We start from the raw sequence: 144,179 nt of genomic DNA on the forward strand, positions 1-144,179 counted from the left end.
CAACCACCCTCGATACAGTAGATACAACCCTCTGACGGGCAGCCTAACTGGCCTGCTCGAATCCTGGATAGGCCAAACACTGGAGGGAACAAAATGCAGGGAGGTCAAGCAGGGTGGTCAAGTGGACCTCAAGGGAACTGGTCAAGTGGAGGACAATCTAACTGGTCAAGCCGACAACAGGAAGGAGAATGTGGGTACCAACACCAAGTCCCTCAGTTTAGCAACCAGGGAGGACAGCCAAATAATCAAATGGTGAGTTATGTCCCGCAGTACCAAAGAGGAAACCAGCAGAATCACTTTCCCCAGAACCAACCAGAGCAGTATGGACCTTCCGGCTATTACCAGCAAAGCCATGGAGGAGGTCGTTTTAATCAGAGGTATAACAGACGGCAAACTGAAGATCCAGGGGATGTGATGATCCCGCATCAGCCCCAAGATGCAATGCGAGAAATACAAGAGGCCCAGAGGGAACAGAGGGCTGCACTAGATATGCTTACAAAGCAGCTATCTCAGGTCGCCATGTCACTGGGCGAGCTGAGAGGAAATGAAGGAAGGATTCCGGCTACAGTGCAGCCACCACCTGAGCGAGAGAATGTCAATGCAGTATCTCTAAAATCAGAAGGAGTTTATCAAAGCCCATCCGCGAGTTCTCCAGCACCCACAGATAGATGGACACGGACCCAATCATGAAGAAGGTCTCGAGTCTAGTACCCTTGAACACGTCACTGAGAAAGGAAGGATGGTCGGAGAAGAAAACGTAGCCATGGAGATCCAACCTAGTGATCTTCCACCCAAGAAGACTGACCCAGGGTTGTTCACACTCCCAATTTCCATCAGAGACGTCCAAATAGAGCACGCAATGTGCGACCTAGGAGCTTCCATCAATATTATGTCGTATTCTATATACGAGAAGTTGGAAGATGCTAAGCTTGTCAAAACCGATATGGTGATACAGCTAGCAGACGAGTCTTGCATTTACCCCGAGGGAGTTCTGGAAGATGAAATCGTCAAGGTGAACAAGTTCATATACCTCGCCGACTTCTTCGTCATAAAGACGAAATAGCCAGGAGCGGAAGAGTTTGTTGGCAACCTTTTGGGAAGGCCATTCTTATTCACGGCTAGCACAGTCATCGACGTCCGGCATGGGACGATGAAACTGGGTTTTAATGGAGAACAACTTACATTCGAAATTGATAAAGCTGTGAGGAAGCCACAGGACAGCGAGAGCATTCAATCAGTAGACGCTATCAGTCATCGGGAACAAAAGTATCTAGAAAAGGAACCCTTCAAAGAACCACCCTTTGTTCCCACTGAAGATGAACAACTTAAGAGGGAAGCAGCTGAATGGTTTGATGCAACGATGACTGAAGAAATGGATGATCAAGCCATCGAAAGGGCAATTATGGATTTCTGTAAGCCAGCTAAGTCAAAAGAGATCAGTCAACCGGAAAGGGTCCAATAAACCCCAGGACCAAGCCCCCCCTTGAGAAGAATGCTGAAGGACAAACCCTCGCCTGCAAGGCAGCTATTGCCTCTGCCGGTGTCGCCAGTTACCCTCAAGAACCTATCCAGCCAGAAGTATCACAAACCGGTCAAACCAAATCTGCAAGAACAGGAAGGACAATTGAAGGAAGAACTAAGGCCGGGTCAAGAGGTGGTCAAGTGGAAAACAACAGAGTTTGACTCAGATCCGTGCATGCATTCCGCCATGTTAGACGAAGGAGTGGCACCCCACCTTGATAGACAACGCAGACTCGACCCCGCTTTAAGAAAGGAAGAGCTCATAGCGGGGCAGGAAGAGCTACTCTTCCAGTGTCAACTCAAACTGATATCCAGAAGGCGGAGTTCGAGATGGGCAGACCCTCGTACCACCATGGCAGTGCACACACAGGAGTCGAACATCCAAGGAGACCCTCCCAATTTGTTCTCCTTCGTGTTGAAGAGTAATAGGGTTGTGCCCTACAGAGACAAGACCGAATCGGGCACAGTGGAAGAGATTCCACTGATCCTGCTTAATCCTATCCAGTGAAAAAGTAAAAAGAATGATCAGGTACTCATGGGTAGTCTGCTTGATCAAAACAACAAATTCTTAATCCATTAAACTGATCAAGTGACGTCCTAGGGGAACCCAGTCAAGTCCTTAGTAGTTAGTGTAAATAGTTTTTCGTGTGATAGTTTTATTTTCTTAGTTAATTAAGTTTAGACGGAAGGAAGAAAACTGATCAAGTGGAACTATTTGGGTTTTTATCCAAAATTACTTGTCCACTTGATCAATGCAATTTGAATTTAATGGGTAGTACAGTGATTGAGTTGATCAGGGGCAGGTGATGAAAGGACGTGTGCAGCAACTGAAAGGGTGTCAGAAGGCACCAACTGCTGCATTGGACAGAACATCCTGGAGAGAGAGAGGAAGCGTATCGGAGAAGCTAAGCCAGCTGGCACTCTGAAGGGACGCGCCTGTACGTGAAAAGTCGCAAAGATCTGAACGGCAGCAGGGATCTCAACAGTAGAGGATCCCAACAGCCGCAATATCAGTATAAAAAGCGGATTTCAGATTCGGATATCACTTTTAACCAAATCCCTATAGTACATTCTCTTTACTCTCCCATACCGCTCCAAGTTCAAAAACTCTTGCCCAACATCATCATCCTCTTCACCGAAGCCTACCACCACTACCAGTGACAATGTTGCTTGAACAACTCCCAACTTCATCCTCATTTTTCAGTTCCAGCGCCGACAGTGGTGACCGAAGGACCTCACCCCAGGCCCAAATTGAAAACCCTAGCCCATCATCCCCGACTCTACCACAAACAAGCGCCGCTCTGCCTCCTAAGGTGGACGAAGAAGCTATCAGGCGCCTAGATAGAATCCTTTGGAGTATGCCCTCCGATACGGATATTCCGACCGTTTACGCTACCATTAAAGCCCGACTGGGGATTTCCCTATCAAGGGACCGAGCCACGACTTCCACACCCCAAAATCCTCCCCAAAACCCTCCATCTTCTTCCCAAACACCGACCCTCCGTCACACCCCTACGCCTACACTCGGGTTTCCACTAGTACAGTATAGTGGAGATGATTCTGATGAAGAAGGGGCGCAGCCGGCCGCCACTCTAGTCCCTGAAACAGAAGCCGTGCCGGCACATCTGCATGTAGAGGGTACGACTACTCCCAACACTCCGACACCACCAAGTGGCGGACGCTCCAACTCCCCTACTCTCCTAGGACCGACACAATCGATCGAGGTTGTAAATATTGACGACGATTCTATGGAGGACCTTCTGCCTCCTCCCAACGAAATACTTCCACAAAGGGAGGCGGAATGGAACTTCATTACACATGCAGAAGATGAATCAGTTCCAGATAAGGAGGAGGAGCCGTTGCGCCGTCGGACGCGCAGAATGGAGATCAACCGGTTGATAGAGGAGGTGGAGGCCACGGGGAGGAGCAGGTGGAGAGGCCCCGCGTAGTGCGGTTGATATTAGATGAGCCGGAGGAGCCGGAAAACCAAGGAGCCATTGGGGCGATAAACTAAGACACCGGAGAGGCCGAGGCAATTGAGGACAGCCGTCAGAAGGCTGAAAAGAAAAGAAAGGGGAAGGAGACGGTTCTTCCTTCTCCGAAGAGGATGCGCGATACCAACCTGCTCCTCCACAAGAAGGAAATGAGGGCAGCGATACAGAGGGGAGAGAGCTCCGATGGGCACGAACCTCCCGCAGGCAACAAGGAAGGCCTGCACCACCCACCGCCGCCGACTATTCCAAACAAGCTGTGGTATTGAGCACGGATCTCCTCAATCAGATGCTGATATTTGACAACCCCAAGTGGAACGAGGAGATCCACCAGAGGGAGACACCCACAAATCGACTGAAGGCCGGCAAGAAACTCCACCAGCCAGCCTTGGCGACTATCAGGGTTGAGGAGAAGTTTACCCAGTACATTACTGGAATTGGTTTTGACTGGCAGCTGGAGATTGAGGAGACCTTCATGCCAGAGAACCTAGCTAAGGAATTTTTGACGTCCTTCCGGTTTACAGGGAGTACAAACTTGGAGGCCAGGAACGTCTCCTTCCGGGTGTTCGGGCGTCAGCAGGAGATGAGCCTGAAAGAGTTTTTGTGGGGATGGGGCTCCATACAGAAGCCCAGGTCGCTAGCGGAGAGTGGTTCGAGCGGGACATTGGCCTTCCTCAGAGGAGGCCGGATTTTGATCGGCAGGCGGTCTGGCAGGCCTTGTGCAACGGACGTGCCCCCGAGTTTAAAGCTTCTGAGTCCAGAGGGGACCATATTGCTGATCCGGCCCTCCGCCTTGCCCAAGTCTACCTAGCCTGCAATCTCCTTGGCCAAGCCAATACATTGGCGATCATTACTCTGGCCGAGCTCTACTTTATGTGGAGCATGAAGGAGCAAATGAGGGTGCACCTGGGCTACTGGATTGCTCACTCGATAAGTCAGATTTCCAATCGCCCTGCCCGCCACCTCAACATCTGCCACCTTCTCGGAGCCTACCTAAGGTGAAATTGGACCCTAGAATTCCAGGAGGGTGTGGAGCTTCCCAGTCGCTGCCCATAGCCAGAATTGTTTGACATTGATTTATTTGTAAGAATTCAGGTACTTGAACGGCTGCGCGACGGGAGACTTCGCTTCAACTCGAAGGCTCAGAAGGAGATGTAGATAGAGCAGCAGGAGACCAGGCAGGAAGAACTGCAGGAGGCCAGACGCGAGAAAAGGAGGAGGCCGACTGATCGCCCGGCGAGCCCAGCAAGGCTGCAGAAGCAAAGGTTGGAAATGATGCCAGTAACAGACCTAGAGGAGGCTGCACAAACGAACAACGAATGGAGGCTCCGCATGGAGCAGATGCTTACGCAGCTGGTGGAAAACTCACACGCCCAGCTGGTTGCTCAAGTTAGGATTCTGGAGGTTATCCGCCAACTGACCCTTGCTATGCGACCACCACTTCCCTCTACAAGTTCTCCTCCAACCCGGCGTCCATCATTCTCCAGGCCACCCTCAGCATCTCCAAGCCAACCCCTCAGGAAACCCTAGTAAAATTCCCCCGAATCTCAGCTCATTTCAAGTTCAAAACAATTTTATTTTCATGTTGGTCTGTATATACTGGTATTTCTTTTGTTCTCTTACACTTAGACATGTGTTGGGTCTAAGTGTGAGAAGTTATGCATGTTCGTTTTTGTCATGTTTGTTCGCCTACCTATATGTGTTTTTGTTATTGTTTTATCTTTTTGCATGTTTGATTGTTGGCACTATCTCACACTTAGCCCAGTGTCTGGTCTAAGTGTGAGAAGTTTCCCTTATTTTTGGTTGTGCCGTTGCCTATACCTAACCCTTTTTCCACTGCATCCAGTCCCTCGAGGACGAGTTCATATGCAGTGGGGAGGGGGAAGGGTTAGTTTCAGAAAAATATCATACATGTCAAAAATTTTCAAAAAAAAATAAAAATTCAAAATTTCAGATAGTAATAAATAGGCAGTATGCATGAAATTTGATAAGTGGAAGACTTAATTACTTTGTGGAAGAGTAAGAAAAAGGATTCAGTGTGCTTACATGAAAAAACTTGATTGCAAAAAACTTGATCAGTTTGAACGACGTAAGTATGATGGAAACGCTCAATTTTTAACCAACTGTGAAGCCTCTCTATATGTGAGTTATAAGCCAAAAGTAGAACACTTTCTTCGATTCTTACAAGAAAAGTTTTACGAGAGGCTGACTTTTAATATTGAGATGAAAATTGCACAAGTAGTGAGGACTAATGGCACTAGGACTTAGCCATTTGAGTCGTTTCTCTTCCTTCGTTCCACGAACCCGCCTCGTTAATCAAGGAACCCCTTAGCTAACCATTTTGAGCCCATACACTCTTACCCGTTCTTTGAAACCTTAAAGCCCAATTTTACGTTTTATAACACGTGAGGAAGAGTGGTCAGAGAGATGAGTCGATTTCAAAGGAAGAAGAGGTATAGAAAGTCAAAATAAAAGGGTAACCGAGTTGAGCAAGCTAGTCAATCAGGTTGATCAAGTCATCAAAAAAATATGTTGTTGTCGAAAAAAGTTGAGAAAAAGAGGGTAGGAAAAAAAATTGTAACCTGACCTAGCAAGTCAGAAGTTAGAAAATAAAGCCTAAAATTCAAGGCTAGAAGTCGCCACTTAACCACGTAAGATATCTAGTGGAGAAATAAATAGTTCAAATCTCTAGTCTCTTGACTCATGTGTTTTCTTTACTCAGTTTATATATTTTAAACTTAGAACCCCTAGGACCCTACCTCAATACACTACTACCCTTAATCCCCATTACAACCCGAAACAAAGACCTTAAGGAACTATCTTGTGCAGTCCGATTCGAGGTATTGAAATTGTGGCAATACTGAGTGAACAGTCCTAACATCTCTGGTGAGAAATGAGTGACTGAGTGAATCCAACAGTAGTTTAAATTGAGCAATCTTGACAAACTGACACCTTGATCAAACAAACGCAAAAGAGAAGAAACATAAGCTACTGGCAAATGGATTGACCTCGACCTCGGGTATGATTGTTGGATATTTATTCGATCTAATGCATACATGTGAATATGTGTTTTTGTTTCGAGTCTTGTTTTCTTTTTCATTTTCTTTTTTTTTTTTTTTGAAATAAATAAACCATGCCTGAAAATTGCCTTATCTTTTTCTTTTCTTTTCTTTATACTTGGGGACAAGTATGTTTAAGTGTGAGCAGTTTGATAAGGCTCATTTCATGCATTGGTTTAGGGGTAAAATGTACGCTACTTGATCAGTTTTATCGTTCAAAACAAGTGTTAAATGTGCAGAAATGCTACTTGACCGAGGCAACAAGGTCAGACAGATCAAGCAAATACAATAGGCGAAAAAGGCCAGATTTCGGGGGAAGTTGATCAAGGAGAGTAATCAAGCAGTTAAGGAGGGGACCACTGGATATCAGAAGAAGGACACGCGAGGCTATGAGCTGGATGGTGCCCAACATTCTGTTATCAAGGACGACGTTCTAGAAGGGGACACGTGCTGGAATATGAGACGCAAGGACGGAGCTGAGTCACGATTCTGTTGCTAGAAAGTTTCGTCATTCTAGAAGAAGTGCACGTAGCAATCAATGAGTCGCTCACTCTCAGCATGAGAGAATATTCCCTGCCAAGATCGTTATCCAGCTGGAGGTCGTGCCGAGCCTATAAATAGAGGATGTGCCACCACACAAAAGAGAGCCGATCGTTTACTTTCCGTCTAGTTTAGCTTAGTTCTAGTGTTTAGTTCAGTTCTCTAGAATAGCTTAGTTTAGCTTGGATAAAGTAATGCTTAGTTAGAAAGGGGGATTGAACAAGCGCTGCGGAATACTTGTTATCTATCGGCGTAGTCTTAAGTTTCCCGCCGAGGCTCTTCTCGGTTTTAATTGCTTTCGTAGTTGCCCAAGTATTAGCTTAGTTTATATTTCGCGTAGTAATGAGTTTAGTTTTAATCAAAGTTACTTCTGTTTTCATCCTCGCATTTACTGCTTTAATTTCATCTTCGAGCACTTGACCCAATAGTTAAAGTTACCTAGATCAAGCTAGCAAGTTTAACTCTGCCTAGAGTAAAATCAGTAGTTAAAAACTCTCAAGTTAAAGCGTAGCAGCAGCCAACCCCCTGTTCACTATTCACACACTTGATGCACCAACTTCTCTGTGGGATCGACCCCGAACTTGCCGCTTTACTGTTAAAGTAGTGCAAAATTGGGAGTTATAAATTACTTTGGTGGGTAAACGAGTGAGAGCGAGTTTGCATCGATCAAGTGGCAACGACATTTGCTAACTGATCCAATCGGTTCGGTTATCTTCAATATAACTTGGTCCGAATTCGCTTATCGTTCGAAACCTGCTCGCCAATTTGGCTTAACAAGGTAATAGTTTCTTTCCTTCCTTAAATTCCCTCCAGCACTTGACAGCATTGCGCAGTCTTCGTAGAATGGCCATAACTTTCTCCATAGAACTCCGATTGAGATGATCTTGGTACCAACGCGAAGCTCTTTCAAAATCGAAGAGAATAATATGTATCACTCCCTGATCGGATCTTCAGAATCATTGGAAAAATGAGTTTGAACACAGGTTGTCGTGCGCAACCGGGCCCAGCGGGCCGCTGGAGAGAGTCAGAATGCTCTGGAATGGTTTCAGCGACCGCTGCATTGGGTCCAGCTGGCCGCTGGGTTGCGGTTCAGTTCCAGCTTCCGAATTTTGACCTTTTTATGCTCTATTTTGCACATTTCTCACAAAATATGTCAAAATACCAAAATGGATAAAATATGCAAATAATGGACACACAATGCAACTTTGACACTCAAATTGGACCAAATAATGGTCATAAAATAGTGCAAAATCCGAGCGTATCATTCATCGGTCTACCAACACCGACGTAGTCGCTTTGTGGGAAGCAGGTGTATTGAAGGCCGTTGAATAAAGGAGACCTCCTTGGCACGGAATCTGGTCCCCCCTCCCCTTGCCCCAATCCCAAACTGGGAGAATTGGTTTCCCACCTCGAACATGTTTCCCGTAGGAAATTGGCTTCCTGCAAGCAAGTTTGAAAACTAACCTCCTTGGTCGGCAAACTGGTTCCCATCGCCGGAATTAATAGTGGACCTATCGGAATTCATTTTGCTAGAGAGAAGTAAAAAATTGAGATTGGAGAATGTGAATTAATGGGGAATTAGGTACATGTAGTGTGTAAATGAGATGACTAAATTAAAAAAAAATTGGATATTAGCGCCTACATCGGCTCGAGACCTCACAATGGAGGTCGATCGCAGGGCCGATGAGGGCCATTATCTTTATCGGATGGGACGTTGCATCGGTATTGAGGCGGAGCCACTTCGGGTGTGGGAGATCGGCTCCCGCTCCACAATGAGAGCCGACGAGGGGCCGATGACTCGGGCCTCGCGATCTGCCACCATTGTAATTGCTCTAAAGTGGATTATTAGCGCCTAATATTATATACTCTCTTCGTCCCATAGTAGATGTCACACTTTTCTTTTTAGTTTGTCCCACAAAAGATGTCTCATTTCCTCTTTTGGAAAAAGTTTCCTCTCACATCAATTATAAAATTATATTTTCTCTCACCACTTAACACACAAAATAACATCTCCTAAAATCTTGTGCCATCTCCCAAGTGTGCCATCTTCTTTGGGACGGAGGGAGTATTACATATGCATATCAGAAATATTAATTTTTCCACCAACTTCAAAGTTGATACATACTTCCTTCTTCCACCAACTTCAAAGTTGATACATACTTCCTTCGTCCCATTCAAGATCCACCTTTTCTTTTTAGTTTGTCTCACTCAAGATGTCCATTTTTCATATTTAGAAATAAATCCTTCTCTCTTATCTCATTAAGATATTTAACTACTCCATCCATCTCATAATAAATGGCACACTTAGAAAATGGCACGAGATTTTAGGAGATGTTTTTGTGTGTTAGGTGAAGAGAGAAAATAGTATATTTATATTAATGTGAGAAAAAACTTTTTATAAAATGAGTGAACTATATAAATGGTACCTAATCTTTCACTTTTGTGGTACCTGATCTTTATTTTATTTCATTTTTAGTACCCCTGACAAAAATAACCCTAGGTACTAAACATGTGATATTTTGTTTATGGAGGATATTTTTGGAAATTTTATTTAAATAGTAGTACCAAATATGTGTTCTTTTTTTCTTCCTTTCTTTTTTCTTTTTTTTCTTTAGTTTCTTCTTCTATCTATTTTCCTCATTTTCTTGTTTCTTTTTAGTATTTTATCTTTTTAGTTTTTTCTTTTTTCTCCTTAGTTTATGTTTCCTCTTTTTTCTTCTATCTAATTGCATTCATAATATAAATCAAGAATAAAACATCTAATTAAATTAATTATTTAAAGTAATTAAATCAATTGAATATTTTTTATGAAATTATTTTATACTCATTTTATAGTTGAAACACCTAACTGAAAATATTCAACTCTTTATATTATTATGATTACAATTCAAAATTTTAATTTTTTATTAAGACTGTATTGATTAGTTATTAATTTAATATAAAATTATAATAATTATTATATAATATTATATGATTTATAATTTAAATAATTATATTATAATTATTTATTACTTACTTCTAGTTTTTAGTATTATAACAATAATATTAGTATAATAATTAAATATAACTATCACTATGATTGTAATTAAATATATTTGAATGATATTAGAAAATAAATTAATTATTAATTTATAATATTAAAATAATAATATTAATATTGATTAATAATAATAGTATAAAGAGTGAGGAGAATCAGGGAATATATTATAATATCATTTTTTGTACTAGTTTTGTATATGTCCAAAATATCCTCTATGACATAAATAGGAAAATGTATTTATTTAGAGGGCATTTTGTGGTGAAAATCACATCAGGTACCAAAATTGTGATTTATAGGTACCAAAAACGATATAAAATATAGATTAGGTACCGTTTATGTGTGAAATTGAAAGATCAAGTACTATTTATGTAGTTCACTCTTATAAAAAAGGAAATGTGACATCTTTTGTTGGACAAACTAAAAAGGAAAGTGTGTCATTTATTATAGACGGAGGGAGTACTTTTTCTCTCTACTTACTCTACCTAACAACTCATTCTAAAATCACATGCTACTCAAAAACGTGGACATCTTGAGTGAGACCGTCCCTTAAAATAGAAACTCTTTCATTTTTGGTCCACCCCTAAAAATAGAAACTTTCAATTTAAGAAATTGTATTCTCTCTAAAAAGGCAATTAACACAGTTTTCTTTCTACCTTTCTCTTACTTTTTCAATTTTACATTAAACCTGTTCCGTTACAAAATTTCACATTTTTAGGAGACCGAAGGAGTATCATAGTATGATTGTCAATTCCATCTGGATTGAATTACATGGGAAATTTTAGCCTATCTGGCTTGTTGGAATACTTTCTGTGGAATTTATTCCCTCAAAATCAATACTCCCTCCGTCCCTTAAAAATAAAAACTTTTTTAAATGATATGGGTGTTAATGCAAAATTAATAAAGTAAGAGAGACATAGAAAAAAAATGTATTAATGGAAATGAATCCACTTCATTAGAACGAAAGAAATTTTCTAAAATAGAAAGTTTTTTATAATTTTTAAATGACGGATCAAAAGTGAAATAGTTTCTATTTTTAAGGGACGCGTGATTGACCGGATGAAAATGTGAGAAATAGTTTCTCAATAGCTTTGCTAATACCTCTGAGATTTGAGAATTTCATTTGTCCCATTTCTTCTTTGTTGAATTTGGGTTTCTCATCTGCAAAGAATCTTGGTTTATACATATGCAAGTTGGTTAGCATCAATTTTGAATTTTTCAGGGGTCCTTTTCTACCAAATTTGTGAAAATAAAATTTGCCGCTGCTAAATTTTTGGATAAGATTTTGCAGAAATTGAGTTGTTGAAGCCGGGGAGGTGAAATAGTTGAGCACATTTTTGGTGAAGAAGGTTACAATTTATTTTTTTTATTAACATTTTCTTTTGATTAACATGTCATTTCTAATACTCCCTTCATCTCAAACTATTTGACACATTATTTTCAAATACATTATTTAAGAAATTAATATTTAAAAATTAAATAAAAATAGAATAAAGTAAAAGAAAAGACAAGAAAAAATAAAAGAAGAGGGAAAGATAATGTTTTTGCTAAGTAATTAAAATACGTTGCAAGTAATTTGAAACTGAGGGAGCATAAAGCAGCCTCAGATTTTTAGAATAACAACTCCGTATCCATTAAAATTTAAAAGTTTCTATTCTAGAAAAAAAATTCTCATTATTAAGTCGAGACTCGTTCTTTATTAATAAATAGTACTTCGGTCACTTTTTTTTATATCTCTCTTTAACAATTGTGCTTTAAAATATTTATCGTTTCAAAAGTATCTAAGTTTAAAGGACGGATATAATGATTTAGGAAGTGTAATGTTATATTCTTTCTGACCTATTAAAAATGAAATATTTTCTTTTTAGGTTGTCCATTGAAAATAAAATATTTCATAAAATGTTACTTTTTTGCTCTATTATTTTATTCTCTTTTCATTACTCAGATTATAATAGTACATAAAATCATGTGCCAAACTACGGAGGCAACTGCCTGAACTTAATTATCTAGAAAATAATTAAGTTTAAGATTATAACAAAATTATGTCCTATTCTCTCTTCATTACTCAGATATTTTAATTATTTAGAAAATAATAATTGAAAAGTAGGTCAAAGTTTCACATGACTATGACCAGACTATAATCAAGTATATGTTGCATTTTTCTTTTGTTATACAGTGGTATAATCAAGTGTATAGAAATATGGTGCATTTTCTTTTGTTGTATAGTGGAATAATCATGTGTATAGAAATACGCTGCATTTTCTTTTGTTATTTAGTAGAGTACTATTTTGGGTATGCAAATAAAATTAGACAGTGGAAATAGCAAATCCTTAAACTTGTGCTTCTTGATCCACACATTCCATATCGGGTTGACAGAAACAATTTTTTATTGTTAAGTTGACGGACTAGTGTTGATTGAGGAGTTGCCCCTTCAACAGTCTGCCAGTCCACTTTATAGCCTGGTGGAAGTATATATCTTATTCCAGATGTCCATAAAGGAAAGCATTGTTTATATCAATGTGAGATAGTGACCACCCATGTATTGCAACAAGAGCCAACAAAAGCTTGACTGTAGTAAGTTTAGCCACAGGAGAAAATGTGTCTACGAAGTCTACACCTTCTAGTTGAGTGAAGCCCTTGGCCACAAGTCTTGCTTTATATCTTTCAACTGATGCATCAGGATTATACTTGACTTTGTAGACCTATTTGCAATCAATAGGTATTTTCCCGAGTGGTAGGACAGTGACAAACCAGGTCTCAGTTCTAGCTAAATGCAGAAAGCTCATCTTGCATAGCTTGCTGCCACTCAGGGTATTGTGAGGCTTGGATATATGTAGTGGGCTCATAAATGGCAGACATGGGGTTAATGTATTTGAGATACTCAGGAGAAAGTTTGGATAGAGTGAAGTAAGCAGAGATTGGATATAGAGAATTGGAACTGACAGAATTACAGATAAAGTCAGTGAGATGAGATGGTGTTTTTATGATTCTTCCAGTTATAGAAGTATTGGAGTAAGAACTGCTATTTTCTGGGCTAGATGAGGATGAAGAAGGATCATTATTGTCTAATGGAATATCACGAGATGGGAGTGAAGTATCTAGATTTCATTTCTGGTATTTATGGAGAATTTGGAAAATGAGATGGAGTTAAGTGTGAGAGAGGAAAAACATTCTCATGGAAGACTATATCTCTTGTGATGAATTCTTGCACATTCATCAAATCCAACAGCTTATATCCTTTGAAGTCTGAAGGATATCCGAGTAGAATGCACTTAGTTGCTCTAGGAGAGAATTTATCTCTGCCTCTTTGAAGGGTTGAGGCATAGCACAGACACCCTATCACTCTTAAGTGTGAGTAAGATGGTGCTTTTTGGAAAAAGACTTCAAAAGGGGTTGAACTGTTTGGTAAAACAAAAGAAGGGATTATGTTTATGAGGTAAGAGGCACTAAGAATGTAATCCCCCCAAAATTGAATAGGCAAGAAAGAGTGGAAAAGCAGACTCCTAGCAACATTTAATAAGTGTTAGTGTTTCCTCTCTACCCTAGCATTTTGTTGAGGAGTACCAAAAGAGGCATGATGAGCTCATAGGCTTGCAGGTGTCGTGTTAAGCAAGGATGTATCCTACTGATCAGGATAGAAACCCCGGCTAAGCCTGAACCTGACATCAAAGAAATTCTTCAACCCATTTCTACTGGCTAGTATAATGGAGGTAAGGGTCGAATCCCACAGAGATGGATGCGCTTTGGGTAATTATGGTGATAGTCTGGAGGGGGGTTGGTTAGCTACCACGATTGGGTTGAGATTCTACCTAGACAGGAATTAAAGGTGGTACTCTACTGACTGGGTGGTGTGAAAGTGAACGACATGTGACTGTGTACGTGAGAGTGGGGGACAAGGTGTTTCAGGGACATGTGGAAAGTAGATAGTTACTATAAAAGGCTAAACGGAATATCAGAGAATAAGTGGTGGTTTGGTATCTGCACTGTCAGGTCTGTAGGGTACCAGCATGAAAAGCAAAGGACAAAAGTAAAAAGTAACTAAAAAGTAAAGGTGGTCCCAAACTTCGATATGGATGTTATCTTCTTCAACAAGAATGTAGAAAATCAAACAAACTCAGATTTCATGGTTAACATTTGCAGATCAACAACTTCACAATTCAGATCCACAATTAACTCACTAAAATTTAAAGATTAAACGAGTGAAATCAAGAACTACACATACTGGACGACATGCAAGGTGGCAGAATCGCGTAAACTCAGATCTCGCACTTACTCACTTCAGAAGTTAAATCTAAACAACAACTTAACTAACAATCACAGATCAAGCAACTCCAAATGAAATCATGCCCTTTAACACTTAGAAATTACCACAACAACTAGATCTAAGCAACCTAGGCAGAATGAAACAGATTTCAACCGAAAGAGATGCATAAAAAATAACTTCATTGCATAAAACGTTTGGATCTAAACGAAACACTTCAAAAGATCACAACTGAAAATGCAACAGATCCAACGAAAGATAACAAGTAAAATTAACTAGGAAAGAGAGTAAATATTGTTTTGCCACTCCGGGCGATGAAACTGCTACGACTACGAAATAAACTGGCTGGAACGATGGAAGGCGAATCTCCGATAGACTGATGGAACTTCAGGTGACCATGGTTGTGGCGAGGAATGAGAAGATCTTGGATTATGCTGAAGGAATTGATCTACCGAGAGAGAATACTCTAACTAAGTGTGAATGTCGATGATGATTCTCTCTCAAAGTGGCTTCCTTTTATAGGGAGACCTGCCCTCGATTTTTAGGGTAGACTCTCTTCGTGAAATGACTCTTCTGCCCTTGGTTGATCCTTCCTAGCAATCCTTCTTCTCCATCTCGAGCCTTTTTGGCATGCATCCTGGTCAGTATTGCACCCTTCTGGCTAGGGATGTCAATTTAGCCCGAACCCGATGGGCTAGCCCGAATAGACCGGTAAATTTACAGGGTTAGGGCCGAAAATCTATAAACCGATAGGAAATCGGGCCAATCGGGCTAGTCCGATCGGTCTGACGGGCTAGGCGGGCTGGGCTGCCGGGCTGCCGGGTCAGCCCATCGGGCTATGCATAAAAATCCTAAAAATTAAATGTGTGAGTTTAATGATCTTCTGAGTCCTGACCCTTCCACATCCGGTAGATGACTCTTCTTCTTCCAATTGATTAGTATTTAAATCACTGTCTCTATTGTTTCACTTTCACACATTATTCAATATTCACTATTCCCTTCCACAGTTCCACTCTTCACCGTTGAATTCACTGGCTCAATTTGTTACTCTTTAGCAGGTGATTTCTCTCTCTTCCCATCTCTTTCTCTATTTGTTAGGAGTGTAGGTCAGTAGGTATATAGGTAATTTGTGTATGTAATATATATGCATTTGTTTTTTAGTTACTGCAAATGAGAAACATGAGATGGCTTATATAGTATATACATTATGATTTTATTGATTTATTTGTATGTGTATATAATACGGGAGAGATTTATTGATTCATTACAAATCTCCTTTTTCCTTCCCATTTTATCTCCTTCCTCACCTCACACTACCAAAACAAAGTGATACAATTACACTTACACATAACACAAAAATAAGAGAACTTTGTATTTTCTTGAAACCAAAAAACATCCTTCTTCTTTGGGAGTGAGGAAAATGGGCATGGCAGTAACAGATGATCAATTTCATGGTCTTGCTGTTGATGACAACGTTATTGATAGAAAACTAACTGAGAGGCTTCTCAAGACATCCTCTTTCCAAAGTTTGTTTGAGGTTTTCGTGGTTTATTTATGTTTTTTTAAAGAATTTGATTGGTGGGCTGTGGTTTTTGTGGATATTTTTTTGTGTGAATGTTTAAATGATTTGATTTTGATTGTGGCAGTCACCACAGTCCACAGTTGATTCTGGAAGCAAGGCTTATATAGTTATATACTTATTTGTTTAGCCATTATTTCAGCTTTATGTTATTTAGATATAAAAGGAATTTAAATAGTCAATAATAGCTTTATGCTATTTAGATAGAAAAAGAATTTAAATAGTCAATAAACCCTAACCTTTTTTTATAATATATGTCAGTAGTTACTTTATTATTACTTGATTAGTGATTTATTTATGCTAATTATATTTTTATGTTGCAGATTTATAATTGCTAAGGATGGAAAATTCTTCTCCTACAATTAATATGGAGACTCCAAATAGTTCCAATTCTAAGAAGAGACAAAAAACTTCTGAAGTTTGGAATAACTTTACGGTTGAAGAACCCGACAAAAATGGGAAAAATGTCAAGTGCAATCACTGTCTTCAAAGTGGAAATATGAAGGTACGAAAAATGGAACATCCACTTTTAGTCGTCATATGTTGATTTGTAAGAAGAAACTGAATTTTGGTGATTTGAGTGCTATGTTTCTTAATCACGATGGGAAGTTGAGGGTTAAGGATAATGTCATAGATCTAAAAACATGTCGGGATTGGATGATTAAGGTATCAGTTACACATAATCTTCCCTTGAAGTGGGTTGAATATAGCGCAATCAGAGGTTTTTTGAAGTATTTGAACCCGAACATAAGATTTATCTCTAGAAATACTCATGCCTCGGATGTGATGAAATTGTATGAATATGAAAAGGAAAAATTAAAGATAAGATTGAGTAGTGTTCCTGGAATGTTGTGCTTGACTAGTGATCTTTGGACTGCTTGTACTAATTCGGGATACATTTGTTTAACTGCACATTTTGTGGATGAAGAATGTAAACTAAATAGCAAAATACTTGCATTTTGTTCTATGCCTCCTCCACATTCTGCACCTGAATTAGCTCAAAAAATTTCTGATATCTTGATGGATTGGAAGATAGATAGGAAAATCTTTTCTTTGACTTTGGATACTGCTGCGGCTAATAATGTCATGGTGAAATTATTGAAAACACGACTTCAGTTGCAAAACTCATTATTGTGCAATGGGGAATATTTTCATGTGAGATGTTGTGCACATATTTTGAATCTTATTGTACAAGAAGGGCTGAAAGTATCTAGTGATGCTTTAGATAAAGTTAGAGCGAGTATCAAATATGTTAAAGCATCAGAAGCTAGAATGATCAAGTTTAAGGAATGTGCAAGAAAAGTTGATATTGAATTTACTACTTCATTGTGCTTGGACGTGCCTACACGTTGGAATTCCACATATTTGATGCTTGCTAGTGGAATTAAATATCAACGGGCTTTCTCTATGCTTGAATGTGATGATTTAGCTTATAAGCATTGTCCGACAGAAGACGAATGGGAAAGAGGAAAAGTGATGTGTGAATTCTTGGAGCCATTTTATGATATTACTACTTTAATTTCTGGTTCATCCTATCCTACTTCCAACTTGTACTTTATGGAAGTGTGGAATATTGCACGTTTGTTGGAGAAGAATTCTAGAAGTCATGATGAAGTGGTAAAGTCTATGTCTCTTAAGATGCTATCAAAGTTTGAGAAATATTGGGAAGAGTATAGTGACATTCTTTCCATGGGGGCCGTGTTTGATCCAAGAATGAAGCTGAAACTTGTGGAGTATTGTTACTCAACACTTGATCCTCTTTCAAGTGAGGACAAAGTCTATAGGTTGAAGATGAAATTGTATATTCTATACGATGAGTACAAGAAAAAAAGTGATGATGCATCTTTGTCTAAAGTTTCTCAACCTAATGGAAGTTGTAATTCTGAAGTTGGAGAATCTGAATTCATGGAAGGAGTAAGAAGACAAGAAGTAGGAAAATTGAAAATGAATCCTAATGTGTTTGTTGTAAGTATTTTTTTATAAATATTTGTTTAATTTATATTTATATTAATTTCATTTAGTATCACTTTACTTACATTTTGATAATATTGTTATAGGCATATCGGAGTTACAGAGGTGCAACTTCGGAAGCAAAGTCAGCATTGGATGTATATTTGGAAGACATGACGATGGATGAAAATGCTAAACTTGATTTGCTTAAGTATTGGAAAGATCATTCATCCAATTGCCCACAACTTGCTAGGATGGCGTGTGATGTGCTTAGTATTCCTATAACAACGGTAGCATCTGAATCTTCCTTTAGCGTTGGAGCACATATCCTAAACAAATATAGAAATAGACTTCTTTCTGAAAAAGTCCAAGCTCTTATTTGCACACATAATTGGTTGCATGGATATTCTAATGGTAAGATTTTACTTTTGTTATAAAATTTTAAAAATATCAACTATATTTTATTTTAATATTGTAATTCTTTTAGTAGAAGATGAAGATTTTGAAGATGAGGAGGAGGAAGCACATGATCAAGGCAAAGCATCAAAAATTATCGACGTGGAAGAATGAAATTCGGATACTTACGTTTTAGAGTTATTTGTGAAACATGGACTCTTTAAGAGTTTGTAGTTGAACAATTTATCTTTAATTTATGTTATGTAATCTTGGAGTTGTCATAAATATTTTGGATTTTAAATGTTACTTTTTTCATATAAACTGACTTGTATCTTATTTCTATATATATATAATATAATAATTAATTATAAAATATAGATATAGAATTCTTAAAATTTAAATTAGTGTTATAGTTAATTATTTTCTATAAATTTAATTAGCCCGTTGGGCTAGCCTGAAACCCGAAGGTTTAGGGTTAGGGCTGAAAATTTAGAGCCCGATAAAATCTCAGCCCGATAAACCCGCATCCGATAAACCCTAACCCGAATAGGGCTGGCCCGAAACCCGCTGGGCTGGCCCGATTGACATCCCTACTTCTGGCGCTCTGTTCACCTGAATTACCCAACCCCTTTCGTACTGACTGGTACCATTTTCCTGCACACTTTAGCAACTGTTTTGCATATATAATTCAATTAAGCAGGTTATACTGACCAGTAACCAAGGCCTAGAATTCGACTTTTCAAACTGCTCACACTTACCACATGCTTGTCCTCAAGCGTGAAGAACAAACAAAAAGAAATAAGTCGAATTCTAGCCTGGTTACACCCCTGACCGACCATATCCTAAACTAGACTCTAAACTATGATGCAAAGAACAGCACATACACGACGGACAACACATATAAACAGACTCACAAGCACTTAAACACATTGAACGGGCTATATTTTCAACCATCCCTCCCCTTGGGATCAGGTGCAATCCGGCTTTAGACAGCCTTGAACTTCTGCCGCCCCCCTTTTCCTTCCCAGTCAGTATATCTACTCGTCAAGATCACCCAAACTCTCGGCCAAACACCAGATTCGCTCAGTCACTCATTCCTCACTGGGGATGTTAGGACTGTCTTCTCTCAAAATGCTGAACCACAGATGCTTCGGACTCAGATCTCACGTGCGGTTCCTGAAGGGCCTTAAGGCTTGTAACGGGGCTATTGGTTTGTAGTGTTTGGGGTGGATGTTCCTAAGGCTCTAAGGTTCAAAAACTACTACTTTATTTTAATGTAGGGGAACTGTGTGCATTTGGGCTCTTGGTTGTTGCTTCTTTTCGGCTGGACGTTTCCTAAAATTGGGCTCCAACTGGTCAGTAGCTTCTTTGTGGCTTCGCCACCCATATTCCTTCTTCCCTCTTTTTGTGTGGTCAAGTGTTTTCAACCATTTCTTCAACATTTTTTTATATGTGGCTTCGCCACCCTTATTCCTTCTTATTTTTCTTTGGACCTGGAATTTTTCCTGGTCGATTTTCTCCTTGCCCCTCGACTTCTTGTTCCAGTTGGTTTTTCCTGTATGTCCTCCTGGGCAGTCGCCTTCTTGCCTTATGCCTCGCACACACACATTCCCAGTGGCTAGTGGGTTATATCTGGGTATAGATTTGGCTAGAAAGAGGGGTTCTAAGGGATGGTTTTTTTTTATGGGGGTTCCTACTGCCTTCAGGGCTTGCTACACGCGGTCACCTTACCCTAGGCATCATGTGGCAGCCACTCTTTTCTTTTCTAAATTGGTGGAAAGTTGTTCCACTTAGGCTTATAACTCACCATTTAAGAGGGCTTTTGTATCTGGCTCTAAGGATGGGTTTTTCTCTCATACTTGCATCATCTATACTGACTGGGAGATACTAAGGGGTGGTTTCCATTGTCCAGCATGCCTTATCTCCCTCAATTCCCCTCACCGTCAGTTCGAGGCAGTTGAGTTTTAAGTCCATTCATAAACACATATATACAAATCCTAGACCTAAACAAACACTAGCACATAAAGTTAACACATACCACACATATATACATGTCATACTGGCCATTGTCTCTCCCCTCCTTGATGAGCAGATATACTGATTGGGAAGGAAAAAGGGGGGCGGCAGAAGTTCAAGGCTGTCTAAAGCCGGATTGCACCTGATCCCAAAGGGGGATGGCTGAAAATATAGCCCGATCAATGTGTTTAAGTACTTTTGTGTCTATTTATATGTGTTGTCCGTCGTGTATGTGTTGTTCTTTGCGCCATAGTTTAGAGTCTAGTTTAGGATAGGGTCGGTCAAGGGTGTAACGAGGCTAGAATTCGACTTATTTCTTTTTGTTTGTTCTTCACGCTTGAGGTCAAGTATGTGGTAAGTGTGAGCATTTTAATAAGTCGCATTCTAGGCCTTGATTACTGGTCAGTATAACGTGCTTATTGGATTATATATGCAAAACAGTTGCTAAAGTGTGCAGAATTCAGGTGAACAGAGCGCCAGAAGGGTGCAATACTGACTAGGATGCATGCCAAAAAGGCTCGAGATGGAGAAGAAGGATTGCTAGGAAGGATCAACCAAGGGCAGAAGAGTCATTTCACGAAGAGAGTCTACCCTAAAAATCGAGGTCAGACCTCCCTATAAAAGGAAGCCACTTGGAGAGAGAATCATCATCGACATTCACACTTAGTTAGAGTATTCTCTCTCGGTAGATCAGTTCCTTCAGCATCGTACAAGATCTTCTCGTTCTTCGCCACAGCCATGGTTACCTGAAGTTCCTCAGTCCACCGGAGAATTTCCTTCCATCGTTCCAGCCAGTTCATTTCGTAGTCGTAGCAGTTTCATCGCCCGGAGTGGCAAAACAATCTTTACTCGCTTTCCTAGTTAATCTAACTTGTTATCTTTTCGTTGGATCTGTTGCATTTTCAGTACTTGTGATATTTTGAAGTGTTTCGTTTAGATCCAAATGTTTTATGCAATGAAGTCGTTTTTTATGCATCTCTTTCGGTTGAAATCTGTTTCATTTTGCCTAGGTAGCTTAGATCTAGTTGTTGCGGCAATTTCTAAGTGTTAAAGGGCATGATTTCATTTGGAGTTGCTTGATCTGTGATTGTTAGTTAAGTTGTTGTTTAGATTTAACTTCTGAAGTGAGTAAGTGAGAGATCTGAGTTTACGCGATTCTGCCACGTTGCATGTCGTCCAGTATGTGTAGTTCTTGATTTCACTCGTTTAATCTTTAAATTTTAGTGAGTTAATTGTGGATCTGAATTGTGAAGTTGTTGATCTGCAAATGTTAACCATGGAATCTGAGTTTGTTTGATTTTCTGCATTCTTGTTGAAGAAGATAACATCCACATCCAAGTTTGGGACCACCTTTACTTTTTAGTTACTTTTTGCTTTTGTCCTTTGCTTTTCATGCTGGTACCCTACAGACCTGACAGTGCAGACACCAAACCACTACTTATTCTCTGATATTCCGTTTAGCCTTTTATAATAACTATCTACTTTCCACATGTCCCTGAAACATCTTGTCCCCCACTCTCACGTACACAGCCACATGTCGTTCACTTTCACACCACCCAGTCAGTATAGTACCACATTTAATTCCTGTCTAGGTAGAATCTCAACCCAAGCATGGTAGCTAACCAACCTCCCTCCAGACTATCACCACAATTACCCAAAGCGCATCCATCTCTGTGGGATTCGACTAACTCTACTTTAACTATCATTCTACTTTTCTCTCTTACTTTACTTTACCATACCATTCTCATCCTCTCTCTCTTACTTTACTAATTTTATCTTAATTCTCGTGCCATCTCATCCGCTCATATTTTTATGGGACGGATGGAATATCATTTATGGAATATTTCAACTGGGACTCCTAAAAATCGTAAACCGAGACTCCTAAAGTGGAATAGAAGGAGTATAAATTTTATAATAAAATGTGATTGTGAATTAGTTAGTGGAATATGAGATCCGTTATAAAAAATGGTAAAAAGTGGAATCTGGTTGATTTTGTTGGACAAACATAAATAGAAAGATATGACAAATTTCTTGGGACGGATGAATGAAGTACATTCAATTAATTTTTTTTCTTGTTATTTATATTTGGAGACTTTTATATCTGGGATTTCTTGCATTTGTTTGAAGAATTATGAGAACAAATCTATACTACCGTTTGATTCTAATATACAGAAATCCCTAGTTTTTCTAGTGGCATCTTGTAAATTGCACACATGAAAATAAAGAAGAATGCAATCTATTTATATGTGATTAAATAGTTAAAACCAAATATAATTGTGAAGGAGAATTGGTAAATTTTTCATATCACCACAAGTTTTACAAGCATTCTTAAATTCTCTATGTAGATCATGGAAGCAGAAGTGGCTACAGCAGGCATCAAAGTTCTTGTCGAAAAGCTGATCGATGTTTTGAAGGAAGAGTACTCTCAGATTAATGGTCTCAGTGGAGATATCCGAAAACTGCAGAAGACTTTGGAGATGATTGAAGCCTACTTGAGTGGCGCTGAAAATAAGTCTATCACCCAACATGCTGTCAAGATGATGCGAACCATGGCACGCATCGTGTCGTGCGTGATCCATTAGAGTTTTGTATTGTAAAAACTTTTTTTTCCAACGAGTAAAACAGATTATTTTGTCATAATGATGTTATGTTCTTACACTTAATGGTTGTTTTGCTTATTTAAATGTATAAGAAACAAAACAAGTTAAAATCTTTGTTTTAGTAGACCAGTTATGGGCGACGTCAGGGACGGAGCCAGGAAATGATACTAGGAGGGCAAAAATATTAACATACATATAAATAAATATACAAATAATACATATAAATAAATATACAAATAATATATATATATATATATATATATATATTAAAATAACATCGTATATTATTTTAGAGGATGGTAAGCCTACGCGTATGTCAGGAGAGGGGCAAGTAAAAATTATTTTTTTCTAAATTAGGGGGCAAATTAGGTGAATATGTATATATTTAGGTTTTATAATATATATATATATATATATATATATTTACATGGTTATAGAAAAATGAGGTGGGGCATTTGCCCCTTCTCACCATATTATAGATCCGTGCCTGGGCGACGTTCACTTTAAGGTAATGCGGTCAATTCTAAACAAAGGAAAACATTATTTCACAACCTAGATAGACTTTGACTACCTATCGTGAAAGGTTGCAATGTCAGTCCTTATATTTCCAAGCCTTAAAGAAATAAGATGACATTGGTGCAATATAGCACTGAACGGATCTAAAAGCAAGAGAAGTCTTTATGCTATTTAGTGAAAGATGGGGTCTTGATAAAGATCACTTCGTAATCAATATATTTAGCTTTGAGCATAGGTTATTGATTATGCTTTACTTCGATTTATCAAATGGTGCGGGTTTTACGCAACCCAAATATCCTAGTATTTTGGATAGTGGTTATTAATATCCAGCGGTGCTAGGATTGCTATTATGTTGAATTGCACTCTAGGCGAGTCTGGTTTGATAATGTCCTCACGAAGAGCTTGTAATATAGTTTTATTATTTGGAACCTAGCTAGTTGAAATTTTATTATGTGAATAATAAATAAGCATTTCTCGCTAAGTTCACTCTTGGAGTAAATAAGATATCAATTAATTAAGTCAATAACACAAACCCGAATTACTTATAATTTTGCATTTGGATACGTAAGTCAATATTATTAATATAGCGACTGATAATAATATTCTATTTGTGCTTGAATAAGATTGGGTTTAATTTAATTAGTTAAAATCCAAATAGGTATGACGTGCATCCAAACCTCCATAGATTTCTAATAGTGCCCAATATGTACCTTAATAAATAAATGAATAAATGAGAGACAATGTAAACACTGAGAAAAATGTCCCCCTCTCTCTCTTGGGCGGCAATCCCTCTCCCACTCTCTGTGAAATTTATGTCTCTTCTTTATTCAAGTCCTATATATTTTAATAAGATTAGCACAGTTGATATCGAAATATTGTACGAGAATCACTCAGAAGATCTGTGGTCTAGTATTGAAGATCATCACATGGAGAAGTAGGGGACTATCTGTGATTCTTTGGACATTCATCAAGGTAATTAATTCTCTTCGTAGAAAACATGTTTTAAGTTTCAATTAATCAAAAGCATGATTTAATTCAAGTTTTATGCATGATACATGTGATAACTGTGTAAATAGAATTTGTCTAAATAATCTACTAAATAGATCAAACTCTGATTTATTTGTTTTTCCGCTTCAAACCCCATCCATTGGTATCAAAGCATGTTTTTAGGCTTTGATTATTTGGATTTAATTTCGTGTTTATCATGTATGCAAGATGTTTTGATTTCAAAGCATGTTGTTCTGGTCTTTTATATGTAATTATGTATGATGAACTGAAGAACAATTGAATCAAAGAATTTGAATAACTTGTGTATACGAGATGGGCGATTCATCGGCGCTTTCGCTGAGACGGTTCGCTCTACGTGCATTCGAAGTAAGGTTGTCGAAGTAGTGGAGCAAGAGGGTAGCGCGCATACCAACAAGAGCTCGTGTGCCACCGGCGTGAGGCGGAACCTTAGCTTGCACCGCAACCAACATCAACGGAGGGAGCACAATGCGGCTATTAGTCCGAGAACAGGCCGAGATCACCGCGTAGGAATCATAGCCATAGGCGGAAACCCTAAGCCTTGGCACCCTACTGGAAAACGTGCGACGCTAGGCCGAGAGCAGTGCCGCCTCGGGCGAATGTTGCTGGCCGAGAGGAGCTCGCCGGCGAAGGCTCTTCTCACCTTCCCAACGATGTTCCATTTTTTTTTGGTTGTCACAATCAAAATGACTCATTACTAAAAATAAAAACACATCTCTCATACTTTATTCTCTCATACTTTATTCTCTCTTCTATTTTCTACTCTCTCCATTCTAACGTAAAATAAAACTACATAAAATCTAGATTTGGATCCCTTATTCAGCCACAATAGGGGATGCTATTACATAGAAACAAATATTATATATTCATAAATTATAATATTAAAATATATTTTTTTATATAAAATAATATGATGTGAATAACAGCATTCCTTGTTGTGGTTGAATGGAAAGTCGAATCCTAACCCAAAATGTCATATCGACCAAGTATAGGATAATCTTCCGCATGACTAAGAGTACCAATCTTCTACATAATGAAAATAATGACAACTCATCTTCTTCATCATTTAATTAAGCTGGAATCTATCACTAATGATAAACTGACACTCTGGTCAAAGTTCATACGAAGTTCATGAAATTATATTTCGGTGCTAGTAACCTTTATACTTCCTTCGTCCTCTAAAAATAAAAACTTTTGAAACGGAAAAAATTTAAATCAAAATTAGTAAAGAGAGAGAGAAAAAAAAAGTATATTAGTACAAAATGGATCTCACCTCATTAGAGAGAAAATTTTCCTTAAAGAAAAAGTTTCTATATTTAGAGGACAGACAAAAATGTATAGAGTTTCTACTTTTGACAGACCAAAAATGAAAGAGTTTCTATTTTTAGGGGACAGGGGGAGTAAATTGTTCTTGACTCAATTGCATACTACTTCCTCTATCCCATCCAAAATGACTCACTTTCCTTTTTAGTTTATCCCACTCAAAATAACTCATTACTAAAAACAAAAACATCTTTATCTCTACTTTATTCACTCTCACTCATTACTAAAAACAAAAACCTCTTTTATCTCTACTTTATTCACTCTCTCTTACTTTATTCTCTCTACCTAACATACAAATAAAATTGTATAAAATCTCCAAGCACCCAAAGGAAGGGTCATCTTCAACGGATTTCTCACGTCTTCGCGTTTTTCCGTCTTTTGTTTGGTCCTTTTCTATGTATTTCCTTAAGAATTTGAAAGGAACTTCCTTTTTTCCATAATTGACACCATATAAAACCTAAAAAGGGAATTCATGCCATGTGTTAATATGAATTTTGACTCTTGGCATCAATCGTATGGATTTGTTCGTTTCCAACTCCTTTTATGTGTGAATGTGTTGTATTTCATTTTTTTTTTCGAACACAGTGATTTTCTTGGTAGATTGAATCGAACTTTTTATACATAATTGTGGTGCATAAAGGAATCACTTGAGCGTACAGGGGGGAATTTTGCTTACTTGAATGAACCAAACAAATGAAATACTCAAATTCTACTGTAACTAAAACACACAAACCAAACAAGAGTTCCAGATATCAAAAACAAGCTTTGCAAAACCATGTTCTCCCTTTTCTTGCAAATTTATATAAGGTCAAACCAAACAATCCCTAATAGACACTATTCAAATTTTATTCAATAATTATGCATCCACAAGTCGGACGAAATAGATTCAAGATAGTGTACTAATATAAACAAGTGTTATTATAAATACTGTAAACTCTCATTTTAACAATTTCATGGATTCAAAACAACTGATTAACTTCAAATTAAAATACAAGCGATGTAAGATGATGGTTTAAACAAGTGTTACACAGTGTGTACACTAATATTATCAATTTCCTATTCAAAATACTGGATAAATTCATACTTTCATTCCCTAAATCAGGATGAACCGAAATGAATAAGTGAATTGCATTACATCAAGAAACACAAAAAAAAAAAAAAAAACTTCAAAATTTAAATATAACCACGCATCGCAGGCAGGTTATTAATATACAATCTATTCGGTATTACATAGCCAAAAGGTTGTATACATAATATACTACTATTCGTCGTCATCAGGCAGCCTAATCAGGACGATGGCCCGATTTCAGATAAAAAAAAATAGGAGAGGGAAATGAGGCAGGGCCAGTAAGACAGTTATCTATCATTCAGAAGTTCAAAATCCATCACCAAACATCTAATATATGCATTTGGTTATAGGAAAGCTACTTACTAGGGCGGGTGTCAAAACTTCCTCTGCACCGTAATACGCATCTCCCGTGCAAAACTTCATCATCATCTACCAGTTACGTAGGCACACACCGCTTACTGCCTGTATCGTGGCAACGATGAGAGGGTTGGTTCTACCATGCTGAAGGCAGTATAGAGACGGTTGGAGATGAGTTCTTGCGGTTTATCCTACTAACTCCAGAGAGTGTTGTGTGACATGAAGAAGTTGTAGTCAGGGTGATCAACTTGCAGTGCCCGAAGCCAATTATCAGCGGCTCGTGAGAGGGAATTGACCTTCAGGCCTTCGTCAACCCCATTCTCTTTCCAGTCCGCGGCTTTGTACTTGTATGAAACAAGCCCGAAAGTAGGTAGGGAGAGCTTGCTACTAGCATCATACCCACCTTCATAGAATGCAAACGTATGACCAGGTTATAGTATAAACCGACAGCAAGTTGTATGATTTTATCAGATCAAGAACGCCATTCGGGGCAGTAATGTGAATATGTCTCGTTGTAAGCACAAAACAGCAATAGAGAAGAAAACAAGAAATGTAAAGATAGGTAAGAAAGTCACCTTTCACAGGTTTAGCAAGTGAATGGAAAGTCAAGAAACATGCATCGACATTTTGTAGAGTATGGCCTACAGGTATCCTATATATCGGGTACCTGCAAACAAGGCCCCAATTCTCTAAATGAGAACAAGTTACCATCATCACCGAGCCATTCAACTCTTGTTTAAGAGAGAGCTTACCAAGCAATAGAAATCCAACTTGAAGGACTCAGATCGCAACTCCTATATGTTTTTAACTCATTAACTTGAGAGGCAAGTGTTGACATCTGTTGAATGCAATCAAACACAATCTTTTAAGATAAATGCTAGAAATCTTAAACTGTCATAGAATGGTCAGTAAGAGAACAAGACTTGCCTTATCAGCTAGCGGTTCACGATGAAATGGGAGATCCCTTTCGAAGTATTCAAAGATAAGTAGACCAGGGGGGTTGCTAATACCGTCCCCATCCACGGATGATTCCATAGAAGGGTTGTTTCCCCCTGCATATCTTCTAAATCCATGACCAATATTGTTCTTCTGGTTCCAAGATCCACGAGCATCATTGGCTCCTCTGTCCGTTCCTTCACTATCACCATCAGTACTCACCCCCCTGGAGGAATTAGCATCACTTTCCTCACCATGTCTTCTGTCAGTATGTAAGTTGACACAAAAAAAGAATTATTGCTGCCCTTGACCACACATCAGCATACCAAGATAACAACTACGAATATCCAAGCCTTAAGAAAATGTTGGTAGAACTGAATAAACATATGTAGCACAACGGTCAACAAGTGTCTCCCTGCAAATGGCTTACCTCACAGTTCCTGGACACATTGACATACCTTGAATAAAATACTTGTGAGTGAATTGGCAATGGAACCGGAAAAAAAAAACTAAAGCATAAGAGATGGTGATGCTGACACACTAGCACCCTAGAACAAAAGAAGAACCCACCTGTGTTCCACAACACAGCGCGTTGGATCTATATACAATTGGATGCCAGAGAGGGATGGTACGTAATATTGGACAACAGAATCACTCTCATTCCAAAGGAGGGGAACTCCGACTCCATAAACACTCCACTCTCTGAAAGATTCCCAAAGATCCCTGAGCATGAAGTATGGATCGAACTCAGCACCACGATTTCTCCAAGATATCATACTTGTCTGTAAATCTCAAAATGCATCAAATTAGACCGCAATTTTTCAAAAATAATATCAAAATGTGGAACAGGAAATTTATACGAAATTAGTAAAACTAGGGTCATAAGGACATAGATGCAAATAGTTAATTAATCCTTACACAGCCACTCCTATTTTTTTCCTTTTGTTTTTGTTAATACTACCTCCTTATTTTAAAAATAGCAACTCTTTCCATTTTAGTTCGCCTCTTAAAATTAGAAACTTCCAAACTTTCTATTTTAGAAAATCTTTAAACCCCTATACATCAATTATTTACCACGTATACCACTACAATAAAGTGACCCCACAATCCACTAGCATTAATTCCATTACTTTTTCTCTTCATCTCTCTTACTTTACCAGTTTTTTTCTTCCTCTCTCTTACTTTACCAATTTTTCTCTTCTCTCTTACTTTACCAATTGTGCATTAAAATCCATGCCGTTTCAAAGGTTTCTATTTTTGAAATACGGAGGTAGTATAATATTGTTGAATTTTCAGTATTTTGTGTGAATTATTATGCAAAATCCCCCCTCATCATAAAAAAAGTATTAAAATCATATCTTGAAATTTCAAATTCAAAATTTAGGGTTTATTAGGGTTTATCTAAGTTGAGATGAAGGTGGCTGAAGTGTTTGATGAAAAATCACCATAATGCAATTGATTTTCTATCAAATTTCAGTCTTGAACTATTATATCACTTGAAGAACCAACAAACCCAACTCTCCCATGGTTTATCTAGTTAGCTAATGACATAATCAGCATCTAAGGTTTTGACAGACCACAAACAAGCCATCTTGTACACAGAAGTCTGAACTAACTCATTACTTTGACCATAAGCAACCTTAAATAAACAAAAGAACACACATTCTCTACCAAATTTCCACACAATCAGCATCTAAGGTTTTGACAGACATAAATACAATCCAAGTGCTTATCATTTTATAGAGGTTTCGAGATTCGAAGTAAAATCTATTCAGAACAACAACAAAAATGTATATCCAATTGGTTCCCCATTTCACAAAAAAGTCACATTGTTATCATCATCGTCGCCATCTCATCTAGCCAAACTAAATTGAAACCGCAAAATGCCCAAATATCCCTAAAGATTTTGAAAAAAGGTTTAAATTCGCAGACCTTTCGAAAAAAGGGATTCCATTCGCTGACCTTTCGAAAAATGGGACGGCGACATGCGAATTTTTCGAAAAAAGGGATTTTTGAATTTTTATGTATTTTCTCTTCTTTTTTGTTATTATTTCTTTCACAATATTTATAAACGGACCAAATTACCCATAAGATTTTTACTACATTTTTTATTTTTATTTTTATTCCAATTCTAGTTCAGCAAATCACCTCCAATCAACCACCGCCTCCACCCTCATCCTCCTCTTCCCCCTTCACCACCTCCACCACGAAACTAACCGTGGTTGTTGAGGCATCCGTATCCCACCACTGTATCCCTTTGGATCAATCTGTTCTATTCACCAGATTATTCCAATTGCTTTGGAGAACCTAATACCTGAAGTTCTCTTCCTCTTCAATTGCAATAGATACTCAATGCTATCACCTCCATCTTCATCTATCGTCGCCACATCCCCAAGAGAATCTGATTCCACCATGTGTAGCTCTGCTTCCATCAACACCCACACCAGCCTCGGCCTGAACCTGTCGTGAATGGCCACCCGATTCTCTGTGACATCCATCCGTGATTCCGTGTGAGATACTACTTCGAGAACAGGAATTGCAGCGGTGGAATTGGATCTGGAAATCCAGGTTCGGGGTTTGGGTTTTGAGGAGGAAAATTGGGGCGTCGAACAGAGTGATGATTGATTTTCGGGGAAGAGATGGATCTTGATTGGGGATTCTTGTTGGCCTTCTCTGGCTGATTGTTGCTACCATTCTGGTTGTGTTGATCAGAATGAGCTGAGATTGGTTTGATGAGTGAATTCTGGTGTTGATAGGAATGAAATTAAATCAAAATTTTGGTTATAATCTTTTTTTCCTCTATAATTATTCATTAATTTGCCAATTTTGATATGGGTTAGGGGGAAGGAGGGCGGGGGTGGCGATCATTTGCAGAATTAAGTGATAATAAATTGGAGTAAAAATATTAAAAATTGTGATGAGAATATTAAGGGATAATTCGGTCAATTTATAATTATTGGGAGATAAATAATAAGAAAAAAGAAGAAGAAATAGATAAAAATTTGAAAATCCCTTTACAAACAATTCGCATGCCACGATCCCATATTTCGAAAGGTCAGCGAATGGAATTCTTTTTTTCGAAAGGCCAGCGAATTTAATCTTTTTTTCGAAATCTCTCCTAAAAATTAAAGAAACTCACCGAAAAAAGTAAAAATTAAGCGCGTAGCAATTCAACAACAGAGAAAACGAAAAACATTACCTTAGTAAAATGTTGACTTGCAACAACGGGAGTGGTGTGCTCCAAAAACCGATCCAAATACGAATCCAACCCGGATCCTTTACTCTCCGGTAGCGGCGACGACGGGGCTGACTTCAGCTCCGATTGCTCCTGCTCCTGCTCCTGCTCCTGCTCCTGCTCCAGCTCCAGCTCCAGCTCCTGCACCAGCTCCAGCTCCAGCTCCAGCTCCAGCTCCAGCTCCAGCTCCAGCTCCTGCTGCCGCCGCCGCATCGCCGGTGGACAGTAGTACAATCTCTCCTCCCCTGCTCTCCTCCTCGTTGACATTCTTCCGCAACAAAACTCAACACTCAAAACGACAGAAACTCCTTCCAATTGACGTTGTGCAGCAAACGCTCGATGTAAGATTGAATTGATTACTCGACGAATTTAGGGTTCTGAAGGGTTTTTAAATAGAAATTTGGGCAAAGGGGGGATTTTTGTTTATTGGGGTTTTGAAGAATGGGTTTTTCATTAAATCTTAAATAAGAAAAATGGAAGTTTGTGACTGAAAACAAACCAAGAGTGAGGGAAGAGGATTCGGGAATGCAATGACAGTACTAACCCTGCTTACAAACCATTTATTTTTTTTATTTCACAATAAATCAACAACATATTGGTAACTAGGGCTGGCAATTTTTGACACGACACGATAACACGACACGAACCGGCACGAAAATAATGGGTTTGGGTCAGAGCTTATTGGGTTCGTGTCCTTATCGGGTCGACCCGTTAAGGACACGAAAATTTCGTGTCGTGTTCGTGTCGGGTTCGTGTTATCCGTTAACAATACGTGTTCGTGTCGTGTTCGTGTTATCCGTTAACAAATAATATTTTAATATTATTAATTCTTATTATTTTCATTTTTAATAGGTTTAACCGTTATCAGGTCGTGTTGTTATCGTGTCGTTATCGTGTCATCTCGTGTACGTGTTGTTATCGTGTCGTGTTGACCCGAATTGGTTCGTGTCGTTAATGGGTTCGTGTCGTGTTCGTGTCGTGTTCGTGTCTGAGGATTTCGTGTCGTGTTCGTGTTCGTGTTTGAGGTTTTCTTAACGGGTCGTGTTCGTGTTTGTTGTTATCGTGTTCGTGTCGTTATCGTGTCGACACGATAATGACCCGACACGCACGATTTGCCACCCCTAGGTAAAACTCTAAAAATATTTTGGGAAACAATTTCAATTTCAGTTTACTTTTCAATCAATTTTCAAGCATTCTCAGTTCCAAACAAAACAATTTCAGTTTCAGTTTACTTTTCCTGTATTCGTTGTTGTTCTGATCTAAAACAAACGTTTGTAGTTTTAATATCATTCTCGTTATTTCTATTTCTAGATTTGTTTATTTTTCTATTTTTAGTCTTGCTTTCTCGTTTTATTACTTGAACTTACTGTTGTTCCAAGTTTTCTTTGAGCATTACTTAGATTTCGTTGTTGCAACGTTTTTCTTAAGGGTTGTTAAGCTTCGTTTTCCTATTATCTCAGGTTGCTTAGTATCGGTTCGAATATTCATGAGTAAAAGTTGTTTTAAACTGTTTCGTAGTTAAGATTTGAAGTTAGTTTCCAAAGCAGTAAACATTGTCTATGTCATCATACCTAGCTATTAATTTCTCTCTTAGTTATAGTATTAATCAAGTAGCTTTAGTTAGAGTTGTTTTATTGCTTTCCAATAGCACATTAATGGTCAGTTTCCATGTTAAACCAGAAGTTTCTATCTTAGTCTTTAAATTTTTAATACTCCTTCCATTCCATAGTAATAGAGGCGTTTCTTTTCGACAAGGAGATTAAGAAAATTGTGTTATGTGAGTTAAGTAAAGGGAGAATAAAGTGGAAAATGAAAAAGGTAGAGAGGTGAAGAGAGAATAAAGTAGGAGAGAGTAAAGTATGTGTGGAGAAATGTGTGGACTTTTAGTAAAAATGAAATGACTCTATTACTATAGAACGTACTAAAATGACAAAATGACTCTATTACTATAAAACGGATAAGAGTATTTTTTGTCATCGAATAGTAAGCTGGAATAGTGGATCTAGATATGTAGTTAATTTCCTCGTTAGGAAAATCCAAAGGGAGCAAATTTTGTTAGATTAAAATCGTACATATTACTTTTTTTCCAGATTAGTTAGAAATGGCATTTTTGGCTTTCTGTGGGTGTTAGATTGTCGTGTATAGCTGTTTTACTTTATTTGCTTTTCAATAAAATGCCTCCTACTTTTCTGAAAGTTAGCTTTATTATTTTTCAGTTGTCCTTTATGAATCCACTTGAACTCACATATTTTTAGATATTCTTTCTCGTTTTCTAAGTTTAGAAATGTTTTATTTATAATGTTTTCTTCAATAATAGCTACCTCGACCTATATACATATTATATAGTTTAGTACTAGTACTTAATTCCTAGCTTGAGTTGTCAACTAAGGCTAACTCGGCCAATTTACATGTTTTCTTAGCCCGGGTTGTCTGCTATGTCTAACTCGATTGAAAATCGGGATTTGCATGTGTGTTTATTTCCACTTTCCAAAATACTATTAACAAGTACTCCCTCCGTCCCACTTAATTCGTCTCAGTTTTCCATTTTGGTCCGTCCCACATAATTTGTCCCACTTCAAACTTTCCATTTATGGCAAATTTTTATACTAATACTAATTACAATAAGGGACCCAAAATCACACAATTAGCATACAATTAGCTGTTGATTGTGTCCCCCTAATTGATGAACACATTCATTTTCGTCTCCAACCTTCATCCACTCTTCTCTGTTGGAATTTACTCCTCCCAACCGTCCCCCCCTTCAATTCACCTGCCCCATTCACTTCATCCCCCATTCAAGAAACCTTCCACCGCCTCACCCATTCAATTCTCCTCCCAACCGTCTCCCCCATTCAATTTTAATTTACTCATTCCCCCCGTCTATAAACCCTAGATCTACACTCATTCCTCCTCAAATCCCACCGCCTCCCACCACCGTCTGTAAACCCTAGCTATTCGCTGTGAAAACCCTAGATATACTCGGATTCCTCCACAAATTCGACCGCCTCCACCCAAATTGATGGATGCGTATCCCGACTCACCAACCGGTTTATTATCGATGGATCTGGACGATCTCGTCGTCCCAGACACCCCGGAGCATGTATGGGGTTCTGACTCCGCCGTCGACGCCGGAGCCCTAGTTGATACCGTTACCCCAGCTGATCTCTTCATACCCGTAGATGTGTGGCCTTCTCACTGTGGCATCCTGTACGACGACCGCGGTTGCCCTTACTACGGGCCACCACCACCAGCCACCCCCTACGCCGGGCCACCACCACCAGCCACCCCCTACGCCGGACCACCACCAGCCACCCCCATTGTGTATTCTGACTTCGAGAGGCAGATTCTTGCAATTTTGGTGCCTGGGATTTTAGATTTAATATAAGCTTGTTGTCCCTCAATTTGGTTGTGTTGTTGATGCGTTTGTTTGGGTTGGAGGCTGTGGTTGTGTCATTTGGGTTGGAGGCTGTGGTTGTGTCATTTGGGTTGGAGGTTGTGGTTGTTCCATTTGGGTTGGAGGCTGGGGTTGTGTCATTTGGGTTGGAGGCTGGGGTTGTGTCATTTGGGTTGGAGGCTGTGGTTGTGATATTTGGGTGGGAAGCTGTGGATTGGAGTGATTGTGTGGGTTTGAGGTTTTGGGTTGGAGGCTGTGGTTGTTCCATTTGGGTTGGAGGCTGTGGTTGTGTTATTTGGGTGGGAGGCTGTGGATGTTTTGTTGGGGGAGGGTCTCTGGTTGTTGGATTAATTGTTGGTTGTATGTTGTACATTGTGATGTGTTGCATGATGATACTCTTTTGCCCTGTGATGATATGCTGTGTGTCTAAATTACTGATACTTTATGCATGATAAAGCCACCCCCTAGTTAGGTTAGGAGGCTTATTTGTGAGTTCATATAAACACAAAGATCTGAGGGATTACAAAAAGCCATGCAATGACATTACAAAAGCCACCCCTCTACAAGGTTAGGAGGCTGCCCTATGATGAAACTTTTCTGAGGGATTAGGATTTTAGAAGCCACCCCTTTACAAGGTTTGGAGGCTATACAAAAGATGTCAAAATACAGTTGATAGCATAAGCCACGCCTAATCTTGAGGCTTACACACCCAACTGCCAAAAAAATGATTCCTAATGACTGAAATTAGAAACCTACAACCCTACATATATGTGAGATGTCATATGCTGTCCCAGCATCATTTTCACTCTGTTGTAGATATGTCACTGCAGCCTTGACAACATTTTCTTCAATCTCTAGAGTCTGTGGTAGTATTCCTAACCTTGACAACCTATCTTTGTTGATGTGTGGAGTTTTGTAGCCATTTCCCCCTTCCACTTTCAAGATCTCTGTTAAACAAGTTTGAAGAGTTAGAAACACTTTGTTGAGTGTTTGTGCACTAAGTTCTTCAAATGAGCTTTGCACATTACTCAACAAGTCATCCACTCCCCTGGCCAGTTTGTCATCTTGTATATACTGTATTGCTCTGAAAAAACCTAAATCCAACACATTACAATCTAGGGAATTGGCTGGTTGGCAAATGATATGGAATTTGAAGCCATCAGTGTTTGCAACTGACTGAAATTCAGCATCATTATGCATGATGTGGGGTCTTGCATTGTCTTGTTGTATGAATATCTCCTTGCTTATGTTGGCTGACCATTTAGCCTTGATTGTTGGTATGATCTGCATTAAGGGTGCTTATGTGAGGGCTGGTTTCTGATTTGTTACAGTTTGACGAAAAAATATGGAACAAAAACATTACCTTGTGGATAAGGCAGTCTCTCATGACTTCCTTGTTCACAGATTGAATTGGTTTTGTCTCCAAGGTGCCTTTTGCTCTGTTCTTCGATTTTCTTTGGGCTTGCTCTTTTGTTGTGAATGGAAAGATGCCTATTTTTCCATCAAATATGACATCTCCATCTTCTCCAAAGTATGGTCTGCACACAGCACACATAAACATCACCTTTGTGATAAACCGCTTTGACTTACATGACCTATATGGTTCTTCTTCATCTGGCAGCAGGTAATATCTATCTGTAGCCTTGGTCATGAAAAACCATTTTTCATCTATGTGCACTACATTGTGCATTGTGTGGTATTTGAGCATACCATTGTGCACCAGAGGCTGAACATGAATGAGACCCCATTTCATTCTTGCTAACTTGTTTGCGGCAGTAAGTAGGGGCTTCACCGCATTTGTGTGTGGCCTCAGTTCCCCTGCTTTAACCTTTCTTCCCACTGCACTCTTACTTAACTCCAGTTTGAAAGCCAGTTTGCGGATGGTAGATCTTTCAAGGAATGAAAGAGCTCGTACTCTGTTTGAATCTATCTGAACTCTATCACTGCGTTTGTATCCTCTAACACGATCTTGTATGCTCACAGGTACTCCAAGCTGGATTTGGTTGCTGGCCTCTGCCCATATTCTATGTACTGTCTTCCTGCTCACTCCAAATGCCTTGGCTGTCTTCACAAAACCTCCATATGCTACTTTACCTTCATGGCTCAATTGCAGCAGCCTCTGAGCTATCAGATTTTTGGTATCCACTCCTACTATGCGCGAGTTCTTGTCGCCGGCACTGCCTCCGGCACTGTCTCCGGCACTGTCTCCAGCAGTATACTCCATATAGCCCTATGATGAAATTTTTCTGAGGGCAATACATAAATGAATCTCTTTTTGTTGTGTAGGTAGTCCTTTGTAGCTAGTGGTAGTTGGCCATTCCCTACTAAGTTCCCTCCAAAAAAAAATTGTTTGAGTTACTTGGATTTGGGATTTCCCTCCCAGAATTTCTCATTTGTAATCTTCATTATGTACATTAAGAATTTGTATTGTGTGGAGTTGAATTGAAGAGGCAATTTGGCTAACTTTACATTAAGAATTTGCATGTTTATAACATGCCACGAATTAAGTGGCTAACATTACAATTGAGTACCTAGAATATTATTTTGTGTACATAAACACAGTAATTACAATTAAAAAATTTAACTTTCTAAATTTAATTATCCTTAAATCATCACTACTTCAACATTTACATAAAAATAGAAGAAAAAGAAACAAGGTGGGACCCCTTTTCTACTACCTAACTTCATTTAAATCAAAGTCAAACAATATTTCTTAAAACCCGTGCCAGGTCAAACTGACCCGAATTAAGTGGGACGGAGGGAGTATATGGTAAGTCAGATGTCAATCCCACGAGGAACGATGATTATGTATAACGACTTCGTACACTAGAGGTTTTCGGCCATGCAACCACACGTTAGGATTTGGTAAAGGAAAAGAATACACGAATGCATGCAAAGTAGAACTAAGAAAATAGTAAGTGGGAACTTATAGATGCTAAGTAAAACCGTAGAAGTTAAGCTAATTATGCAGATTGGACAACTTAATTAACTACACAGCGTAATTTTGTTCACTACTTTATGGGTTTTGAACATTCAACACATAAAAGAAGAATATTAAAATAACAAAACAACAAGTACTAAATTTTGTCCTAAAGTATAATCTGCCTTGGGAGTGAAAATAAAAGTTTTGTTAGTACTCCCTCCACAAAATGTTATTCATGTTTGATTTAACACGGGTTTTAAGAAATATAAAGAAAAAGTGAGTGAAAAGTTAATGGAATGTAGGCCCACATTTATTTATTAATTTTATACTCCGTCCGTCCCAACTTTAGAGTCTTGTTTTGCCATTTCCGTTCGTCTCAACTTAAGAGTCACATTTCACTTTTACCATAAATGGTAAGTAGGCCTCACAAATAGACCGAAATGATAAAATTGGACAATATTTCACGGATGAAAGGAGTCCAAGTAGACAAAAGAAAACACAAGGAAAAGAATTATCTAATTTGTACCTCCTCCATTGGACTTGACGTGTGCTTGCTGCTTGGGACAAACCATTAATTGCTGATTTGTTACAAGCTGACAAGGTAATGACAAAATGATGGTTATGACTATTACACTAATGATGACAGGTGTGGAAGGTTAGAGCTAATATACACACTAGGCCATCCACAACGCTATTCCTTAACCGTCCCTTGAATTACTATTCACGAGCTCCACTGTACTTTTTTACTTCATCCCTTAACTAAGGGACGGAACCTACAACCCTCCGTCCCTTAAATTACTATTAATTCAAATTCATTTTTTATTTTTATTTTCAACCAAATTCAATTAAAAAAACACACTTCATTAAAAATAAAATAAAATTACAACATAAAATAAAAATACAACTTAAAATTCAAAAAAATAAAAAAGACATAATTAAAATCCTAAAAAAATAAAAATGACATTATTTAAAATACAATTTTATAGAAAATAAAAAACTACTCTGCCGGTGAATCATCCCCCGAAGGCGGTGGAGATGCACTGAAGCCGTGAGGAGGCGGAATGCCAAGTTGTGCTGCCATAAACGTAATTCCGTTAAGCCAGGCTTGGTATTGAGCGGGCGTCATGCGGGAAGTGTCCGCCATTGTGACGGTCATGTAGATGGCCATAAGGGAGTTGAGGGGTCCCCCCGAGCCCGAGCCCGCCAGGCTTGATTCGGCTCGGCCCCTCCTCCCTCTAGCTGCCTTCGCCGCATTTCTCCCTTGCGGCCGACGGCGCCCACGGGAGGAACCCCCGACATCGTCTGTCGGGGTCTCAACCTCCTGCGGGGCAAACTCTTGTGGCCCGCTGCCCGAACCGCCCTCACCAGACGAGTATTGGCCACTCGTCGTGTGCCTCGTGCGCTTCGAGGTCGAGTCTACCGCACACCGCCGTCCCACCTTTCCTCGTCCTTGACGACCTCCCAAACATCGACATATTTGAATTGTTTGCCGGTGTCGTCGTAGTAGACCAGCAAAGCCGACCTCAGAATGTCGGCTCCCGTGGCTCCACTTTGGTAATGAGCCGCTTCATTCTTGTGGATGGCGCAGAATCGTTTGACCTCTCTGTCGACTCGGTCAAAGTGAGCGCGGAGCATCTTATATGTGCGGCGACGGGACCCCTTCGGCTTAATCTGGTGGTAAGCCTCGGTGACCTTTTCCCAGAAACACTTCCGGGGTTGTTGATTCCCGACGATGGGATCGTACGAGACGCTGATCCAGGCGTTGTACACCGCCAGCGTTTCTTTGGGGCCGTACTGATGCCGGCCTAGATCCTTCTTCTCCTCCTCCTCCTCGTCCGCCTCCGCCCTGGAGCTTCCACCGCCTGGGCTTCCTCCCCCGCCTCGGCCTTCTTCCGGAGTGGGTTCAACGGAATAATCCTCCCGAATCTGGGATAATCCCTGCCAATACCGCGGGGCGGAGGGACGGGCGTATGCATCCACGTCAAAATTGGGTGGTTGGTACCCCCCGGCGTCGACGAACCCTGGGTGCCCGGCGTCGATGAACCGGAACCACCCAATGTGTTGTACATGCTCCCCCCAGTCGCCGAACGCGTTGAGATCCCACCCGCCGGAGCCGCCACCGCCAGAGTTTCCGTCGCTGGACATTTTGTGATGAGATGTTAGATGAAAATTGGAGAGGAAATGGAGATGATTTGGGAAGAATAGATGTGTAGTGTGTGTGAAATGAGGATGGATTAGGAGTATTTATAGAGTAAAAAAATAAAAAAAAATAAATAAATAAATGGAAAACGGTTATAAATGGTAATATTACCGTTTTTAATTTTAAAATTATTATTTTTATTTAATTCGAATTTTTTTAAAAAAATGATTTATTGCGTCAGCATGACGATGCCCACTCGCGGGCTAGTGAGTGGCCGTCAAGCATGGCGCCGGGGCACGCCACGTCGCCTCGGCACGTGGCGAGACTTCTCGCCACTCGTCACGCCGTGACGGAACGCGGAACGGGCTGGGGACGGGTTGGGGAATACGGGCCACTGCATCGCGTCACGCCGTCGTCCCTTCCCTCCGTGACGGAATACGGGCCACCCGCGTGACGCGTTGCTGGTGGCCTTAGTATCTTTTAAGGAGGTAAAAATTAAGACGCAACTATTAGGGTTTAGGGGGTAAAAATTGAGACGCAACTATTAGCGTTTGAAATTTTTTTTTAATAAATGGAAGGAAAATAATCTTAATCTTTACTTTTATAGGACGCTTCTAATTGTGTCTCCTAATTTTAGTTGAGACACCAAAGTAAGGACATTTTATAAAACGTTGGTAGGTATAAATAGGCACACAAATTAACGTACTTAATAGCATTAAAATGTGCACTTATCCATTCTTTTTTATCGAAACTCTGACCACATTAACCAGTATTGGGTTGAATTTAAGGTAAACTTGTGCATTATATATATATATTTTCTATCTCTATGTCTCTTCCTCTCCCTTTGATTTGGTAAGATTACTTACAATCTTTAATATCTTATTTTTTAAAAAATTTGATTGTCATTTTGTATTATTTTGTAGAAATTTGCTAATATTGAAGCTTATGATCAAGACAAGTGCAAGAAGGCTTTTAGCAAGTAACAATTCATCCCCCTAAAGATTCTTTGTCCTCAATGAATCATAGAGACAAGCCTATAGACCTTCTTCTAAATCATTGTTGTATCTCTCAAGCACAAGGACTCATTCACTCTCACCAACTGCCTTTCTCTCTAATTCGATATGTCCATTTTTAAAATTGGAACACACTTCTTCTCTTCTTTCTCCGCTTAAGCAACTACTTTCCATCTTTGCAGCTTAGGTTCATATATCTTCATTTTATCATGCAATAAAATAGTTTTATAAAAACATTATTATTATTATTATTATTATTATTATTATTGTTGTTGTTGTTGGTGGATATTTATAATTAATTGTATTTGTGGTGCCATGATGAATTCTTTAATAAAAATTGAAAATATGAAAAGGTTTTTAAGTGAAATACCATAATGATATTGGAATATCAGACCTTAAACATTCAAAATTGATGGTCAGTTTATCTAAAAGAATACTTCAGTTACAAAAACGCACTGAATTATGAGCCCTTTTGTATGTGGTTTTGTGTCACTTAAATTACACTGTGATTGGCCTAATACTATGATTATTTATGTTCTCTTCTGATATGGGTAAGCATAGGTATAAGTGTATTGTTGGGTACAAACTCATCCCATATTGGATGAGTGAGGGAAGTTGGATTAGTATATATAAGTGCTATCCACCCTAATTAGGGGTGACCCACAAACAAGTCCTTGCGGGCATAGCTCCACCCAAAGCGGACAATATCAAACTAATATATAGTCGACGATCCCAATAACTGGTATCAGAGCCAAGGTGGCTTTGGGTAAGGCTCTGTGTGACCAAAGGGTCGGGCCTAGATGACCTATGATCGAGTGAACCTCTGGATGACTCCAGTTTGAGTCGGACACGTAATGTCTCGATGTATCGACTGTATGTTCCCGATCTGGTTTCGGTTTGAGGGGAGGTTTGTTGGGTATAAACCCATCCCACATCGAATGAGTGAGGGAAGTTGGATTAGTATATAAGTGCTATCCACCCCTAATTAGTTTGAGGCCTTTAAGGGTTGACCCCAAAAAAAATCCGTGCCGTCATGGCTCCACCCAAAGCGGAAAATATCAAACTAATATGCAGTCGACAATCCCAACAACTGGTATCAGAGCCAAGGTGGCTTTGGATCGGGCCATGTGTGACCAAAGGGTCGGGCCTGGATGACCCATGATCAAGTGGGGCTCTGTAGGACTCTAGTTTGAGTCGGGCCCGTAATGTCTCGATGTATCGACTGTGTGTTCTCGATGTGGTCTCGGTTTGAGGTGAGGTTTGTTGGGTACAATTTTATCCCACATCAGGTGAGTGAGAGAAGTTGGATTAGTATATAAGTGCTATCCACTCCTAACTAGTTTGAGGCATTTTAGAGGTGACCAGAAAACAAATCTGTGCGGGCTTGGCTACATCCAAAGCGGATAATATCAAACTAATGTGCAATCGACGATCCTAACATGTATTACTTTCTTTGTTTTTACAAATGGTTGTTTAAACATGAACCTACTTAGAGCATCTCCAACCATTTACACTAAACTCAAACCTATTTTAGAGTAAATATATATAAAATAAAAAGTTTAATTTAAAAACACTTCAATTCATCCTTCTCTATACTACTCAGTCCCAAAATATGTCTCATTTATCATTTCAGACATCCAAAAAAATTAGTATACTTTTATTTTTGAAAATATATTACCATATATTACATACTAATTATGTGAGTTTAACTATCCATTTAATAATATTTCAATTTCTTTTTTCGTCACGTACTGTATAATTTTTTGCTTTAAATCTTGAACCATCTCCAAAGTTTTTATATTTAGGGATGAAAAAAGTATTAAAAGAATTACTACTCTCTTCGTCGTTGATAATATAAAATTTTATTTTACCATTTTGATAAGTTTACAATAAAAAAAAAATTATCATAAAATAAGTGGACCATACAATTAATCACTGCTCACTGCACTAACTTTTCATTACAAATTATAAGTACGTGTTAAATTAATATTCCAATATTTTGAATTTCACTTATTTTTGTTTCATATTTTTGAAAATTCAAATAAAACAGAGCTAGAATAAGTTTTGGTGGTAAACTTGCATTCAGAATGATGTAGTTTTTTACGTGTTGAAAAAAATTAAATGCTGATTAAGAAAAACTGGTCGTGTCACAAAGATATTTGTAAATATGACATGGCAAAATGTTATTGGATGAATAGTTGTTCAGCTACGTGGCTTGTGAAATGGTTATTTATTTAATTATTTATTTTCTGTATTGGAAATAATTTCCTCATTTGCCATCTCTCTCGTCTCTCACCGCCGTCGCCTCAGCCCCTTTTCGTCCTTATTCTCGGCGTCAGCTTCTCCGCCGCTGCCGCCGTGGACTTGTGCTCGCCGTCTTCTTCGCAGGTCAATTTTTCTTCACCGATGTTGCATCTGTTTCTCCGCCGCAACTTCTTTTTTCTTCTCATTTCAGTGTTGGATTTTGTATTGAGATCTGCAAGTTCGCTCATATTTTTTTTAATTGGAATTGATGCCCAGTTTTTCTGAATTTTGAATTGATGGATCTAAAAATTGGATTTATAAGATTTGTGAGATATTGAATTTTGATATTAACTTGTTTGATTTCTCATTGACTAATGGATGCTATGTAATTTGGTGGAAGGTTTGTGATGCACTGTTATCTATAGGGTTTAGGGATCTATACAATTATAAAATTGAGAAATTGGTGAGTCGAAATGAGTGATAAAAATTGTAGATTATAAATGTGTTGATATAATGGTTTTATGGAGCCCTAATTTTAACTTCCAATGTTAATCTCATGTGTATTAATGCTTCATCTTGCATAGTACTAGTAGTATTACACAACTGACACAGCGTGACACTGTATTGGCGGGAAAAATTGGCAAAGCATTTCACTTGTTGGCTCTTATATGTATATATCTACAAATATAGATTGCAAAACTAATGCGTGTTATGTGCTATGATCTTTCTAGGAAATTGAGGGACAGTTCAAGATTTCTGAAGATTTAGAATGAAGAACCATGAGCGTCTTGCTAATTTGGCTTTGGCGGGTATGTCATTTTCTGAATCATTGAGTTTGATTTGCTGTCTTTCTTTGATTTCTGTACTGTTAAATTGATGTTCTAAACTTATTTTGAGGTGAGTTGAATGGGATGATGAACAGTCTGCGTTGACCATGTTATTTGGTTTACTGGCTCTGGCTGAGTGTTTTGTGGAACATGGTTGATGTTCTTGGATGTTAATATGTAGATTTGGGCATATGGAATGCTCGATATTTATTTATCTGCATAATTCACTTCATATTTTCTACCCTGACTTGATGCAATGTCCTAAAATCATCAAGGCCCATTTCGAAATGCATTTCATCCTCTTGATTTAGGCAACAACTTGGTTAGAGAGTGTTGTATTTGTATTCCTAGGCACTCATGTTTCTCTGAAGTTCCTTATCATTTCATATAAAGTGCATAGTGTGGATAACTTTACTCTGTGGTCTCTTCTTTTGGCACATTATGACTTCATGATTTACTGTTACAGGTTTGACCCTTGCCCCACTTGTTGTGAAGGTAGACCCAAATTTAAATGTCATTTTGACAGCTTGTCTAACTGTCTACGTGGGATGTTATCGCTCTGTTAAACCTACTCCACCATCAGTAAGTTGGATTCCATTACATTTCCATCTAATGAACCCTGTGGCTTGAGGAATTTGTAATCAACTTTCCTTGGTCCTGCGATTAAATATTTTAGGAAACGATGTCCAACGAACATGCCATGCGGTTTCCATTGGTTGGGAGTGCAATGTTGCTGTCGCTGTTTTTACTTTTCAAATTTCTATCGAAAGACTTGGTTAATGCTGTTTTGACGTGTTATTTTTTTGTACTTGGGATTGCTGCACTAGGGTAAGTTACTCATATGGGCTATATCTTATTTAGCTTAGTATCGGTGTTATAGTATACTGTTCTATTAATATTCCTTACTTGTCTCGATTTTGTAGGGCAACCCTGTTACCTGAAATTAAGGGATTCCTGCCCAAACCATGGAATGATAATATTATCACATTGCGCTTCCCGTATTTTCAGTGTATGAACTCGCCAAGACTTCGTGTATCTAATTATAGATTCTATCATCTATAACAATTTTTATGGTTGTATCTTGTCACATTTTTCTGTTGGGAATCCCTGGTTTTGCTGCTCACATTTCATTTTATAGTTACAGATCTTCAACAAAAGATAATACTCACATCTTAGTTGACTTGGATTACAGTCTTGGGTCGAAAGAGGATAGATTTTCTAACGAAATGCATTCATTTGACTGTGATTTATATTTAGTTATACCCAAAATGGCAACATGGGCAAAAGTATTGTGAACATTGGAATGTGATTCTTTCAAATTTTCTGAGTTAGCATACTAATAAGTTCTGTATCTAATACATTTTTTTGAAGCCTTCTGTACAATCTGCACAACTTTTTGTTGCTTGTAATATGAAGACATTCTTCTTATTTATCAGCTTTGGAGGTTGAGTTTACAAAATCACAGATAATTGCTGCAATTCCTGGAACGTTCTTTTGCGCGTGGTATGCTAAACAGAAGCATTGGCTAGCTAACAATATCTTGGGGCTTGCCTTCTCCATTCAGGTTATAACAGTATAACTGATAATATTTTAGCTTGGTGCATCCGACTTATTATATAAATTGAATTCTAGCTGATGCACATTGAACCTTAGAGCTCTTGAATCATTTTATTTTTAAACTAGCTTTCTTACCATTTTCGTTTATATTTTTTTCTACATAACAATTTCAGGGAATTGAAATGCTTTCACTTGGTTCATTCAAGACTGGTGCTATTCTATTGGTAAGATATTAATGTTTTATAATATGACACTCACATAAACTACCTAGCGTAGGTCCATTGCTTTATGAGCTGAGAGGGAGTTTTTGGATATATTTTTTTTGACAGTTTTCTCCATTTTTTCTCCACTTAATGGTTAAATTCTGCCAATGACAGGCTGGTCTTTTTGTGTATGACATATTCTGGGTTTTTTTCACCCCAGTTATGGTCAGTGTTGCGAAATCTTTTGATGCCCCAATAAAGGTGCATGCTTCAACTCTATGATATACCTTACCTGGCATTGCCTTGTTCCTTGTGAAAACTCAGAAATTTTCAGTATAATGAATCTTGCTTTGCTCATTGCAGCTTTTGTTCCCTACAGCAGATTCTACTCGCCCATTTTCAATGTTAGGACTTGGTGATATAGTGATTCCTGGTATGAACTTTTTTACTTCCAGTTTTAGATTTTATGATTTGGAGCACCTTTTCGCTTTTATCCACTGGTAGTGTGTCATTTAATAGCCATCAGAACTGCACATGAGTAGAATATCATCACCATGTCCTTTGTCATTAACTAGTGAATGGTGCGTGTGATGCATGTAAAAAACAAGATATTTGTATATATTTGGTGCGTCATTTTTGCATGTCTCATCTGGATAGATTGCTTGGTACATTGAGCAGTGTTGTTAAAAACACGCTCGGGGCGCGGGTCCCCAGGGTCGAGGCCGGCTTCCCCCCTACATGGGTGAGCCGAGCGAGATATGTGGGGTGCAGTCGGGGTGTGATCGGGGCGGTCGGGGCGCGCCTGGGGCGGTGGTGGCGAGTGGAGCGACGAAGGGGGCGATTCGTTTTTTTGTAAAGAGAGAGGAAGCTGAAATCTTTTCTTTTTATTAGTATTTTAATACTATGAAGTCCTTCTTTTGATAAAATCTAGGCACCCATCACCGCCTCTTTTTACCTCTAATCATTTCCACTTTTGTATAATATTAATATATTATTATTGCCAACTTTCATCTTTCCTCAAAATGAATTAATTATAAAATTCATTTTAATTATCAAAACAAGTAAATAGACTATAATTCCTTCAATAATAATTTTCTACCCAATGTCAAGATTGAAATTAAAATTTTTTTTCTTCCTGTTATGTAAGTATAAGTATTTATATATTAGTGAATTATATTTAATCATTATTATTACTAATATATAATTAATAAATAATTTTGCGCGCCGATTCGTGGGTCCCTCGCCCCGCGACCCGGGGTCCAGCCTCATTGCCCCGGACCGACCCGCGACCCTAACAACACTGACATTGAGTATTCTTCCTTTGTTCAATTGGTAGCCGTTCTTCATGTATGACTGAATTACACTCTAGATGAATCAGTTGTTTGCTTTGGCATATACTTTTCAGGGATTTTTGTAGCATTAGCTCTAAGATATGATGTCTCCAGAGGGAAGGACAGCCAATATTTTAAGAGTGCTTTCCTAGGATATACAGCTGGTCTGGTTGCCACTATCATCGTAATGAACTGGTTTCAAGCTGCACAAGTGAGTAATCTTCTTGAAGAGACTGGATACTTCCCCAAAAGATCCTCGTTTGTTATATTTCCTAATCCGTGTTATTCAATTCTAATTATTTCTCCAGCCTGCTCTGTTGTATATTGTGCCCGGTGTCATTGGATTTTTGGCTGCACACTGTATATGGAATGGTGAAGTCAAACCCGTAAGTCAATTCTTCTTTTTTAGTATTTTCTTTTAATACAATATCATATACCCACCATAATGTTTCTGCTGGAGGTATAGAACCGTCCCAATAAATATGAAACATTTGTTTTTCGGCACGAGATTTTATTCAGTGTTGTTATATGAGTTAATGAAGTAAGAGAGAAAAAAAGTAGTGATGGTGTAGTTTCTATTTTAGAAAACATTTCATTTTTAATGGGACAAAGGGAGTATATGAAATTTCCTTGATTTAAATGATTGGATTGAAGCATTATTAAATGGGATGATATGAGTTCCAACTTTATATCCACCAAACTATCTATCTATCTATCTATATCTGTTGATTGTAGTTTTGTTTTCTTGAAAACTCTGGTTATATTCTCATAATGTAACTGATTTAATGCAGTTGTTGGCATTTGATGAATCAAAATCAAAGGCTGAAGAGACTGATGAAGACTCTAACAAGAAAGCAGACTGAGACGCGGTAAGTAGACGAGGTGCAACGTTAGTAGTCGACTAACTTGGAAACGGATTGTTGTACCTGATTTTTGTCATTAGTTAAAATCATATTAGCCCCTCCCGTCCCGTCCCGTCCCTGTCCCGTCCCTCCCCGGCCGATATAGTAAGATTTTTAATGTGTATCGATAACCAGATTCTGTTGAGACCTTTTAGATATGATATGATCTATATATGGTTTGGGAATACAACAAAGGAAAAGCAAAAGAAAACGTTATGTGTCTTTATGTATATTTGTTTTTGCTTTCATTTGATTCATTTTCTTGATATGATAGATTGAACTATAATGAAACTACAAAGAAATTGTCATTTCATTAGTGTCTTTATCTCGTTCTTACTTTTATTGTACAACCCTTATTTCATTGCATCATATTGGCCTATGTATTTTTATGAGTTGTAGTGTTGCACTCCTGCGATCGCGATCGCGATCGATCCTGTTCTTTTTATTTTAACAAATGCAAGTATCATCCCTATTTTAATAAGAAAAATTGTTTTTTATACTTGGAAAATATATTTATTTTTATTTTTATAAATTTTTAATATTTATAATAATATTATATATTTAAATAAGAGTCAACTACAAAAATATGTGATGGATTTAATTTAGTACTAAATCAAATCTTAAAGCATCTCTAAGGGAAAGGGTTAGTGCTGGGAAAATAAACCAAAATACCGCATTTACCGTATCGAAAAAATACCGAAAATATTGAATTTTCGGTATACCGTACCGACAGTTTTAGGTACGGTAAAGGTATGCATTTTGTATATACCGCGGTATACCGCGTTATACCTCATCATACCGCTACCGCAAATTTACGGTATATACCGCAAATTTACGGTATATACCGCAAATAACACGGTATACTGCAAATACGGTATATACCGCAATTGCGGTATATACCGGAAATCACGGTATACCGCGGTATACCGCATATTGCGGAATACCGAAATCACGGTACGATATACCGACAAAAGCGGTACGGTAACGATATCTAAATTTTGGTATACCGACTTTTCGGTATACCACAATTGCGGTATACCGACAAAAGCGGTACGGTAAAGGTATGGTTTTTGGTCATACCGCACGGTACGGTATGCGGTATGGCCATTTCGGCGCGGTATACCGTACCGTTCCAACCCTAGAAAGGGTAAATGAAGAGGTAAAGAGAAATAATTATCATATTTACCTCTTTTTTTATAAAATTTCATGCTCCAATGGAAAGGGTATTTGAGGAGGTATTAAGATAACTTTACCTCTTCTTCATAGAAAAAGTAAAAAGTTAGTTATTTTTGTTTGCATTTTTAATTTACCTTCTTTCCTTTCCTTGGAGTCCATTAGAGCATCCCCGAAGGAAGAGGTAAAGTCATATAACTAGTATATTTACCTTTTTTTCATGAAAAATTATTCTCCAAAGGGAGATGTATTTGAGAATGTATTATACATTTTCCTATTTTGAAGAGGTATCTTTACCTCTCCTTCAATAAAGAGGTAAAAAATGATTTAGCTTTATATTTTTTACACTTTATATTTTTTAATCCATTTTGTATTACACTTTATATAAAGGTAAAAAATGATTTACCTTTATATTTTTTACCTTTATATTTTTTTACACTCCAAAGGGAGAGGTATTTGAGAAGGTATTACATTTTATGTTTTTTAATGCATTTTTTATTATTATTTTATTTTAAAAAAAATGATTTACCTTTCTATATATCATTTTCCTTTGGAATGTGTTATTTTTTGGAAGGGTATATTTCACTTTATGAGAAGGTAAATAGATAATATACATCTTTTATTTACCTCTCCTTGTTGGAGATGCTTTTACTTTTTAAGAAGGTATACTAACCTTTTTGAGAAGGTAAATGAGAAATATACTTTTTCAATATACCTTTCTCTCTTGGATATGCTCTTATAGGATAACTTTTGTAACAACTGTTTGCCATTAGGAGTCTCATTTGAGTTCGACACGAGTTTTACAAAGTATAAAGTAAAGTGGATAGAAAAAGATAGTGGAATGTGAGATCTATTTTTATATATTAGTTTCATAATAAAATATTAGGAGAATGAATTAGTGAAAAGTGTGGTCTGTTTACAATAAAAGTGAATCGCGAATTCTAATAGCGAACATGTTAAAATAGTCACCTGGGAGTCTAATGGCATGCGGATAGAGTATTACTAAATCTACCAATTTACTCTTTGAAATCTCTCAGCATGTACTTGTTATTTGAAGTTTCATAAATAAAGCAATTATTTTTATAATATTCTATTGCGCCTTTTTGGGATAATTTATTTTACATAATAAATTTGTGCATCTTTTTATTAACAACCGCAAATTATATAAAAATCATCAGTTGTGTTTTATAGGTCATGACAGAAGAAGAAAAAAAAAATTCTATTTGTACATCTACCTCTATTCTATTATATTTATATATTATACACACATTCCCCAAATTCACGAAATACGATAACATAGTTGATATTTATGGAACAAAAAGTTTACCCAATTTAGATGTGAAGACTATAAGTTTTTATAGGGGTGGTAGGTACGGTATACCTTACCGAAACCACCATACCGTATACCTTACCGCAAATTCGATATGCGAACAAATCATATCTTTACCTTACCAAAATTTTCGGCATACCGAACTTCGGTATACCTTATTTTCGGTATATCGAACTTCGGTATACTTTATTTTCGGTATGACCAATTTCCATACCGATGCAGTACCTCATTTTTGGTATACCGTACCAAAGTTCGGTATACCTTACTTTCAACATCAATGAAAATAGATAATTTGAGTTTTTAGAATATTATTTATATTTTATTTTAAAAAAAATATATATTACATATATTTTATTCATAATTATATTTATATTTCACAAAAAATTTTATAATTTTAAAAATATATAAAATATATTTTATACTATACTATTAAATTTATATTTTACGGTATATACCTTAATTTACGGTACATACCGAACTTCGGTATGAAGCGGTATACCGCGGTATATGAAAATTCATACTGTTACCTTACCGAAAGATTTCGGTTTCGGTAAGGTATTATACCGTACCAAAAATCACGGTATATCAAAAATTCGGTATTTTCGATATTTTTTCGATACGATAAGGCCAGTATTTCGGTATTTCGGTATTTTTCCCCAGCCCTAGTTTTTATCATATTAGAATCTTAAACCACTTTTCTTGTTGTCAAAGGTGACTACACGTGTTAATGTACAATCAATTCATTTCTTGCCATGTATTGCAAGTAAACCCAACATAGTTATAGTAAGGAATTTCATTCATTTGAATTACAAGATAAATAATTTGTATCGTGTCTATCATTTTATTAATTTTTAATAAATAATCACGCAATGTGAGTATTATTCAACCCAAATGTGCTGTATTATACCCATATATTATATCTTTAGCTTACGCGTAAAACCAAATGCATGAGTAACAAGAATATTCTCAATAAAATTTATTATTCACAAAGAAAGAAATGGAACATGTTTTAGTCTTAGCAAGATTTGCAAAATCAATGTTGATAGTTTTAGTTGTAAGGGAATCTTCAGTCTCCACCCTTCTTTATGCCCTAATATGAATATGATTATTTAGCTCCATAATAAATTAAATACAACAAACGACAGATTTGTTTACATTTCTTAGTATTGCTGCTTTTTATTTAGAATACAATAGTTTTATTATAATAATAATCACTTACATAATAGTCATTCATTACAAGTGTTATTTTGTTCATAACAATCGGTAATTAACAATTAGGTATTCTTAATTAGCTACTCGCTTCGTATTATGTGATACGATTATCTATATGAAGTGAAATGCTTAGTTGTGTGGATTGTGAAATTCATGATGATTGTTTAGTAACACTATGCTAAAAAATCAAACGGAAATGTTAGAATCAAGGTGACTCGATGTAGAAGAAGGTTTGAGAAAACGGAAAAACTCTTATTGATCTGCAGAATTGGGAATACAAAATGAGCTATCAAACTAACTCTTTATACAACTTGAATACAACGGCTAGCTCCTAATCAACGGTCAGGATTTTATCATCCTTAACTAATTCTTATCCTACGGCTCCTGAACATCCTCGCACAAGATTGAGCTCGACTGAGCTCTTTGGCCGCAGCTTGATCAATTCATGCACTTCAGCTTGATCCATCATTCCTCACAAACTCCACCTGATGGTTCAACTGTCAACCAGCCTTGAGCCCTCTTTTCAGACCCACTAACTTCATACACAAGTCCAACTTTGATCTTGGAAGAGGCTTAGTCAACATGTCTGCTGGATTCTCAGCAGTATCAACTTTGAAGAGTTTCACTTCCCCCTCTTCAATCTTCTCTCTTATGAAATGTAACCGCACATCAATGTGCTTACTTCTTTCATGATATACTTGGTGCTTTGCTAAGCATAATGCACTGTTGTTGTCACAACCAATGCTGATGGTTCTCTGATCTATGCCGAAGTCTCTCAGAATTCCCTTAAGCCAACAACCCTCTTTCACATTTCCTCTATCAAACAGAATTCCAACAACAGTGGCTCCTTTCAGGTATCTTATCAACCACTTTAGAGCAGACCAGTGCTCCTTTCCATAATTGGACATGTATCTGCTAGTCAGAGAAATGGCTTGTGCTATGTCTGGCCGAGTGCTAATCATTGCATACATAGCACTCCCAATGATGTTTGCATAAGGGATATTCTGCATCCCCTTCTTCTCTTCCTCAGACTTTGGCACTTGTTCCATTGTCAATTTGTAGTGTTGTCCCATTAGCACTGAAACCTCTTTTACATTATTCATCTTGAATTTCCTGATCAACTTTGACACATAATCTGCCTGAGTTAACCAGATTTGCCTGCTTTCTATGTCCCTTATTATGGACATGCCAAGAATTCTCCTTGATGGTCCCAGATCTTTCATTTCAAAAACAGATTGAAGATCATCTTTTACTCTCTGAATCTCCTCTAGATCAGCCCCAGCCAATAACATGTCATCTACATACAAGAGTAGATAAGCAACCATAGCTTCACCTGCTTCCTTTATGTAAACACATTCATCATAAGCTGACCTAAGAAAACCACTACTGACCATATGAGCATTGAACTTCATATGCCACTAACGGCTAACCTGCTTCAAGCCATAGATGCTTCTCTTTAACAGACAAACCTTTTCTTCATCTCCAGATTTCACAAAGCCCTTTGGTTGAGCCATGTATATGGTTTCCTTTAAGTCACCATGCAAGAAGGCTGTCTTGACATCTAGTTGCTCAAGTTCCCAGTCATTTCTTGCTACAATTGCCAATAAAATCCTTATGGATGTATGCATCACCACAGGGGAAAACACTTTATCATAATCAATGCCATGTTCCTGTGTGAAACCTCTAGCCACTAGCCTGGCTTTGTATCTTACTTTATCTCCATCAACAACCTCTATCTTCTTCTTGAAGACCCACTTACAACTTATCACCCTCCTTCCATCTGGCCTCTCCACCAACACCCATGTACCATTTTTTAGTAGTGAATCAATTTCATCCACCATGGCTTGCATCCAAATTTCCCAGTCTTTACTCTACATTGCCTCCTCATAGGTTCTAGGCTCTGAATACTCTATATCATCTGCTACTATCAGACAAAAGAATAAGAACTCAGCATCAGAGTATTTGGTTGAAGGCTTTATATTTCTTTTAACTTTATCTCTGGCCAGCTTCCCGCTGCTCTGTACAACTGGACTGGAAGCCTGTGTTTGCTATGTTTGCTGCGGAGGTTGCACAATATTAGTAATCTCAGCTTCTTTATTCTGTTGAGTTTCCCCTTTCTCCACTTCAATCTCAGGGACTCTTTCATGCTCAATCTCAGAGACAACAGTTTTCTTCTTAAAAGGCAACTAATGCTTCCAGAAAATGAAATCTCTATTTATGATGATCTTGCCATTTCCAGGTTCTACACACCATAACCTGTACCCATTTACACCTGGTTGATATCCTATCATGATGCATATGAGAGCTCGAGCCTCCAACTTCCCTTGCTTGACATGTGCAAAAGCTCTACAACCAAAGGTTCTTAAGCTTTCATAATTTCCATGTCTGCCAAACCATCTAGCATCAGGAATGTCACCATCTATGCTTGATGATGGACACATATTCATTAGCTTTACTGCGGTGGAAGCTGCCTCAGCCCAGAATCTTTTCTCTAAACCGGCTGCCAGCAACATACATCTCACCCTTTCAAGAATAGTGCGGTTGGCCCTCTCTGCCACTCCATTTTGCTGTGGATTCATGGGGACTGTTCTGTGCCTTTTGATGTCTTTAGCTTTACAGAATTGATCAAATTCCCTAGACACATACTCCAAGCCATTATCAGTTCTAAAACAACCCAGCTTCAATCCCTTTTCAGCCTCCACTTCTGTGCACCATTCTTTGAACTTGAGCAGAGCCTCTGACTTTTCTTTCAATATGTAGATCCAGATTTTCCTTGAGAAGTCATCAATGATGCTCATGTAATATCTTCCTCCACCTATGGATTTCTCTTAAACTGGCCCCCATAAGTCACTATGGGCATAATCTAAGGGCTTTGAAGAAGTGTGCACTGCCTTTGGATAGGGCAGCTTCTTGCCCTTGCCTAATACACACTCTTCACATTCTGTTGGATCAGTCTTAGAATCCTTGCACTGCACAAGCCCTTTCTTGGCCAACTCTTTCACTGTACCCATGGCAGGGTGACCAAGTCTTGCATGCCAAACTCCCAGACGATAGGACATTGTAACATGAGCTTCACTTGAATTCAACATGATGATATTTGCAGTCATGTAATACAGACTACCCTTTCTTTTGGCCTTCATGAGCACCTTCTCATCCTTGCTCACTATCATTTCTCCATTCTCAGACACCACCCTACATCCCTTACTCTCCAAAGATCCTAGGGACACCAAATTCCTTTTTTACTTCTGGAATATATCTGACAGAATTCAGGATGATACTTCGGCCATTCTCAGATCTCAACTTCACTGTCCCTATGCCTTTTACTTGACATATCTGGTTATTCCCTAGGATTACAGATCCCGTAACTTCTTTCAAATCGTCAAACCAGTGGAGATTAGGGCTCATGTGGAAGCTGCACCCTGAATCCATGATCCAAGAGCCAGCCTCTATATGTTCCATGACATTCAAAGCCACTGGAGTGTCATCTTCCTCCACTGCTTGAGTGGAATTCACAACCTTTCCACCCAATTCTTGCAGCTTTTTCTTCCAACCGTAACAATCATTCTTCAAATGGCCAGGCTTTTTACACCAATGACAAGACCTAGTTTCTTTCTGATCATTCTGAGGATTCTTGAAGATTTCATTGAATTTCTTGAACGACTTCTTCCCCTTGAACTTCTTGATATTCAAACTCTCGGAGACCGAGTAAGAAAATCTTACTTCTCCCTTCTACCACTCCTTTGATCTCAAAGCTGATTGTACTTCAAGAAGTGCAATGGTTTTCTCACAGCCATACAGAATTGCATCGCGCAATTGATCATAACTATGAGGAAGCGCATTCAATAACAATATGGCCTTGTCTTCATCACCAATAGAGACATCAATATTCTCAAGATCGTCTACAGTTTTATTGAAATCCTCTAACTGCTCCAAAATCCCCTTTCCTTCCACAAACTTATATGAATATAGGCGCTGTTTCATTAGCAGCCTATTTGCCAAAGATTTTGTAAGATATAAATCTTCAAGTTTTGCCATGATACCTGCCGCTGTAGTTTCTCTGGATATTTCCCTGAGAACTTTATCTCTGAGGCATAGAACAATCGTGCTGAATGCTTTCGCTTCAATCTCCTCATATTTCGGGGTTGATATCGCATCCGAGGCCTCTGCCTCCTTTCCTTCCTTCGCCTCTTTCGTCAGGGCCGAAGATAAACCTTGTTGCGTAAGCATAGCACGAACCTTCATCCTCCACAAGGCAAAATCGTTCTTGCCGGTGAATTTTCCGGCTTCAAATCTTGATGCCATCTCTATGTCGCGGATCCGATCCCAACCGGAATATTATCGGAGAAATTTTTAGTTGATTGCTTCCCACAGACGACGCCAATTGTTAGAATCTAGGTGACTCGATGTAGAAGAAGGTTTGAGAAAACGGAAAAACTCTTATTGATCTGCAGAATTGGGAATACAAAATGAGCTATCAAACTAACTCTTTATACAACTTGAATACAACGGCTAGCTCCTAATCAACGGTCAGGATTTTATCATCCTTAACTAATTCTTATCCTACGGCTCCTGAACATCATCGCACAAGATTAAGCTTGATTGAGCCCTTTGGCCGCAGCTTGATCAATTCATGCACTTCAGCTTCCTCACAGGAAACAACACAAAAAACAAAAACTTTATCGTGGTATAGAGTAAAATCTTATATGTCCACAATCTTGTAGCACTAGATAATCAATCCACTGACTTGGATCTCTTGCTTTTTGCTGCCAACAATCTATCCACTTATTGACATCCCTTACTTCCTCCGACCGTTTCATTCAGGACGTCTATTTTTTTTAATTGTTTTTCTATTATACATTTGTAATGATTGTACATCTATCGCTATGATGATTATTTTCCCTTAATTGAGTCTCTATCAATCAAAATAATTGTGTTTTCTGGTATTTGAGCTGTAAATCTATTACTCTTTTTCTTTCTTATAATTTGTCACCATTTGATCCGGTATGAATTTTAAGAAATGTACTAGAAAGTGGGTTGAAAAAAGTTAGTGACATGTGAATTTTATTTTAATATATTATGAGAATAAGTTAGTGAAATGTGGGGTCCATTTTCAAAAATGGTAAAAATGAAATGTGACAAATTTTTAGGGACGGATGAAAATGGAAATAAGTGACAAATTTTTAGGGATAAGAGGAGTACAATATACTCCATATGTCCCATAAAATTAGTAAGTAATCTTTTCTCATTTTTGTCCGTTCCACAAAATTAGTTCATTTCTATATTTGGTACTCCCTCTGTCTCGCCACAAGCGATGGATTTCTTTTGGACACGTGATTTAAGAAAATGATATATATTGAGTTAAAGTGGAAAGAATAAAGTACAAGAGAGGAAAAAGTATGAGAGATAAAGATAGAGTAAAGTAAGAAATAGAGAATAAAGTAAAAGATGGCTAAATTTTTTATTTTTTTTGTTAAAAAAGAAAATTGATCACGTGGTGGGACAACCTAAAATGAAAAGTTGATTACTTGTGGTGGGACGGAGGGAGTATACTTTTCTATTTTATAAGGCGGACCTTATTCTCCACTAACAATACTACAATTAATTTTTTTTTATATCTCTCTCTTACTTTATCAATTTCGCATTAGAAAACTTATGTCATCGCCAAAGTCTTTCTATGAGACCAGAGGAGTATATTTCACCATAAAAAAATTAAATAATCTTTTACGCAAATATATAGTTAAATACTTCATGCATTCTATTTAAAATTGTTATATAGTTAAATGACGGGGAATTTTAGATGAAATTATAAATTGAATTAAAGTAATGAGAAAAAACTAATCATGTGTTTTAACAAGAAAAAAAATCATTTAAAAAGGGAGAGAGGATAATTTGATTGAAATAAATTAGAAAGAAAAAAGTGAAATCTTGAAGGGTTAAAAGGCTACTACATTACCGCCCATGTAAATACAATTCGTTAAAGAACTTTTATCCAAATATTCCAAAGATTATCTAATACTCCAAGTTATCATCATCCTCAGTAATTAGAGTTTTCCGAGGCTGGTTTTTGATATCTTAAATTATGCAAAAAGAGCATCTTAAAAATTAAAGTGAATTGCTTTCTGCTTGATATTTTAAGGGTCTATATTTATAGAATAAACCCACTTTTATGCAAGACCTTTATATTAAACACGATTTTCCACCAATGAAGAATATATGCCATGGAATAATTCAAAATAGTACTTACGTTAACTCATGGGCATTCTTATATTATACGTGTAAGTAATGCTCATATATAAGGATAATGAATTTGTTATAGAAATAAATGACAGTAATAACTAATGTAATGGAATAATGTGATTCCTACTTTTATTCTACTCATTACTTGTACCCTAGAATGAAGAAATAATGGAATAAAAATATAAAGAAAACGAAATTATCATTTCCTTTCTGTTTCTTTCTATTCCTACTTTCATTTCATTGCATTGTACTAAGATGGGGTAAAGCCTTCGTATTTGTAATTGGCCTAGTTGATAGAATGGTAATGTACGAAGCCAAAGATCTTGAATTTCGAATCCATTCGGCGTTTAAATTTTATATTTATTTGTAGTATATATTCACACACTCAATATATTAGATAATACTCTTTTCGTCCTTTATAATTTGTCACCATTTGATTCGGCACGAGTTTTAAAAAATATAATAGAAAATGAGTTGAAAAAGTTAGTGCATGTGGATCCTAATTATACTATATTAGGAGTAGTTTTATAATAAAATGTGAGTGTGAATGAGTTATTGGAATGAAAGACCCACTGCCAAAAATGGTAAAAATGAAAGCTGACAAATTTTTAGGTACTGAAGAAAATGGAAATAAGTGATAAATTTTCAGACACGGGAGAGTACTTTATTCCGAAATTAATGTGTAAAAAACATAGTATTTCAAAAAGTGGCTAATACACATAGAAAATCCAACAATTAACAAATTTGCCTAAGGACAAAAATAACAGAGTAAATTATGAAATAATTTTATCAATATTAAATACTCCACAAAAGAGAACATTTATTAGTGGACATAAAGGAAAGAAACAGAGGAAATGAAATATAGATATCGAGTTGCAGTAATAATGAAACAGCACAAAAATAAGACACAACACACGGTGGAAAGAAGAGATTCTTTACATGTCCCACAATTCATAAACTTTCAAAATATTCCAATTCCATGCAAGAAAATGCATGCCATATATTGATTCTTATTCTCTTAACACTCTCCATTCCCATACCATCACCTTTATCTCTATCTTTTATCTCTCTCTCTCTCTCTCTAGTAATGGTTACTGAAATGGAGGTATGTCTTAAACATGTATATGCATAAGCATATGTAAGAATTAAGTAGGATTTTTTCTAATTTTGTATTAAAAAAAATGCAGAAGCCTCAAGTCACAGAGATAAAGGTGAGAATGGATTGCAATGGTTGTGTGCAGAAAATCAAGAAAGCCATGCAGGCGGTCTCCGGTAAGCAATTTTTTCTCGAAATCGTGTACTATTTAAATTCTTGAGTCTCGAGCAGATTCGTCTCTAACGCAGTGTGCTCGTGTTTGAAAGGCATACAAGAAATCGAGGTTGATTTCGCGCAGCAGAAGCTAACCGTTACAGGCTGGGCCGAGCCAGAGAAGCTAGTGAAAGCAATCCGAAAAACGAGGAAAAGTGCGGTGATTTGTGTGCATACAGAGGAAACCGGTCCATTAGAAGGCGAGGAGGAGGCCTCGCCACAACCAGAGCCCGTCAACCAGCCCGGGGAGACCGAGGCAGCGCCACAGGACGAACCACCACCACCACTGCAGCCGGAGAATCCACCAGCTTACGATCAGCAGACAAGACCATATGGCGCGGGAGAAGTTCATGTTGTTTACCATCATCCGCCTGATCATGGATACGGTAGACCTTGGAACGCGTACCCCGGGTTTGGAGACGAATCGCATCAGCCACCTCCACCGGTTTATGTGCAGAGCTACAACACATACAGGCCATCTCCACATGTAACCGAATACGCTTATCCCCGGCCACCACCTCCCAGATACTCGTACGACGCTAGACCCAATCCCTATAGCGATCCACGGTTCAAAGAAGAGCCACCACAACCACAACCACAGCCACAGCCACAACCACCACAACCACAGCCACAGCCACAGCCATCACCGCCTCCAACATACACATACAACGCTAGACCCGATCACTATAGTGGTCCAGGGTTCAGAGACGAGCCAACGCAACCACAGCCACCACTACAGCAACAGCCACCACAACCGGTGTATGCAACACACAGCTATAACACATACAAGCCATCACCATATGTGACCGGTTATGCATATCCCCAGTCACCACCAAGACCCTCGCCCTCAGCTCATGTCAGACCAGACAGCAGCTGGGGCCTAGGACTACAACGCGAGAGCGAGCAATCTCAACCACCTCAACCTGTTTACGCAACACACAGCCAAAACATATACAGGCCATCTCCATACGTTACCGAATATGCATATCCCGATTCACCACCTCCTAGATACTCTTCTTACAGTATACCCGGAAACTATAGTCGGGATTACTACGGTGGGAGCCATGGAAATGGAAATGTAACATCAATATTCAGCGAGGAAAATCCTAATGCATGCAGAATAGTGTAATAGCTCACAAAAACACGAGAATTTTCTTAGAGATTGACTGCTGCAATTTTAGGAAATATGTATGAGTTAACAACATTTATTCTTCCATGTTTTAGTCTTTATATCTGAGTAATAAACAATATATTTTTCATTCCAGTAAGGAGACAAAAAGACAGAGACTCAAATCTGAGGGCTGAGACTAACAGTGCAAATGGAAAGCAGTGAATCTAATTAGCAAATACCACACAAATCCATGTCTACAGATATACATTTATGTGCAATAATTTTCTAGATTTCTTGGATACAAAATTACTAAGGGTGAACCATCCTATTTCAAGAAAAAATTAAGAATTTCATATCATACATTCAAGATAAAATAAACTCACCCTTGATGACGATTGTTAACTCTCCATTTCAACTGACCGGCAGCCACATTCAACGCAAGAACATCGTATGCTCAACAGGGAACTCCCGAGCTTCCTTTTCTTCAGAAACATCCAAGCTAGTTATGCTTTGATAAAAAGAACAATGCAATAAATGTGATCCTAGCAAGCATATTCAGTCTGCACTTACATATCTGTGAGTTTGCCAAACTATTTCATTACCCAAATCCAAACCGAATAGTGTCCTAGCTTTTAAACTAATTTCCCGAGAAATGGATGTATGCAGGAACTATCCATTTTCACATAATCGAACCGAACAATGTCGTGCTCAAGCTTAGTTCAACTTATCGAATATTAATCATTTTCTTTACAATTAGAGAACTTACAATATATTCCTCCCTTTGTAATTTCCTAAAATGGAAACGACATTGTCTCTACTTTTTCTCTCTCTTACTTTACTTTCTCTTCATTAACTCACAAAACAACGCTATATAAAATCCTGTGTCGGAAACCAAATGTTTCATATTTATTGGGCGGAGGTGGTACTAATTAAAATATAAATATGCAAATTGAAATAGTCAATAATTTTATGTTTACATTACATGAACTTGAATGGAGTCAAGGCCCGAATAGCTCATGGAAACTTTAACAACTCGTCAATAAGAAGCATTACTACACTGCAGACTCGCCCAAAAAACGTTTAGCTAAATTATTACATTTCTCAACCAATTTTTGCAATTAAAAAAAAAGAGAACCGCGTGGAGCAGTAAAGGAGAGCACCTTTACTCGACCATCAGCGAGAGTGATTGCAAACAGGTCCAAATTCGGACTAAATGAAGTTAAAAAACATCTCTTATAACTGACGACACCATTTCTCTTTTCTTAAAGCGAAAAAGCTTCCCAGAAAAATAATGACGTCTTCGTAGGATTTGTGAGCTGCAAATTGCCTGCAAACTCGTCATCCATGGCAGTTTTCCGCCTTCGTTTGTCAGGGCCTTCTCCTGACTCTGCATAACACTCAAGCTCACCACCATCAGTAAGTAACAAATACTCCCCTGTCCACGAAAAATAAAGCACATCTAAAAAAGGAAAGTTTTCAACAACTTCTCTCTTACTTTTTCCCCTTCTCTCTTACTAATAATATGAACCCCACATTTCACTAACGCTATTTCTTTCTTACTTTACCAATTTCACATTAAAACCCGTGTCATTCACAATGTGTCCTATTTTTTGTGGACGGAGGGAGTAGAAAATAGAGGGTGAGTAGTTATCTGGTGCACGTCGCTCTCTAGTCGATCTATGCAGCGGAATAGTCGGTGGTGGAGTGCTTGGTTCTTCTTCAAGCACTTCTTCCTTGCTCCCACTCAAGTTTGAGATGTCTAGCTCGACCACTTGGGACTCAGAACTACTGGAACTCGACTCCTCAAATCTATCCTTGTACAATACTCATTGAAAACAACATCTCTACTGCGAATAAACTTTAGGCTCTGCTCATCTCAGAGTCTATAACCAAACTCATCGTCTCCATAACTAATGAACGTACACTTAACAGATTTGACATTCTACTTACTTCACTCAACAGAACTAACAGGAGCATAAGCAACACAACCAAAGATGCGTAGGAAAGATAGATCTACCTCTTTCCTGTCCAAACCTCCTCAGGTATCAAAAACTCCAACAGAACTGATGGACCTCTATTGATTAGGAAGATTATGAATGTAGCTGTGTTGACTGCATCTGCCCAAAAATTCTTTGGCAACCCACTTTTCAACCTCATGCATCTTGCTCTCTCTTTCAACATTCTGTTCATGCGCTCTGCGATTCTATTCTGCTGTGGAGTTCCTTTCACAGTCTTCTCCATGTGAATTCCATTCTCGACGCAAAACTCCTTGAACTTTGCAAGTTCATATTCTCCTCCAATATTGGATCTTAGACACTTCATCTTTAGCCCCGTTTCAGTTTCTACAAGGGTATTCCACTTCTTGAAAGTATCGAACGCATCAAATTTACTCTTCAGAAAATAAACCCATACCTTTTAAGTGGAGTCATCGATGAATGACATATAATATTCAGAGTCTCCTAGAGATTTCACAGGTGCTGGTCCCATAGATCATTATGGACCAACTCCAACTTTTGTCTCTTCAATTTTTTGACTCAAGAGAAACTCACCATTTTCTGTTTCCCAAACATGCAATCCTCGCATAGACCAACTTCAACAGTTTTCAGGCCGGGCAGTAAACCTTTTGATCACATTATCTTCATCCATTTCTCGCTCATGTGGCCAAGACGATAGTGCCACAAATCTGCATTGTTTGCTTCACTTGCAAAATCAATGCAATCTTTGGAGTTAATTGTGGTATACAACGTACCCTCCTTACCTCGAGCTACTATCATAGCTCCCTTGGTAATCTTTCAATTGCTGCAACCAAACGTCACCGTGTACCCTTCTGCATCAAGCTGCCCAATCGAAATCATATTTCTTTGTAATCCTGGAATGTGTCTGACGCCATTCATTTTTATCACGGATCCATTGGATGTCACTACCTTCACGTTTCCCTTTCCCACGATATCTAAGGGCATGTCATCAGCCAGATGTACCTTCTCAAAATCGCCAGAAACGTAGTCTTCCATTATCTCCACATTGCTACATCAATGGAACGACGACCCAGAATCCAATAGCCACGATTCCATCAGATTATTTACACTGAAGACCACGCCTTGCCATCATCACATGGTAGCGTTTGCTGTCTTCTTGTCTTTCTGATCCAGCATTGAAAGATCCCGATTTTCTCTAGCGAACTTTTCATTGTTTGTCTTCTTGCCATCATCACAATAGCCACGATTCCATCAAACTATTTCTTGGGTGCTTCACATTGATTTCTAAAATGCTCAAACTCATCACAATTCCAACATTTAACTTGATCTAAATCCTTTCTGACATTCCTATGGATTTTGATCTTCCACAATTTTGTTTTCCCTTTAGTCCGCCTCTCTGTTCCGTACTCAGTGCTGATCCAAAAGTAGAAGATCTCGATTATCTCCAGTCAACTTCCTCACCAATCATCAGATCTCTTACTCTGTCAACGGTCAGTTTTGTCTCTGCAGCAGTGACTACTGTCACTATGCCAGCCCAACTCTCAGTAGAGACGATAGCAAAATTAGGGCACGAATTTCATCAGCGAATTTTATATTAACCGAGTTCAGTTGCGATGTAATCATGTTGAACTCATTGAGATGTTGTTGCACCAGCTTTCCTTTTTGCATTCTAAAATTAAACAATTGTCTAATCAAATGTACCTTGTTTGCTGTCGATGGTTTCTAATACATCTCCTCGAAGATGTTAATTATCTCCTTCGTCGACGTTGCTGCAGTCGTGTGATAAGCCACATCCTTAGACAACGATAGCCTAATTGCGCTCATCGCTTTCCTGTCCAATATCTCCCACTCTTCCTATTCCATTCGGGTTTGGTTTTTTAAAGGTTTACACGGATCTTTACCGTACATGTAATCCTTGATATGCATCTTCCAAAATTCGAAATTAGATCCGTCGAACTTCTCTACAACAATCTTCCCGTCGATCCTCATCGTGATTTCTGCCTCTTAAACATTAGGCTTTTATACCAATTGTTGGGAAATAAACACAGTCAATCACAAATATGAAGGAAAATGAACACAATGAATTGTTTACCCAGTTCGATACGATGTGTATCTACGTCTGGGGGGGATGCCAAGCTAGGGATTTCACTATATAATTTTGAGGATGATTTTACAATGAGGGAGCACCTCTATTTATAAGCAAAATATAGAGCCATAATTCTAGTCACACTAGGAAACATATTTCATAAGGAAATATCATTTAAGGAATAAATCTCTCACGAAGAAATATACTTCAAGGAAACAAATCCTAAATATGGTAGGAGATATTTTAGGCTCCATAATTAACAGGATTTACCATATCAAGACACACAACTTGGAGGCTATAAATATCCTCCCAAGCTTCATGAAATGAACTTTTTGCTACATAATTTCCAGAGCATTCTTTCTGTTGTTTATCAAGATCCAAGGCGTTTGAAGAGTGGATTCAAGAGAAGATCAAGATTACAAGATTAAACCTTTGGGTTTTATTGATTTAGTGTTTAACGTTTTCTTTGTTATCCCGACAAACTACATTTTTAGATTATTCAATCATGTGTAACTAAATTCAAAAAATTCTAGGAACGTGTCAGTAACGGCTTTGGTTTATACAGTTCCTATTTCTTTAATATCCATTTTGTTCATTACTTTGCTTCTATTCCAAGTGTTGGATAATGATTCATGTTTTGAGTGACATGATTTATTGACTTGCAACATAATCATGAGAAGAGGCTTGCATGATAGAAGAGCTTAGTTAACATTACAATTAATTCTCCTTAAAACTGTTATGTTGATTGGGAGCGAGAACATTAGGAGTCTTAAGAGCTTTAAGGAGTTGCAAATCTTGGATTGATGCCCCCTAGTGTGTGCAATCTACTTTGTGCTGCATGGACAATATTTATATGATTCGTTCTAGTAAAGTATAAATTGTGCAAGGGTGTTGTAGTTGGAACACGTATAAACCATAACTGTGAAAGCACATCCTTTGAATTCCTTTATCTTATTTGATTTTCTCTGTAACTTTATCTGCTATCATTTATTGCTTTCGTTATTCACTTTTCAAAATAAAAAAAAGTCTTTTATTTTTTCAAATAGTAGAAGAAACTTAGTAGAGGATAGCCAATCTGTGTTAGTTTTCCCCGTAATCGATATCTGATACTGACCTTTAGTTATACTATTTACGCTCTGTATATTTGCAAGTTTATTTAGTGCTAATAAAAACTGCATCAATATTCTTTGTGTTACACTTAGATAATTTGATGATATAATTTGATGATATGCAATTTATTTTGTATTTTATCTTGTATGTTTCATGAATTGATATATAATTATGAATCTGGTTAATTCCATTTGATCAAAGATCGACGACATAATGTAAGATTTTATTATGGTTTGTTTATGAAATGGAATATAAGCATGTGGATAGGATCATGTTGGTTTGGGAGTGTTTAATAACTAATAATAATGAAAATGTTAGGTTCTAATGTTGAATATACTACAGGGCTTGTTGTAGCTCACTCATTTGTTTTCCCCGAACAGATTAGAGGGTCAAAGGTTAGACTGTGTCTTTGTTGTACCGCTGCTCAAGTCAGGTCACTAGCCAACCTTTTTGTGTTAGGGCTATTCTTATGGATATCCAGATGTGGCATGTATAGAAAGCGTAATGTAATTTGGATGATTTTTTTACTTCCTCAACTTCTATTAAACATGAATACTTTGTAAATAGTTATCCAGGTCGTGTATATATATGTATAGATTTTTTGAGGAATAGATTTATTGTCTTATTCTAGATATTAGTAGCAGTTTTCTCGTTTGCCAAGTAAAGGAAAATAAGGTATCTATAAAAGAAAATGATTTTATGTTATTTCACCAAAACGTAACATCATTTATTCAATTATTAAAATAATCGAATAAGGGGTGTTACAAGCAATTATAGTCTCTACACTCTTTTATATGGATTTCGTTTTAGGTCTCCCAATGCTTTCGAAGAAATATAATACTAGCATTTTCTTAGTGGTGGATTGATTTTCAAAGACGGTTAACTTCATTTGACAAGTGATGCTAAGTTTATTGAAAATTTGTTTTTCAAAGATGTGGTGAGAATGCATTGTGTGCCAAAGACCATTGTGAGTCATAGAGATGTCAAATTCATTAATATTTCTTTTGAAAAACTTTTTGGAGTCATTTGGGTACTAAACTTCTCTTTTCTAACACTACTCATCCCCAAACCAATGGTCAAATGGAGGTTGTGAATTGTCCTTAGGTGCTCTTCCACGTGCCTTAGTTTCTAAAAACTAATCATATTGGGATGAATGTTTACCGATAGCCAAGTTTGCTTATAATAGGACTATGCATGGTCAATTTTACCTTGTATTTCATACTTGATGTAGGTGAAGCGGAGATGGACAAATTTGTGCAAGATTTGCATGCACAAGTCTAAGAAAGGATCCGCAAAAGGGGGAAGCAAGTAGCTCATCGAGTGAATGAAGGACGAAAGAAGATACTTTTTAACCTGGAGATTAAGTAGGGTGCATTTACAGAATATAAGTTTCCCTAACTTTGTCGGGTCAAAGCTTGCACGCATTACATTCACGATAAATTTAATTTTATGATTCAGATCCTCTGTATAATATTGTAAATCAAGATGGTCCTGTCATCCTTCAATTTCCATGCATACACATTACATTACAATAAATTTAATTTTATGATTCAGATCATGTATATAGTACTCCCTCCGTCCCATAAAATATGTGCATTCCATTGTTCGAAAGTTATATCAATTTAATAATATAGGTCCCACTATCTACTAACTCTACTTTAACTACAATTCTCTTCATCTCTTCTACTTTACCATACTATTCTTCTCATCTCTTTTACTTTACCAATTTTGTCTTAATTCCTGTGTCATCTCATCTGCCCATATTTTTATGGGAAGGAGGGAATATTTTATATCAAAATGATCCCACCATCCTTAAATTCCATGCATATGCATAAACATCTCTCTACCACTAACTTCTTAATACATTCCTTTTTTTGTTCTAGCTATAAAAATAAACCACCAAAACCGCCAACGTTGTCATTTTCCAAACTATATATCTACAAATAAGCAGATGTACATTTAATAAAAAAGCATAAATAAATAAAACAATGGTAGGTAGTAATAAGAACAATGCCACGACGGTCATGCTTGCCATCGTGGCGGCGAGCATGGTACCATGGCGACGGACGCAGTCACTGTCAGCCTCGGCCTCTTGGCCACGCTGCCATCGACAATATCGAGGCCACCATCAAGCAGTCGGAGGTCTACGAGAAGGCGGTGAAAGACGAGCGGATAAAAGGCCACCTTCGACGATCTCCAACGATCGACCGAGAAGGATGACTCCTTTGATATCAACAAGATTGAAGACTACATCGACGACAAATGGTGTATCCAGCAAATTGATCATAATGGGATTATAAGAGATGATGGATATAATTTTAGTAATATTTATTCCTATATGTGACCTATGTAGATATTGGTTTAATATTAAAGATCAAGTTCAAGAACATATCAGTTGGATTCTAATATGAAAGACGATACCGTGATGGATCGGTTTCAATTAAAGAGTTAGAATCGGGTGTATTGATAACCCTCTTCTCTTGCCTTGAATAGATGATATAATATGTGTATATAAGTATGTGAATGCGGTGGAAAAGCTGTAGAAAATATGTGGATTAAATCTGATAGTTATATGCGAACGGACACAACCCTTCGTGAAAGGTTGTGTGTTGCCTATATATACAATCAGATTTTACAGCTTTAATGTTATGAAATTTACTACATAATTTCACATACAAAATATACAGAAAAGTAAAGTTGATATCAGATTCTTCTCCATCAAAAGAATTCATAAAGGAAAGGCCAAAAAGACGACCAATATCAACCGCAGCTTTAGGGGAAACATCAACTCGTGGAATTCCACCCTACATCAAATAAAAGCTATGGACAGAGGTTGGTAAATCATCTCTTTGATGTGGTACATGTTATGGTTGAATTAATACGAATCTAGAATGTGATTTCGGTATAGAAATCAGTAAAGCATCGAATGATGGCTAACAGTTGGTATCAGAGTCAATCTAGATTTGGTTAATTCACCATTTTAAGTGTTCAAAAGTGAAATATGAATGTCTTTATTTCGTTTTGATGTTATATAATTCCGCTGCGCATTCGGTGATAGTTTCATGGAATGTTGAAACATAAAATCGAAGGGAGTAAATTGAGTACAGAGAAAACGCCCGACCGAGCAAACAGACGCCCGGCCGGGCGTTATCATTGGATACGTCAGTTGACGAAGCCCGGGCGGGCGTTCAATCGGTATAAGAATGCCCGACGGGCAAACTCTCTGGACTCATCGTTGAATACGCCCGGCCGGATGTTCAGTCGGTATAAGAACGCCCGACCGGGCAAACTCTCTGGAAATTTCGAGAGTGTTATTTTTTAATCCTTTTAAGATGCATGTAGATGTTATATGACTTGTTAATCACCAAAGTGGTCTTGTTGTATGATATTATGATTATGGAAAAGGATGAAAGGTTATTTATTGATCATGATTAAAGGATGCTATAAATGACATGAAAGTTGATTGATCAATAATTTTATTATCTATATACTTGGAGATCACCCAAAGGTGGATCATTGTGTATATGTTAATAAAACGAAAAGGATTAAATTTGTCTACAGTATCATATGTAGTATGTATACCCAAAGGCAACATTCTTATTTGATATGTGTATGATATAATTGATCATTAAACTTTATTCTAGCCTCAATGAAAGTATGTGTGTTTTAAGTATTGCCCAAAGGTTGCTTGAATGCATGTTGTTTAAAGTTTATTACAATTATCTGAATCAGTGTTTAAAGTTCAAAGCACTAATTGTAAGCATGTATAAATGTTGCAGCTTCATCTAATATATATGCATCTGCAAACTCTGTCGTAAAGTTCAATGGGCAGAACTATGGTGAATGGTCAGAACAGATCCGGTTTTCACTGGGTGTTATGTCACTTGACCATGCCATACTTACAGAAGATGAGCCTGCAGCCATTACGGAAGGGAGCTCTGAAACGGACAGAGAATGCAAGGGAATTCATAGAAAAGATAAAGGAGTGTTCACAATCGGAATTGGCCGACAAATCAATTGTAGGGAGCTTAATGAGTGAACTCACTACAAGAAAGTTTGACTGGTCCCAACCTATTCATGATTATGTAACACACATGTCAAACTTGGCAGCAAGGCTCTCGACCTTGGGAATGGAGGTTCACGAACAGTTCTTGGTTCAATTCATCATAAACTCTCTTCCTATTGAATTCGGCCAGTTCTAGGTGAATTATAACACCATAAAAGAAAAATGGGACCTTAAAGAGCTAAAGGCCATGCTGGTACAAGAGGAAGGGAGACTAAAGAAGATGGGTGGCCAAGTTGTGAATCTAATGGGTCATGGAGGAGCAAGCACCAGTAAGGGAAAGTCAAGTAAAAAGGACAAACGTAAAGATTCTTCTTTACCTAAAGGCCCCGAAAAGAAGATCCAGAAGGAAAGAAAGTGTTTCTTCTGTAGAGAAACGGGACACTTCAAGAAGGATTGTCTGAAAAGAAAGACATGGTTTGATAAGAAAAGTAAACATAACGGTCACGTTTGCTTTGAATCGAATCTTATTGAAGTGCCTAATATACTTGGTGGTTAGATTTTGGTGCTACTACTCATGTGTCTCATATTGAACAGAGATTCAGTTTGATCCAGCCTATAAAAGGAAGTGAACAATACTTGTTCATTGAAACAGGATGAAGGCACAAATTAAAGGCGTCGGGACTTACAGATTTATCTTAGACACAGGCTGTCATATAGATCTTAAGGAATGTCTCTATGTACCAGATTGTGCTAGAAATCTTGTATTTGTTAGTAGGCTGGATAGATTAGGTTTTAAAATCAAGTTTGTAAATAGTGTATTCACATTGTACAGAAATGATTACTTCTATGGAAGTGGTACTTTGTTTGATTCACACTACAGTTTCAATCTTGATGCAAAGTTTTCTGAATCCTTGTTTAATATTGAAAGTACATGCATAAAACGTAGTATGTCAGGTGAATGTTCGGCTTACTTGTGGCATCAAAGACTAGGTCACATATCTAAAGAAAGGATAATGAGGTTGGAAAAGAATGAAATTCTGCCTCAATTGGATTTTAGTGATCTAGATATGTGTATAGATTGCATAAAGGAGAAGCAAACTAAACACATAGTAAAGAAATCAGCCACAATGAGTTCTCAACTTCTTGAGTTAATTCATACTGATATATGTGGTCCTTTTGATGCACCTTCGTGGGATAGTAGAAATTATTTTATCACCTTTATTGATGATTTCTGACGGTATGGTTATATATATCTATTGCGTGAAAAGGCTGAATCAGTGAATGTCTTAAAGATATTTGATAAGTCGTATTCTAGGCCTTGGTTACTGGTCAGTATGATGTGCATAATTGATTATATCTGCAAAACAGTTGCTCAAAGTGTGCAGGTTGAGTGTTCTAACCAGTAGGGAAGCTTCAGAATAACTCAAGTGAAAAGGGTGTCAGGATGTTGCTATCCTGATCAGTATACATGCTAAAACGGTTCGAGATGGAGAAGACGGATAGCTGAGGCTGATTACCCACAATTAAGGGCAAAGGAGTCATCTTTCAATAAGGATTTACCCTAAAATCAAGGGTAAGCCTCCCTATAAAAGGAACCCACTTGGAGAGAAAAAGGGATATCTATTTTCACCATCATCACTTTTAGGTAGATTTATCTCGGTAGTTCAGTTCTTCAGCCCAGTCCAGTTTCTCATTCCTCAACACAACCATGATTACCTGAGTTCCAGAAGCTCCCGGAGTTCCAGTCATCCTCGTTCCAGCCAGCAAGATCATAGTTTAGGAGTTCCATCGCCCGGAGTGGCAAACACTTTTATTTCGCTTTCGTAGTTTAAATTTCTTGTTTTTCTTCACGATGGATCTGTGTTGCTTTTGATTTTCACGGCTTAGAACTACTTTGTTTGCAGATCCGAACTTGTTTTGTGCTATGAAATTGTTTTCTGTTCAGTTTACCTCGCTGATCTCTTTTCCTTCTGCCTAGTTAGCTTAGATCTAGAGTTTCTGGTTGTTTTAAGTGTTAAATCGGTTGTTGTTGTTTTCGTCGTAATTTTCTCTGAGTTAGTACAATCGGGAACTGTTTGATTGTGAAGTAAATCGTTGCATGCAAAGTCTAGTTTGAGTTTCGATTCATTTTCATGTTGACCGGTATGCGGAGTTACAGTGTTGGTGTTTGATTTCAGATTTGGAATTTTTATTTGTGGATCTGTGTTCGTGAGTTGTTATTCTGTGTTTTACGTGGCGAATCTGGAGTTGTCATTTAATTTTGATCAAGTGTGTTGAAGAAGATGATGTCCATGTCAATAGTTGGGGACCACTTTTACTTTTTAGATGCTTTTGCCTTTTGTCCTTCACTTTTAGTTTGTACTCTGCAGATCTGTCAGCCTAGTCACACAATTCCCACTACCTTCGGATATTCCGTTTGGCCCAAAATAGAAACCCAGTACTTCTCGAATATTTTTTGTTACACCATGATTACCCATTTCCACGTACACAGTTGCACCTCTACACTTCTCCCCCATTCTAGTCAGAAGGATACTACTTTTAAATTCTTGCCTAGGTAGAGACTCAACCCGAGCGTGGTAGCTAACCAAACCCTCCAGAATATCACCGCAATAGTTTTAGCGCACCATCTCTGTGGGATTCGACCCCTACCTTCACTATACTACCCAGTAGAAGAGGGTTGAAGATTCTTTGAAAGCAGATTCTAGGCTAGCGGGGATTCTTATACTGATCAGTAGGATAGATCCTTGCTTGAGCGACACCTACGCAAACCTGAGATCTTTCAAATGGCGCCGTTGCCGGGGATGGATGTCGTTATTTGAAGCTATTGTGTGTGATACTTTGGCGTATATATTGTGCATAACGTTTTCCTTTTCTTTTTATTTCAGTATATGAGAAGCAGCTCGGCTCCTGACCAGTGGAGGCGGAAGATACTTCAGCGAGGATCTATACTCGTAACCACTCGATCCGGTTTGTCGACGGCTCTATCTGACTTAGGTTCGAGTAGCGAAGAAGAGCAATACACCATAGAAGGACCAATACCAGAAGAGATACCACTGTTGGAAGGCAACCCAGGGGAAATGGCTGCCAACGGAGATGATGATCCAGAGATCGGTACCCTGAACGCGCATACCGAGGGAGAACCACCGCAAGCCATTGTAGTCACCCCGGGGCAGACTGCCTGTGATGTGAAGCCCCATGTTATCGCAATTCTGCCTACATACTGCGGAAAGAGCTATGAAGGACCTTACAAGTTCCTGCATGAGTTTTGTAAGATTTGTAGGGCGCAAAGGAGGCCAGCAGGGGCGACCGAGGATGACTATAGATTGAAGGCTTTGCCGTTTGTTCTAAAAGGGGAAGCCAACACTTGGTTCATGCGTCTGCCACCCAACTCTATTGAGAGTTGGGCAAATTTCAAGTCAGCATTCTTAGGCGAGTTTTTCCCATCGTCGAAGATAAGTGCGCTGAAGAGAGAGATAACTAATGTGAAGCAAGGGTACGATGAGCCTTTGAGTGATTACTGGGCGAAATATATGAGCCTCTTGGATGCGTGCCCCAACCATCGCATGGCGGATATTGAAGTACACCATGTCTTTTATGAAGGGATGAACAAAGCAACCAAGGATCTAGCGAATTCCTTGTCAGGAGGAAGCTTCACGCAGCTAAGGGTCAGCGAAGCTAAAAGGGTCCTAGGGAAACTGTTGAGCGCAAAAAAGGAGTATGAAAATTCCAGAGATGGTTACAGCAGAGAAAGGATTGCCAGCGCCTTGTCTACTGACCAGGAGCAGAAGATAGAACAGAAGATGGATTTGAAGAAGGACAAATTGAAGAAGACGCTCTTGAGCGCAATCGAGAAAAATGCGCCACCAACTTCCCCAGCTGGAAACTACAAGGGTGCAGAACAAGGGAACCAAGGGCCGAGCTATGATCAGCCCAATGACTTCGTGAATATGGAGCAAGTCAACGCTGCTGGGTATTACAATTCTAGTGGGCATTGGATCCAAGGGAGACAACGGGATGCACCATGGAGGGATCATCCGAATTTTCGATGGGGAGATGGGAGCCAAAATCAAAACCAAGGTCAAGGTCAGAACCAATACAACCCCCACCCGAACCAGAATTTCAACCGTGGCCCGGAAAATCCAAACAACCAGTTCAACTGGTCAGGAAGGAAGTAACAACTCCACAGTCAACAACCTTAAAACCAACACCCACAAAACCCAAACCCTGTTTATGTATCATCCCACCAGAGGAACTTTCAAAATTATCAGAGTCAACCTAACCAAGGACCACCACCTCAGCAAAACCCAACCCAGTTCCAAAACCAGAACCAGAACCAATATCATACTGACCAGTACAACCCTCCTGGACAGTATAACCAATACCCACCTAACCCGAACCAGCAAAATTTCCAAAATTTCCAGCCCAACCAAAATTCCCAGTATAACCAGCACCAAGGGCCGAATCAATCCCAATATCCTAGCAGGTCAAGGAGATCTATGGAGGACATTATGGGAGAATTGCTCGCATCGCAACAAGGTATCAAGGGTGAGTTACAATCCCATAATGAAGTAGTGCAAGGGATGCAGAGTGCCCAGAAGGAGCATAAGGCGAACATGGATATGATGAATAGGCAGTTGGCCCAACTGGCCAGTTCGATGGGTGAAATGAAAGGAAACTCAGGGAAACTCCCGTCCACAGTCCATGTGCCTGAAAAGGCAAATGTGAGCAAAGTCACACTATGATCCGGCCAAAGAAGTCTAGTGGAGAACCAAGTGGAGCAACATTATTGGGGGACGTTGTCTCGGAAGAAGAGCTACGCAGACCTCTACCCCAGATGCAGAACCCATTTTTCTTGGGAGAAACACCATGTGGAAAAGGCGAGCCCGAGAACGTACTGGTCAGGAAGGAACCCCATCAAGAGGTAGAATCCAGAACGAAGGAAACTCAGACCCAGAATCTGCCCAAGGAAGGTCCCAAGAAGGTTGCTGAGGGACCGGTAGAGGAGAGAAAGGGGGAGAAACCATTCCCTTACCGTTTCGTAACTAAGAGGAAGAAGGAAAACCCCAGTAGATTACTTGTCAATTTTCGGGAAGCTGGATGTTACCATACCATTCCTCCAAGCCGTGAAGATACCCCCACTTGGGAAATTTATTAAGGAGTTCATAGCCGGAAAAGCCCAGGAGGATGGAAAAATTATGGTAGAAGGGATCGCGTCAGCAATAGTGCAGGAGAAGCTACCGCCCAAGAGGGCCGATCCAGGTATGTTCACCCTGCCTATAACTATAGGAGATGTGAAAGTCGAGCATGCAATGTGTGATCTTGGAGCTTCTATTAATGTCATGCCTTTGTCGATCTATAACCAATTGAAGGGGGTTAGATTGTCGAGTACTAGGGTGTTGATCCAACTGGCTGATAGGTCATGCATAAGTCCTGAGGGTGTTTTAGAGAATGTGTTGGTTAGAGTGCATGATTTTACCTACCCTGCTGACTTTTATGTGATCAAAATGAGTGAGTCCGAGGCTAGGGAATCGAGTGGCATCTTGTTGGGAAGACCATTTTTTAGAACGGCCAAGACGATAGTAGACATGGCTGAGTGAACAATTTGCATTGATTTTCATGGGGAGAAATTTACTTTTGATATCAATAAGGCCATGAAAAAACCTATAGATTCTGAAAACTCGTGCTATGTTGATGTGATTGACCCCCTAGTCCAAGATTTTCTTGAGACCGAACTATTGCAGGAGAAACTCCAAACTTTAGATGTTTATGAGCAGGCTGACGTAGAAGTTGCTGCATGGTGTGATCTGATCAGTAGCCAAGGGTTGACTGATGAAGAGATAGAAAAAGCAATTATGAACTTTTGTCAGAAATCAGAATTTATTGGAGCCGCAGGGGCTCAACTACCAGCCAGTACAGAGGAATTCTCAGATGGTGAATTAGAAAAAGAGGGGGATGCTGCAAAAAACCTTCTACCCGCAGACACACTTCCCCAATAAGTAGATTTAAAGAAAACGGCCAACAAACAAGCCTCGGTGAGACCCTTTTCAAACCTCCGAGATGAAATTCCAGAAATACAACCGCCGACTGAAGAGCGGCCGCCAAACCCACAACCGCAACCACAAGAGCCGATTCCTCAGGCTCCAGCGATGATTTCCTTGAACGAACTGGCGGAGTTCCTCAGGCAGCAGGACCCAAATAAAGATTGGGCGGCTGTGTTGGCGGGTTTTAACCAAATCGGAGGCGGATCAAGCATGACCGGAGGAACCCCGATAGTACCCACCCCAGAAACAAATGTTCAGCCCACAGTGCACCCACCGACTCCCATTCCAACTTCCTCAACAATCCCACCAGAAAAGAAATCTCCCTTGACGACCGCACCATCAGAATCCTCAAAACCCTCCCCGACTCGCCAACAAATCGAACCAATGGATGTTGACCGTATTTCTGCCTATTGTGACTCTGACCTAGGGGAAGGTGAATGGAAGGCAAGCGAGGAGCAGAAGAGCCGGGAGGAAGAAGATGAATCAGAGAGAACACCGGTAGCCGAACTCATTCCCCAAGAAATGGAAAGGGAGGGGATAGATCTGAACGAAACGGCCAGAAAAAAATTCCTTATGACTGATGAGGAGTTTGAGGAGCTTTTGAACAAGGTAACCAGGATGGAAGATGGCACTTCCAAGATGGCTGAGGGTCTGGACCTCGTATTGGAGGCAGTAGGAGAGAGTGAAGAAGCTGGTACAAGGAACGACCCAGAAGGCCTAGCCCACCAGCCAGTAGACAAGGTGGAAGAGAAACAGACCGAAAAGAGAGAGCCGAAGTCGGTGACTCCCCAGCCAGAAGCTGGGGAGAATGATACACAAATCGAGGAGAAGAATACCGAGGTACAACCAGTGGAACCAGAGCAGGTGGTACCACCAGTATTGAAACCGAAAGCAGTTAAAAGAAAATTGGTGTTTAAAGGTGATCCAAAGGCAGAACGGCTGAAGCCAAAGAGAGTATCGCAAAGATGCCTCGGGAAATGGACATCCAACAAGGCAGGAGCAAACACGACAGCAAGTGCGTTGGAAATCTCTAGTGAAGAACACAGGGCTACTCCTACAAAACCTGGGGAGGAATCCTTGTCGGCTACCAACTTGAAAGATGCCTCGACAGCAACCGAGGTGGTCTCACCCACGCCGAGTGACCAGAGGGAAGAAACTGACACGATGGCTGAGGGTCTGGACCTCGCATCGGAGTCAGTAGGGCACCCAGAGCCAGGAGATGACAGTACCCATATCCGCTTGGAGACCCAGTCTACTGCCCAGAAGGAGCCTTCAACACCAACAGAGGAGAGACCAGAGGAAAATGAAGACGGAGATGAGGACAGATACTGCAAGGAGAGGAAAAGGAAGGGGAAAGCCCCTGTTAAGAAGAAACCAAGCAGTAAGAAGCAATGCACGGTCAACACCGGCATCGCCATCATAGAGTCAGATCAGAGAGCCCCACCGCGCCGAAAGGAGCCGAGTGACAGTGAGTATACCGCAAGTGAAGAATCGGGGTCAGAAAGCGATGTCTCCCTAGAGGACGAGGAGTATGGGGAGAAGCAGCTCCCACACAACCATCGAGAGTTGATGGATCCTCCCGTGGAAAGATTGAAGTACCAGCGTCGGAAGGTGGAGCTCACTGACGAGCTAATAGAAGACATGAAGCACTTCAGTACTAAAAAGCTTCAGGATCCGTTTGATGACAAGGACGACAACAAGCAGATTAAGAGTGGGAAGGTACTCTTTTTCCCAGCACTTGATGAATTGAATTCCCGTGAGACTCTCTTGTTGCATTTGCGTGCGTTGGGATTTGATTGGTTGTTGGAGAATGGGGATCCGAGTATACCTATAAGGCTGGCAAATGAGTTTTTCACTACCTTTAGATTCAAGGTCACTACAGATCTGGTTAAAGAGTCCATAACCTTTAGGGTATTCGGAAGAGAGGTGAGCATGAGCTTGATTGAGTGGACGGTCAGATTGGGAATGTGTAGTTTAGGAGAGGCCATAGGGCCTGAGTGGAGAAGTATGGAGCGGGGAATTCCCCGCAGACATGTGGAATTTGAGCCCCAGGAGGCATGGGAGGAGTTAACTCACCCAGTCTCTGGAGAATTTGCATCCGCTCTCTCTCGCTCAATCCATTTCAATAACCCAATCCTACGCCTAGTCCAGCTTCACTTGGACTTCAATTTGTTGGGGCAGTCGAACTCCGCTGTTAGGACACCGATGACGGAGTTATACCTTCTCTGGTGCGCCAAGCACGGAAGGAAGTTACATCTGGGTTTTTGGACCGCCTACCAATGCCATCTAATTGCCACCCACCCAGCGAGGAACCTCTCCCTCTGCCATATATTGGAAGTTTTTGTCAGGAACAACATAGCTATCTCGGAGGGAGAGGACTTATCCCCCTTGACATTGGTCGACCCTCCCGGCCTCTTTGATACACCATTGTTCGTCCGAACGAACACCGTTTACATGAGGCAGGGCATACCACGTTTCTACGCGATGGGAGAAGGAGCTATACCAGCCGGGAGAGCGACGACAGCCCAGGGAACACCAGCACAGGAGCAGAGGCAGGAGAGGTTGGAAAATGCAGTGGCGGAGTTAGCCGATGAAAATAGGAAAGCAAGGGCGGAGTTGAACCGTTTGGCAACTGTGATGGAAGGAATCTTGAGGGAGTTAGCTGCTGAAAAGTTAGTACGAGAAGCTGGTACAAGCGGCCACGGAGGCCAGGAAGTCAGATCACAAGGACCCCAAACAGAAGAGGAGAGACAAGAGGACGGAGATGCCGAGGAGTCAGCCGAGCCTGAAGGAAAACAGTCCGAGAATGAGGAGGAGCAACCGCAAGAACCACCTGCACCACAACCTGCCCCGCGAAGGAGTAGGAGGAACAAATTGACAACCACCCAACCTGACCAGTTAGTTTTCTTTTTATTTTCAGTTTTTAGTTTTTCGTATTTTAATTGTGTTTTGTTTTTTTAGGTAGTATAATCCGTGTAGTATGTGAGCAAACCCTTTTCATAACACATAGCCTACGCAATAGTCTAAGTGTGAGAAGTCAGGGTTCGCTATTTTGACGCATGTGTTGTGTTTTTTTCTTTGTTTTGTTTTCATAAGCATGTTGGCTCACACTTAGCCCATTGCATGGTCTAAGTGTGAGAAGTTTATGTATATATGTGTTTTGTAATTGTTGGATTCTGCTTAGGTTTTAAACTCTCCCACTTAGCCTACTTTATAGTCTAAGTGTGAGAAGTTTTAGTTTTTAGCATGTCGTTTTGTTTGTCATGTTTGTGTGTCCGCCGTACTGGCCATTACCTTTTCCACTTTACAGCCTTATCTGAGGGCAGACACTTGTGAAGTGGGAGGGGGGACGCAATGGCCAATATGATGTATGTGTATATGTGTGGTTTGTGTTTGTGCTGTGTTAGTGTCTTGTTAGGTCTAGTTTTTTTTCTTTTGTGTGTTGATTGGGCTTAAAAACTCAACTGTCCTGAGCTGACGGTGAGGGGAATTGAGGGAGATACGACATGCTGGAAAACAGAAACCACCCCCCTTAGTACCTCCTAGCCAGGATAGATGATGCGAGTATGAAAGAAAAGCCCACACTTAGAGCCAAAACACAAAAGCCCTCTTTAAATGTGAGTTAAAAGCCTAAAGTGGAACCACTTTCCACTAATTCAGAAAAGAAAAGAGTGGCTGCCACAGGGTGCCTAGGGTGAAGTGACTGCGTGTAGCAACACTGAAGGCAGTAGAAACCCCCCCCCCCCAAAAAAAAACCACCTTTAGAACCCATTTTCTTAACTCTTTATACCCTGATATACACCCCTAGCCACTGGGATTGTGTGTGCAAGGCATGAGACGATTGGAGCTTACTTGACAGAAAGGTGTATAAGAAGGCAGGAACCAGCTGGGCAAGGAAGTTTGGAAGAAAATCGACCAGGGAGTTATCCCAGGTCCTAAAAAGAAGAAGAAGGTATAAGGGTGGCGAAGCCACAAAGAAAAAAAGGGGGGAAAGAAAGAAAAAAAAAAGAGAGAAAAGATGAAGGAAAATGGTCAGAAAAACTTGGCCACAAAAAATTGAAGAAGGCATAAGGGTGGCGAAGCCACAAGAAGCTACTGACCAGTTGGAGATCAAAGCCAGAAGGGCCAGCCAAGAGAAGCAACAACCAAGAGCCCAAATGCACACAGTTCCCCCACATCAAATAAAGTAGAAATTTTAAACCTTAGAGCCTTAGGAACATCCACCCGAAACACTACAAACCAATAGCCCCGTTACAAGCCTTTAAGCCCTTCAGTAGCTGCACGTGAAATCTAAGTCCGAAGCAATTGTGGTTGAGCACTATGAGAGAATGCAGTCCTAACATTCCCGGTGAAGGTATGAGTGACTGAGTGAACCTAGTGTTTGGCCGAAAGTTTGGGCGATCTTGATGAGCGGATATACTGACTGGGAGAGAAAAGGGGGGCGGCGAAAGTTCAAGGCTGTCTAAGGCCGGATTGCACCTGATCCCGAGGGGAGGGATGGTTGAAAATATAGCCCAATTACTGTGTTAATGTTTCTAAGTGTTTTAGTTTTTTTTATATATATGTGTTGTCTTTGTTATGTGTTTTCTTTGCGTTATAGTTAGAGTCTAGGGTAGGATAGAGTCGGTCAGGGGAGTAACCAGGCTAGAATTCGACTTACTTCTTTTTGTTTGTTCTTCACGCTTGAGGACAAGCATGTGGTAAGTGTGAGCAGTTTGATAAGTCGTATTCTAGGCCTTGGTTACTGGTCAGTATGATGTGCATAATTGATTATATCTGCAAAACAGTTGCTCAAAGTGTGCAGGTTGAGTGTTCTAACCAGTAGGGAAGCTTCGGAATAACTCAAGTGAAAAGGGTGTCAGGATGTTGCTATCCTGATCAGTATACATGCTAAAACGGTTCGAGATGGAGAAGACGGATAGCTGAGGCTGATTACCCACAATTAAGGGCAAAGGAGTCATCTTTCAATAAGGATATACCCTAAAATCAAGGGTAAGCCTCCCTATAAAAGGAACCCACTTGGAGAGAAAAAGGGATATCTATTTTCACCATCATCACTTTTAGGTAGATTTCTCTCGGTAGTTCAGTTCTTCAGCCCAGTCCAGTTTCTCATTCCTCAACACAACCATGATTACCTGAGTTCCAGAAGCTCCCGGAGTTCCAGTCATCCTCGTTCCAGCCAGCAAGATCATAGTTTAGGAGTTCCATCGCCCGGAGTGGCAAACACTTTTATTTCGCTTTCGTAGTTTAAATTTCTTGTTTTTCTTCACGATGGATCTGTGTTGCTTTTGATTTTCACGGCTTAGAACTACTTTGTTTGCAGATCCGAACTTGTTTTATGCTATGAAATTGTTTTATGTTCAGTTTACCTCGCTGATCTCTTTTCCTTCTGCCTAGTTAGCTTAGATCTAGAGTTTCTGGTTGTTTTAAGTGTTAAATCGGTTGTTGCTGTTTTCGTCGTAATTTTCTCTGAGTTAGTACAATCGGGAACTGTTTGATTGTGAAGTAAATCGTTGCATGCAAAGTCTAGTTTGAGTTTCGATTCATTTTCATGTTGACCGGTATGCGGAGTTACAGTGTTGGTGTTTGATTTCAGATTTGGAATTTTTATTTGTGGATCTGTGTTCGTGAGTTGTTATTCTGTGTTTTACGTGGCGAATCTGGAGTTGTCATTTAATTTTGATCAAGTGTGTTGAAGAAGATGATGTCCATGTCAATAGTTGGGGACCACTTTTACTTTTTAGATGCTTTTGCCTTTTGTCCTTCACTTTTAGTTTGTACTCTGCAGATCTGTCAGCCTAGTCACACAATTCCCACTACCTTCGGATATTCCGTTTGGCCCAAAATAGAAACCCAGTACTTCTCGAATATTTTCTGTTACACCATGATTACCCATTTCCACGTACACAGCTGCACCTCTACACTTCTCCCCCATTCTAGTCAGTAGGATACTACTTTTAAATTCTTGCCTAGGTAGAGACTCAACCCGAGCGTGGTAGATAACCAAACCCTCCAGAATATCACCGCAATAGTTTTAGCGCACCATCTCTGTGGGATTCGACCCCTATCTTCACTATACTACTCAGTAGAAGAGGGTTGAGGATTCTTTGAAAGCAGGTTCTAGGCTAGCGGGGATTCTTATACTGATCAGTAGGATAGATCCTTGCTTGAGCGACACCTACGCAAACCTGAGATCTTTCAATATTCATAGATGAAGTAGAAAGACAACTAGATAGAATAGTAAAAGTTGTGAGATCAGATAGAGGTGGTGAATTCTACGAAAAATTTAATGAGTCGTCCGTTTGCAATGTACCTCGAAAGTAAGGGCATTTGTGCACAGTATACAATGCCCGGTACTCCGCAGCAGAATGGTGTAGCGGAAAGGCGGAATCGTACTCTTTTGGATATGGTTAGATGCATGTTAACTGAATGTAATTTGCCTCTTTCATTGTGGATTTATGCATTAAACACTGCAACGTATATGTTTAATCGGATTCCTAGTAAGGTAGTTCCAAAGACCCCTTTTGAACTGTGGACGGGAAGGAAACCGAGTTTACGGCATATACGTATTTAGGGTTGCCCTGCAGAAGTAAAGTTGTATAATCCACATGAAAAGAAGCTGGATTTAAAGACGGTCAGTGGATTCTTCATTGGCTATCCAGATAAGTCGAAGGGATATACATTCTATTGTCCTAACCATAGTACGAGGATAGTTGAGACGGGAAATGCTAGGTTCATTGAAAACGATGAAACTAGTGGGAGTGGTGAACCTCGTAGAGTGGACTTTAATGAAGTTCAAGACAAAGTTGTTCATCCACCTATTGTTGCACCTAAAGTTGTTGTTCCTATTGAACAACATGAAGTGCATAACCCACTTGTTGAGATTGAAGATGAACCAATCATAATTCAAGAACAGAATAATGAACCAATAGAACCTTTAAGGTGATCAGTAAGGGAACGTCGATCGGCCATATCGGATGACTATGTGGTATATTCTGTTGAAAGTGAATGTGACTTGAGCATTGATGAAGACCCGATCTCATTCCAACAAGCCATGGAAAGTAACAATTCTAAAAATTGGTTAAATGCAGCAAGGGAAGAGATGAAATCTATGGGCAATAACAATGTTTGGGACTTAATAGAATTGCCTACAGGTTTTAAAGCCATTGATTGTAAATGGATCTTTAAAACAAAACGTGATTCGAAAGATGACATTGAAAGGTACAAGGCTCGCCTTGTCGCCAAAGGTTTTACTCAAAAGGATGGCATTGACTACAAAGAAACCTTCTCTCCAGTTTCAAAGAAGGATTCTTTAAGAATTGTGTTGGCCTTGGTGGCTCATTATGATTTAGAGCTTCACCAAATGGATGTAAAGACGGCCTTCCTAAATGGAGTACTTGAAGAGGAGGTATACATGAAACAACCCGAAGGATTTATGATAGAAGGAAAAGAAGATTTAGTATGTAAGTTGAGAAAGTCAATAAATGGACTCAAACAAGCTTCTAGACAATAGTATATAAAGTTCAATGATATCATTGTGTCATATGGTTTTGTAGAAATCATCATTGATCGATGTATCTATATTAAAATCAGTGGGAGCAAGTTTATTATATTAGTCCTATATGTTGATGACATTTTGCTAGCCGCAAATGACAAGAGTTTATTACATGATGTAAAGAAATATCTCTCTTTGAACTTCGAAATGAAGGATATGTGTGAGGCATCTTATGTGATCGGGATAGAAATATTCCGGGATAGATCACAAGGATTGTTAAGTTTGTCTCAGAAAGGTTAAATCAATAAAGTCTTAGAGAGATATAGAATGGACAAATGCTCCACAGGAATTGCTCCAATTCAGAAGGGAGACAAATTCAGTAAAATGCAATGTCCGAAAAATGAATTGGAGCGTAAGGAGATGGAAAAGATTCCCTATGCATCAGTGGTTGGGAGTTTGAACTATGTTCAAACATGTACTCGACCAGATATCACCTTTGCGGTTGGTATGTTGGGTCGATATCAAAGTAATCCTGAAATGGACCACTGGAAGGCTACAAAGAAAGTTCTCAGGTACTTGCAAGGCACCAAAGAGCACATGCTTTCGTATAGAAGATCTGATCATCTAGAGGTCATTGGATATTCAGATTCAGACTATGCCAGGTGCGTTGATAGTAGAAAGTCAACGTTTGGTTATTTGTTCCTTTTAGCAGAGGGAGCAGTATCATGGAAAAGTGGAAAGCAGTCTGTCATTGCTACTTCCACTATGGAGGCCGAATTTGTGGCTTGCTTTGAGGCCACTGTTCACGGATTGTGGTTGCGGAACTTTATTTCAGGGCTTAGAATTGTCGACTCTATAACTAGACCGCTGAAAATTTATTGTGATAATTCCGCAGCTGTCTTCTTCTCAAAGAACGATAAGTACTCGAAAGGGGCTAAACACATGGAGTTTAAATACTGATCTGTTAAAGAAGAAGTGCAGAAACAACGAGTATACTTTGAGAATATTAGGACGGATATGATGGTAGCGGATCCGTTAACTAAAGGACTACCACCCAACATGTTTATTGGCCATGTAGAGCATATGGGTATTATAGATAAAGCCTTGCTATTTTAATTGTGTGCTCATGTATTGTAAAACACTCTTGTGAATTCAATAAAAGTTATGTTTCTGCTTATTTATATGTTATCATTAAAGTTTGTATACAGTATGGTTGTTTAGATAACATATGTTGTATTGAGAATTAAAGTTCATCTCAATGAAAGGTTTATTCATATAAAGTTGGAATTGATTTGTGATACATGGAAGGAATCATGTCAACTAAATGATTGTGTGACCGCCATGATTCAATCAAGTATAACTTTATAGGTATTTAAAGGATATATGAACTTCATGGTAAAGTGCGCAGAAAAGTAATTAAACCATTGAAAGTTACAAAGGTCAAGTGCGAGAATGTAGGAATATTTATTCCTATATGTGACCTATGTAGATATTGGTTTAATATTAAAGATCAAGTTCAAGAACATATCAGTTGGATTCTAATATGAAAGACGATACTGTGATGGATCGGTTTCAATTAAAGAGTGATAATCAGGTGTATTGATAACCCTCTTCTCTTGCCTTGAATAGATGATATAATGTGTATATAAATAAGTATGTGAATGCGGTGGAAAAGCTGTAGAAAATATGTGGATTAAATCTGATAGTTATATGCGAACTAAATCTGATAGTTATATACGAACGGACACAACCCTTCGTAAAAGGTTGTGTGTTGCCTATATATACAATCAAATTTTACAGCTTTAATGTTATGAAATTTACTACAGAATTTCACATACAAAATATACAGAAAAGTAAAGTTGATATCGGATTCTTCTCCATCAAAAGAATTCATAAAGGAAAGGCCAAAGAGACGACAATATCAACCGCAGCTTTAGGGGAAACATCAACTCGTGGAATTCCACCCTACATCAAATAAAAGCTATGGACGGAGGTTGGTAAATCATCTCTTTGATGTGGTACATGTTATGGTTGAATTAATACGAATCTAGAATGTGATTTCGGTATAGAAATCAGTAAAACATCGAATGATGGCTAACAATAATATTTGAATAATTATTTTTTTTATATAAATACATTACAATTTCTGTATCACAATCTTTTATTGTGCACGATTATTGCCTTCTCCGAATATCTATATTATGAAAATGACTCGAATGGTTTCATTATAAATAATAACATGCATTTCTCCCCATTGTATATTATCAAAATATGGTTCAACCAACAATCTTTGATATTTCAGTTATTTTTTATTTTTGCCACATTAAAAATCACTAATTAGAACATTAGGTCTTTCCTCCGTTCCAACTAAGTTGAGTTGGGTATGAAGATTATGAATTGTGCTAAATGAAGATAAAAAAATAAGAGAGTGAATGAAGTTGGAGAGATAAGAGAGAGTAGAGTAGAAGAGAGAATAACATAAGAATGATTATATTTTTTTTTGCCGAAAGGAAAATGACTCAACTCAGTTGGGCTATCTCAAATAGGGATACGACTCAACTTAGATGAGACCGAGGAAATAATATAAATAGTGCCTTGAAAAAATAATTATGCATTACTAAATCATTTCGAAAAACCTATATTATGGTTTGAGTATTTTTGTAAAAAAAATATGATATTAAAAGATTTTGAGTGTCATTTGGTTGAGAATAATTGAGAATTTAGCCTAATAAAAAGATTTAACTTTTTATTTCTGGAACTAACCTAGTATTTGATAGTGCCCTTAACAAACCTGCAAGTATAAGAAAGTTAAAAGTGCATAATGCATGGTATACTTAGCACTTTACGATGATTACTTTTATAAAAGTTGAAATAACTCTGAGTGTTATATAGTATAGGAAATTGGTCGTCTACCCAGTTTAAAATAATTTTTTTTTAAGAGAAACTAGTTTTATTCTGAGCATTTAAGTCTTTTAAGATCGTCAGAAGAGAATGTTGATTTTTTCTCCACTAATCCTACATATATAGAATATTTAGACATTTTAGCATTGAATATTCCAAGAAAAAGACTTTATTTTTGGGCATGGAATTACCTTGTCTCAAGTTATATGTCTTTCGACATTGAATGAGATCAAGAAAATGAGACAAGTTCTGACTGTTGGAAGTCTCATTTATGATATGAATGTATACTAAATTAGATTAATCAAGCTTGGCCCCAAGTCCAACATCCATAGATCCTAGATCTAGCCGATAATATGATGCACTTTTTATTAGCATTAAAAATACATGCAAGTATACAAGGTAGATCTAGTATAGCTAAATGTTAGTACCGGATATCGAACACAGAGAATAATTTTACAGACTGTCTACCACATACTCAGCCTCGTATACTATTTGGACACACAGTTGGGATTTGATTAAACTAAGAAAAACAGTAAATAAAAGCAAGTAAGAAAGCAATTAAATGAAAACAGTGAAATAGTTTCGCAGTTTGCAGTTAACTTGGTTTGAGAAAGCAGATGAGACAAGGGAATCCTAGGGTAGTGATTTCATCAACTCATTAGTAATTCTAATTATTTAGTTCTATGTTCATCCGACTCAAGCTCTACTCGGGGTTTGTTCCTATCGTGTATCAACACACATGTCACAAATATTGCGTTGACATATAAAATATAAACTAATCAAAGTCATCACCGATCAAAGATTGACAATCAACAAGGTAACAACCGAGCAGTTAAATATAAACCAAAGAATAATAAAGTAAAACGAGTTCTAAACATTAAACCTATAGTTCTCTACATAGACAGATAAACTAAATAAATATAAGCAAAATAAGACATATTCAATATAACAAAAACTAGATAAAACCCGGAAGAATTAATCTTGCTCTTGCTTGATCTCCTTTGAATTCTTTGCTCCTTGTAGAAGATGGAGGAATTTATGTGTAAGGTAGGAGATGGAATGAAGGCTCTAAGATTGGTGAATAATATGAATTAGGTTATGGGATATTTATAGGATTGAAAAAGGTTTGGAGAAGGTAAAATTTCGTGCCCCATAGGTTAAGGAAAAGATTTGGCTTCACAAGGTAATAAGTATCTTTTTTCCTTCTTTGAATTTCCGCCTAAATTCTCGCCAGCATTTGGCTGCAATGCACGATGTTCGTAGAATAGCCACAACTTTTTCTACAGAACTCCAATTGAGATATCCTAGGTACCATCGCGAAGCTATTTCGAAGACAAAGAGAATGGTGTGTAGAACACTCCGATTAGACTTCAGAATCCTGGGAAAAATGTGTTTGAACTAAGGCTTCTGTGCACGGAATTCCCAGCGGGCCACTGCAACGGGCCTGACCTCTCTGTCCAGTGACCGATGGCAAGGGTCAAGCGTGACTCTGGATTGTGTTTCTTCTCTAGCTTCTAGATTTTGACCTTTTTATGCCATTTTTAGCTCTATTTTGCAAATTTCTCACAAAACTCATCAAAATACCAAAGTTGATAAAAAAAAATGCAAATAATGGACATGTGATTCAACTTTGACACTCAAAACGGACCAAATAATGGCCTTAAATCAGTGCAAAATCCGAGCGTATTATAATAACAATATATAAAGGAGACTAGACAGAAGACAGAAACACAAGTCCCTCATTTCTTTGAAAATTTTGAAATCCCAATGGTTGGAGTTTTTGATAACTCAACTTCTTTTCTAAGAGAAATTCTATCGTGATTGTAGTAAACTCCTTTATTGGTTGATAAACACTACCCACATAAATATCAAACTTTGAGTTCATAAAACGGTTAGAAGATTTGTAGTTAAGTACGAAGAACTTCAACTGGAGACGTCCCAAACAATCTTTGATTCTTTGGAGAACCCATCGGTAAATATTTTCAATTGTAGAAATCATGAAATTAAGGTGTAATTCCTTATGCATGAGTTATTTGAGTTTGAGTATGCAATTATCTAATTAACATGCGAATTGGTTAATCTCAGAATTTGTTTATCTGATTTATTTGTATACACAAGTCATCCGTCTGTTCACTAAAACCCTAACATTTTCAGTTCGATTTTTGTAACAAAAAAGTTGGATGCACATAATAGAGTACCAGAAACTATCAGATATTATTTTCGTTTCTTAAAAATAGAAAATTTTTCCCTTTTGGTCTGTTTCGAAAAATATAAACTTTCTATTTTAAAAAATGGACCCCACTACCCCCTTAAACTAATTCCACTACATTTCCTCTTCCTCCCTTACTTTACCCATTGAACCTCTCGCTTTTCAATGCACGTGCATAAAGAAAATAAACCGCAGACTGATCAAGGGGATATCACCAAACTGACCAAACAGACATACTTTAAACGGATATAAGGTGACTCCACAAAACCTATCTACGTGTCGTCGGGCGTGCAAACTGAAGCGGATCTCAAAGCCTTAACCCACAATACTATTAATTAGTAAAGGGAAGTAAGGGGTCGAATCCCATAAAGATAAAGGTGCTACAACATGTGTCGCGGACATTTTGGGATGGCTGCTGCCACGCAACTAGTGGGTTAAGTTCTATCTACTTGACTGAGCGGATTGTAAAATAGAATGCTAACTGATCAACTAGACTAAAACATGCGGAAAACATTAACATTTCCAACGGATCAAGCAGATAAACGAAAACGGAAGTTATATTGCGAAACAGAAAAGTAACGGGGAACACTTTCCTAATTTGCATACTAGCAGATAAAGCTGGAAAAAGCAACTAAAGCAAAAAGCAACCACAGATCGGGTTTCCTAACTAACTTCCGGGGTCTTCTTCCTCAATTAAACAAGCAAAACAAGCAACTCAAACACACAGCAAATTTGAAACAGAGCATGTAGCCAAACATAGGAAATCAACAAATCGCAGCTAGATCCATGCAATTCAGCTAAGTAAACAACGAATCAAACAGTATCTACTCCATTTCCATGCAAATCTCACCCAAAACTCACTGTACATCTGATGTGAATCAAACACTAAACAACTAGATCTAAGAAATCGAACGGCAATCAAACATGAGAGATCACAGAATAAACATAATCGAACTCGCCAACACAAGATCTAACGTAAAACCGAACAGGAAACTTCATTGCAACAAACATTCTCGCAAGATTTCAAAATCAAATAACAACCTATCAAACTCGAGCGATCAAGATCCAGCTGGAACACAACTATCTAAGAGATTAACTAAGAAAACTCGGAAATAGCAACAGATTCAGAACTTGTATATAGAAAACCAAACGAAAACAGTAAAAATGATTGTAGCGGCTCCTCTGAGCTAAAGAACATGAAACAAACGGCTGATTCTAGGTAGGCTAGGCTCTCTCCCTCCAAGCTAGGAGGTGGAGAGTACTTTCTCCGTTGAACTCTTGCTTGCTTCCTTCTATCCCTCTCTTCATGCTTTTCGTGTAGAGTGTGTGGTGAATTGATGATCGTCTCTGTTGTGTATGTCCCTTCTGCTTCAGGTTCCTCCTCCTTTTATAGGACGACTTTAGCTCCAATCGCTAGGGCATAATCTTCATGATTTGACATTAATACCCTTGCAGAAGAAAACAACTTAGCATTCTCTCTCCTATGACTCATCCTTTGCAGCTCCATTATCAGTAAATCATCTTGATCATTCAGCACGGCTGCCTAGCATGGTCACTTCATCTTCGCCTACTTGATCAGTTTGCTCAGCTTTTTGGTCATTTTTTCCTATCTGCGCCCACTTGATCAAGGCGCACCACTGCTTGTCAACCTGCTATTTTGCACACTAAAAACTCCACTTTCCTCGCATTATCTCCCCAAATCAATATATCAACCACCAATAAAACTATGCATGAAACGAGCCTTATTATCCATTTTTTCTCTTCCCTTTCTTAGTTTACCAATTTTGTACTCCCTTCGTTCCCTCATAGTTAAGGCGAAACTTTTCAGCACGGAGTTTAAGAAAGAGATGTTGAGTGTATTAAATAAATAGATAAAAAAGTAAGAGAGAGAAAATTGTAGAGAGAATAAAGTAAGAGAGCATAAAGTAAGAAAGAGAAAAAAGTTACTCCCTCTTCCCTAATAATTCGTCACCATTTGACTCGGCACGAGTTTTAAGAAATATAATAAAAAGTGGGTTGAAAAAGTTGGTGGCATATGGATCCTACTTTTGTATATTAGTTTTATAATAAAATGTGAGTGTGAATGAGTTAGTGGAATATAGGGTCCACTACCAAAAATGGTAAAAGTCAAAGGTGACAAATTTTTAGGGACGGACGAAAAGGGAAATAGGTAACAAATTTTCAGGGACGGAGGGAGTACTATATATGAAAATGACTCAACTACGAGGGAACAGAGGGAGTATTAAACCTTATGCCGTTTTCAAAGTTCCTTGTTTTAGGAAATGGATGGAGTATAATATTTCATAGAGTAAAGGTCAATTTTGGTCCTAAACATATGACCAATATACGAATTTGGTCCAAAACATTCACTTTTTAAAAAAACAGATCCATAACAAATGTAATACATGTTGATTCGATCCATTTTTTACGATTTCATCAATATTTGACGGTCAACCATCGATTAGAAATTTTTTGACTCGATTAGGCTTAATCTCAGATTATTAGTCATCTAATTATTTTCTAATTATTTTGTTAATTAAATGGTTTTTAAGTCTTTTTTAATTACTCTTCCATTTCCATTTCTAATTCAAAATCATTCCTCCACGCCACACTTGGAAACTTAATCTACTCCCTCCCCAACTCTCCAACTCTATCTTCTCTCTCTCTTTTCTCATCGTCTACACACAATCCACAAAAACCCTAAGTTCGATTCCGACCGAGAACACCGCCGACGCCGCCAATTATCTCTTGTTGGCGAACTCGTTGATTATCTTTTGTTGGTGGCTACTTGTTTGTTGATGGTGTGTACTGGTTATTGAATGGTGGGTACTTGTTTGCTATAGGGTTTTTTGACATCAATCGGCACCTGCCATTGATGAGACTCATTTCATGCATTGGTTTTGGGGTGATTTCACATGTTTATTAGGGATATAATGCACAAACATCGAGTTTAAGTATGCTGACTTTTGCTGGATCAAGTAGATTGTGCAAACTGGCCGAGCAAACGCAGATTGAGCAAAAGTGGAGTGAAAATGCCAAAAAGCCGCCTATTTGATCAAGACGAATTATCAGAGGAGCAGTGTAACATCCCAAATTTTTTTTGCGACTTTTATGTTAATATGTCGATTGGAAATTTCATTTATGAAATTTAATTGTTGCTATGTGATTGAGTTGACTATGTGGAATAAATTGTCATGGGTGATTTGGAATGAAGTGTTATATATATATATATATATATATATATATATATATATATATATATATGATAGTGATCAAGATATAACTAATCTTAAGTGTATAACTAGAGAACAAATCTCAGCCACACATCTTAATGGAACAAATATTAGTTATTTTAATTATAAAAAATATGCCAAGGGTATTTTTGGAAATTATATTATCAAATTTAAATCTGCGATCAATTATGTGGTTTCCTTTCTTTCTCTGTCTAGTTGAGCTATTGGTTTCCTTACAGTGTAGAATTTGAATTATTTTTGGTTCGGTTTGTGAAATTAAGCATTGAGATGTTGAATTGATTGTGTTTTGAGCTGAGAATTTACTGATTCAGCTCAATATATGGTTTATGCAGTTGACGAGAGTTTTAGTTTGAATTGATTTTGATGGCGTTGTGTGCGGGAGTATGCTCGAGGTCGTATTTCGATTTTGCTGATGTGCCATTTTTGAGAAGTGGTAATTTGTCGAAAAGACGTGTTTTTGCCTGTGGTTTTGAGAGATAATAATAGCCTCCAGAAGCAGAGGTTGAAAATTGGATGCTTTGCTTCGAGAGGAAATATGACGCCTGAATTAGAATCTGAACAGAATGATAGTGTGAGTAGCTCCAAGGACGATAATGGCGATTTTAGCCATGTGATAAAGTTCAAGATGTCAGATTCAAGATTCACGATCGAGTTAGTATTGGCCTTGGAAATATATTACTATTAGCATAATTTTACTTCATTGTTGTTAACAAAACACATCACTATTAGCATAATTTTACTTCACTATTGTTAACAAAACACATCACTCTTACTCAGATTTTACTTCACTCTTGTTCACAAAACACATCACTCTTACTCAGATTTTACTTCACTCTTGTTCACAAAACACATCAATTTTACTCAGATTTTACTTCACTCTTATTCACAAAACACATCACTCTTACTCAGATTTTACTTCACTCTTGTTCACAAAACACATCACTCTTACTCAGATTTTACTTTATCCTTGTTCACAAAACACATCACTCTTACTCAGATTTTACTTCACTCTTGTTTACAAAACACTTCACTCTTAGCATGATTTTACTTCACTCTTGTTTACAAAACACTTCACTCTTAGCATGATTTTACTTCACTCTTGTTTAAAAAATACATCACTCTTAGCATGATTTTACTTCACTCTTGTTTACAAAACACTTCACTCTTAGCATGATTTTACTTCACTCTTGTATACAAAACACTTCACTCTTATCATGATTTTACTTCACTCTTGTTTACAAAACACTTCACTCTTAGCGTGATTTTACTTCACTCTTGTTTACAAAACACGAGTCACTAAATTAATTTCATCAAGAAACTAAAATTAAAAATACCTTCTCTATAATTAATTCCATTTCCCCCACCAGATTTACATCTTTTTGCTTTAAATCTTCAAACTAACAAAAATAAAAAAAATCAAAACCAGGGTAGATGAAAAGTGAGCTTCAATTCCCTCTATATTTAAATCCTTTTACACTGCATTCTACAGCATCTTAAAATAGCTATGGCAAAGAATTTGAAGCTCAGAATTTGCAGAGCCATCGCCACCACTCTGCAGTCCTGCCGCTCCAAACATCCTTCTTATCTACCAACAGATCCTATCCCTTCACTCTCACACCCCTCCGAATTCCCCCAACCTCACGCTGCCAACCACCCGCCGCAATTCAATTGCCAAAATGAAAAAAATGGCACGCCGTCGCCGAAATCCCCGCGGTAGGGCTTCTTCTCCGCCGCCTACTTCCGCTTGCTCGGATTCTCGGAGCTCAACGAAGAACGCGGGTTCGTTCTCAAAGAATTGAATTTGTGAATTTGCCAATGATGTAATTTTGGCTGCAATGACCATTATACCCTGCCTTGCTATTGTGGAGTAAATTTGTGATTGGTGAAATTAATTTCTCCTTAAACTCTAAAATTACATGTATTAATACTAGCCCTTGATTTTCTTGATCATGTGGCTGTGATTTGTTCTCTAGTTATAGGTTTAATGGGCTTTAGCCATAGATCACTACCCTATATATATATATATATATATATATTTGCAATGAGGGAAATTAAATTAAATAAGATCATGCATGTTGTTCTAGCCAAATAAAGTGGCTATTTTCGCCCCCCCCCAATTATGGAAAACTATATTCTCTTTCTTGGATTTAATAAAATTGTTTTGGGATATTTATCCAAATTAAATCCAAAACAAACTATTCCAAACTTGTACTACATGAATTTCGAACCCTAGCCTATTCTTGAGAGATTTCGAAAAATCCCCTAATTTAATTAGGAGGATGGATTATTCCTTTGATTTAATTGGTACCTTGTTGATTCCCTTCATTATTTTAAATCGAAATTAAATCTTGTCACATTTTGTTTCCTCACCATAATTTGATTAATATTCAAATTATTCCCTTGTGGGAATAATATCCAAATCTTTGGCCCCTTTTGACGAAAGATGAATTTTTAATAAAATTTTGAAGTCGACTGCGCAATTCTGCCAGAAACTTGTATTCTCTCCCAGAAAGTTTCGTTTTCTATCTGACCGAACAAATGGCCTCATTTTGATGTGAATTTTGAACTGGATGAACTTGAATGTGTCTACTGTGTTGTGACCAAATTTTAGCTTCATATGAGGTCGGATGGATTTTTGGTGATTTTAACAAACCAACTGCGTAGTTCTGCCAGATTTGTTGCTACGTTAAAATATCATTTGTTTCCAAGTTGGGTGAATTATATGATGCATGTATGATTAAGGAATGTATCCTATGACGTGATTATGTGTGATACGTTGAGAAATATTATGGCATGTTTTCCTTATGTTGATGAATGTTGGGATGTGTAATTTAAGAGAACGATGAAAGAAACGATATGACATGCATGATAATGTGAATTGAGGGAAGACTGAATTGTGTTGTGATGTTGGCAAGGGTTATTCTGTGTACGTGAGCACAAGGAACGAGGGTTGCCTTAAGTTGGATATTGATTTGTTTAATCAAACGAGGTGGGCTTTCTTTTACAAATCTTTTTATTTTCCGAAAATATGATGTGGTGTTATAAGGGTGGTTTAACTTGTTATGTCATGCCATGTTGTTTTTGTTTGTGAGATTGTTGCCTGATGCCTAGTTCGTCTGAGCTTGCTCCGTTAGGCTATATGACTGTGTTGTGAAACGAATTCGGGTCTGAGTAGGGCCGCAAACCCTATCAGGCTGTGTACACTGGTGGGATCGTGAGCCGTCCTTGCTAGTCAGCCGGTCTCGTGGAAGAATAGTGTGGCCACACTTTCGTCGCAATGTGATATGATGACTATGATTGATGGATTTATGAGAAAGTGGGGAGATTGACTGTCTGGCCAGACTTTGAAATATTTTTGTGTTCTCGTGATATTTCTTAACTACATGTAAAACACGAGATCACTGGTATGGATGACATAACTGTATATAATATTTTCGGCATGAGCCCATTGAGTACAACAAGTACTCAGCCCTGCATGTGTTTTCCGTATGTGCAGGTTGAGCGGGATGTTGCGGTGGATGTTGAGTCGGCCTAGGAAATGTTGGATGCGTTGTGTCTTCATACATAGGCGTCATCCTTGACTCTCTTTGAAACCTTATCTCCGCTGCTATATTTTTGGAACTATGCCTCAAGACCTTATTTTATTTCGTACTGTTTTTGAGCATGTCCATTTTTGTTAGGCTTTAGCCCGATGTTTACCTTGTTACTCTAAAATGGTTTTTCGTAAACTAAACCAAATGCTTTCTTTTGGAAGTTAATTGGATTTTGATATTTATTTTCCCTGCTGCTTCTTTTGAAAAAAATATCATTTGCTAAAAGTCTTTGCTAATTAATAATAAATTTATAACATTTAGTTTCTTTAAACTAAAAATTCGTTGTTTAACTTTTAATGAACTAAAATATATTTCTTTAAAGCTAATTAGTTTTTTCATATAAACTGTTATCCTTAAATGTTTTCTTTATTGCTATCCCTTGGTCACGATCGCCTCGTTTATAGTACCCCTAATATGGTCGGTTGTGACAAGCAGGCAGTACAAGGAGAAGAACAGAAGAGAGAGAATTCGAAGACACCCTTTATTCTAAGGGTACAAATGTCAAATCATAAAGAGCATACCCTAGGGATTTGAGCTTGAGTCGTCCTAAATAAATGGATGCAACATTGAAGGAAGGCAGCTCTTCTAGCTCATTTTCTCAACCCCTTTTTGGAGAGGCAGCTCTTCTAGCTCATTTTCTCAACCCCCTTTTGGAGAGAGTCTCTCCACACACGTTCTTAGATAGAGTTCTTAGCTGCAAGTCCATTCCAACTCCAGAATGCTCTCTGCCTCCTAGATCGGTGGGGGAAATCCTTAGTTCCAGCTATTCTTTGCTTTGAAATCGTGTTCGACCACTCTGAGGAGCGAAGATACCATCTTACATTATGTTTTGCATTGCTTTAGTTTCGTTTCTTAAGTATTTTATGTGGTTCGAACAACTTAGCTTGGGAATCTCGTTGTTATTTCGTTGTTGGAGTTGAGTATTGAAGTGAGAAGCTTGGATTTGGTTTTATCTTGAAGTTGTGGAAGTTTTTGTAGGATCTTGTGATGTTGAGTTTTTATTCATGTTTTGTTGGATGCTTTTCGCAATTGTTCATTGTTAGATTCTCTTAGATCTAGTTTGTTGGTATTTGATTTCGTAGATCTAGTTTATCTTGCTTTGTTTTCGTGATTATGGAAGTTTAAATTGGATCTTACGTCTTGTTGAGCTTATTTACGTTCATGTTGGATGCTTTTCGGAATTGGTAGTGTTAGAATCTTTTAGATCTAGCTTGTTAACGTCTGATTTCATATATCCATGTTAGTTAGCACCTGATTTCATAGATCTGGTATGTTCTGTTTTATATCTGCACGATTATGGCTTATTTATGCTTGTTCGTCGTTCTAGTTGATCAGTTAGCGTAGATCAGTTAGCGTAGATCCAGTAGTTCTTAGCTTAAATTTCTTGTTCGCGTCTCGTTTGAAGCATGCTCTACTTTTCTTCATCAATGGCGTCTCAATATGCTCTGTTTTGCTCTGTTTTTACTTAGTTACATGAAGAAGCTGAAGTTGGAGGTTGTTATAGATCCAGATCTGTTTACTTTATGCTTCTTCTTTTTCCAACTTTTTCTGTCAACCCATCCAGTTTAGGAAAAATGGTCTCCACTTTCTCTTCTTACTTGTCTGCCTAGTTAGGAAATTTCTAGTATGAGTTGTTAGTTGTAGGTGTTCTTAGTTGTTTGTTTACATTTAGTTGTTCATGCATGTTTTCGTACGTTCCAGTCTAGTTGATCAGTTTAGGTAGAGTCCCCAGTTTTATATTCCAAGTGAAATAGATAATACTGAACCCACCTTAGTTGCGTGACAGCAGCCAAAACCCTCCTAAAATGTCCTTCACACATGTTTAGCACCTTCAACCTTATAGGATTCGATCATTACTTCCCTATACTAATTAATAGTATTTGATGGTTAAGTTTTGAAAGCAACCTCGAATTGCGCGTCCGACGACAGGTAGATAGGTCTAGAGAGTCTGCCTGGTCAGTTCACGTGTTTCCCATGCACATGCACGGACGTGAGTTGGTTTAGTCAGTCTGCCAGTCTGCGATTTTACTTATTTTACAAGCACGCGTTTAAAAAAACTAGCTCTTCAGCCATGCTTAGAATTGCAAATGTTCAGGACATATTTGATATTGATAAATGAATATGTTGGACTAGTTTGACGGTATTTTGTTCAGTTTTTCTACTTCATCTTCAACGCAATAGTAGTCCATAATGCTATGTGGATGTTTCAAATCCAGTTTCAGAACCTTAATATGCATTTCAACATTGTCGGAATTCTGAGACATAGATTTAGGGACTTACCTTCAAGATTCAAAATTCAAAATTAAAAATCGAAATTCAATTGCTTCGTCGGAAACGGCAACTGAGGTTGACGGTGACGGCTTCGTCTCGTCGATGGGCCACCGCTGTCACGGGAACTCCAGCAACACCGCAACTTCTCCATATCCGACGAGTCTCACGGGTTTTGACCAAGTTGTAGAGAAAGAAAATTAGGTTCTTGGTGGTGTGGGGAAGAAGAAATGAAAGAGAGGGGTAATAAAAAAAATGATTTTGATTCATGTTTTTCATGTTTTTATTTAAGACCCTGTTTGTTTTACAAGAATTGTGCTCTGGGAAAGTAATATGATTTCCTGTATGTGTTTGGAGAAAGCATGGAATGTAATCTTATTCCAAATTATTAAATTTCTGTACTTGGTTTAATTATAAGAAATTAGGTAAAGTAATATGATTCCTAAATATGAGGAAAGTTATGTAGAATTTCAAGGATTTTTTTTCTAGGTATTCTTTTTCCTTGTAATCTTAAAAATACGGTTTTTCATTCCCCCCTTCTAAGCATCACGTTCTCTAATCTTCTCCCACTACTATCTCTACTCTCTATTCTTCTCCAACTATTTCATTTTACTACAACTAATTTTTTAAGGTGGCATCGTCTCTCATCTCTCTCTGCGATAATTGTAGTTTTTTTGCTTAATTTGTATTATTCGATTCATTTTAATATACTTATATACATATATGCAATTTGATTGATGTTTTACCGTTAGAATTTTTCATATAGAATTGAATATTTTTACGAGAACATAATTATGTCAAGGTTAATAAATTGCTCAAATTTTAAAATTTTTATTGATGCTGCTTTTATGTAAATATATATAGTCTGCATCTATTTTAATCAAATTAGTAAAATAGAATTAGTCGAAATAAATTAGTTGAAGGTTTTTTATCGTTAAAGTATGTTTTTATATGTTTATCATTGTTGATAGTTATTTATTGAATTTTTTAAATTTTCTGTTTCAAATTTAATGCAAATCAATAGTTTATCTAGGAATAATTATAATAGTTCGTGTTTTTTAGTTTATCAAATTATTTCATTTAAATGAAAATAATCATTTTAGAATCCTACCATAACTTCCAAACACAATCATATTCCACGTCAATTATATTCCCAATAAGCATTTTCTTGGGAATCATAAATATTGGAAATCATAATCCTAGAAATTAAAATCCTAAAAATCATAATCCTAGAAATCATTTTCCTTAATAACTTTGCTTTCCAGTCAAACAAACGTGCCCTAAGGTCATGTTTGATTGCCAGGATTCTATCTGGGAAAGTAATTTGATTCCTTAAATTTTAAAATCATGTGTTTGTTTTGGTTTTTAATCAAATTGGGAAAGTAATCTGAATCCCGAGACAAGGAAAGTTAGTACAATTTTCTAGGATTCTGAATACTAACTTTTCTTAGGTATTCTTTTTTCAAGTCTTAGGATTCTTACATATTTAATGCAAGTATAGTTTTTTTATTATTATTATTATTATTATTATTATTATTATTATTATTATTATTATTTACAATGTATAAAAAATATTTTAAAATTATAATTAAACCATACTTAATTATGGTATAATAAATAACTATAACTAAAATTATCATAATTATAACTATATTATTATAATATTTATATATATTTTTTATTATGATAATAATAATTAATAATTTATTAAATAGTTAAAATATAACTATATAATAATTAATAATTATTATTATATAAATTAATAATTAATCAATAAAGTCATAGTGAAATCTCAAATTATAAAATTTATTCAATTATAATATCCGTAAATATGTATAATTATAATTATAATAATCATATTTATTATTATAATCATTTATGATTAGGGCATCCGCAACGCGTCTCGTTGCGGTCCCTATCACGTCTCGGAGAGACGAGACGGCAGCGAGACAGCGTTGCGGGCTCCGTCTCGTCCCCAGCCAGTCTCGTAACTCGTCGCGGAGAGACACTTGGCGAGTTGTCTCGCCACGCGCGTTGGCGACGTGGCGAGCTGCGGTTCGTCCGTGATGCCCACTCGCCGGCCCGCGAGTGGGCGTCGTTTATTTCCGTTGAAAATGTATTTTTTATTGTTTTTTTTAAATTTAGAAAAAATTTGAGAAATAAAAAAAATCCCAAAATTATACTAGCCGTTTATAACAGTTTTTTACAAATTTTTTATTTTTTTTTTGAATTTTTTTAAGCCCCCAATCACTTTTATAAATATCAAATCATTTCAACAAATTAATCCACCAAAAAAAAACTCTCTATTCTCACTCAGACACTCTCAAACACTCTACATTCTTCATCTCAAAACATTATTCTTCTCCAAAATTTAATCCATTCATGGATCCATTTGAGAAAATGCGTCGAATAATGGAAGAATCGCTAGCAGAAGATCAACGTCGGGAGGAGGAGGAAGCCGCGGCCCCTCAAAGGCGATCCCGGACTTACATCCATCGTAACAACACGGTATGGGGAGAGACCTACTTCCGTCACCGTTTCCGCATGCGGAAACGACTATTTATGCACATCGCCAATACATTGGCAGCCCGGGAAGAGTCTTCCAAGAGGCTGCTCGCAAGGATGAAGAGAGAGCGTTCGGGGTTCTCCAAACTCGCTTCAACATTATCAAAGTCCCGGCTCGTACGTGGTTTATGGAGAATATGGTCGACATCATGTATACGTGCATAATCTTGCACAACATCATTGTCGCCGACGAAGGACCTGAGGCGGGAAATTGGTTCGACCCTGAAACCCCGGGGAGCTCTACCGCAAGTAGTTCGCCTCGCAGTGGAGTGCATCCGTCTAAGCAACATCGGTTGTCTGTTCGGGCAAGGACACGTGATTCTACCGCCCACGCCCAACTCCAGGACGATTTAATGGAGCACATTTGGGCTAAATTTGGCAACTAGTAGACGCACATGATCGCCATTAGACAACTCTTTGAGTTTTGAGATTTTGAATTTAGAGAGAGTGAGCGGAAGATTTTAAATTATGTATTTTTAATATTTTTTTTGATTTTATTAATGTGGTCTTTTATTTTTTTAGAATTTTAAGTAGTAATTTTATTCTATTTAATGAAGTATCTTTTTATTAATTGAATTTGTTGGAAATAAAAATAAAAAATGAAATTGAATGAATAGTTAAGGGATGAGATGGTTAAGAGATGGTTAAGAGATGGAGGGTTGCAGGTGCTGTCTCTTAGTTAAGATATGAGATGAAAAGTACAGTGGGGCCTATGAATAGTGAAGAGATGAGACAGTTAAGAGACGAATAAGAGACTGCGTTGCGGATGGCCCATGTGACTATAATTGCAATTATATTATTATATATTATGATGGATAATACAAATTTAATCTAATAAATATAATAATATAATAATTTATTAAAAACAATATTTTTATTCTTTTTTATAAATAAAAATAATAATAATAAGTAGGAGTATAATTTTAGTTTGGTGTTTAAATCAAATATAAAATTTAAAATCTTGATATTTTCCAAACACAAGAAAGTAAAGTTATTAGGAATCATATTCACAGAATTCATTTTCCCGGGAATCATTTTTCCTTGTTAACTTTACTTTCCCGTCAACCAAACTTGGTCTAAGGGTTTTCTATTTTATAAATATTTCAGAAATTTTAAAATAAAATAAAAAATTAGCTACAGTAATAAAAAATGGCTAATCCAGTCAACGAAACACTAATTAATGGTTGATCGTCGGAAATTGATGGAACCGTAAAAAAAAGGATTGGATCGAAACGAATTTCATTTGTTATGGACTTATTTTTTAAAAAGTGAATATTTTAGACTAAATTCGTTATATGAACGAAAATTGACCTATACTCTATTTTAAAACAAAATTAAAATTAAATTAAAAAAAGGGATCAATTTAACAATTTTATAGTAACCAAAATTTAAACAAGAGCGATTGGACTTTGTTTCATCTAAAAAATGAGGATGAAATCGTCATTTAATGTCATTGCTCTTCCTCTGTATTCAAAATGAATACAGAAAGAAAAAGAAAAACGAGACAGATAGAAGAGAGAAGGAAGAGAGAAGAGAAGAAGCTCACTCTGAATAATATCCCAACCCGTGCAAAACTCCTGATTCTGGAGATTTTGTTCGAACCTCTGGTGCAGAATTGGGGTCGCCGGGGCTATGAACGGCGACCGGATTGCACCTACACAAATTGAATGACGCGAGGGAGAAGATAGAACAGAGGAAGGGAGATTTTGCATTAATTCATCAAACATGCGTTTACAAATGAAGTAGCTCAGCTTATATAGCTGTGATGTAACTAACAAACAATCTAACAACTTGAATTAACTAACTATCACACGCTATGTGTTGATTTGGAGCTCACAACATACCATTCTCGTGTGCATGCATCCATGCACACGCTTATTACGTGTAAAAATCCACCTCAGCGTTTATTAACATCTTCTTAGCTCATTTCATGTACCAAACGTCCCCCCCTCAAGTAACCTTGCCCTCAAGGTTGAAAAAGAGGAAAACGCTCCTTGATGTCGTGAAGAAACTCCCACGTAGCGTCCTCCGGAAATGAATTAGACCAATGAACCAAAACCTTCGTAGCAGGTTAATTACCCCGCTTGACCAAGCGACGATCCAAGATTTGCACCGGCTCTATGAATGTGGAATTGCCAGGAAAGGGAAGAGTGCCATGAAGCTGAGAGAGCGGGCCAACCTTCCTCTTAAGCTGAGACACATGAAAAACCGGATGAATTTTGGCATCATGTGGCAGAGCGAGTTTGTAGGCGACTTCCCCAAATTTATCAATGATCTTGAAGGGTCCAAAGAAGCGAGGACTAAGCTTGTGGAACTGGCGATCGCGTAGAGTGTTTTGGCGATAAGGTTGAAGCTTGAGATAAACCCAATCACCTATAGCAAAGCGGCGGTCCGAACGGTGTTTATCATGTTGTTGTTTCATTCGACGTGGAGCTCGGCCCAAATGGAACTTAAGCACATCCAACATAGCCTCACGAGCTAGAAGGCTCTCATTAACATCATGAACAGCCGAGTCCCCACGAAAATAAGGGATGTGAAGAGGAGGAGGGTAGCCATATAACATCATGTACCAACCTCTTTACTCTTCAAAACCCTAATTCCGCGTTTGGAGCTTTGGTGATTTCAGTTCAGCAAATTCTTCCCCGGCGGTGATTCCGCAGCGAATTAAGCTACTTCAATGGGGTCGCAGGATAAATTACCGACCTCGAACAATACAACACAGGTTAGTAAGGGAAACACGCACCAAAACGAATAAATATCATTTTTGGTATCTAAGGCTTAGGTTGGATTGGAGTGAGTCTGGTTTTCAGCTTTCGTATTCTGATTCTGCAATGATTTACTTGCTGATTCTAGTAACTTCGTTATAGGCACTTGGTAGGACAAGAGACTGATTTCCTCTTAGTTTGAGGGCTAATTGCAATGTAGATCACTTAACAGTTAGTAGAAACAAGCAATCTAACTTTCTTCAGCTTGTGTGCGCTGTTTAGAATTTCACGTTTTGAAAATTCTGATAATAGATTAGACTGGTAGTAGGGGAAGGCAATCTTGTTCTGTTGTTATCATTTCATTGGATGTTTTGATCACTATTAAATTTTAATTCAGGTTCTCTATGATAATATTACTACATGGGGCACTCCCTTGATATCTAATAAGTAGATTCACATTGTTGATCTGTAGTAGAAGAACTTATTGGTTGAAAAGTTGCTAGGCTGGCAGGATTCTGAAATTTCATTAGTGAGCGCATGGATATATTTTAACGGCCATGTCTTGGGAAATCATAAAATTAAGTGAAAAATGCCTTTTAGGTTCTTCCAAGTCTGCAATATGCTTATGTTAGAGGTTTGTGGCAGAACAACTAGAAGCCTTTTTCCAAGGATGCCTTAATATGTGTTCTTATATCATTACATAAAGACTTAAAGGAAGGGCCACAAGCACATGCGGATTGTGTATGCTCACTTTATACCCATTCTAGGTATTAAGAGCATCTATTCGAATGTATGATGAAATGAAAAAATCAGGGGACACGGAAAACATATCAGCACTTCAGCTTCACTCCTTTACTCTTCAGCTTATTAAAATACTCCCTTCGTCCCATAGAAATATGCCATATTTCCTTTTTTGTTCGTCCCATAGAAATAGTCCACATCCATTTATGGAAACCTTTTTCTCCTTTCTCCTTTTTCCTTTATCATTTATGGGCCCCACATTCCAATTTCAATTACTTTTTTTCCTTCTCTCTTACTTTACCAATTACACATTAAAACCCATGCCGACCCCAAATGACATATTTCTATGGGACGGAGGGAGTATGTTTCGTAATGCTTATGAGTTGTCACATCTTATCTGCAACCAGCCAATGAAGTCTATAGAATATAGATAAAAAAGATCATATGGCTCTTAAAACATTATTACTTGGCCTACTCGAAATTATGCTTTGCATTTTTTACTTTCATGTCCCTAGAATAAAATATGCGTTGGCAATTGAAACATAAAAATGAATATAATAATATCACACATCGGTGTACACAAAGAGCTTAATCCACTATATAAATCTCATAGGCCTCTCCTCTTATCACCAATTGGTTTTAAGATGGAATCCATGGATTTCTATCATGGTATCAGAGCAGGTTTGGTCTTGCTTGGGACTCAGAAAATTATCATCATTGTCCCGAAAATACCTTTCCCGACCTTTGTAAACCTGCAAAAACCAGCAACAAACGATGTCAGAAACTGACCGAACCGAAATCGACTCAAACAACACCATAACCACCGTCAATAACAACCCCATCAATCTGTCAGCCGCACAGTTTGCGGAACTTATACATATGATGACAATCAACTCCAAACAACCAAACCGGCCATCCCCACAACCAGAATCGTTGGGGAAATCAATCTGAAAACCAAGCTAGACGGAGACAACTACCCGCTATGGGTAAATCTGATGGAACGGGCCATCGGAGGGAAGGGCCTGACATCTCACATCGCTGGAGTTTCAGACCCCCCGCCGATTACCGATCCAATCTATCCGGTATGGCAGCAACGCAATCATTGTTGTTTTAACTGGATCATAAACAATATCGAGGCCAACCTTGTGAATGAAGTCTCACAGTACAAGACGGCCAGAGATCTGTGGGAAGGACTGGCCACTACCTACGGAAGCGACGCAGATCCGTTCCAAGTCTCGAACCTGCATCGAAAAGCATACAGAATGAAGCAAGGAGGAATAACATTAGAGGCATTATGGCAAAAATTTCAGGATCTTTGGCTATCCATCGACAACCGCGATCCAAATCCTTTTGACACCCCATCAAGCATCGAAAGGTATAATCAAATCACCCAAAGGCACAGAGTCTACCAATTTTTGTGGGCACTCGACGATCAGTACGACACCATCAAGAGAGAAATCCTGAACAAGGATCCACTCCCATCGGTGAGAACAGCCTACGGCATGATAAGGCGAGAGGCAGTCAACGCCAACATTCGTTCATCCAAGACCGAAGCCAAGGAGTCCGAAATTGGAATTGGCCTCAGTGCCATCGACAGAAACCTGAACAACCAACAACCCTCCAAATTTCAGACAAATCGGAAGGATGACGACAAGAGTAAACTCGTATGCACACATTGCGGGGGAAAGAAGCACACCAAGGATACCTGTTTTCTGATACACAGGTATCCGGAGTGGTGGGAGGAGATGAAGAAATCGAGGGCCAATCGAAGCTCAAACCGAGGAGGAAGTTCAAACTGTGCATCCGTGGCAGTCGGAGAGCGAGCTACCTACACCGAAGGACCTCCGGTGGACAGCATCACACCATCCGCCGCAATCGGAGAGGACAGAATCAAGCGAAGCAACGACGACAACAACGGGGCAGTGGCGTCGGTTTCGGTGGCCAGAACCTGGTCTGAAGGTATGAAACCAGGTTCCACCGCCGGCGGCGGTCGAACGACGACAGCCGATGGGCCGATCGGAGGAAAGGCCGGCGACCCAAATGAGAGGATACGAGTTAAATCCCTCATTCTCTCCAAAATCCAAATTTTACCCACCCATGTTTCCTATATTTCAAAATCCACCCCAACCGACCCAGAAATTCCAAAATCCTCCCCATTTTTCCCAGAAATTCCAAAAACCACCCCATTCTTCCCAGAAATACCAAAAACCACCCCAGAACTTCCATAAATTTCAAAACTGACCCAGAACTTTTCCCAAACCTCAAAATAACCCCAATACAGCCAAAACTTTACAAATTGCACCCCAGTTACCGAAACAACCAAAAAGTCAGCCATCTATTCCGTGTAGAAACTCATTTGAAGCGTTGGCATGTTCCTCCACCTCACAGTCACATACCAAAGACACCCAATGGATATTTGATTGCGGAGCCACCGACACAATGTCATTTGATGCCTCAGATTTCCTAACCATTTCAAAATCCCAAAAATCCTATGTCCAGACCACCAGTGGAGACCTAGCGCAAGTCCGGGGAGCGGGAACAATTAATATTTCCCCTACTTTACGCCTGTCTAACTGTCTTTATGTTCCGTCATTATCACATAAGCTTTTGTCCATTAGTCATGTGACTAAGGAACTGAACTGCAAATTACTGATGCAACCGAAATTTTGTATGTTACAGGATATCAAGACGGGGACGATAGTTGGGCGTGGCACTGAACGATGCGGACTGTACTATGTGGATGAAATAGCCCAACAGAGTACTGCGATGCTGACTCACGGACTGACAGACCAACAGGCTTGGCTTTGGCATCGTCGGTTAGGACATCCATCTATAGGATATCTTCGTCTTCTTTATCCTAAGCTAGTTACTTCTATGCAATCTTTTCATTGTGAAACTTGTTTGTTGGCCAAAAGCCATAGACACTCTTTTAAGCTGAACAATACTAGAATGAAAAAACCTTTTGCTTTAATTCACTCGAATGTGTGGGTGCCTGTACCCGTTACTGGGGGATAAGGTTTTCGTTATTTTGTGTTGTTTGTGGATGATTTCTCTCGTATGACTTGGGTTATTTCTTAAAAAATAAGTTTGAAGTTTACGAAAAATTCACAGAATTCTATACACTTGTCCAAACCCAGTACAACCAAAACATCCAAATCCTTAGGTCAGATAATGGGGGAGAGTTTGTGAAGGGAAAAATGCAAGACTTTTTTCGAGAACATGGGATAGTCCACCAAACGTCATGTGGCTATACTCCAGAACAAAATGGGGTAGCAGAAAGGAAAAACAGATATATCCTTGAGGTCACCAGAGCCCTCTTAATCGAGTCTAAAATACCCAAATCCTTTTGGCCCGAAGCCATAGCCACCGCAGTCTACCTCATGAACCGCCTACCGACCGGAATTCTACAATTCAAAACTCCCTTAGATAGTTTTTCCAAACATTTTGAGATACCATCATCCCTTTCTCTTGAACCCAGAGTTTTTGGCTGCTCAGTCTTTGTCCATATCCCTAAGCATGAACGTACGAAGTTTTCACCTTGTGCCCTCAAATGTGTTTTCTTAGGATATGGAAAAAATCAGAAAGGCTATAGGTGCTATGATCCGGCCACAAACCGCATGCACACAACTATGAATTGTGACTTTGTAGATGGAGAATACTTTTACAGCCAATCTAGTAGTCAGGGGGAGATTCAGCAGGATAATATTCCTACTAGTGACCTACTAAATTGGCTACCTACATCTATGCCTAGCCAGGGGAGAAATCAGTCAGGGGGAAAAGATCAACCTAAGCCAAGTCCTGTCACCGACGTCGGTCCGACAGAGGAAAGTAGTGGTACCGCCGGGCAGTTAAGTCCCATAGAGCAGGACGTGGAGTTAGGTGACGTTGCTCAGCCATCAACCCCTTCTTCGATTCCTCAGGTAAATGATTCAGTTATGGATAATGTATGGCTAGAAAACACTAATGGTGACATGAACAGTAGAGATGGCGACACAGGGCAACCATATGAATTGCCCCCCGAAGTGCTAGAGGAGTTCCTCCACGGAGATACTCCCCAGACTGGAAAGGAAGGAAGGCCAGATATGCGGTGGCAAACATTACTCAAGAACAACTTACGGAAATGGCCCGTGCATTCGAAACTGCTCTATATGAAGAAGAAGAGATACCGTAGTCATTCGCGGAAGCCTCAAAACACAAACATTGGAGAGAAGCTATGAAGAAGGAAATAGATGCTCTCATAAAAAATGAGACATGGGAGAAGTGTACACTGCTGACAGGAAAGAAGCCGGTCGGATGCCGATGGATATTCACTATAAAACGGCATGCTGATGGTTCAATCGAGAGATACAAGGCAAGACTCGTGGCCAAGGGATACACACAGGTGTATGGAGTAGATTATGAGGAAACCTTCTCTCTAGTTGCTAAATTGGACACTGTTCGAGCCCTACTTTCCGTGGCGGCTTGCAAAGACTGGCCTCTACACTAATTTGATGTAACAAATGCATTCCTGCATGGCGAATTGGAGAAAGATAAAGAAGTATATATGGAAGTCCCCCCGGGATGCTCAGAGGAGTTTGGAACAGGACAAGTGTGTCACCTCAGAAAGACGCTGTATGGGTTAAAGCAGTCCCCAAGAATCTGGTTTGAGAGGTTTTGTCAAGCAATGTTTAAACACGGGTTCAAGCAAAGCCATTCGGATCATACGCTCTTCACCAAGAGAAGGGATGGGAAGATGACATGTCTGATCATATATGTGGATGACATGATCATTACTGGAGACGATACTGAAGAAATCCAAAACTTGCTGGAAAATCTATCCAAAGAGTTCGAGATGAAAGATCTAGGATCCCTGAAGTACTTCCTTGGAATTGAAGTGTTGAGATCCAGACATGGAATATTTTTAAGGCAGAAAAAGTATGTTCTAGACCTTCTGGCAGAAACTGGGTTGTTGGATTGCAAGCCTGCAGAAACTCCAATGATCCCCAATCATGGATTGAAGATGGAAGAGGGAGCTGATCTTGCAGACCGGGAGAGATACCAACGGTTAGTAGGGAAACTCATCTACCTCTCACATACTAGGCCCGACGTAACATATGCGGTTGGCATTATCAGCCAGTTCATGCACAGACCTTAAGTAGACCATATGGATGCTGCGTTGAGAATTATGAGATACCTAAAGGGAACTATTGGCTATGGAGTGTTCCTAGCTAAAAGAGAGGATCTGGAAATTGATGGATATACGGATGCTGACTAGGCAAGCAATCCGATTGACAGAAAGTCCACTGGGGGATACTTCACCTTCATAGGAGGGAACTTAGTTACTTGGAGAAGTAAGAAGCAGAAGGTGGTGGCCCTATCAAGTGCAGAAGTAGAATTTCGAGGAATCAAAAGTGGACTGATGGAAATCATGTGGCTAAGGAGGTTGTTGACAGAAATTGGCTTTCCACATACACGGAAGAGTAAATTGTTCTGTGATAACAAAGCAGCGATCAGTATTACAGAAAATCCAGTACAACACGACCAAACCAAACACGTTGAAGTTGATCGACACTTCATCAAGGAGAAACTCGAAGGGGGAATCATAGAGTTCGCATTCGTTCGGTCAGAGGAGCAACTTGCAGACATCCTCACCAAAGCAGTTCACCCGAAAATCTTCAAGGAAATTCTGGACAAGTTGAGTATCGGAGATACCGTTGCTCAACTTAATGGGAGTGTCAAAGTAGCAAATCAAGGGAGAAATTAGCTCGATCAATGGAAGGAGAAGATTGAGGCAATAATTGAATTATGTAAAGAATAATAATGAATATTATTGCATAGAATAGATTGATACATTTTCCATAGATAGCTAATAATCCTCCCTATATATTTGGGGCTGTAAATCATTGTATAATGAAGCAAATACACGAAACCTTCTACTCCCAAATCTCTGTGTTCCCAATGTCGATCGATGCGTGTTCCGCCTCTCTCGATTACCATCGTTAAGATGGTATCAGAGCGGGTCGCCGACTGTGGGTCATATTTAACTGACCCAGCAGTATATCTGGGCTGAAACCGAAAAAAATGACTGACCCAGCAGTATAACTGGGCTGAAAATTTGGGCCAGTGGTCCAACCGATCGAAAAAAAAATTGGGCCGATTGTCCAATCGATCATAAAAAAAGTCCAACCCCTCCAAGATTCACCTTGAAGGGTTTGAGGGAGAGTGTTGGCAATTGAAACATAAAAATGAATATAATAATATCCCACATCGGTGTACACAAAGAGTTTAATCCACTATATAAATCTCATGGGCCTTTCCTCTTATCACCAATTGGTTTTAAGATGGAACCCATGAATTTCTATCAATATGCAAGTTTTCTTGCACAGCATATGCACAAAAAGAATGTACTATTATGAAAGAATTGATTATGTGGTTCTGACAGCTCTCATTTAGTCTTGGATTAGAACCTTCTATTAACGAGATTCTAACATTTCTGAATTCTGATAGTGTATATCTTGGATAGTTTATTTATGAGAGAGGTTAAGGATTAAACTAGCTATTCGGATCTTCAAGATTGGACAGTTCCAACACTTTTTCAGTGGTGTTATTAGAGTTCAAATTTTTGACTTTAGAATAGGCAATAGTTTCTAACTATTTTGATATTGTGTGGATATTTTGTTTCCTACTTGTACGATATTTTCTTGTTTGTTGGTAAAATTTTATTTCGATCAGAAGGATGTTATGATTTTCTTAGGAGTTGTTATGACTTTCATAGGATAGGAATTGATCAGTTGATTTCCCTTCAACACATCAATATTAAACTAAAGTATTATGGATTGTCTTAAATGAAAATAAATGGAAGTTATAATAGTTAACATTGTGACCTATACTTTATGTGTAAATTGAAGTAGCATGGCAAAAGTTTGAGTGGAGTATCAAAGATAAAAGAGGTAAATAAGTGAGTGACAATGCAAGGTATGATAGAGAGTAATGTGATGGTGTATGCTTGAATTAGCTTATTAATTTAAGACTAAAGTCCAATTTTGGTCCCTTACATTTGTCCTAAAATTCTTTTTGGTCTCATATATTAAGTTTGTGACCTTTTGGTCCCTAACATATTGTTTGGGACCCAAACAATATGTTAGGGACCAAAAGGTCACGTCACAAACTTAACAAACAATATGTTAGGGACCAAAATGTCACAAACTTAATATATGGGACCAAAAAGAATTTTAGGACAAATGTAAGGGATCAAAATTGGACTTTAGTCTTAATCAATATTAATGTAAGTTTTACAGATCTGAGATTTAGACAGTCTAGTCATTTCAGTTGGGTTAGTTCCATCATAAGACCAACTTATTTGGGGAGATAAAAATCAGTGTTGTTAAAAGTGCGCCTGGGGCATGCCTCGAATCTCCCCAGGGTGGATGGGGTGAGCGAGATGCAGGGGAACCGGGTGAGGCAGCTTGGCCCCGCCAGTTTGGCAGCTGTGACTTTTCAATTCTGAAACCCTAATTTATGCTGTCTTTCAATTTTTTACTCCATGCTTAAAAAAAAATTATGCTGTCTTTCAATTCCCTAAACCCTACAGTGTTTTTTCGTAAAATAACTTAAACACAATAAATGTTGAAATCTGTCAGATTTCATGCCCACCAGATGATTGAAACCAAGAGCCTCATATAGAACATATATTCATAGATGTTTCTTTTGGATTTCTGTTGTTGAGTGCCTTCTTAAATACTTAAAAGACTGATTGATAGTTTTTGTAATTCCATTTGCTGCATGAAATTATTTCCTTTTCATAATTCTTCACGACCCCCTGTTTCCAGCGTGTGAAAGTATATCGCTTGAATGAAGACGAGAAATGGGATGATCAAGGCACTGGGCATGTCACTGTTGATTACTTGGAGATTTCTTTTACCATCTTTCTCTTAGTATGCTTTTCTTGGCATGATGGCTGCATGATATATTTACTTAAACATTTACCTTGTGGTGCAGAGATCAGAAGACCTGGCTGGGTCTGTTTGTTATTGACGAGGAGGACAATGAAACACTACTGCTGCATCGCATCAGCTCAGATGATATCTATCGCAAGCAAGAAGGTGCTCTTTCCTAACTTCTTTTTCCCTTCATAAATTCCGTCATGCTTGACTTATTCCCTTTAATTAGTTTAGTCCTCCCTTCTACGTTTCAGATACAATTATTTCCTGGCGGGATCCTGAGTTTTCAACTGAATTGGCCCTTAGCGACATCTGGTTGCTCTTACATATGGCTAGTATCAACTTAATTGCAATTTGTGTCAACGTCCTTTTATATTACTATTTAAAGTGTACCGCTCAGCTTACACACTTTATTATTAATTGTGATTAATGTAGGGATCATCATATATGTAGTGTGCAAAGGAATACGCACTTTGGCTCAATAGCCAGTAAGTTCCTACAGTTGATGTAATTATTCTCCATGTCTTTGTCACAATCATAAGTTCTGCTTTCTTGTCCATGCTATTTGTGCCTTGTAGTAATCTAAATATAAATGTCTTCATGAGAAGCATGTTAAAGCCAAAAGAGATTGATTTTTTGAGTGTGATTTTAGATCAGGGACACGTTAAAGCCCAAAGAGGTTGAATTTTTTAGTGTTTATTTTAGTTGAGAGATGTTGGTCACTTGTTTGGCTTACTTGCTCTTGTTTTTGTGAGAAACTTTCATGTCCTTGTTCCTATGCTCCCTCGTACGAATAAGTGTGCAATTTACAATTTTCCTCAATTAATTTTAAAATAATCAAATTATGTGATATATGCAAAACTCATTATTATTGCAATACACAGAACGTGGAGGTCATTTTTAGATCCAAACCACGGAGGCCATTCTTTGATATCATGGAGTTCATTGTTAGTCTGTTTTTAGGTAATTTTAGAAAAGTTAGAAAAGATGACCTAAATGATCTAAAATTGACATCCGTATTTGTAAAATGACCTAAATACTAACTAACAGTGACATCCATGATCCATGTTACCTAACAATGATAAATCTGCGTTCAGCAATAAGATGCATAATTTATTGACCGTTAGATTACATGATCTTGCGGTTTAAATTTGGCCGTGGTAGTCATACAAAGTAATTTATATATAAAAGGAATTATCATTTACCACATGGTTATTTTTTTATCTGGTGTAATGATTAAATTACTTGTACATGCTATCAATTTATCAAATTTCCTGAAGAATAATCATTTCTATAAATGCTTCTTTCTTTGGTTTGCATTTTATTATACCAGAAGAGTTCTGCTAAATGTTTCAGAATAGTGAAAGTTTGTTTTTGTGCTTCTTTGAGAAATTCTCTTAGAAAAAACAAAAACATGTTTTCCTGAACTCCTCTTCAGGTTTAGGTATTTAAGGGGTTAGGGTAGTGCCATAGTGCCCTCAATGTGTGGACTCTGACATAATGAGATTCCCCAGCAACAATCGAAATTAGTTTGTTGAAGTAGCTGGAGGAACCCAAACCCATTGCACTACATGCTTGATTTTCTTTCCCACTATAAATGTGAGATTTCCTGAAATTGGCCGGTCTATAGAAAGTTATTTCGTAAAAAGCGTGAATGGAACACACTATATGTCCATGGCACGATAACCAAAAAAGAAAAAGAACAATCCTAAGTTTAGGTATTTCTTTGTGGTTACTTTCCTCTCCTGTGATTATATAAATTGCTGTATGTGTAGAAAGAATGTAGGCAAAAATTAGTTTGTGGAGGGGAGTGGAAAGGAGAATTAATTTTCTTTGTGGACCAAGTCATTGCAACCTCTGATATCAATTTCTTTTTCCATTTTTTCCTTATAGAGTTGATTATAGATGGTAGCTACGATCACAATATGGGTAATTCATTCTCTGGGGATAGACTTTGTGCTTATAAACTTCCTTACTGGAGTCCTATCACATCAGTGCAGAAATCTGAGTGGCTCCCTTTAAATTCCCTGTGTATGTGGCTCATCGAACCCCTTTCCTATATGGTCTCAAAACATTACGCTTAGCTATCAGCTTATGCAATGTTAAGAGTATTTTCCATATCATGGTGTTATCCATGGATATGCCAGATTGATGAAAGTAAATTTTTATATATCTGAAATGTTGCATAGAGAAATACCTATCTGGAGAAGTTTAGTACCAACATAATCTCATAATAACTTATTGGCTGATATTTTGAATAGTTTAAATCTTTTAGATGAGACTTCCAACAACATCAATAGTGAGTTGAGGGAACTGCCTCCAGTTGAGTTGTCTTCCCTCCCTTTAATACTTAAGGTATTGGCTCAGTTCCGCCATATTTCCCTTTTCTCATTGTTTTTAATGATATTCCTGTTATATCTTTCCTCTTTTATAACTCTTGGGTTACTTTATCATTCTTTGCATAAGCCAAGATTATCCACATGTTAGTTGTGGTTTGGCAGATTGTTGAGAGTGGCATAGCAGATCAGTTGCGTGTGACTGAACTTATATTAAATGATGTAAGTGCTCTGATCCAAATGTGAAAAGTTCATAATATCCTAAGCTGTACTAATGTACTTCAATACTTTGTCATGCTCCTGTCTATGCTGCACATGCCTCTGCATCTGCTAAGCAATAAGCAATTATAATAATGAAACATTTTTGCTTCAATGAGAAAATGTTCCCTGTCACTTGATACATCTCTTAAGACCATTATTTAGAAAATTTTCATTTTTATGTAATTTTGTTAAATTGGAAACACTGTTTTATCCTTTGATAGTTTATATTAACCCATAAAGGAATGATAAGTTGTTCCTATGCTACTGCCAGTTTCATTCTCGCGATCCCTCTATCGTCTCTTATTGCTTAATGCTCGTATTCTCTTGAGTTATTACCGGTTGCTGCTGACTTAAGTGAAGCTTATTTGTGGTGCAGCAAGATTTTTTCCGGAAGTTGATGGAACTGTTCAGGATATGTGAAGATTTGGAAAACATTGATGATCTTCACTTAATATTCAAAATTGTTAGGGGAATCAGTGAGTAGTTTTATTGTTTAACATGGTGTGGTATTGTGTTTGAGCCCAACATTTTGAATGTTTTTTTATGAACATTTACTTGCAGTTCTGCTAAACAGTGCTCAAATCTTTGAGAAACTTTTCGGGGATGAATTGATTATGGATATAATGGGATGCTTAGAGTGTAAGTGTTTCTCCATGAGAAAGTTATACATATGAATTTCATTACCGATTGTATTAGACCATTGTCACTTGCAATGTACTCCCTCCGTCCCATAACAATATGCCATTTGGGGACGACGCGAGTTTTAATGCAAAATTTGGTAAAGTAAGAGAGGATGAGAAAAAATAGTTGAAATAGTGTAGTGGATGGTGGGCTCCATAAATGATAAAGTAAAAGAGAAGTAGACAAGGTTTCCAGAAATTGATATGGACTATATTTATAGGATGGATGAAAATGGAAATTGAGTCTATTTCTATGGGACAGAGGGAGTAATTCTTGACATGTTAGTAGTTAGTACCTCCCTGAATATTTGGGTTTGTGCTTCATATGGTTTTGCAGATGACGGCTATTTAGGTATATTAAGCCTGATCTATTTTGCTCTTTAATTTATAGTTTTCATGCTTTACAGGTATCTGCCTTGTTATCCACCTTTGTAGCCTAAATGTCGAGATTTAACTTGCCGAACATGCTAACTTTGCGGATATAGATAATTGTTATGATATTCATGCTGCAGGGACCTAGTCAGTGAAGGCATTTTTGACATCATAGCGGATGTCTTGCAGAGTGAAGACTATAAGCTTGTATTGACTGGGAACTGAAATAAATCACTCTTTATATGATGGACTTGTAATGTAGTTTTGTTGTATTGTCTGTTTGATTCAGTACATGTAGGATCACTCCATGATTGTTTGCCATAATGGATGCAGGACAGACATCCTCGTTCTTTTTCAGAGCCTGGATGGGAGTATTTTGCGTTCTTATGTTAGTTGGCAGGAAGGTGCTCTTCTTGGACTCATGGTGAGAATTTGACCAATCTACTTTGGTGATTTTATATTGGGATTGACCACATCACATAGGAGTTTTATTGAGACAATCCTTCGATAAGTGGCGTATAACTTGGCATATGAAACTATAAAAGCAAGAAGATGCTATGGAAAGGGTTATGGGCAGATGACTCTTGGTTTCAAAGTTTTCTGTATATTACTTTTAGCCTCCTTTCAGCTTTTTTTTCCTACTGAGGATTTAACTAATTATTTTGTGAGGGAAACCTTTGGTGTCATTAGGTCCTTAGTCATTGTTTCTTCATTTGAAGGAGGTGGGTTGGAAGAATATTGATAGATTGAGTAACTTGGAAATAAGATGGTAGCGTGATAATGGAATAGAATTGCTTTGATAAAGTGTTTGTATGTGGAGTACAGTTCTTTTTTACTCTTGTGCTATATATGACTTCGACATTATTCTTTTTATTATGTATATGGAGAGTATAGTATCTGTTTAACTCTTGTGCTATATTTGGCTTTTACAATATTCATTTTCTTATGGGCCATTGCATGAACAATTGCAGATTAAGATCGTGAAACCCAATTCTGTCTCAATTGCTATTATTTGAACTTGTCTTTAATGCGAAATTGTGTATGTGTGCTCTCCAATCTTTACTACCCTATCAGCATTAGGTGTGGCAGTATCTTAGTCTTCCGGGTTAAGTTTACTTGCTTTTAATTTGCAGGTGAAACACATGCTTACAGATTATGGAGATGACATGCATTGCCAGTTTTTTGAAATTCTTCGCAGTCTTTTGGACTCTTCGCCAGGAGCTCAGGTACATTACTTCTACAGCTGTTTGCTTCATTTATTTTTCGTATACATTATCCTATGCAACTGTTCCGCATGTATGAGTCTTCTTTACTTGATTTTTTTACAGTGATGTAGTAATTTTCTGACTTCTGTATGGGTATCTTCTTACTAACCCCTTTAGGTGGTTGGGGGCTTGGGGCATGTATTTAACTGTCTCAATTTATTGCAGAGAGAAAATATTGTAGAGATTTTCTATGAGAAGCACTTGAATCAGTTAGTTGATGTATTATCATCATGCCTCTCAAATAGTGGTGGTCAAACTGGCAGCAAGTCTGGTAGCTCATTCGGAGGATCTGGGAATCAAAGATCGGTGAAGCCTGAAGTTTTGATAAATATATGTGATCTGCTATGCTTCTGCGTTCTGCAGCATCCTTACAGGATAAAGTAATGTTTTTGCTATGCTTGAGTTTGTCTATGCAATTGACTGAATCGAGAACTCAGTTCTGATCTATCTTCCATTTCTTTGTAGATGCGATTTTCTCCTTATTGATGTCATTGAGAAGGTTCTTTGCCTGACAAAAAGAAGAGAGAAGTGCTGCTATTAGATTTATGAGGTCGCTTGTTTCTCGTAGTGTAAGTAAATTTAAATTTATTGATCTTTGTGGATCTGATTTTTTCTGAAGTTGCAGGTTATGTTAACAAAGATCCTTAGGCATATATAGCTAATTATATTTTCTTGACGCACAAACCATGAAATCATAATCAATAACTCCCACAGATTTCGTTAGATATTTATTACTCTTTGTCTTAACACAGATCTCATTTTCCTCTTTTTTTTTGTGTTAGAACTTAGACTGATGTTAGTCTCTCTTTGTATATTGCAGGATGAGCACCTAATTAATCATGTTGTAAAGAAAAACCTTTTCAAACCGATTATAGATGCCTTTGTTGCTAATGGGGATCGTTATAATCTTCTGAATTCAGCAGTTCTTGAACTCTTTGAATATATTCGGAAGGTTTTTACAAATCACATCGCACTGTTTGATTGGTCCATGCGTCTTTTGCCTTTACTAAATTCTTGTTTTCTCATGCATGTCGTTTGCAGGAGAATTTAAAAGTACTGTTACGATACCTTGTGGATACTTTCTGGGATCAGCTGGAAAAGTTTGAAACTCTCTCTTCTATTCATGCCCTAAAAGTTAAATATGAACAGGTATCATAGTCTTTTCTTTTGTGATATATGCACCTCATTTTGGTGGTTCCACAAATGAACTCATTGCCATTTGCAGTCGCTTGAAAGTGTTGGTATGGTGAGCACTGGTACATTGTTAGACCAAAGGAAACGACTTGACGAGCGAGCTTTGGATAGAGAAGAGGAGGATTATTACAATGAGGACAGGTTGATGTCTTCTCCGCTCATGAGTATATCCCAAGTATAAGATTCAGTCCTTAATATGATACTCCTTCCGGCCCACTAAACATGGAACATTTGCTTTTCGGCATGCAATTTTGTAGTGTTGTTTTGTGAGTTAAGTAGAAAGAGAATAAAGTAAGAGAGAGAAAAAGTAGAGATGCTGATGTTTCCATTTTATTCATTTTTAGTGGGACAACCCAAAAAGGAAACGTTCATTTTAAATGAGACAGATGGAGTAATAATTAATTGATTTGTTTCTTTCAGTGATGAGGAAGATTCAGCAACCACTAACCGACGAAAATTTCAACCTCCCGTGTTAGTTAATGGGCTTGCTCTGGAAAATACATCCCCTAGGTATATTATCGCCACTGTGTATATCATTCCCCTGGAAGAAATACATTAATTATGTCTAAATTTCAAGGTCTGGTGGACTGGTTGATTATGACGATGATGAAGATGACGAAAACTACAGGCCACCTCCGAAAAAGACTACAGGCTCGTCTGATGAGGATGAGGGACTGAGAGAGTTCCCATTGAAGCGCAAATTTGCTTCAAAAGAGGATAGTGAGGCAAAAAGGTTAAAGCTCTCTTCGAAAAGCTTAAAACCGAGTGCTGTCTTCTGCTGTACCTTAAAGAAGGGGGAACTACCCAGCAAGAAGCCAGCAACCGGAAACATTCTCCCTCCAAGTGTAAACCAAAATACCGTTGCAACAAATCCTGAGAAGGGGGGGCTCGTAGGTGCTTCTGAAAATGCAGAAGAGGGAAAACAGAATGGCGAAGAAGAAGTCTTTTCCAAAAGCTGTAATGACGGTTTGGATGATTCTGCTGATAACAGAAATCTTGGAGACGAACGCACATTGTTATCACCAAAGTCTTCGCTGGAGATGGCTGTGAAAGGATCTTGAATATACTCAAAAGAGTTCAACATGCTCCAACTTCCACATGGCGGGTTCCACACGCATTGCCAAATCATTTCGAGGACTCAACCAAACCGCACGAGAAAACGGGGGAGACAAACATATACAGAGACCCCCTCGGATACTGGAAGGGAAAGCATACTGTACAGTACTATCGCACGGATGCAGAGCACTTGCCTGGAAGCTTCTTCCTCAATTTATGTTTCCGGGCAATCTTAGCTAAGTAATGGTTCATTGTAAGACTAGCACCGATCACAAGCCTTTTGCTAATACGCAATCATCTTTGCTTGATTCTTTCCGCTTACCTCTAATGTTGATAGTCGTCTGCGTTTATATGTGATAGAGATAGGGAAGCAATCAAATCCTGTCTTGGCATGGTCTGTATAAACTAGGGAACAAATTTATTGAGGCCGAATTTTGTGTTTTACTTGTGGTTATAACTTCGTAAGTGTACATTATTTTAAATTCGACGTAAACTATATTTTTGAAAGGGGATATTCATAGCAGTTGTGAGATGTGCCACTGATTTCTTACATAATTAGTAATTGTCATTATGTACTTGCACGTTCCATCCCTATTAATTGTTCTATTTCACCTTTTTGTTCTCGATACGTAGATTTTATATTCTATTAGTTCATTTTTTTGCAATTATTAATTATAAAACTAATATACTATCACTATCTCCGTTTCATAAGAGTAATCACTTTTGGTTGGGCATATGTTTACACACAAATGGTAAATTTATAGAGATTTAGAAAGAAAAAATAATAATCATAAGAGTAATACTTTTGGTTGAGCATATGTTAACACACAATTGGTAAATTTATAGAGATTTAGAAAGAAAAAATAATTAAGTATTGTTAGTGAAGATTGAGTTTCATTTTATAAAGGAGAAAAATAGTTTTTAAAATTTAAAAGTGTATATTCTTATAGGACAATCTAAAAGAAAATAAATAATACCCTTATGGGATAGGGGCATTCTACTAATTTTTTTGATAAAGTCAAATAATTTCACAAACATGGACAATTGATGGGGTCCAGAGGAATCAATTGATTGGACTAATGTTTGATTGTTTTATTGTGGGACAAGATCGTAGTTTCTGATAAATAAATTTATTACTCCCTCCGTCCCATTCTAAGTGGAATTGTTTTTTGGAATGAAAATCTATGTAATGTTATTTTGTGAGATAAATGGAGAAAATAAAGTAATATAGCGAAAAAGTAGAGAGGTGGATGTTTCTTGAAATAGATTTTAGAGTGAGACATCTCAAAATGGAAAATGTGTCAATTAGAGTGGGACGGCGGAGTAATATAAATGAAAGTTCAAACTAGTTTATAAACATTTGCCTTTCTTTACGAGATTTAATGTATTGTTTTGTGAGTCATCCCGCTATTTACTTGTAGATTCATAGTTTTGATTGTACTTCAATTTTTATGTGTGGTTGAGTGAAGGAGTGTGACATTGTGATTTAATTTGTTTTGATATTTCATGCGTTGCAACATTTATTTCAAGCAATTCAGTTGAATTGATTGTGCATTTATGATATTGGAAGAATGTAACGTGTTCTCAATTCAATTTTTGAGTCTATCTCCATTTGCTATAGATTGCTAAAATTGGGAAATCTAAAGTTGAAAATAGGGAGATCCATGGTCGAATCTGAAGGTCAAGAATGGGGATGTCCTTGGTGCGGCAATTGAAACCAAAATTTTCCTCCATAATATGTTATGCCCCAAAGAAAAAAGAATTGTTTATTTGAAAAATGAAAATATTTGTCAAGATTGCTGAAACACTTTTCATGAGAAATTCACACGTAAACTAAAATTGATGATTTTATAAATCACTTTTAAAAATTATAAAAAATCATATGCCAGTATTTACAATCAATATCCCTTTAACTAGCGTGAAAGGGTTAATGCAAGGAGGCCAATCTCTTTCAAATAGAAAATATACAACATGGATTATGGCAATGCAATTGGACTCTCATGTCGATCCAAATGAAGCATCCTTTCCGCGTAGGTAAATCTTTGCCTGCTAGGCAAAATGCTAGCAAATTGCAAACTCGTCTCGGTAGGACATGTATTTCTATTACTATGAAATTCATAAATGAACTAGTTAATGGTGGAGTTACCATTATCCTTTTTGTAGTGATGAATCTTTGTATGTGTTCTTAAGACACATAAATACATCTTGAGTTTATTATGTTTATTATTTAGGCCCATTTAAATTCCTAGTTAAAAAAACTGTACATTTTGGTCATTTTGGATTTGAGCAAAATATGTTCATTATCTCAAGCAAGACATTTAATTTCATTCATAGGAGATATTACTCTCGCCGTCCTATAAAAATATGTGCATTCCATATTTTAAAAGTTATCCCTATTTATTACCCCTATACATCAACTTATTTACAACTTACCACCATTAAATACTACTAATAATATAAGTCTCACTATCGACTAACATTACTTTAACTATCATTCTCTCCCTTTGTTTTACTCTACTAATTTTGTCTTAACCACATGTCATATCAATTGCCCATATTTTTATGCGACAGAGAGAATAGATAAAAAAGCTCATTTTAAAATTTTACATAGTTATTATTCCCTCCTTCAGTGAAATGTTGTCCAGTCTTTCCATTTTGGTCCGTCTGTGAAATGTTGTCCACTTTGCTTTTTTTTCATTCCTGGTAAAAGTAAACCACTTTTCACCAACTCATTACACTCACATTCTATTATAAAACTACTACATAAATGTTGGATCTATATTCCATTAAATTTCCTAACTCACTTTATTTACATTTTTTAAAACCCTTGTCGAGTCAAATATGGACAACATTTCGCGGTGGAGGGAGTAACCAATAAGTATATTAGTGAATTGTGATAGATGAGAATTCGACATAAATTACAATAAATTGATTTTGTTGATTTGGTTTCGTGTCATCAATTATTTTATCTAAGTGCTTAGCTAATTCAACCTCCAAATTAGATGCTATCAATCATATGACTAATTATTAATTATGTTTCTAACTTATGACCAACAAATGAATGTATTCTTTAATATTGTTAACAATGAATTGTTTATCAAAAATAGATGCAATAAATTACCTTAGTTATTTAACGGGAAAATATTCATCCCTTTTGTTGGAAATTAGAAAAATATTAGAAACATGTGGCAATGATTTGGATTCAATGTTTACTAAAAAATCAAAAAATGAATAAGCCGAACCCATTGCATAAATTAATGTTGGACAATTATTCTCTTTGTGAAGGTGTTTCCATGCATGCACTGATGCTAGCCGAGTGATAGAGCCGTTGAAGCTCGAGGAAGAGATCAAGAAAGGAGCTCGATTTTGGTGAGCTCGAACTAGCCGTTGGAGATAGCGGTTATAACTGATTTTTGGAAAGTGAAGTCAGTTAGTTTGTTTCTTCTTCTCCATCACTTATATAGCTCGATTTCAGTTGTAATGCAATGAATGAGATCAACACAATACACATACGCTATTAGGAGATTACTACTCTAGTTTGTGATTAGCTTTGAGTGGTTGAATAGTGAGAGTGAGTTCCTTGTAATCGAGTGTTCCCATCAATAAAATTCCGGTCATCTTCTCCGTGGACGTAGGTGTTTCTTCACCGAACCACGTTACATCCTTGTGTGTTTTACTTTCTCGTTCTTGTGAGTGTGAGATCGGCGGTATCACGACCCAACAAGTGGCGCCGCCTGTGGGAAGCGTTGAAACGTTTTCTCGATTGGTTTTCTAGGCGAGTTGAAGTCCAGAAGCTTTGTTGTCTGAGCCGATCTTGGCGATTGCCCACCATTTGTTCGAAGAAATGTCCACAGCCAGGTTTGAGGTGGAGAAGTTCACTGGCAGAAATGATTTTGGGCTGTGGAGGCTGAAGATGAAGGCCATCTTGATGCAGCAAGGCCTATGGGATATCCTGAAGGGAGGCAGTGATGTTAAGGAAAACCCTGAGGCCGACGAGAAGGAGAAAGGGAGGCTTCAAGATATGCAATACAGGGCCTATAGCACCCTGATCTTGAACTTGACAGATAGGGTGCTGAGGGAGGTCTCCAAGGAGGAGACAGCTGCAGGGGTATGGACAAAACTTGAGTCATTGTATATGACTAAGTCCCTTGCAAATCGATTGCCTTCAAGTTCTCGGATGGAAAAGGCATTGCTGAATAGCTTGAGGAATTTGGGAAGTGCATTGATGATCTTGAAAACATCGATGAGGTGATCAAGGATGAAGACAAAGCCTTGATGTTGCTGAATTCTCTTCCTAAAAGTTTTGAGCATTTCAAGGATGCGGTGCTACTTGGAAGAGAGTCAAAGGTTACCTATGAGGAGATACACTCTGCCCTCAAATTGAAGGAAACACAGAAGATTGATCATTCAACTTCTTCCAGAAAAAATGATCCAGTGGCTGAAAGCTTGTACTTGAAGAAAAATCAGAACAAGAAAGGCTTCAAGAAAAAGAAACAGAAGCAGGAGAGAGCTGAGGGAGAGAAGGAGACCAGGAGCTGCTACTATTGCAATAAGCCGGGGCATTTGAAGAAATCTTGTATTGCTTGGAGAAGGAAGCAAGAACAAGAGATGGTTGTCAATCTGGAGACTGCTGATCTGGCTTAAGAAGTGGAGGCCAATGAGGTTTTGAATATACACTCAGGAGCAAAGATTGAAGAATGCTGGATTATGGACTCGGGCTGCTCTTTCCACATATGCTCTCACAGATCCTGGTTTCAAGAATTGTCAGCCTGGAGAGGATCAGTGATGTTGGGGAATGACCAGACATGTGATGTCAAGGGCATTGGGGAGATCAAGTTGAGGTTGAAGGGTGGGAGTGTGAAGACTCTCACAGAAGTCAGGTTCATACCACAAATCAAGGGAAACTTGATTTCTCTTGGGTTGTTGTAATCAAAGGGATACAAGTTTGATTCCAGTGATGGGGTTCTCAGAGTAACAAAGGGTCCCAGGATTATTATGGAGGCCCAAAGAAAGAATAGCTTGTACTATTTGATGGGTGAAACTGTGGTTCATGCAGTGAATGTTGCTCAGTCAGAGAACCTGAATATTTGGCATGTTAGGCTAGGACATGTGGGTGAGAAGGGCATCAGGGAGCTGGCTAAACGTGGTGTGATGAAGTTGGGTGCACCAGAGAGGCTGAACAAGTGTGAATCTTGCATTCTAGGAAAGGCAAAGAAACAGCCATTTCTCCGGTGGGAAGCACACCTCCACGGCACCCTTTATGTATGCCCACAGTAACCTATGGGGGCCATCTCCAATAGAATCCATAGGTGGAGGTAAGTATTTCATCTCGTATGATGATCACTCAAGAAAAGTGTGGATTTATATTCTAAAAGAGAAGTCCCAAGCATTTGAAAAATTTAGAAAATGGCATGCTAGATATGAAAATGAGAAATGGTCAGTGCTGAAATGTATAAGGACTGATAATGGCATGGAATTTCTGTCTAGTGAGTTTGATAATTTCTGCAAAGTAAAGGGGATAAGAAGGCATAGGACAGTGCCAAGAAACCCTCAATAAAACGGATTGGCAGAAAGAATGAACAGGACATTGCTGGAAAGGGTAAGATGTATGCTATTCTATTCTGGAATGCCAAAGAAGTTTTGGGCAAAGGCCATTTCTACTGCAGCTGCTCTCATTAATAAATGCCCCTCTTCAGCAATATCTGATGAAACCCCAAATCAGAGATGGTATGGAAGCTTGAGAGATTATTATGCTTTGAAGCTTTTTGGGTGTGCTGCTTATGCACACATTAAACAGAATAAGTTGGAACCAAGAGCAAAGAAATGGGTGATGTTGGGATACCAAGATGGAGTGAAGGGGTACATACTGTGGAATTTAGATGGAGAAGGTCAGAATATTATTGTGAGCAGAGATGTGGTATTCAATGAAGAAGAAATGCCATTCAAGAAAAATATAAGAGCCTCTGATGGTGGCAGTAGCTCTAACATGCAGAACTTTGAGTTTGGTGAGGGATCTGCTGGGGCAGATACTGATGAGGATACTGAGATCACAGAAAATCAAGAAGAAGGTGGAGCACCTAGTCCTCAACCAGCTCATAATATAAGTGATCAGGAGCCACCCAGGCAGCAAGCTGCTGCAAGTCAGGAAACCAGAAGGAATCCAAGGAGAAGTGCAGGCTTACCTAGCAGGTTTTCAGATTATGATATGAGCTTCTTTGCTCTATGTGTAGCAAATGTACTTATGTTTTCAAAGCCATCAACCTATGAAGAAGCCATGAGTTGCAAAGAGAGTCAGAAATGGGTCAAGGCCATGGAAGAAGAAATAGAGTCCCTACTAAAAAATGGGACTTGGGTTTTGGTGGTTGATCTAGGGACACAGAAACTGATCAGCTGCAAATGGTTGTTCAAAAAGAAGGTGGAAGTGGGGGAGGTTGAAAGCATACGTTTTAAGGCAAGGCTGGTTGCTAGGGGGTTCACACAAGTGGAAGGCATTGACTACACAGAGGTGTTCTCTCCAGTGGTGAAGCACACTTCCATTCAAATTTTGTTGGCTATGACTGCTCATTTTAATTGGGAGCTGCATCAACTCGATGTGAAGACAACATTTTTACATGGAGATCTAGAGGAAACAATCTACATGATGCAGCCCAAGGGTTTTGAGAAGCCTGGAGCAGAAAAGAAAGTTTGCTTACTGAAAAAGAGCCTGTATGGACTCAAGCAGAGTAGTAGGCAATGGAACAAGAAATTCCATGAACAGATGGAGCTAATGGATTTTGAGAGATCAAGCTTTGATAGCTGTATGTATATCAAGAGAAAGGGAGATCTGATAGTTGCCTACCTATTGTTGTATGTAGATGTTATTCTACTGGCTGGATCCAGAAAGTATGAACTGCAAATTGTCAGGAAGAACTCAAGCAGAAATTTGAAATAAAGATCTTGGGGAGGCAAAGCGGATCCTAGGTATGGATATCATCATAAACAGAAAGAAGAAGGAGCTAAAGTTGGTTCAGGCTGATTATATCAGAAAGGTGATAAAGAAGTATCAAGTAAGAGATGCAAAGTCAGTCTCCACTCCATTGGCAGGCCATTTCAAGCTCAGCAAGGAGCAAATGCCAAAATCAGATGAAGATAGAAGGGAAATGAGCCTGATACCCTATGCAAATATAGTGGGCAGTGTAATGTACTTAATGATATGTACAAGGCCGGATGTTGCTCATGCTATAAGTGTGGCCAACAGGTATATGGCTGATCCGGGTAGAGAGCATTGGGCTGCACTGAAGTGGATCTTGAAGTACCTAAAGGGATCTGTTATGATTGGTTTGAAGTTTTGGTGGTGGAGCCTGGTCTGAAAAGAATGAAGTTCTTGAGGGATTTTGTGATTCGGATTATGCTGCAAACTTGGACAACCGAAAATCCCAAAGTGGCTACATTTTTACATTGTTTGGCACAACAGTTAGTTGGAAGTCAAATCTACAGTCTGTGGTTGCATTATCTACAACCGATGCTGAGTATATTGCACTAACAGAGGCTGCAAAGGAAGGAAAATGGCTACAAGGGATCCTACAAGATCTGGGAATGGAGTTGGGGGCAGTGAAGATCAACTGTGACAGCAACTCAGCAATCTGTTTGGCCAAACACCAAATGTTTCATGAAAGGTCAAAGTATATTGATGTAAGGAGGCACTTTATCAGGGATGAGATCCAAAGTGGGAAAATCAATGTGGTGAAGATTCCTACTGAGGAAAATGCCTCAGATATGTTGACAAAACCTCTGCCAGCTTCGAAGTTCAAGCATTGCTTAAAGTTGGTTGAGATTGTGGAGTGTTGAAGGTTGAAACAAAGTTTGAGAAGGGAATTTAGATATTGGTGGAGCATTGCAAGGACAAGGTGGAGATTTGTGAAGGTGTGTCCGTGCATGCACTGATGCTAGCCGAGTGATAGAGCCGTTGAAGCTCGAGGAAGAGATCAAGAAATGAGCTCGATTTTGGTGAGCTCGAACTAGCCGTTGGAGATAGCGGTTATAACTGATTTTTGGAAAGTGAAGTCAGTTAGTTTGTTTCTTCTTCTCCATCACTTATATAGCTCGATTTCAGTTGTAATGCAATGAATGAGATCAACACAATACACATACTTACTACTCTAGTTTGCGATTAGCTTTGAGTGGTTGAATAGTGAGAGTGAGTTCCTTGTAATCGAGTGTTCCCATCAATAAAATTCCGGTCATCTTCTCCGTGGACGTAGGTGTTTCTTCACCGAACCACGTTACATCCTTGTGTGTTTTACTTTCTTATTTTTCTCATTCTTGTGAGTGTGAGATCGGCGGTATCACGACGCAACACTTTTCTCTTTTCCATTCTGTTCATTCTTCTTCTTTTCATCTGCATTTCTTTTCGAAAAATTGCCAGAGTGGAATGTGAGTGGTGAAAGGAATGAGAAGACAAAAACATTAGGACTATTGGGATTGTGAATGTATCCATACATTACATTTGCACTTCTGGAAAATAAGACTGAAATGAAAAAAAAAAAGTGATGAAAACGTGCAGTTTTGTGCACACCATCGGTTGTTATGCACAAAACTACATATTAGAGGATCATTTCCCACAAGCCTCATTAAAAGACAAATTGGATAATGGGAACGTAATCAAATGCAAACTCTATATATTGTACAAACTTCAAACTATGATCTGGACTATTAAAAAATATCAATAGATGATAAAATAACAGTAATAGAAAATATCAACACAATGTCAACGGCTGATACCTTGTTGACATTGTGTTGATATCAAAATCTTGAAATTTTACACTGTGTTGATGTTGTGCTGACACTATGTTGAAAAATTTAGAGTTTATACAATATATAGAGTTTGTAGCATTCGGGCATGTAGCTTGTAGTTGCCTTCTCGAAGGCTAAGAATTGGTCGGGTCTGAGAGGTGTGATATCGCCTCTTTTTTGGTTGAACATATTCTCAAATATGCATTGGCATTTCAGTTTTTATCAAAGAAAGGATTTTCTGTTGTGCAATTTTGTGCATTATATTTATATTATTAAACTTATTTCTACATGCACCAATATTGTCCGATGACTGCACTGTTTTATCATTTTTTGTTATTTCCTCTTATTTTTTGGCATCTGCATCAATAAAATTAGTTGTCGCAGTTTGTTTATTGTTTAACATTTTTACAGTTTTAGTGTTCATACAACTAAAGATTATTATTAAATTTATTTGTAAGTGCACTAAAATTGTGTTGGATTTTATCCATATTCCTTTATATGATAGATGAGAAAGATTTAGTACACGAACAAATCATGGACCTGACTACAATAATGAAAATCTATTTATATATTAAATGAATTATTGTATAATATAAAAATAAATAAATATCACCATGAGCTCTAGTTATGAAATTTTGACAAAACAAAAATGCTTTATTTGTTTACATAAACTAAATCAAACAATTATATTCTTTACATGAAATTTTGTAAGGATTATAAAATTTAAAAAGGAATTTTACTAAAACACTGCACAATTTTGGTGCACATAAAAGTATGTTTTTTTAATAAAGTTGTTATGGATAATGAGAACGTTAAAATTATTAATAGAGTAATGGATTGTGCATAAACTCTGTATTGTTGAAGGGAATTGAAAATAAAAATGAAACAGTTTAGTTTTGTGCATAGTAGCAGGTGTTATAGAGAGGTCTCCACATTCCCTCATCATTAATAGAAAAATGGGATAATGAATGTCATCTACACATCGATATCATAATGAGGGTAAAAAAAGGAAAATCTATTAAACTTCCTGACAAGAATTTCAATCCATAAAATGAGGGAAGAAAGAGAGATCCACATCATCCAAAATATCTGTGCTAGCACCGATATCATAATGACCATCAAAAAATAGGTCAATATCTTGCCCTGCTGCTGCATCTGTGCTATTCCTGGGATACCTTGCCCCCCGCATTAGCTTGTTTTCATCAGTACTCAAAGCTTTCTTAGGGCGCCCGCGCTTCCTGAAAGCATTACCTGAAGTTACCGTGGCGCATCCGGACAGTTGTTGGGTTCCAGCATGCACTGCTGCTCTCTCGATATTTCCAGGAAGCAATTCTTCGTCGGTTCCAGCTGTTGAAGACTCTCCCTTGCAGCATTCGAGCATGGAGCTTGTAGTTTCCTTCTCGAAGGCTAACAACTGCTCGGGTCTCAGAGTTGTGATATCAATAATTCTGAGCCGTTTACCCTCTTTTTTGGTTGAACTCAGCCTTCTGAAGAACTTTTGCGCATGGCTTGCCACTTGGCTACTCGATCGTGTTCGCACACTATATTTCGCAATGTCCTCCCATTCACCCTTACCGTACATATGCAAACCATGTAGAAATTGCCTGCAACAAACACAGAATTTGCGGTCAGTTCATTAGTGTGAACCTATTCCAAAAAATGATGCTTCTCAAATATGCATTGGCATTTCAGTTTTTATCAAAAGCAAATGTAACTTTATAAGTGAAGATGCATAACATGATTAATCATATGAAGCCATGTCTTGGCTATGATAAATGCCTTTCGACGGGCAATGCCTTTCAAGTTCTGACAGGCGTGACATTGAGAAAAATTGTACAGTCTCGTCTCAATATATATAGTGGATATTAGGCACATCAACAGTATAAAGCATTTAGCGATCTTTGCAAAAATAAAATATTTCTTCATGAAAGTAAGATGTGCTTAACGCTTTTTACCTGTGTTCCTCTTCTGTCCAATGAAGCCCTCGCTGCACTTGCTCTGACTCCAGCTTCTTCTCTTCTAGAACATCGCCTTTGTTCGGATAAATGGACAGAGGCATCTTGCCAGACTCAACAGCCATCACACTTAAGGCTTCATAGTGAAGTTTTAGATCTTGAACTGTTTTCCCAGGAACTGCCAATGCGATCTTACCCCACACATCAGCATCATTATAGTGGGTTTTGAGAGCAATCTCGAATGCCTTTTCCTCCTCCCTTGTCCAATTTAAAGATGTGTCTGCATCCTTTGATGCAGCATCAGCATCCATCCCCATCGTCCAAAAGCAGTTGTTGGATGTCCGTTCTGAATCCATTTTCGATGCAACTGGGAAAGCTTGACTGAGAACAGAGAATGATGACCTGTAAATTTTGAACTCTCAAATTTATTGAAACAACTAGCATCAAATCCATCTCATCTTGCTAAGTACCTCAAATACTCACGAAGAACTAAAATATGTGTGCACTATAGATGTATGGCTTTGTGTTATATACACATACATGCAAAACAAAATATGTACAGAAATGAAAATAATGAGGTGTTTTATATGACAACTTGTAAAATAAAAATACTTAGAAATAGTACTTAGAATGACAGGAGTGAGTGATTAATCAAACAGGGTTAAAATTAAAAAAATATCAACTGTTACTCATCAAAACTAATTGTGAAAATGAGTAAAAAGGTAGGAATTTTGCATCCAATATTACCATTGAAGGACTGATCCCTTAATATTTTATTCGAAAATACACAAGCAGGAGAGTACAAAACATGCATACAATTGGAGAATCCAAAAAAATAATTTGGGGAAAAGAAAAACAGTCCCACACTCGCATCTGCAATACCATTACATCCAAGCACTCCAACTAAAAATCGACATTTTGTGTAATATGCAGCAAAAATAACACTGCTTCACGAACAACATTATTTTTAAAATAAATTTGTCAATAGCAAACATTACTAAAGAATTATCACCAAAAGTATGAACTTAAAAACACTCAGAAATGTTGTCCAAAATAAAATCAAGAATCTCAATTTCAGCGATTGCTCTACATTTACTTTTCTGTAGTTATTTGTGTTTTCTCTCTTACTTTATTTGCTAAAGCATTAATGTGAACTTCATTGATTTGGACAATTATTTCACAAACAACATCAACTTACCAGATCTTCTTTCCCTTCTATGGAATTCAACACGCAGTCATTTCAAACATATAATCTATCATTAACTACACAACGGAGAAACTAAACCAGTAATTAAGTTTATACCTTCATGAAAATATATAAAAAAGATGCAATTTTTCTTCATTTGTATATAGCTATGTAATTAAAATTCTTTAAACGACAGATCTACCTTCAAGGAAATAATTCTTGGCGAAGACTGCACAAAAAAGGAGAACTGTGGCCTCCAAATCCTTAGAAATTATGCTTATTCTCTGAGAAATTTCCACCCTCTAGATTTATGGTAAAATTTACTCTGAAGAAGAATAGACAATGGACTAACCTGTGCTTCTTATATAGGCGCTGGGCATACAAGCTAGTGCGCATGCGTTACAAAATGAAAAGATCCTACTGTCATTTTTGTCCTGTGTGTATTGCTTAGCAGCCAACCTGGCTTTCTTAATCTTTTTGTTTTGTAATAATCATTTACAATTACAGTTGATTTACTATGCACACTCGTTCACACTTATGTATATTGTAGGGTCAGCTATTGTGAGTGTAGGTGCCATAAAGGTCTTGTGACGTGTGAGGATAGGTGTTACATATGCAAGCATCTGCAAGCGTTATAAGTAAGGTGTGATTAATGCTATTTTCCACTATTCTATTTCGGAATAAGTTTACATGTGTAGCTGCTCAGAAGCCACTTGGCCACCTTTGTAATCTACTATTTTCTTATTATTGTATTCGTGTAATTAACTTATCGCATACGTGTATTTGCCTAATAAACATAAAAATTTACTTTGATACCAATACCACTTATTAGTTGGAACGTCTGAGAAAATATTAGAAATAATACGGATTAAATTAGAGTCGACTAATAGGACTACTCATGAATGAGGCAGAGTACTTTCACACGGAACAATTATAAGCCATAGCAATCTTGAACAATGAGAAGAAGTCACCTTACTAATTCTAAACACATTAGATTAGGCAACAACATACATCACAAATTTATAATGTAGCTTATGAAAACATACTTGTATTTGATTGTTTGTGCTCCAAAATCTCAAGGTATGCGATGGAATCCATAATTTCAAAAAATCTATACTTGATCAAGGAATAAATATAGGCACCTATATATGAACTTCGAACAATACCCCCCGTATTCGCTACTTTAAGACTACACTAGACCAAGAAAAAGATTTCACATTATGTTCCCCAAAGATCGTGATAGGAATCCACGATTGTTTTGGTTTTCTATCCACACTTGGAAGTTTTACATTTGTTTGAGTAACAATCCTCACAAGCATCTTAATCATCTTGTTTAAAGTTACCTGTAGAATATTTCTTTTATTAGTTTACGCCAAACTCTTCTACTACTACTAAAACTACGACTTCCACACCAAAAAATCCGACATAAACAGCAGTAATTATGTGATCCTTGGCAGCTGAAAATAAGCACTAACACACTCCCTACATGTTAAAGATCATCATATTTTCCAGTAATTCAGAACCTTACTGAGCTAAGATAATAACAAAGAACAAGTAATCAAATCAAACTCATCCACATACGAATTATAGATTTGCCAACATAACAATTTAACACAAGGGACCAACAATCCAAGTTAATCGACATTGATAAGAGCACATTGCACACAACGTGTGGAGATATCATACATAGGCATTATTAACACAATCGTCACTCGAGCATTCCGTCGAACAGATAGAGAGCATGGAGAAGCAGAATTAAAAGGCTGAAAAAAAATTAAGGGAATTTGTTCACCTGTATGCAATAGATGTAGCCATCCAATTTCCGAAGACGGAGGGGCTTCTGTATCTTCCCCCGGCGAAAATAACGCCGGAAAACGGACGTGTATCCGGCCGTTCGATGGAAAAGGATCGGCATTGGAATCACTAACAATACTAACTGAGTTTTCAATCAAACAATGGAGCTTAAATTTTGCAATGAATCCAACTTTGAGCTTCTGTTCATTTTCCTTTTCCAGATCTTTACTGATTTTATCAATTTTATTTTAAACTTTGAGACATATTAATTTTATGTCAATTTCTTGTAATTGTTCTATCTGTTCTATCCAAATTATAATTGTTTATTTTAAATAGTTACCTAAAAACTATAGGCATTTATTTTATACAGAATTTTTAGATAGTTACATTTCTAAAAATTAAAACTAAAAGATAAATACTACTCCTAGTACTAGTATTAATTATAGGGGAGTGTTCTAATTTATCCTTAAAATTGTTAACTATAAACAAATGATAGATTTTGGATTATAAAATCAAACATAAAATCATACAACCACAAGTACCAATAAAGTGTACAAAAACTGTCAATTGGCAATATACAAAAAGTTAATTTTAACTAACTTCTTAAAAATATCTAAAAACATTAAACGATTATTTTAATTAAATTATTTTTTCATACAACATATATCAAATTAAAAATAATTTTATAAGAATTATAATGAGATCTTACACATGTATATTCCGATGTCAAAATTTTTAAAAAAATCGTATATTTTCATATTTTTCGACAAACAACTTAATATGTCAACATAATATGTGTACAATGTCAATATTAAATTATGCTGACATATTCAATGCAATGTGTTGATATCTTTAATACACTATATTGACATTGCGATTCAAAACCCTAAATGTGGTAGTTAATCTCATCTTTTAAAATATGAAAAATGAAACTATACAAGACAAATTATAGACCATTAGATCTCTTAATTTCTATGATCTTAAATTAGTTATAGTTAGCAACAAAGGGGTAAGTTAGCAATTGATCTCATCCCTTTAGTTATATACTCTCTCTGTCCGCCATTAGGAGTCTCATTTCTTGACGGCACGAGTTTTAAGAAATGTTAAGAAAAGTGGATGGAAAAAAGTTAGTGGAATAGGGGTCCCAGTTGTATAAATTAGTTTTAAATGAAATGTGAGTGAAATGAGTTAGTGGAAGGTGGAACCCTCTTACCGTTTATGGTAAAAGAGAACCGGGACTCCTATTCGTGGACGGACTAAAATGAAAAAATGAGACTCCTATTCGCGGACGGAGGGAGTATATTCTTTCTCACATTATAGTTCACACATTTTTTGGCACATAATTATCATACATTTTGTTTTGTTATAAGATCAATATATCCACTTGCAGATCTAGTGACTATTTCTCATACTAATTTGTAGTCACTTTCAAGGTGAGACAATTGACCCAAGGATTTAAAATTGCTTCACATTGAAGTTAGTGGAATGAGAGTTCCACTTTGAAATATTATAATAAAATGTGAGTGAGAATGAGTTAGTGGAATATGTGGTCTATTACCAAAAATGGTAAAAAAGTGAAATGTGACAAATTTTGTGGGACGGACGAAAATGGATAAATGTGACAAATTTTCAAGGACGACGCCATTTGAAAAGTGCTTGCTTTGTGTCTTTCTTCTTCAGTGTGCATTTGTATCGTTGTGGACTGCTCAAGTCAAATCATCAAACTGATCCGGCTAGCTAATTATATGCCCTTCTACTTGTGAGAACAAGTTAGTGGATCCAGTTGAAACTCAGGCTGATCAACTTGATTTACTCCGACTCGAGAGAGAAGAAATGAAAAACTCAAGACAAGAGTGTTTTCAAAACCTTAACCCACTAATACTATTAACTAGTTTAGGGAAGTAAGGATCGATCTCACAGAGATGAGGCATTTGAGATTTGCATGCTGGACACGAAAGGGGAATGGCTGCGGCCACGCTTCTAGGGGTGGGTTAAATTAACTACTAGACTGGGAAGATTAAAGTTATTAAACTGATCAACTCAGCTGAACTTTTCATAAATGGACAAACAAAATAAACGGGGGGCTGTCAGTCCCCTGCAAAATGTACGATAAAGTAAAACCTTTGTAACGGCTTTATCTTCTTCGCAAAATCAACTTGGAAAACAGAGCAGAAATGTAGATCTGAAAGATCAAAGAAGATTAAATTTCAAATCAGCTCATAAACTAAATATACTTCTAAGATCTAAAATACAACTATGTAAAACATGAAACTAACTCATAATCATGCATTAACTGAAACATAAACTACTGGATCTAAACATACTACGTATTCTCAAGCATAAAACATCAGTTCTGAACAAATCAAAGCAGAGCAAAACATATCTAACCTAGAACATGCGAAATGAAAAGGAAACTGAAAGCAAATCAGAAACATCATGCATAAAACAGAACACGGTGACTTGAAATGAAAGCATAACTTCGAATCCACTAAGTCAAAAGCATCAAACGTCAATAACAACAAAAGTAAACTGAAAACAAACAAGGAAAATAGGAAATTGTTTCATCACCCCTTATCAGAGTGGAATACAGAACCGAAGGCTGAAATGTGCAAAAAACAACCACGAAAAGCGCCAACTAAGTAAACTAAACTAGAAAGGAACCAAGTGTGTGTGTGTGTGTAAAAATAGGAGAACGGAGTGTTGGAGCTCCCAATTTCAGCTCTGGAAGAGAACCGAAAACTAATGAGTGACACCGATTGAAACCCCCTCATTCCTCCTTCTCTATTTCCATTTATAGGAAGGTGTGAGGTCTTGATCCTTAGGGCATTTGTCTTTTGAAAGGTCATCTTTACCCTTTGCCCTCAAGGATTTTTTCTTGTGCGACGCATTAGTCTTTCATTTGGTGCTCCTCTGCTTGTTATTTGCTTCACTTGATCCGTTTGTGCAACGATTTGGCCCCTTCTCCTGATCCACTTGTCCGCCCAGTTGATCAACTTAGTTTCTCAAAATGGCGGACTTATACACACACCTGGCTCAAAATTAAGCGTTAGTTTACAGAATTTGATGCAGTTTTACTACGAAACACATGCCCGAAACGAGCCTCATCAAACTGCTCACACTTAACCCATACTTGTCTTCAAGTGTGATAGAAAAGAAAAAGAAAAGAGGGAAGTTTCAGGCATTGTTCTTATAGAAAGCAACATAAAACAAACGCAACTACATGGCAGATTCTAGGAAAAGAAAACACATATACTAAACACATTGCTATGTAAAAGGAAAAACAGAACTGGTTTATAAAGCTTGGCAATCGTCCTCACAAGCTTAAGGTCAATCCAATTGTCTACAGTGTCAGATTCCTTGCCCTCCTCTCTTCTTCCTGATCATGCTTGTCTGTTTGTCAAGATAACTTCTATCTTCCAACTGTTGGATTCACTCAAGCACTCAATCCTCACGAGAATTGTTAGGACCATTCACTCATCCATATTGCCATACCATTGATGCTAGAGTTTTGTTGATAGAAGCTAACTCCTTAAGGTCTTAATTTAGGTTGTAACTGGGCGGGGTTTGTAGTGTATAAAGGTGAGAGTCCTAATGGTACTAAGTTCATAATGTATGCAGCAGTATGAAGGACATGTGAACTTAGGGACTAAACTAAGATAACCTTCCTTTTTACAACCTGAAAGTTTTGCCTTGGAGATGCCTTTGGCCATTTTGGCCTTATTTATCCAACATTTCTTACGGCCAGATTAAATAATTTCATGCCCTTCATTTTTTGTATATGTTTTTTTTCCTTTTTTTGTGTGGGTCAGGTTATACATTCTTCATGCCCATTTTTTCCGAAATTTATCTCTCTTTTTTCTAGGCTAGATTACAAGGTTTCTGCCCTTTCTCTTTCTAAATAGTTAATTTTTTTACTCCCTTGTTTCACAACCTATCTCTTACCCCGGATGGTGAGTTGCCCCAGCCCAACCCCTTGTTGACATGACATGAAAGCTAAGGGTTTACAAAAGAAAGGGTAACTGCAATTCAGGCTCAAAAGGCTGACTAGAGGGTGCCCTTACAATGAGGCAGGTTCATGTGGTTCGAAAGAATTAAGCTCAACTGGTTAGTCCTATTGCCTTTAGTCCTTATTAGCGTGTGTCATTTCCCTCTAAGCATCAATGGTAGCCTCTCTTATCATCTGACAGTAGAAAGTATTCTACTCTAGGCCTTTAACTCACATTTCAGAGGGTTTCACAGAAGGATAGGATCAACGCTACTTCTATCGTTCTTACTTCATCCAAACAGATTTAGGCTTATTAAAGAAAAGAAACTCACAAATCAACATGCATCATTTCTTCAATCACTCTCACTAAGGGAATCTTGCCTTTTTATTATTTTTTTTAAACCAGTTTATTTTCAAAACACATAAAGTCAACTAAACAAGCATGCTTAAAAAACTGACTGCACTGACTTTTCCCCTTCCCACTTCATCTCAGCTTGCCCTCAAACGGACTTAATGAAGTGGAAAATAGGGTAGTCATTGATTGAACGGGGAAAACCAAACCTCTCACACTTAGACCAAGCAATGGGCTAAGTGGGAGAAGGCATCAAAAACACATATTCAATACATAGCATGCTTATCATGTTTCAGACATAACTTCTCACACTTAGACCGTGTAACGGGCTAAGTGGGGGAAGGTAAACAAACAGAAAATGGACAACATATCTACCATCAAACTTCTCACACTTAGACCAAACAATGGGCTAAGTGGGAGAAGATCACATAAACAGGAGCATGCTTAAAGAGAAAAATATAAGACTAAAACGAATGTAAAGTTTACTTGGTTATGCTACCTTAGTTTTTCTTCTAGCTCCCAGAGGAGCCAGGCTGCTCCTCCCGCTTGTTTCTCTTGGTTGTGGAGGAAGCCGATAGGGCAGGTGGTGGTTGGCTGGGGGTGGCAGCTGATTTTCTCTTCTCGAGGGTCCCGCGAGGTCGACATCTGGGACATTCTGTGGAGGTTCACTCTGCCTTGCTACTGAGACCGCCAGTGAGGGTTGGTTGGAGGATTGAGTCTCCCTGTCTATCCAAGAGACGACTCTCTCCAACAAGTCGACCATTTTGGTCATTTGTCCCCGTTGCTCCGCACTCTCTGTCACCAACATATTCACTGTTTCCTCCATTCTTCTTTTCCAGCCTTCAGATGCAACTTTCTCCTTATCATCTGTCCCTGTCAAGTCTTAGATTTCTCGAATGGGATCCTCCTATGGTTCATCACTACCCACGCCTGCAGGAATTTGTGACGGTTCTCCTAACCTTGCCGTTCCCTCTGATTTCCTCTCTTTTTCCTCCTCAGCTTTGCGCATCTCGCGAATCACCTCCGACACGATTTCTTCAAAAGTCCGACCTCTCTTCCTCTCCGCTGGGCCTTCCCCTATTTCGTCTTGGTCATCTGTGCCGAATCTGAGTGAAGATGACGATTTAGGGCTCAAAGGGTTAATGTTCGACTGGATTGCTGCTTTACTCGAACTCTCGCAGGAGTTCACCTCTTCCTCCTCGCTCTCGCCATGATCAATCTTGGACAGTGCTTCTCTGATGATCCTTACGTACAAATCACCTCCGGACGTCTCCGATGGCTGTGATGAACCAATATCCTGAAGTGCCCTTGGCTGTGAGGTGGAAGTGTCGCACCCTCTGTTTGAGGAGTAGCTGGAATTAAACGCACTCGCCACCCGGTGGAATGATTCCATGGTTGAACGGGTACAGATGGGGGAAAATTCTTCATTTCCGATGCCGGCGGCTTGATAAGTGAAGGATAGGGCATTTCCACCGTAAGTCTGACTCTTCGCATTACCCCTCTAGAATTTCCTGATCGCGAGTTGCTTGGAGAGGTTTCTGGGGATTGAGTGGATTTGGTAGTGGATAAGGACGATGAGGAAGGTGTCGGGGGTTCTTGACGAGGGGTTGCTGGAAGTAGGCACGCACCTGCTGGAAATAGGTTTATGGTGAAGGCGGGAGGTTGAAGGTTTTTCCATAGTTGGTGCGGAGGGGGTTTTGCTTGAAATCTGAGGGAAGTGTGTTTGGTGATCCTTCGCTTGATGGATTGCAGAGGATAATTGGATGTGGGGAAGTGGGAGAGATAACACGGATATAGGAGTACAGGAGGAAGTGGGAATGGTCGCCATGACATCAGTGCCTGTTCACCTTCCTACGCCTATTTTCAAATCCTGAATAATTTTGCATTTTACTATTCTTGGTAAAAAAGAAAACAATTCACATATATCATTTCCCCATTCTTTTTCTTTTTCAAGTTAAAAGCAAATCACACTTAATTTTTTCTCTCCTTTATTCTGCCAAAAATTAACTAGAAAGCTGCAAGGAATAAAACAAAAGACCTTTTGTGGAGTACCAGTTGAAGATTATCTTCCGAGAATTAAAGATTTATCATTTAAAATTTAAAACTCTTCCCAGATACATCCGAAAATTTTCTTGAAGACATTTTCGTTATTTCAAAAGAAATAAAAGCTATTTGAGAATCTTTAAATAAAATAAAATAAAAATAAATAAAGAAAACATTCATCCCTAGCCTTGGGGGATTGACCAAAGAAAGGTTATAAGAAAGAATACTCCCTGAAACTTTGTAGCTCTCGGGATGTGGTGGACTGCTTAAGTTGCGAACTTGCATTTGATTCTATTTCCACAAGGATGTGAGGAGTGGTACTTTCCACCTAGTTGATCACCTCTGCACTCCCGTGCTTATGGTTTGGCAGTTTCCTTTCCTCCTCCTAGTCATCCATCCTCTGGTTCCCGTCACCACACTTGAAATCAACTTTATCAAGTGACTTTGAGTTACTTCCCCACTTGGCCAGTTCGAAATTTGTGAAACCATATTGGGAATAATCTTGGACTAGAGCTCCTGCATTAACCATCTTTCTCCATCTTTCTTCCTGCCTTTCCGATTCACCCTTCTTCATAGCAACACCCTTCAGACTCGTCGATTGCTAGAGGTGGTTTCTCTGCCAGTGTATTCTTTCCTTCCATCGCAGCTGTGAATTTCTCCACCTCTCCGCCATGCACATGCACTTTTCTTGTCTGGAGATAGAACAACGCAGTGTCTAGTCCCTCCCAACGCTTGATGAATTCTCCTTCCGTCTCTTGAGGCCTATTCTTTGGTTCCTCCGGAATGTTCTGTGACCTCTCGTTCTCAAGAAGTACAGAGGTAGACTTTTTTTCAGTTTGGGACTCTTCTTCTGCTGGTTCCACTCCAACATCTTCGATTTCTTCATGTTCCCCCAGCAATGGCTTTGACTTGTCATCAGCACTAGATGTTTCCTTTTCCACGATTTTGCTTGCATCCTCTGCTTCTTTCCTACTCTCATTCACCTCAGACCTTGCTCTGTTCTCTTGTATTCCTTTGATCATCTCAATGAGTACAGCTACATGCCTGATCATTTCACCCATGTCGGATTGTTGTTCATCACAAGTACGTTGCATTTCTATCACCAGCTCATCATCTTTTTCCAAGCAATGCTGCACATTCTGCTGGGGTACAGTCAATCCCTCAATTTCCCTTGCTGCAGAGTTTGCATAACGATTCTCGTTCAAAGGGGGTTCAGAACTTTGCTGGGATTGAGGTTGATACTGGTGATGATCAGGACAAGTTTGGTCTTGGTGACAACAAGTATCTTGAGTTTGCCAACCCTCGTTCGACCATGTAGGGAAGTAGTCCCCTGCCTCAGAAGGGTAGGTATGATAAGGATGACTTGGGAATGAAGTGTAATGGCTCGAATAGTCAGGTTGGTATGTTGGTGGGTTGAATTCATGGCTTTGAAACTCATGGCAGGGTTGGTAGTGTGGGTATCCCATCTGCCAAGAGGGTGTTTGAGTGGAGGTTTGACAGGATTCTGTATGGCATGAGAAAGGTGTGTATTCGTCTGCCCAGCTCCATTCTCTACAGTGTGGGTGTTCCTGTTGGTACTCTTCTGCCTAACCTTCGGGGTTCTGATAGGGACATACTTGCAGGGACAACCAACGAAGGGAACCAACGAGAATCAGAGGATGAAGAGGAGTCGACAACTCAGGAACCAGACAGTGGAGAACAGCGGGAAGATAGACGTTCGAAGAGGATCAGAAATCCGCCAGTTTGCTATGGAGATTTTGTTTGATTTGTTAGATCTTTTTATTTCCTTTTAAGAATATTTATTTGTTATTTTAATAGAGTCAAATCTACTTGGGTTTCTTCTTGATTCTTTCCCAAGTTGTAATGTCCGAATCAAGTAGGGGGAATTCTATAAATTATAGAATTCCCATTAGATCGAGTCATTGGGAAATAAGAATAAAATCTTTTTCTCATCTTGTTCTCTTTTATCGTTAAAACCTATTTTCTCAAGCTAGGGTTTATTGTTCTTCAACTCCAGATTCGCGTGCTCATCGTTAGATAGGATAACCAGATCCTATCATCTGGTGCTTTCTTGATCTACTCTTCCTCCAGTCTGACTTCACCAGCCATCCGATTGCGACGACGACGAGGTGGTGACAGGCACCCAGGAGTATACTACACAGGAGGTCGGACAGATGGTGTTCGATATGCAGCTGCGGCAAGCAAAATATGAGAAGAAGATGATGGCTCATAAGCATGAGCAGGAGGCTGTCGTTCATCAACAAACGATCGTTAACCGTAATATTAATGTTGCTCTGACTAATCTTGCGGCCTCTCTCCGCACAAAGACCGCCCTCCAACAGGTCGTCGAGAACCCGACGCCGTCCACTCGAGGCTGGGCCTTACCGCCATCCATCACAACAAAACCGATCGATTTTGACGCAGAGTCGCACCCTAAGTTGATCTCTGGACCCCCACGTTTCTCGGGTGAAAACGCGGTTAAATGGATTCGGATGATCCAAAAGTATTACAATCACAATTTCATACCCTTGGTTGACCGCCTATATCTCACATCGTTTTTATTTGACGATGCGGCAGAAGATTGGTTAGCCTATTGGGAAGACAACACCGCCTCCAAATCTTGGGATTCTTTCATCCTCGCGGTGAAAAAGCGGTTCGACCCTGATCTTTACGAGGATTACGTCGGGCGATTGGCTGCCCTCCGACAGACGTCCACTGTGGAAACCTATCAAACTGAGTTCGAGGGTATGCTCCAGAGAGTTTCTGTCGTCGGGGACTCCACGCTGACTTCCTTATTTGTAGCCGGCCTTAAACCGGCTTTGAAACAGGAACTTTTGACGCGACGCCCCGCTACCCTGCAGGACGCGTTCGCCCTAGCACAACAGCTGGCCGTTTGCCAGGCAGCAGCATTTCCGGTTTTCAGTCCGAAACCATCTTGGCAGAGCAGGGGGAACCGCACAGTTCAGCAGACAGACCCTATTGCCAAGAAGGACATCCAGCCTGATCAGAAGTAGGTTTGTGAGGGTCAGCCCCCCTGTGATTACCCAGTTGTACGAATTTCGGCAGCTGACCGGGCAGAGAGGACTCGCTTGAATCTTTGTTGGTGGTGCCCTGAAAAATATTCTAGATCACATGTCTGTGCAAAGAAGTTTTATGCACTCGTGGGCGTGGATGACGACGATGACGACCTTTCACTGGACAACGAGACTACCCCTGAGGACGATGGTGAGAATATGGTGATTACGGGCGATGTCTCCAGGATCCTCGTTCTTTGTCCTAAGATCAAACCACGCTCAATTCACCTGCAGGGGCGCGTCAACGGCACGGAGGTTTCTATTCTGATTGATGGGGGTAGCACCCACAACTTTATTCAGCCCGCAGTCGCGGAGAAGTTGAGCCTACCAGTTAATGCTATATCTCCATTCCGGGTATTTTTGGGCGACGGCGCTTCTTTGAAGTGTGCTTTTGCTTGTCTGGACACTCCTATTAATTTGCAGGGTCACCAGTTTGGAATCGACTTATTTGTGCTCCAAGTTAAGGGTCCGGACATCATTTTGGGTGTTCAATGGTTACAGGATCTGGGCGACATCACTAAAAATTACCGGAACCTCACTATGCGCTTCGAATGGAATGATCAACCGGTATTTTTGCGTGGGGAGGACGCCCCACCGCGCCCAATATCATACAAAAACCTGTTCTCCCTCATCAGCACGGACTCGGAGGTGGATATTGTTGAGCTACTCCCGGTCCAGACCAGCACACAAGCATCGCCGAGGTTGACCCTTCTGTTACGCAGGTCTTGTCGGAGTTTGCTTCGGTTTTTGACCTTCCAAAAGAGCTACCACCGGCTCAACGATGGGACCATCGTATCCACTTACCTGACGGGGCGAAACCAGTTAACGTGAGGCCATACCGGTACCCGTATTTCTTAAAGGCAGAAATTGAGCGACAGCTTGTCGAGATGCTTAATCAGGGGGTCATACAACACAGTACGAGCCCCTTCTCGTCCCCGGTGCTCTTGGTGCGTAAGAAGGATGGCTCATTTTGGTTTTGTGTGGATTATCGGGCTTTGAATGCTGCAACAACCCCGGACCATTTCCCTATTCCTACCGCGGATGAGCTTTTTGACAAGCTTCACGCGGCCCGTATTTTTTCAAAGCTGGATCTGAGATCAGGCTATCACCAAATTAGAATGCACGTCGATGACATTCACAAGACTGCTTTCCGCACGCACGAGGGCCATTATGAGTTCCTCGTCATGCTATTCGGTTTAACAAACGCGCCTTCAACTTTCCAAGTAGCGATGAACAGTTTATTCCAGCCATTCCTACGTCAGTTTATGATCGTCTTTTTCGATGATATTTTGGTCTACAGTACCACTCCAGAAGACCATCAGCGGCATCTTCGTCAAGTCCTCCACATTCTGCAGGATAACACTTTCTTTGTGAAACAGTCGAAATGTGCTTTTGGAGTCCGCACCATTGACTATCTGGGTCATATAATATCAGCCAGAGAGCTCCACGCCGACCCGAAGAAACTAGAAGCAATGAAAGCGTGGCCCGTGCCGACATCTGTGAAGCAGCTCAGGGGGTTTCTTGGCCTTACGGGCTACTACCGGCGATTTGTAAAGAATTATTCTCTTATTGCTTCGCCTCTAACCGAGCTCCTTAAGAAAGAGGCTTTCCACTGGACTGATGCTGCCGCCGAGAGCTTCACCGCACTTAAAGCCGCCATGTGCTCGGCCCCGGTCCTCCGTCTTCCGAACTTTGCACTGCCATTTGTCCTTGAGACCGATGCCTCTGATTTGGGGATTGGCGCCGTTTTGCTCCAAGAAAATCACCCTATCGCCTACTTTAGCAAAAAGTTGGGACCCCGTCGACGTTTGGCTTCGACGTACCACAAAGAACTCTATGCTATAGTCGAGGCTGTTCAGAAATTGAGGCAATACCTGTTGGGTCGTGAATTCATCATCCGCAGCTACCAACGCAGCCTAAAGGATCTTCTATCTCAAGTGGTGCAAATGCCCGACCAACAATTTTACTTGCGAAAACTCATGGGATTCAAGTTTCGCATTGAGTACAGGTCGGGCGCGTCGAATAGGGTCGCTGATGCTCTCGCACGACATACTGACGAGATGCACACGGCTGATCCGGCCCTTCTGGCCTTGTTCACACGGCCGGCAGCGGCTCTGCAGGACCTCGTTCGCCACGAGAACTTTTCCTTACAGGAGCTGCTGGATTTGTACAAAACCGTATCTGACGGTCGCGCGCAGGCGCACAACTCTGTCCGGGACGGGCTTATTTATTTTAAGCACCGCCTATTTCTCTCCAAGAACTCTGCTACAATACCGGATATCTTGATAGAATGCCATTCTGCCCCGACGGCTGGTCATCCGGGAGCTCGTCGGACCTTCGCCCGTGTGGCTAGCTCTTTCTTCTGGGCAGGTATGCGCGCCGACATCAATGTGTACGTGGCGGCGTGTGTCGCTTGTCAGGCTACGAAGTATGTTCGGGATAAGCCTAACGGCTTGATTCAACCGCTTGCTATCCCCGATTTGGTTTGGGAGGCCACCTCAATGGATTTTATTATTGGCCTTCCTAAATCCCAGAGGTACACAGCCATAATGGTGGTGGTCGACAGGCTCTCTAAATATGCTCACTTCGGTGCCTTGAAGCCAGGATTTGATGCGCCGCGATTTGCAAGGTTGTTTGTGGACACGGTGGTTAAGCTCCATGGTTTCC

General features: G+C 38.6%; 10 protein-coding genes across 11 annotated transcripts; 6 read left to right on the forward strand and 4 right to left on the reverse strand.

The window, feature by feature from the left end:
- Positions 1-2,684: 2,684 nt before the first annotated feature.
- On the forward strand, positions 2,685-3,470 carry LOC121776961. Its single transcript, XM_042174099.1, has one exon. The coding sequence runs from the start codon at positions 2,685-2,687 to the stop codon at positions 3,468-3,470; it is 786 nt and encodes a 261-aa protein (XP_042030033.1).
- Positions 3,471-16,528: 13,058 nt separating this feature from the next.
- Positions 16,529-22,932, forward strand: LOC121776971 (zinc finger BED domain-containing protein RICESLEEPER 2-like). Its single transcript, XM_042174109.1, has 3 exons — positions 16,529-17,953; positions 18,046-18,228; positions 22,696-22,932. Exons 1-3 carry the CDS (start codon positions 16,529-16,531, stop codon positions 22,930-22,932), a joined length of 1,845 nt encoding a protein of 614 aa, XP_042030043.1.
- Positions 22,933-26,961: 4,029 nt separating this feature from the next.
- On the reverse strand, positions 26,962-31,956 carry LOC121792049. The gene is made up of 6 exons (XM_042189834.1): positions 31,377-31,956; positions 28,748-28,959; positions 28,169-28,439; positions 27,994-28,079; positions 27,817-27,908; positions 26,962-27,644 (listed from the first exon to the last, which is right to left on the reverse strand). The coding sequence occupies exons 1-6, from the start codon at positions 31,677-31,679 to the stop codon at positions 27,436-27,438; spliced, it is 1,173 nt and encodes a 390-aa protein (XP_042045768.1). The 5' UTR covers positions 31,680-31,956; the 3' UTR covers positions 26,962-27,435.
- Positions 31,957-35,550: 3,594 nt separating this feature from the next.
- Positions 35,551-37,030, reverse strand: LOC121776981. The gene is made up of 2 exons (XM_042174117.1): positions 36,170-37,030; positions 35,551-36,090 (listed from the first exon to the last, which is right to left on the reverse strand). Exons 1-2 carry the CDS (start codon positions 37,028-37,030, stop codon positions 35,551-35,553), a joined length of 1,401 nt encoding a protein of 466 aa, XP_042030051.1.
- Positions 37,031-43,130: 6,100 nt separating this feature from the next.
- On the forward strand, positions 43,131-48,176 carry LOC121792050 (signal peptide peptidase-like). The gene is made up of 12 exons (XM_042189835.1): positions 43,131-43,270; positions 43,858-43,935; positions 44,420-44,535; positions 44,630-44,781; positions 44,877-44,962; positions 45,390-45,517; positions 45,684-45,734; positions 45,888-45,974; positions 46,077-46,146; positions 47,119-47,255; positions 47,353-47,430; positions 47,836-48,176. The coding sequence occupies exons 2-12, from the start codon at positions 43,896-43,898 to the stop codon at positions 47,905-47,907; spliced, it is 1,017 nt and encodes a 338-aa protein (XP_042045769.1). The 5' UTR covers positions 43,131-43,270; positions 43,858-43,895; the 3' UTR covers positions 47,908-48,176.
- A 6,313-nt stretch (positions 48,177-54,489) lies between these two features.
- Positions 54,490-54,831, reverse strand: LOC121776995 (uncharacterized mitochondrial protein AtMg00300-like). The gene has a single exon (XM_042174130.1). The coding sequence runs from the start codon at positions 54,829-54,831 to the stop codon at positions 54,490-54,492; it is 342 nt and encodes a 113-aa protein (XP_042030064.1).
- Positions 54,832-58,932: 4,101 nt separating this feature from the next.
- Positions 58,933-60,437, forward strand: LOC121763277 (extensin-2-like). The gene is made up of 3 exons (XM_042159267.1): positions 58,933-59,003; positions 59,086-59,170; positions 59,261-60,437. Exons 1-3 carry the CDS (start codon positions 58,986-58,988, stop codon positions 60,334-60,336), a joined length of 1,179 nt encoding a protein of 392 aa, XP_042015201.1. The 5' UTR covers positions 58,933-58,985; the 3' UTR covers positions 60,337-60,437.
- Positions 60,438-104,263: 43,826 nt separating this feature from the next.
- Positions 104,264-105,496, forward strand: LOC121777015. Its single transcript, XM_042174150.1, has one exon. The coding sequence runs from the start codon at positions 104,264-104,266 to the stop codon at positions 105,494-105,496; it is 1,233 nt and encodes a 410-aa protein (XP_042030084.1).
- A 5,158-nt stretch (positions 105,497-110,654) lies between these two features.
- Positions 110,655-118,874, forward strand: LOC121777035 (serine/threonine-protein phosphatase 4 regulatory subunit 3B-like). The gene is given in 21 exon segments (XM_042174167.1): positions 110,655-110,703; positions 111,077-111,132; positions 111,246-111,349; positions 111,442-111,493; positions 111,495-111,518; positions 111,623-111,675; positions 113,463-113,542; positions 113,689-113,745; positions 114,161-114,260; positions 114,346-114,423; positions 114,802-114,839; positions 115,135-115,260; positions 115,970-116,062; positions 116,267-116,481; positions 116,567-116,629; positions 116,631-116,670; positions 116,922-117,053; positions 117,143-117,250; positions 117,327-117,436; positions 117,716-117,805; positions 117,873-118,874. Coding segments are annotated over 21 exon segments (2,118 nt in total). The 5' UTR covers positions 110,655-110,688; the 3' UTR covers positions 118,357-118,874.
- A 9,164-nt stretch (positions 118,875-128,038) lies between these two features.
- On the reverse strand, positions 128,039-132,338 carry LOC121763283 (transcription factor DIVARICATA-like). Of its 2 annotated transcripts, none has more exons than XM_042159287.1 (3): positions 132,057-132,338; positions 129,079-129,459; positions 128,039-128,727 (listed from the first exon to the last, which is right to left on the reverse strand). In XM_042159287.1, the coding sequence occupies exons 1-3, from the start codon at positions 132,077-132,079 to the stop codon at positions 128,163-128,165; spliced, it is 969 nt and encodes a 322-aa protein (XP_042015221.1). In that variant the 5' UTR covers positions 132,080-132,338; the 3' UTR covers positions 128,039-128,162. The 2 variants fall into 2 exon arrangements, with proteins under 2 accessions (XP_042015221.1, XP_042015214.1); XM_042159280.1 differs by having other exon boundaries at positions 129,079-129,480.
- Positions 132,339-144,179: the final 11,841 nt, after the last annotated feature.

Source organism: Salvia splendens, chromosome 2 (genome assembly GCF_004379255.2).
Source record: "Salvia splendens isolate huo1 chromosome 2, SspV2, whole genome shotgun sequence".
Taxonomy (NCBI): Eukaryota; Viridiplantae; Streptophyta; class Magnoliopsida; order Lamiales; family Lamiaceae; genus Salvia; species Salvia splendens.

What these genes read in the sequence shown, in the direction of transcription:
- LOC121777015 (XM_042174150.1), top strand. Translation starts at nt 104,264, where the DNA reads ATGGAACGGGCCATCGGAGGGAAGGGCCTGACATCTCACATCGCTGGA.
- LOC121792050 (XM_042189835.1), top strand. Translation starts at nt 43,896, where the DNA reads ATGAAGAACCATGAGCGTCTTGCTAATTTGGCTTTGGCGG. An exon ending in GCGCTTCCCGTATTTTCAGT is followed by an intron (nt 44,963 to 45,389) that starts GTATGAACTCGC and finishes CTTATTTATCAG; the next exon opens with CTTTGGAGGTTGAGTTTACA. An exon ending in GGAATGGTGAAGTCAAACCC is followed by an intron (nt 47,431 to 47,835) that starts GTAAGTCAATTC and finishes GATTTAATGCAG; the next exon opens with TTGTTGGCATTTGATGAATC.
- LOC121776981 (XM_042174117.1), bottom strand. Translation starts at nt 37,030, where the DNA reads ATGGAGTATACTGCTGGAGACAGTGCCGGAGACAGTGCCGGAGGCAGT. An exon ending in GAGACTGCCTTATCCACAAG is followed by an intron (nt 36,091 to 36,169) that starts GTAATGTTTTTG and finishes CCCTTAATGCAG; the next exon opens with ATCATACCAACAATCAAGGC.
- LOC121776971 (XM_042174109.1), top strand. Translation starts at nt 16,529, where the DNA reads ATGTTGATTTGTAAGAAGAAACTGAATTTTGGTGATTTGAGTGCTATG. An exon ending in TGAATCCTAATGTGTTTGTT is followed by an intron (nt 17,954 to 18,045) that starts GTAAGTATTTTT and finishes ATATTGTTATAG; the next exon opens with GCATATCGGAGTTACAGAGG. An exon ending in TTAGTATTCCTATAACAACG is followed by an intron (nt 18,229 to 22,695) that starts GTAGCATCTGAA and finishes TTCTCTATGTAG; the next exon opens with ATCATGGAAGCAGAAGTGGC.
- LOC121776961 (XM_042174099.1), top strand. Translation starts at nt 2,685, where the DNA reads ATGTTGCTTGAACAACTCCCAACTTCATCCTCATTTTTCAGTTCCAGC.
- LOC121763283 (XM_042159280.1), bottom strand. Translation starts at nt 132,079, where the DNA reads ATGGCTACATCTATTGCATACAG. An exon ending in GCTACATCTATTGCATACAG is followed by an intron (nt 129,481 to 132,056) that starts GTGAACAAATTC and finishes CAAAATTTACAG; the next exon opens with GTCATCATTCTCTGTTCTCA. An exon ending in TGGACAGAAGAGGAACACAG is followed by an intron (nt 128,728 to 129,078) that starts GTAAAAAGCGTT and finishes TGTTTGTTGCAG; the next exon opens with GCAATTTCTACATGGTTTGC.
- LOC121776995 (XM_042174130.1), bottom strand. Translation starts at nt 54,831, where the DNA reads ATGATAGTGAGCAAGGATGAGAAGGTGCTCATGAAGGCCAAAAGAAAG.
- LOC121792049 (XM_042189834.1), bottom strand. Translation starts at nt 31,679, where the DNA reads ATGTCAACGAGGAGGAGAGCAGGGGAGGAGAGATTGTACTACTGTCCA. An exon ending in CAAGTCAACATTTTACTAAG is followed by an intron (nt 28,960 to 31,376) that starts GTAATGTTTTTC and finishes TGAGATTTACAG; the next exon opens with ACAAGTATGATATCTTGGAG. An exon ending in AGTTGGATTTCTATTGCTTG is followed by an intron (nt 27,909 to 27,993) that starts GTAAGCTCTCTC and finishes CCTTGTTTGCAG; the next exon opens with GTACCCGATATATAGGATAC.
- LOC121763277 (XM_042159267.1), top strand. An exon ending in AGCCATGCAGGCGGTCTCCG is followed by an intron (nt 59,171 to 59,260) that starts GTAAGCAATTTT and finishes CGTGTTTGAAAG; the next exon opens with GCATACAAGAAATCGAGGTT.